Source organism: Sander vitreus, chromosome 5 (assembly GCF_031162955.1).
Source record: "Sander vitreus isolate 19-12246 chromosome 5, sanVit1, whole genome shotgun sequence".
Lineage (NCBI taxonomy): Eukaryota > Metazoa > Chordata > Actinopteri > Perciformes > Percidae > Sander > Sander vitreus.
In genome coordinates this window covers 23,555,991-23,700,169 of record NC_135859.1, presented here as the reverse complement: position 1 = coordinate 23,700,169, position 144,179 = coordinate 23,555,991, and the positions used below count along the sequence as shown (strand labels likewise).

The 144,179-nt window shown below is 40.1% G+C and overlaps 5 protein-coding genes across 6 annotated transcripts in view; 1 reads left to right on the top strand and 4 right to left on the bottom strand.

The window, feature by feature from the left end:
- Positions 1 to 17,362, bottom strand: part of kcnip3b (Kv channel interacting protein 3b, calsenilin) — an 18,816-nt gene extending 1,454 nt beyond the window's left edge. Inside the window, exons 1-6 of the mRNA XM_078251091.1 lie at positions 15,832 to 17,362; positions 5,460 to 5,584; positions 5,278 to 5,347; positions 3,272 to 3,450; positions 2,846 to 2,950; positions 1,938 to 2,000 (exon numbers count right to left, since the gene is read on the bottom strand). Coding sequence (XP_078107217.1) covers positions 1,938 to 2,000; positions 2,846 to 2,950; positions 3,272 to 3,450; positions 5,278 to 5,347; positions 5,460 to 5,584; positions 15,832 to 15,937 — 648 coding nt within the window. The 5' untranslated portion in view covers positions 15,938 to 17,362. The remainder of the gene's footprint in view (positions 1 to 1,937; positions 2,001 to 2,845; positions 2,951 to 3,271; positions 3,451 to 5,277; positions 5,348 to 5,459; positions 5,585 to 15,831) is intronic.
- A 51,544-nt stretch (positions 17,363 to 68,906) lies between these two features.
- On the bottom strand, positions 68,907 to 72,319 carry pcna (proliferating cell nuclear antigen). The gene is made up of 6 exons (XM_078251089.1): positions 71,873 to 72,319; positions 70,630 to 70,727; positions 70,450 to 70,517; positions 70,164 to 70,358; positions 69,550 to 69,673; positions 68,907 to 69,459 (listed from the first exon to the last, which is right to left on the bottom strand). The coding sequence occupies exons 1-6, from the start codon at positions 72,091 to 72,093 to the stop codon at positions 69,383 to 69,385; spliced, it is 783 nt and encodes a 260-aa protein (XP_078107215.1). The 5' UTR covers positions 72,094 to 72,319; the 3' UTR covers positions 68,907 to 69,382.
- Positions 72,320 to 72,768: 449 nt separating this feature from the next.
- Positions 72,769 to 79,257, bottom strand: LOC144518412 (putative aminopeptidase W07G4.4). Its single transcript, XM_078251086.1, has 16 exons — positions 79,151 to 79,257; positions 78,257 to 78,298; positions 78,051 to 78,141; positions 77,248 to 77,396; positions 77,031 to 77,139; positions 76,613 to 76,740; positions 76,418 to 76,517; positions 76,175 to 76,250; positions 75,984 to 76,069; positions 75,525 to 75,629; positions 75,211 to 75,286; positions 74,974 to 75,092; positions 74,795 to 74,878; positions 74,632 to 74,689; positions 73,414 to 73,595; positions 72,769 to 73,299 (listed from the first exon to the last, which is right to left on the bottom strand). The coding sequence occupies exons 1-16, from the start codon at positions 79,159 to 79,161 to the stop codon at positions 73,162 to 73,164; spliced, it is 1,554 nt and encodes a 517-aa protein (XP_078107212.1). The 5' UTR covers positions 79,162 to 79,257; the 3' UTR covers positions 72,769 to 73,161.
- Positions 79,258 to 79,541: 284 nt separating this feature from the next.
- On the top strand, positions 79,542 to 85,515 carry fahd2a (fumarylacetoacetate hydrolase domain containing 2A). 2 transcript variants are annotated; one of them, XM_078251088.1, is made up of 8 exons: positions 79,542 to 79,748; positions 80,641 to 80,912; positions 81,720 to 81,936; positions 82,958 to 83,017; positions 83,116 to 83,278; positions 84,366 to 84,474; positions 84,987 to 85,074; positions 85,353 to 85,515. In XM_078251088.1, the coding sequence occupies exons 2-8, from the start codon at positions 80,641 to 80,643 to the stop codon at positions 85,413 to 85,415; spliced, it is 972 nt and encodes a 323-aa protein (XP_078107214.1). In that variant the 5' UTR covers positions 79,542 to 79,748; the 3' UTR covers positions 85,416 to 85,515. The 2 variants fall into 2 exon arrangements, with proteins under 2 accessions (XP_078107214.1, XP_078107213.1); XM_078251087.1 differs by lacking the exon at positions 79,542 to 79,748 and adding an exon at positions 79,755 to 79,899.
- A 1,053-nt stretch (positions 85,516 to 86,568) lies between these two features.
- On the bottom strand, positions 86,569 to 116,760 carry gpat2 (glycerol-3-phosphate acyltransferase 2, mitochondrial). The gene is made up of 22 exons (XM_078249763.1): positions 116,689 to 116,760; positions 113,500 to 113,610; positions 113,331 to 113,401; positions 113,110 to 113,220; positions 112,571 to 112,693; positions 111,913 to 112,012; positions 110,176 to 110,309; positions 109,829 to 109,928; positions 105,210 to 105,384; positions 104,363 to 104,469; positions 103,320 to 103,402; positions 98,668 to 98,798; positions 98,449 to 98,519; positions 98,030 to 98,190; positions 97,794 to 97,897; positions 94,689 to 94,873; positions 94,139 to 94,216; positions 93,565 to 93,693; positions 90,464 to 90,584; positions 89,982 to 90,050; positions 89,633 to 89,688; positions 86,569 to 87,062 (listed from the first exon to the last, which is right to left on the bottom strand). The coding sequence occupies exons 1-22, from the start codon at positions 116,758 to 116,760 to the stop codon at positions 86,946 to 86,948; spliced, it is 2,409 nt and encodes an 802-aa protein (XP_078105889.1). The 3' UTR covers positions 86,569 to 86,945.
- Between the last annotated feature and the right edge of the window lie 27,419 nt (positions 116,761 to 144,179).

The window sequence follows — 144,179 nt, the reverse complement described above, 5'->3', positions numbered from 1 at the left end:
CACGTTGCCTCCCTCCAACTCTGTCCCCTTCCTGACTCAACTACTTCTACACTTGCTTCAACAGAGACAACAAGGAGATCCCCCACAAAGTGGTTCTCCCACCAGGTGACCAGCCTCTCACACTCTCCATTACAGATGTTTGCTCTACTCTGAGCAAGGTGAATGCACGGAAGGCTGCCAGCCCAGATGGAATACATGGGCAAGTGCTCAGAGCCTGTGCGTTGCAGCTGGCTGGGGTCTTTACGGACATTTTCAATCTTTCCCTGGCTCAGGCAACGGCCCCCACCAGTTTGAAGTCTGCCACCATTGTGCCAGTACCAAAGCACTCCACTACCTCGACCCGCAATAACTTCCGTCCAGTTGCACTCACCCCCATCATTGCAAAGTACTTCGAGAGACTGGTCCTTTACATCAAGAAGACGAAAGAGATCATTGTGGACTTCAGTCGGACTGGAGGCCGAGCACTGTCCCCTATCTACATCAATGGAGCTGTAGTGGAGTGTGTGTCTAGTTTTAAGTTCCTTGGCATCCACATCTCAGATGATCTCACCTGGTCCCTTAACACCTCCACCATAGTCAAAAAGGCGCAGCAGTGCCTTTACTTCCTAAAGAGCCTTAAGAAAGCACACCTGTGTACCAGGAACCTGGTGAACTTCTATTACTGTACCACTGAGTGGATACTCACTATCTGCACTTTACATACCTCACATTTGCAATCCCTACTGTCTACATTTCAATATATTCACTGCAATACTTACTCCTGCACTATATATATATATATTCTTGCAATCTGGTTAGATGCTAACTGCATTTCATTAGCTCTCCACTTAATGACAATAATAAATGTAATCTTGAATATTGTTTTTCACACTTTATGTATAATCGTGTATAAATGTAAAACCTAAGAAAGGACAGTGTTGTTTCTTAATTTCACTTGCCTGTTTACTTGCTGAAGCACTTTTTAAATTACAGTAGATCGTTTGGATTGAAGACAATAGAGAGCAGAGAGTCCTTTGTTTAGCAACTACTTTAGCACTATCAACATATTTGTCATTATCTGGCATATTACAAAAAATCTATTTATTGGCCAATGTTGGAGTTTGGGGTCAATTAAACACACATATACTGTAGATCATCCCTCATAGTTTCATCTCAAAAGAGGTGGTTTTATCAGTCTATCAGCATGTTTCAGGCAAATGAGTACTGTACTGTTATTAACCACCTCCAGTCTCTCGGGGTTCGGCTGCCGCCCAGTGGACTCGTGGTTGCAGTATCCCTGAGATAGTAGGTTGAGTTTTAGCACTGGTTTCAAAATGGAGACCAGTCCATGTCTGCCAGTAGTAAGGAGCCAGACACAGATAATGATCTTGTTCTTGGGATGATGTACATACTTAACACCGGTCTATCCCTATACTGGAGGTGGCTCTGTCTTTAAAGTACTTTTACATTTGTAATTTAGGCATTTACTGTCCCTCCTATACATATAGCAATAGCGTAGAATAACAGTATGATGTCCTATTATTCCTTAACCACCAAAACTACAAACAACTAAAAGCTTTTGTGTTGTTCCTCCTTTTCTTCCACTTCTTTTTCTTCTGTGAACGTTGGTTTGTGCAACATAATTGTGCTGCAATTTGAGCAACGACAGGTTCAAAAGACAGATAAAATAAATCTAAAAATTACAAGCAGCTGATAATAAGGGGCAGAAGTATTAGAGCCTTATTACTAAAAACATGAGTAATGCTTAATAATAATCTTAGTCAGTGCCTGATTAATCAGTGACATCATGTTATCACTGTCACTGATCCCTGACCTGTTGTACAGTGTTTGTTGATGAGTAACTTTGATTTAGTTTTTATTGTCTGTCTGTCTGTCTGTCTGTCTGTCTGTCTGTCTGTCTGTCTGTCTGTCTGCATGCATGCATGTGGAAAAGTCACCTTCTGACAGGTCTCAATGAACTCTTCAATGGTCACTACACCATCTCGGTTTTTATCCATTTTCTGTAGGAAAAATACATTAGAAACAAAACCGAGAGAAAGGACAGATTAGAGCATTTTAGGGTACCTTGTTTTGTTCACAAAAGAGGCCTTGTAGCACAATGTACTTGCAGGGATGGAAGACGTATTCAGGAGTATAAGTAGCAACACTACAGTGTAGAAATAGTAGTAAAAGTACTCATTGTGCAGAATGGCCCATTTCAGAATAATTATATTATTGGATTATAATTAGTAATGTATTAATGTGCACATCAATTTAATGTTGCAGCTGGTAAAGGTGGGGCTAATTTAATCTACAATACTACTGGGTAAATCCATCTATTATAATAAATCATACTTTGTTAGTTGATTTATAGTTTCAATTAAATTACATTTTTTAAGAGTTATCTCAAGACACTTTACAGATAGATAGGTCTAGACCACACTCTATACAAAGCCCCAACAATTCTAGTAATTCCCCCAAGAGCAAGCATTTAGTGTGACAGTGGCGAGGAAAAACTCCCTTTTAGGAAGAAACCTCGGCAGACCCAGACTCTTGGTAGGCGGTGTCTGACGTTGCCGGTTGGGGATGTGATGAACAGTGGTAGTAATAGTCACAATAAAGATAATGGAACAGTGACTACAAATTTGTATTACTAATCTAAATATGCAAAGTAACTTGTAACTAAAGCTTGAAAATAAATGTAGTGACGTAAAAAGTACAATATTTGCCTCTGAAACGTAGTTGAGTAGAATCATAAAGTATCATAAAATGGAAATACAAGAACAAGTACAGTACTTGAATAAATGTACTTAGTTACATTCCACCACTGTGTACTTGTGTGTTTTGATTTGTGTGCATTCAGAACCTGGAAGAACTTCTCCACGTGTTCAGAGGGCGCTTCATCTCGCACACAGGGGTAGGTGTACCTCCCCATCATGTCGTAAATTGACTTCATAATCGCCAGCATCTCCTGAAGAGAGGAAGACAGAAGCCAAGTGAAAGAGTTAAAACAACTTTTTTATTGTTTTTAAATTGACAAAGCTCTAAGCTATACTATATGTGAACAAAATTCACTTCGCAAACATGCACAAGACAAGATTAAACATGCAATCTCTCATAAAAGATGCAGCACAATCTTTAAGATCTTAAAGTACGTTGGTTTTACCTGAAATTGCAGTTCGTGGATGGACCAAACATTACATTATCCAGAATGTAATTCAGACAACCTGGAATGTAATGGTAAGATGCATAATTTTCCAGGTTTTATCAAAACGTCTGAGATGTCACATACCTCTTTGGTGACGTAGCCGTCCTTATTAATGTCATAGAGGTTGAAGGCCCAGTTGAGCTTCTCAGTGACCGAACCTCTGAGCAACACCGACAGGCCGATGACAAAGTCCTCAAAGCGGATTGAACCGTTCCTGTCGATGTCAAATGCATTGAACAGGAAGTGAGCGTAGGTGGTTGCATCTGTGAACAAGAGAAGTGGAGGTCATAGATTTAGTGTACTGTATCTACTGTTTCTCAATATTGAAATATTGGTCCTACTAGCTACTCGAAAATAAAGCTCTTCATGATGCAGCGATAGAATATAACTAAAAGTACATTTACTCAAGTACTGTACTTAAGTCTAATTTTGAGGTACTTGTACTTTACTTGAGTATTTCCATTTCATTTTACTTTATACTTCTTCTCCACTAAAGTTCAGTGGAAATATTGTATTTTTCAGTCCAGTACATATATTCGACAGCTGTAGTTAAAGCGTAACTCTCGCCAAAATGCAACCTAGGGTCTTTTTGTGAATGTACCCGAGTCAAAGCATATTTAGGACAGAATCGCCACTTTTAAGATTTACTGTATTTTGGCCTTTTGAATGGGAGTGCTAGGGGCACTTTTATGCTAGCCTCAAAATAGCTATTTTTAAAACACTAAGAAGACTCAACACAACATGAAGCTTTGCTCGAAGTATCACCAGGGGCTCTACACCTTAACTAAAGCATTGACAACGAAGCATTGACATCATTGTTTGTGTACTCAGAGTTTACTAAAAAGAAAGGTTTTGAACAACTCACAACTATTTTCTTAAAACAAGTGACCAAATCTAGTAGTTTTTCAACCTGTTTTTAAGATTGAATTGCCCAACAGGTCATAAAGTAATTAAAATTAGCTACATAAACCGGCTTCAACAGAAAATGCTAATTGGACATTAATGCATCAGTAACATTAATACAATAATATAATCTTCATATAACAAAATGAAAGGACTACAATACTTACTTTTGATACTTTCAAAATAAAATTTTGCTGAAAATACTTACAGTATCTCACAAAAGTGAGTACACCCCTCACATTTTAGTAAATATTTCATTATATCTTTTAATGGGACAACACTGAAGAAATTACACTTTGCTACAATGTAAAGTATTAAGTGTAAATGTGCTGTCCCCTCAAAATAACTCAACACACAGCCATTAATGTCTAAACTGTTGAAAAATTGTAAATTTAAAAATGTTAAATTCCCATAGAGGCAGGCAGATTTTTATTTTTAAAGGCCAGTTATTTCATGGATCCAGGATACTATGCATCCTGATAAAGTTCCCTTGGCCTTTGGAATTAAAATAGCCCCACATCATCACATACAGTACCCTTCACCATACCTAGAGATTGGCATGGTTTTTATGTCGGTTAGCCTAATAGCTGGTTTGATTTGCATTGAGAGATGATTTTATGGAAAGTACCCCATGCCAATCTCTAGGTCAAGGGCATGTGATGATGTGGGCCTATTTTAATTTGACAGCACATTTACACTGTTATACGAGCTGTACACTTAATACTTTACATTTTAGCAAAGTGTAATTTCTTCAGTGTTGTCCCATTAAAAGATATAATGAAATATTTACTAAAATGTGAGGGGTGTATCACTTTTGTGAGATACTGTAAGTAAGATTTTAAATGCAGGACTTTTACTTGTAACAGAGTATTTTTTACATTGATGTATCATTACTTTAACGTAAGGAATCTGTATACTTCTTCCTTTCATGACGTCATGATCTAACATATTTTTGACTCATCAATTCAATTGTTGTTTTTTTATGGTAAATCTCGCAACAAAATGATGAAATAAAATCTAAATCTGGAACATTGAAAAATGAAAGACCCTCCATGGATCTCCCAATTATTTCAGACCATTAAAAAATACATAATCCTCCCTCTTTCATGACCACCTCCTCCCTAATCATTTTTGCACAGTCCCTATCAAGAAAGGACAAGAGAAACGAGATTGTTTTAACGTCTAACCTCCTTGGGGAAAGAACTGAGAATAGATGGTCTTGAATGTCTCCTCATCAACCAGCCCACTGGGACACTCCTGCTCAAAAGAGGAAGAAAAAAAAAGATATAGAGAGAATAATTCAAGTCTATATAAAGCATAGTTATGTTGGTAAAGCAATGAAGTCTCTGCAGCCGGCAGTCGGACGTACGTTCTTGAAGCCTCGATAGAGGGACTGAAGTTCCTTCCTGGTGAACTTGGTCTGAGCCTGCAGCTGGTCCAGACCCTCCGGCTGGTGACGCACCGTCGACAGCTCCAAGTCACTGTCGCTGTTGTCTGTGAGAGAAAGAGACATACAAGAAGAGATGTAGAGGAGGAAAGATGAAGAGAAAAAGCAGGAGAATGAGGAAAACATCGAGTGTGTGGATGCAGGTCAACACTCGGGAAGGGGTGGGATCACACAATTAACAGGGCGGCATTTGTTATAGAGCAGGTGGGGGGGGACGTGCAAGTTTAAGAGAGAGATTTAGCAAAAAACTTGCGTAGAAAAGGCAGGCGAACGAGGGAGTAATAAAGAAGAGGAGATACTTTCTTTGTGGTGGAAATGTCACCAAACAAGTCATGTTTTGATCCGTTCGCATAAAAAAAAAGCCCCTGCAGAAAATCTGAATTTGAGAAATTCCCTTAAAGTTTTACTCACAGAGCAAATCACATTATTTGTTACCAGTTCACACACACTAAGAGAAAGCATTGTACAACTGGAAAAATAAAAAAATCATAAAAAAAGGGGTGGGAGGGAAGTTTTCTCAAAGTTGGTTGGGTATCTACCGTTACTATACTCACCATCTTTAGACGGATAGAATAGAGGAGGAGGAGGAGGAGGAGGAGGAGGAGGAGGAGGGGTAGGGGTGTTGACACCATGATGGAGTGAAAGAGCGTAAATGGAGAACAGTGAGAGAGCGATAGAAAGAGGAAGAAAAAACAGAGAAAACAAGTCAGATCAGACACTGAGAGGTTTATATGCTGAGCGGTCCAGAGGACAAAGACTCAAGTTATATTCTGATGAAACATCCAGTAGAGCAGTGAAATATAATACTCTGTGAAAAATAAACACAGGGGAGGGTGCTTAAACTCTTGTGTAAAATGTGATCGTTTCTGTAGTGTTCATTTAAAACAATAAGACAGTAAAGTTCAGTGAGAAGGACACACCAGGAGACGACCTCTGACCTCCGCAGATAAACACTCCCATTGACAAAATGTGGAAAATGAAAAGAAGATCTCCCATGTTGCTTTTCTACAAACATATCATAATTTGATCTCAAGCTCGTAAGTGGACCATGAGTTAAGATTGATGATTTGTCTTTGGTTCAAAGTGATTTTTCAATATATATGCATTACTGAATATATACGTGCATGTCATGAGTCAGCTGCTAGCTGAAAATTCTAAAATAGATGATTGTCTAATAATCAGACAACACAAGGAGCTCATTTTAATCTCTACATATCTAAATTAATGTGTGTACAAATGTATTTTGCCAGTGAATGCATGAAGCATAATGATCGCCCTGACAGTGTAAACCTTTAACAGTCTATGAAAGTCTGTATTATTTGTGTTCTGTGTCTGAAAATGCACATACCACTGTTTGGATGTTCCAGGCTGGGATTATTTGGCTAGTTGAAGGGTTAATTCAGGGCTTTGGATATTTATTTTTTGGATGTTCATGTTCATGGTCCATGTTATGATAAGAAGAAATAGTAAGGTGCACATATGCTGATTTTGTATGTAAGAAGTTGCATTGAATTTTGAAACTGATATCTCTCTCTGTCTGTCTCTCACACAGTTCAAGGGGTTCCGAGACTGGATTGAGAGACCTGGGGCCCTATCTTGCACCCGGTGCAGCGTGGCGCAAAGCCCGAAGCAAGTGTCTTTGCTAGTTTAAGATCGACACAGTTGTCAATTTCCCGTCCAGCGCCCATGTCGTTTAAATAGCAAATGCACCTGCGCCCATCTGTGCGCCCATGGGCGTGTCAGTCTTACAGGGAGGTGTGTTCATGTGCATTCTGGGCGTTACTATCTTGAGGCAGCGGGAAGTGATCGCGCCATTGACCAACAAAAACCTGGTCTAAAGTCAATAACGCAGCATTTTATTGTTATTTTAGCAGCACATTAGTAAAATGGCCTTAGGCTCATGCACAGCGCGTACACACTATGCTTGTTACACACACACACACACACACACACACAGGGAAGCGCAGCAGAACACAAACATGCAAAAGATTACAAATAAAAATATTACGGTGCAAATCCGCCATCATAATAGCAATGCGCCAAGGTACAAACGCACCTGGCTTTTAAAGGGAATGGGAGATGACACTCTGATTGGTTTATTGCGTGTTACGCCTAAAACACACCTATGAATTAATTAAGACACTAAGTACAACCCTTTTAAACCATGCGCCCAGCGCACAGACCCTTTTTTCCGCCATCAAACTAGCAAAAGTGGAATCGTACACTTTTTTTTTTTACAGTAGAATACTGTGAAAGTGATCAAAAACCAGTTCATACTGTATTTTGCATTAACAGTACAAAAACGTACATTTTAGTGACAGTAAGGCAATATTAATTTTAGAGTAACATAATGGCAACCCGGCTGCCAGTTGTTAAAAAATTATTTACAGTGTAGAATACATCTGCAGTGCTGTCCAATCAAGAACAATGAACGAGGTAAACAGGAATTCACTGTAGCATCACAAGCTAGCATAACTTCCAAAAAGTACAGTCAAAGAATTTCTAATAAGGGAATAAGTTCCACTCTCTCGTTACTTCCGGCTTCTGAACTGGTTGCAGTTCCACCAGAGTTCCATATAGGGGGCGCTCACAGGCCAGTGCAGAATGAATGGGACTCTATGGAGCTATACCCCTCAAAATCCACTTTTCTCAGGATATAATTTTTTGTCTAGTAATTTGAATGTTGCATTTGAAAGGAGAGGCTAAGAAAATACACACTGCTGGGTGTTAGATTTATTTAAAGTGGCTTTTTTGTTCTAAAAAGCCTTTTAAAATGTCAATGACGTCACATACACATACATGGCCAGAGATACTGCTTTACGGCAAGCTCTGAGTCGCTTCCTTTGTTCTCTCGAAGCATCGACAACACAGCTGACAGGTTAGGCTCTCCCTGTTAATACACGTGCTAGAAAGAGGTTTGCTAATGTTTTCAAGACCACGCCGAAATATTCACTCTGACATTCTGGTTCTGCTTTGGATGCCGTCAAGTGGGATCTCCGATCGTAATCAGTCCTTCACTGACCAATCAGCACTCATTAGCAGAATGCTGGCGTGTTATGGCCAACAACGACTCAACCTGTAAGAAATCAAAGGACACAAGTACTCGTTCATTCAACTTTTGACCTATAATCCATGTTGAACTTGCAAAAACTACAATCAAATCTGAGATTTCTCAACGACAATCAGGTGAAAGAGACACATTTAGCCGTCTAGCTCCATAGAGTCCCATTCATTTAGCACTGGACCGCGATCACCCCCAGTGGAACTCTGGTGGAACTGCAACCAAATTCGGTACAATTGGGCTGAATAGGGAGTGGAACGGATTTCCGTAGACGGGCTTTGGTACAGTTTTAGAGGCACAAAAGATACATCGTTTGTAAACGCTGTTTCTTTGTTTTATTTATGTCTGCATACATGAAGAAATATGTGTTTCAGAGTTAATAGTATTCATTCAGTTTAGAATGAGAGGGAAATATTTTATTATGCTAACCCCACTGTTGTTATTCAACCATTTAGTCAAATGTTATTGGCATACTATTTTGTAATTTAAGGTACGTTTATCATTATTACACAGCATTTATCAAATCTTATTCCATATTATCTCTTTTACTCTTCGCTCTAAATGCTCATATATTCGCAGGCTAACATTAGCATTGTCAGTTAGCTACACAAAAGTTAGACCTGGCAGTTGGGTGGAAACTGCATAAAACTCCACTTAGTATACAGATAAGTTAGAACTAGGCTTTGTAGTTACGAACAACCGGCTCTGGGTGCTGCTAGGAGTCACTAGAGCACCAAATATGTATTAATGCCCAGCTGAAAATAGTCCCCAACAAATGCACTCTTAACTCCTCTTTGACTAACATTTACTAAAAACTACAGCTGTTTTAGGAGAATACTGAGTTTATTTTATGCAACAATATACTTGTGAACCATTTTTAAAGATTCACATCTTTAAAGATGTATGTTCTTTGGGCTCAAATCTAAAGTCAAGAAAGTGAGAGAAGGATTATCTTTTCATGGGATTTGCTGACAATAACAAATTGTCTCCAGTATGGTCTGGCTTATCTATTCTGGGACAGGTGAAAAAACATTCTGGCTAGTTTGTATTTCTTTAAACCAATCAAAATCTTCCTGGGCAGTGCTAAGCCACGTATGGAGCGACAGTGCCCTAGCAAAATAGAAAGCAGAGGTAGTGGAAGGGGGGGGATGCACCGGATGTCAGGCTTTATCCCAGCAATGTACATCCAGTGAGCCAGACTACAAATTGTATCATATTAACAGAAGTATTCTTTAAAGTCAAATCAGTTTTTCCGTAACTAAAAAATGTACACCCGTAGTTTCTCACAACTACTTCTACTCCTCTAATGACTTACAACTATCCAGACTTGCATCAAACAAAATTCACAAATACCTACAAGTGGATAAAAGTAAAACAAATGTAACTCCAGCCACCTCGCTCCATGCCCTCCTCCTTCTCTCACCGGTCTCAGTGATGTCGATGAGGCCCAGCAGGTGCATCAGTTTGAGGAACATGATCACCAGGCAGACGATGCCAACAGTCTGGAGTCCCTCCGTCTCCCACCTCACACTCATCTTCCCCTCTTCTTCTATCTTCCCCTCCAGGGTCCCTCTCTTTCCTTTCCTTGTTTACATAATTGGAATTTCTCTACACCTTTTCTTTCAGTCCATCTGTCTCTTTCGGTCTTAACTCTCAGCTTTTCTTCTCGTTCCCCTCCTGTCTCTGAAACAGTGTCACTCACTCATCGCTTTTTTTCTGTCACATTTTTTTCCCTGCAGTTTCTGTTACTCCATTTAGCTCTCCCCTTCTGCCTTTTTAATTGACTCCCCCACCCTCTCCTGTTCTAATGGATCTTTTAAAATATTCTCCACAAATAAGCGAAGGGTTTGATGGTCCAACTCCTGTATCCAATTCCAAGTGAATCAGATTATTGCTATAAAAGTATAAAAGAGAAAGATAGATAAAAAAAAATTCCCTCACAAAAATCTGGACTACATTGTCAATCCGTGGGAAATCCAATCAAATAGGGAAGAAGCTCAGATACTCTCCCATCAAACATGTAGGTTGTTTTGGCACAAGCGTACAGTTGAATACTCCAGTTAAATACTCCAATGAATATTATTCCTCTAGTTGGTGACAAAACTCCAACATCCTCCACTGACTGAATGACTGATGCTCTGCAGCTTCCTCCTCTCTTCCCTCCCTCCATCTCACATCTTATTTTCTGCTAATTAACCTGTGAACCCCTGAGGAATAGCTGCATTAAAAAAAAAAAAAAAAAACATCAAAATAACTACAAGGTGCTGAATACCGAAGCTGTATATGGACAAAACTAATGAAGATTTTAATTTATTTTTTTCTAAATGTGACACACATTTGCTTTTAAAGAACCGAGAGGGTGGTGAGAAAAAGTCAACAGGTGTCCTGAATCCCATTTTCCCAGTCAGCTCTGTGATCCACTTTCTAATTGTTCCCCTGTCTCTCCTGGGGTCCGTAACACAGATTTACAGTTTTTCTTGATTGCTTTGACGCAGCAGTCAACTCAAATTCCACATTTTTCAAAACAGTTAACACACAGGCCGAAACAGTGGCACCCATGGTCAAAATGACACATTTAGTTTGCAAAAGGCTCTAACCGTGCCAAAACATTTAAAATACGCAACAAAAGAAAATGTTGCTTTCAAACAACACAACTTGCAAACAAATATATGAGCTCTTCTAATCAACCATTACACAGTGGACAACAAAATACAAAATACAGCACTCAGTGCAAATCAGTGCACCATTGCTTGTCATTGTAGCCTATTACTGTACGTAGCTTTCATGCCAGTGACATTTGTTGTCAAATTTGCCTTCTTGCATAGAATTGGATCCAAAATCAGAAATGCTTTGATGCAAATGTTATTGATTCCATTGATCCTTATTTTGAAACTGTGGCTAAAAACTTAAATCCTGTAAATATTACACAAAATACATGTAAACCAAAATAAAATCTATTAGAGTATAAGTAATTAAGAAAATAAAAATAAAATATATTACAGTAAAGTATAAACATCTATTACTGCAGAATATAAGAAATAGCCACTATTGAGACTCAGTATCTTCTGTCTTAGACCTCTTCCATCCATGTTGGCAAAGAACTACACAGACGCTGCACCTTAAGACCTGCAGACTGATTACTAATTGAAGATTTGTGTGTAGGAGTGTCAAACAGGTGCTTCAGTGATTTCATACTGATGTAGGTAGTTTCTAATAGTTAGGAACAGCTGCTTTCTGTTTGGTTACCATAGCTAAAACAATGGAGTTTGGACTGCTTGAATGACATCTGTGTTAACTGTTCTGCAAAAGTGTGGGGGAAATGTGTCAATCCAATGAGAAAGGGTTAACACATTTGCAAGAGGTGTCTTCTGCTCTGCTGAGACAGTGATGATGAAAACCGAGTGGATCCCAGTTTCTTTAAGCAGGTCAAAGCAATCAAGAAAAACTGCAATAATGTGTCAGACAATCAAACTCTAATAAAGGCTCCCTCTAGTGGAGAATGATGAAACAACAGGAACAGAGACAGTGTGCAGCTACAGGAGTTTGAACAGGTGACTTCATCCTGATCGTAGAGAAATGTTTCTTTCTCTCTAATCACAATTTAGGTATTCTGCTCCGTGCATATGGTGTCCTATGGGAGGCAGAATTACCTTCATATTCAATGTTGATACATTATAGATAGACAGACACACACACACACACACACACACACACACACACACACACACACACACACACACACACACACACACACACAGATAAACAGACAGATTTAACTACTTACAATCATGTTCATTTTCATTTATAGAGAACACCCGAGGATGATGTTATATTTGCAAAGCACTGTTCTTTCACTGACTCAGCTTATTTTAGAAGAATATTGACTTGTAGTGGACTCTAAGTGGCCCGGGAGCCAAAACCCAGGGCTCCTTCAGCACATTACTGTGATTGTGGATTATAGTTAGTGATGCATTAATATGTACATCACTTCAATGTTGCAGCTAAGAGTGGACATCATTTTAATTACTTTTTATACTGCTGGGTTAACCTTTAGTAATAGATCATGTTTTATTAGTTGACTTATATTTTACATTCATAATCTGAATCTGCAAAGGAACTTGTAACTAAAGCTTTAAAACAAATGTGCAGTTAAAAGTATTAATATGTGCCTCCAAAATATAGCAGATTAGAAGTATAAAGTAGCATAACATGTAAATACTCAAGTAAAGTACATCAAAATTGTACAAAATATTCAAGTACATTACTTGAGTAAATGTACTTAATGTACTTAGTTACATTCCACCATTAATTAAAAGATCTTTCCGACAAACATGGAAATAAGCAAACAGGTCACAAAAAAACAAATGAAACTATTAATTTCCTCTTCATCTCTTTACAGTATATTGATTTTACTCACGACTAAAATATCCTGCACTGCACCAGAGTGAAATGTGGAGTAAAAATACCAGATATTGGTATCAGAGAACCTCAAAGTACATATCTAAAGACAAGGCTACCTCGGGCATCAGATGTCTTCCCAAAATAGGACCAAATTGGACTGAATCCAAAATCGTCATCAGAGCAGACTGGACTGGAACAACAATCAAAGGCCGATGGGTTTGTTTTCAATCAGATCAGTGAACTGGATTTTAAACACGTACACACATGTGGACACACACACACACACACACACACACACACACACACACACACACACACACACACACACACACACACACACACACACACACACACATGCACAAGGACTGTCAATGTGTGTATTTTCAACATCAAAGCATCTTTTCTTGAGTGCTTATGATATAAATAATGCATCAAATAAGCTACGATGATGATGCTGATTGATTAAGGACCTCTGGGTATCTGGGTACGCAGTATCAAAAAATCCATATATATATATATATATATATATATATATATATATATATATATATATATATATATATATATAGACTGTGATAGATTCTTTATATATCATATATATACATATATATATATATATATACATATATATATATATATATATATATATATATATATATATATATATATATATATATACTCAACAACTGGACCTGTGAATTCTGAAAAGTACGACAGCCCCATGAGTTACTTTTCACCTATTTTCCTACATGAAGGCAGGTGAACATTTGGAGAGACACAAAAGATTTGAAATATCTGCTGCAAATAGTTAAAAGGTTGTTAAAATGTTGATGAGAAGATGTAGATGAGATAATGACACTGCAGTCGGTAAATTAGTATTTACCGACTGCATTGAAGAGGCAAGAATCAGGATTGAAGATGCATTATGAGAATTTCGGAGGCTACTGAGGGATGGCCAGTATCCTTCAGGGTCCAGGCTCCATATTTAGGCGGCCTCAGAGAAAGCCTGTTCGATACTGCATGTATAATTGATGTGAAGTAATGCTAAACCAGGGTGTAGGCCCAGCCACAGAATGGGGGGTGGGGGTAGTGCTAAATTATGAAAGGACATTACTGGTGTTTTTTGTTGAATTTATTACTTAGGATGCAGAGTCATATGAGAAGCACTAATGTGCCGACTGGATGTGCCGACTGGAGCCTTCCTGCTGTATATGTCTTGGCACACTGACTGCAGGGCACTCTGACTGGCTGGCCTTCAGTCAAAAACTCTAATCAAAGGGAACGGCATTGTTCAAAGAGCAACATCAGATGTTTCTCTACTTAATTTTAGTAATGTTTATTTTTACTTTATTACATAGTAGAGAGCTGACAAGGGTCAAGGCTTGCAATTTAGTTTTTTAAGCTTTGTGACAATGTTTTTTTCAGATAATTGTGTTTTTAAGCGTGTTTTTTTTTAAATTTATCTTAAAGAGTAGAAGAAGGGACACTTCATAGTTTAGTTTATCACTTCTGTTTTTTTTACCAAAATGTTTCTATAAGTTTATAATAAAACTTGAAGGTCATCACTTTACCTCTACTTACCATTCATAAGCCGTATATAAACATTTAACAAATGGTTTATAACATACTATAATGAAGTTGTAAGCAGATACAAGTGTTTATTAATGTATTTGTTAACAACTATAACTCATCGTGTGGAGGCTGGTGTATAAAAAGTAGGGCTGTCAAAATAACGCGTTAATTTCGATTAATTAATCTGAGAAAAAATAACGCAGATTAATCCATTCCATATTGACGTTTGACCCGGAGCCGTTCTAGCACCATTGGACTGTAAAATGAAGGAGGGAGACGAAAATGTGCTGCCTGGATCATTGATTGGAACATTTACTTGTAAAAATCTTCTTCCTGCCAACCCTGGCTACCGAAATCTGGTGCCACTGATATGTCTTCGCTTCTCTCTGATGCTCTGAAGACGATACAGGCAACACAAACACCGCTGCACGTGACGCTAGTTAACACAATACTCGACAGCAGCTAACGTTAGCCTACCGCTAGCTAGTTAACACTATACTCGACAGCAGCTAACGTTAGCCTACCGCTAGCTAGTAGCTGGATTAAAAACGGTTACAATGCTGACAGCTAACACTAAACGGTGTAAAGTGTGTTTTACTGTAGAGGATTCAACACAGGTATGTAACAATCTGTAGCTGCCGTCGGAGAAACAACACAGACGGTGCGTTCAATGAAACTGGTAAACTACAGCCTCGTGGTGCATTTTAAGTTAGTGTAAATGTTCTTTTCTTATCTGGTGGTTGTTTTTGTCGTTCAACAGCGATTTACTAGTGAAATAAGTTATTGTTATTGTTATACATTATTATTAAATCATTTAATTTTGACCATATGGCCTTAGCAATAAACAAGCCGTTCTTTAATGTCACCAACTGTTGTTTAGTACCCTTCTTTTTTTTTTTACTTTCTTAAAAATGATCGGTTCAGGCACTGTTAATTATGTATACGATTAATTTCGATTAATTAATCACAGAGTATGTAATTAATTAGATTCTTTTTTTTTAATCGATTGACAGCCCTAATAAAAAGATAATGAGTGATGACATAGTAAAACTAAGTTGTCATAATATAAAATCTTCATTGCAGACTTAATTATTAACAATATTAATAAACATTTAAAAACCTTTTTATATCTGCGTAATATTATAGCGTATTATAAAGCATTTTTCAAATGTGTATAGTGCTTATACAGTAAATGTAGGGGGTTAAAGTGGTGAATCATCATATGTACAGCCAGTAGAGGGGCCTCAGGTGGGCCCTTACCTTCAAATGAGGACATGGGCTCCAAGATGCCAAACTGCTTGAGAACTGCCATGAAAAGGATGATGACCACGCCGATGGCAAACAGCTCCATGCCCTGGATCCCCATGATTTCAGGACAGGGGGAGCCCACTCAGGGCCAAGCCTGCACGAGAAGGCCTGGCCCTGGGGAGAGATGAAATGAAGCCTGGGCCGATACAAGTAACGCTGGGCTGGGCAAGTCAACAACAAGTGTTTTCAACAGAGGTGAGCCAAGAAGTGACAGGAATCAAATCTGGTTGTTGGGTGACTGCATGGGTTAGTTTCCAGGACCAGGCAGCATGAGAACAAGGCCAGCGGGCTGGATGAAGGCTGCTCTATAATGTCAACAATGATGCTGAAGTGGAAAATATGTGGAAGCCGACATATATGGAAAACCTCCCTCTCTAGACTCATGAGGGAAAATAGGGGTTGCGTCACGAGCCATTTATTACGGTGCATTAAAGGAGACGTTTAGAGTCACTTTCCAGACTTTCCTCCAGCACACACTCTCAGGAGCTCAGAATGGCAAAGACACAAGTTACTGCGCACCCTCTTAATCCAAACAGCTATTATCAGTCCTCACCTCATAGTTTACACTCATGAAACACATCTTGGTTTTAGATGAAAAGGTCTTTTGGGAAAAACAATTCAATGTCTATTTACATGATTTTGCTCCCATTAGGTGGGAGAAAGTCCAGGTAAACACAAACGACTTATTGACATACAGAACATGAAATACCAAAGTCTTCTCATCTTACGTGCCCTAAAACGGCAAAATAACAGTAACTGTAATTACCCCATTTATGCACCGACCACACGATCAACAAAAATACAAGGACATACTGTAAATACTCTTTATCTGCAAGCCGAGGACAATCTGACATTCTAACCTTTGCAGCATCTGCTCACAATATAGGATGAGATATTGTTTTCAAAACAGACCAGTCAAGATCTCAGTCAAGATACAATAGAATTTCATGCAAAGTAAAAACAGAGTAGAACAAGGCTGCACTGCCCAAATAATTAAAAAAATAATTGAAAAGGCGTTACTTATGTAGCCAAATATCCACTTTTTCTGTCAGTAATCCTTTGGTCCACCAAACACCTTTCAGTGCTGACTTAATTTAACTGTAAATAGTTAAATTTAGGTTTACTATCCCGTCTGATTCGGTCCACTTCACTGTTTGTCCAAATCCAGGTCCAGATATGGAAGAGTATGGCCCTTGAGAGAAGGCACTTCAAGCAGCAGTAGCAGTGTCCAGAGAGGGAAATCCTGAGAAACTGAGAAGAGCTATGGGGAATGAAACCTCCTCCCCTGGTGTCTACCTCCTCCACACATACTTTTCCATCACTCCCATCTCTCTGCAGCTATCTGAATTTATCTGTTGCTGCTTCTGGTTGCAACTTTTCCTCCCGCGACTCACTTAGTCAGTGCTCACACCAGCTGAGGTTTAAAACTAAAAGGCCCTGTCCACCCTAAATCCTCCATCCATCCTGTCCTTCCTGTGGTCTCTCCTTATTCCACCACACTCCTCCTTTTACTCAGTCTGTCCATCTGATTCGCCTTTGCGCCCCAGAGCTTTCTGCCTGCTCCTCCTTCCTCTATCCCCTCTGTCATTCCATAACTTTGGCCAACCGCAGACTTTCTCTCCCCCTCTGCTCGACTCCCTCTTTCTTGCTCCAAAGTGTCCCTCCTTTCTCCACCACATCCACCTCTTTCAGGGGCGGGTTAAGAAATGTTTGAATGGGGGGCTTGACTGCGGCACAGCTTTAAAGACGGGACATATTTGTAAAATAATTACAAAGTTGTTAAGACTCACATTTAAAGCACTGGTTCTTAGCAAAAAGGAACTGGGATGAAATGAATGACAAAAAAACAACATTAAGTATTCTAATATGAAATAATCAATCAGTAGCTGCTTTGTATCTCCAAATCCTACAGCCATTGGGAATATGAGACAATTTGAACAGACAGGTATAAGGCCCCCACCCCATAGGAGCAAGGCTCCCAGATGAAAAGAAACAGTTTTGCATTTCTTTGTGTGAGTGTCATTGTGCATATCTCGGTGGTCTCTGCATCTCTTTGTGGTTGTTTTGCGTCTCTTTGTGGTTGTTTGTGTCTCTTTGCGGTCGTTCTGCGTCTCTCTGTGGTTGTTTTGTGTCTCTTTGTGGTCGTTTGTGTCTCTTTGTGGTCGTTTGTGTCTCTTTGTGGTCGTTTAGTGTCTCTCTGTGGTTGTTTTGTGTCTATTTGTGGTTGTTTTGCGTCTCTTTGTGGTTGCTTTGCATCTCTTGGTGGTTATTTTTGCATCTCTGTGACTGTTTATTTGTCGTTTGCCTTTTTGGTTTAGTTAGTTTGCTATTCGTCTCATCTTGCTATTGATGTGCATCTTTGTAGCTGTTTTTGCATCTCTTTGTAGTAATTTGATTGACTTTCCAACAAGGAATGTTAGCAGTTGCTTCATACAGATGTTCTGTCCTTAGCTTGATCTGTACTCAGTAATCCCTCTATGATACTAATAAGCCAATTCCAGGCTGAATTTAAATTACCCAAATATGTGTAGTGTGGGTATGCGCACATACACACTAGCACACAATGATCAGAAGAAATAGCAGGGACACTTCTCCACACGTGAACTCCTCCTCAACACTTACTTACTTTTTCTCTGCGAAGAAGAACCCCAAATATTATAAATGTATTATCAAAATATTAATGTCTTAATGATTCCTGGCATATGGGAAACAGTTTGTCATACTGTAGATAACATGGAAAATATGATCAGAATGTGTGAGCATGAGTGTGTACATGTGGTTGTGTGACTGTGTGTTTAGCAGGTCAGAAGAGGATAATTGATGACTCTGCACTTGCTAATGCATCTCGAGATAAGATGGGAACGGAGGTGTGTGTGTGTGTGTGTGTGTGTGTTAATGCATTGACTTGGTTGGAGATAGGAGACACAAATGGGAGGCCAGAGTAAGAGAGATCGATATTTTTGTGGTGAGGCGGTGGTGGTGGAGCTCGACCTCCTCTTCTTTCTCTGCTTCTTACACTTTACCAGAAAAATCTAAATCAACCATCAATAATAAAATCTATTTTCAGTCTCTAACAATAGGTGAGAGTCTGTGGTGTCTATCTTTACACTGGATAAAGGTCAAATTTACATTTCTGTCACCACTTTATAAAGGAGAGTGGATCAGGTGACAGGCATCCACACACTAAAAACACACACAACACACTGCATGTAGGTATCTTGGCATTATGGAATGCTTTGATGGAGATTTGGGTCTATTTATGTGCATTTAAGTGTGTTTTCTTGTATATCGATGCTGGTGTAGTAAGTTTATGGACTCCTGTGTATGTGTGCAGGACCATTCCTCAGGACAGGCCATTGGGACACTAACAGATTTTTAAAAGGTAGGCTTGGCATGGCCTGCTGACACAACAGTCAGTAAAGAGGGAGCGTATCCAGACTATTTCCTCTCAGTCAGACACATCAGCAAGATCACCTCTGCATCACAGTCAGAGAATAAGAGACGCAGAAATGACACTTAAAATAGTGTAGAGGCATTAAAAAAAATCATGAGAAAGTACTCCTCACAGCAGCAATTTCACCATAGAAATGTGAAAGCATTTTATGACTCCAGTAGATTAAGGATTAGGTAGTTTGGGAGATCTGTTTATTCATCTATTTGTTATGTTCTACAACTTTCAGGGCTGAAAAGTGAAGCCAATGCAAGTGCCTTAAACCTGCATTCTTTCTATTTTCCAGCACTCCTCTGGCTCCATAAAGAAGTCGATTGTATAGAAGTCAATAAGAAAATGACCCTACTTCTCTCTTAATTTATTACCTCAGTGAACATTTTTTATAATGAGTTCATGGTCTTAATCTCAACCAACCTCAAAAGTACCTCAACATTGCACTTAACTACAGTAAATGTAGTTAGTTATGGTGTACTACTCTTACGGTAAAAATCTAATATAAAAAGCAATGCCTTTAATGTTATGTTGTAATGAACACTGAAAAAATACAAACCTCAGAAACTATCTTTGTAATTTCTAATGCAGAGAAAAGGATTTTATAGACCTGAACACACTGTTTGACTATAAAGTGATTTGTGGGACGTTAAGTGCAAACACACCACAACACTGCTCACTTATCAACAAAGACACTACCGAACGCCAAGAAAACAAGACTCCTGTGGATTACCGCTTTGAAAAGAACAAGTAAAAAAAAAAAGTGAAAAAAACAATAAGAGAGAAAGTGAGAGATTGATGGAGTGAATGAGTAGAGAAAAGAGTGAATGAAGAAAAAGATTATAATGCAGAAGGTGAAACTATATGAGTGCCTACCTGAGCGATGGTACCTGGCTGCACTGTGGCCGCAGTGAGAGAGGCAGCTGGGACGAGAGAGTCGCCTCCTGGCCTCCACAGAAAGAGCGGCCATCATAGCTCCCATAATGCAGCTGAACTACCTCAACAACGAGGCTAACACTGGCTAACAGGCTGCTCTAAAATACTTTGAATACCTGATTGGATTGGATTACCTGGATTGGACCAAAGCCTAACAAGACAAGATCCAGACTTTAAAAGGCTTTAATAGTCGTAAATGCTCAGTCGTAAGATCAATGCTAACAGAGTGCTTCAAATTTCTGAGCAGCTAAGTTTGAACTCTGGCTCTAGGAATCTCCTCTCAGAGCTCTCATGTGCTGACAAAGGCAACTGCCTGGCACTGTAGAAGAGGTGACAGGTAAGAGAGGTGTGTGTGTGTGTGTGTGTGTGTGTGTTTGGGTGCCTTTGTCAGAGGCCACATTTGAAAATCCTTTTGAGTTTGTAACACCACTTCACAGTGAGAAGAGAGAGATGAAAGTGGTTGGGATCAAACATCACTGCAGAGCTTCTGACCTTTCACATCACACACATTTTTTAACCCCGTCTGTCTCACTCCCTTCCTCTTGTTTCATCGTGCTCCACATAGAAGCATGACTTTATAACTCCTGCCACACTCTCTCTATACAAATTATGTAGCCTATAAATTATACAAATTATTACAAGCAAGCCTCCATTATCTCACTATCACAAGTGCAGTATGGGTGGGCAATAATTTTTTATGTTACAGTATTAAAATATATTAAAGGAATCGTGTGAGTTTTCTTTTAAACAAAGAAAGTTATGTTTACATTCTTCAGTAAGTTACTACTCCCGGCCAAGAAATAGTCTGGCACATTATACCATGTGTCGTTTTTATGTTTCTTGTAGGGCTTAAACAAACAAGATATCATCGCATGTTTAGTTAGCTTCAGACAGAGCCAGCTAGCTTTTTCCCCTGTGTCTAGTCTTTGTGCTAAGCTAACTGGCTGTAGTCTTATATTTAGTAGACATCTTTTTTTAGTGAGAGTGATATCAATCTTCTTATCTAGCTCTCGGCACTTAAAAAAAAGTCAAACTGCTTCTGTAATAAAGAGTTGATGGATAAAATAGGAGTGTGTTTTGGGGTTATTCAAATTCATCAAGTAGCCTACCTGACAAATAAAGGTACACCTTCATATTGTATATATATGTAATATAATAAAAATCAGTTCTACTCACTGATTTGTAAAATTGCCCATGATTACCTAATACACCCTGAGACATAGTTATTTGGGATAGATGCCACTGTATAAAAATGTACAGCAAAATCTGACGGTGTTATGGGCAGCTATCTCTCTCCGCCCTGTTTTGGGTGTTTGCGTTCTGTGTTTGTCTGTGTATATCTGTGTTTTTCCACCTGGAGTGCTGGAGGTGTGTTCAGAGGAAAGTAGGTCAAGGGGCGTGGCCGAATCAACACTGCACAGCCGTTCCTCACAGCTACAGCTCATCTACAAGATTCATTCCAGCAATACTTAAACCCAGGCTGATCACCTCTTCGGCGCCAGTTAGTTATCTACACCCATGTGGTAACGTGGCTCTGAGTTCTCAGTTTATTCAAGTTGTGTCCGTGTTGTCTTGTGCACCCTAGCTTTTGTCTTTGTTCTCCTGAGCTCCTGTGTTTCTGTCCAGTGACCGCTCAGACCTGCTGCCTCCTCAGCTGTGCCTACAAGCTTCCAGCCTCACCATCCAGCCTTATCCTCCACCTGTGGAAACTTCTGTGAACTCTTCCCTGCCTGTCCGCCTCGAGTCTCGTACGACCTGGATCCTTCCCCCTCGGCTCGCCTCGGTACTCGGACCAGCCAGGAGATTCCCCGCTCAGACAAAATCCACACTGTATCTCTGAGTACCATTTTGTTCATTAAAACCTTTACAAACTGCTTTTATTGTCTGTGTGTGAAATCTCTGCGTTCTGGGTCAAAATAAGCCCCTAACAGAACGAACTGGCCATGGACCCTGCAGAGCTCTGTTACCAGACGAAGACGGCATTTTTCGAGCCATTAAAAATCAAGGAGCTCTGTTAGGACAACACGACCAGTTAATCCATAAATTACTGGAAACCAACCAACCAACAATTATTCAATCAAGTAATCATTCATAATCAACAGTCTTCTCAAATTACAACTCTGTCTCTTCCCAGTGCTCCTAGTGCTCCACCCCTCCCTGCTCCTCCTCCCACTCAGTCAGCGTCCTCTGCCATGGAATCTGCGCCATTCTTCCGGGAACCCCCTGTGACATTTCCTGAACCGTTCTCTGGGGAATTGAACAAGTGTTGAGGTTTCCTGCTTCAATGCGGGTTAATTTTTCAACAGAAGCCACTGTCTTTTGCCTCAGAATCATCAAAGGTACACTATGCACTGGTTGCTCAAGGTTACTCAGGGGACAGGCACTAGTTTAGGCTGAAGCTATGTGTTCCAATCAACATCTCTCCGGATTAACCTTTTCTGATTTTTCCTCACGTTTGTGTACCGTTTTTGACCACCTAGATCATGTCGGAAACGCTTCCAAGAGATTGTTGGATCTCAGACAGGGTACACAGATTGTGGCTGAATACTCTATTGATTTTTGGACATTAGCAGCTGATTCCAAATGGAATGAGGCACTACAGGGAATTTTTGTTCATGGTTTGAATCACACTGTCAAAGATGAGCTAGCTCTTCGCGATGAACCCAGTAACCTGCATAGTCTTGTTTCTTTGGCTATTAAGATTGACAACAGGATCCGAGAGAGGAGACGGGAGAAGAGTGGACCCGTTCCCATTCGGGTTTCCAGGACACCAAGACCCAGTTCATGTTCTCTCCGGAGAGAGCTCTCGGCAGCACCTGTCCCTGCTGCGAGAGATGAGGGGGAGCCCATGCAATTGGGTGGAGCTCGGCTTTCCCCAGCTGAACACTTACGCCGCCGACAGGCAGGTGAGTGCCTGTACTGTGGCAACTCCTCCCATTTTCTCACTAATTGTCCTGTACGCCCAAAAGAGGAGGCTCGTTAGTGAGAGTGGGTACACTAGCGAGCCCCATTCCTGTAACTGAGCCCACATCCCCTCGTCTGTCGCTCCCTGCAACTCTCCAATTGGGTACGCTGTCACTACCGTTATCCGCCCTTATTGACTCAGGGGCAGAAGATAACTTCATTGACTTTAATCTGGCTAAGCAGGCTGGCATTCCCCTCGAATCACTCCCATCCCCTATCAATGTCACAACCATTGACAGTCAGCTACTGGCTAAAGTTATGCAACAAACCATCCCAGTTACACATGTTCTCTCCGGTAACCATCGAGAGGAAATCACTTAAAGTAGTGTCAGCTTCCTCATCCCCTCTCATTCTCGGTTTTCCATGGCTCAGGTTACACAACCCTCAAATAGACTGGCAACACAAAACTATCAGCAGTTGGAGCAGTTTTTGTCATTCCTCGTGTCTCGGTTCAGCTATTCCTCCCAACGTGAACACCCCTTCTGTATCAGAGAAACTGCCCGATCTGTCATCAGTTCCCAAAGAATATCTGGATTTAGTGGAAGTGTTCAGCAAGGAGAAAGCATTATCTCTGCCACCCCATAGACCCTATGACTGTGCGATTGAGTTGTTTCCAGGAGCTCCCTTGCCTGCTAGCCGACTCTACAACTTGTCAAGACCTGAGAGAGGCTATGGAGAAATATATCGGAGAGTCCCTGGCCGTGGTTATCATTCGTCCATCATCACCTGTGGGGGCGGGGTTCTTCTTTGTGGATAAGACGCCCCTGTATAGATTTTCGCGGTCTGAACAACATTACTGTAAAAAATAAATACCCTTTGCCACTAATCAATTCTGCTTTTGAACCACTTCAGGGCGCCACTGTCTTCTCTAAACTGGATCTGCGCAAGTCCCTTAAAGAACACGTTTCCCACGTCCGTCTCGTCCTGCAACGTCTGTTGGAAAACAAACTTTTTGTTAAAGCAGAGAAGTGTGAGTTCCACCGTGAGTCAGTCCCCTTCCTTGGGTTCATTATTGGAAAGGGACAGGTTTCAGCAGACCCCGACAAGATTAAGGCAGTATCTGAATGGCCCATTCCCCAGACTCGCAAACAACTACATTTTCTGGGGTTTGCTAATTTCTACAGGAGATTCATTCAGGGCTTTAGTCAGGTGGTTGCTCCCCTCACCAAACTCACTTCCCCTAAAGTTCCGTTTGTGTGGTCTCCTGAAGCTGATCTAGCCATGAGTACCCTGAAAAAACTGTTTTCCATCTCCCCTGTGCTCATTCATAAAGGGAGTTTTTCCTTGCCACTGTCGCACTTACGCATTCATGCATGCTCTTGGGGGAATCACTGGAATTGTTGGGTCCTTGTAAATTATAGTGTGGGCTAGACCGACTCTATCTGTAAAGTGTCCTGAGATAATTCCTGTTATGATTTGACAGTATAAATTGAATTGAAATTCACCCCAATACTACTTTGTGGTGGAAGTGGATGCTTCAGACTCCGGTGTTGGAGCGGTTCTATCACAACGCTCCCCCGCGGATCAAAAACTCCATCCTTGTGCTTTTTTTTTTTTCCAAGAAGTTATCTCCAGCAGAAAGACACTATGACGTGGGAAACCGAGAGTTGCTAGCCCTGAAACTGGCACTGGAGGAATGGAGGCATTGGCTGGATGGGGCGGAACAGCCTTTTGTGGTATGGACCGACCACAGGAACCTGGCCTTCATCCAGTCTTCAAAGAGACTAAACTCTCACCAGGCCAGATGGTCCATATTCTTCAGTAGATTTAACTTTACTTTTACTTACCGTCCATGATCTCGCAATGTAAAACCTGATGCTTTGTCCTGCCAGTTTTCCATCGGAGTCCAGTGAACCAGAGTCCATCCTGCCCTCTACCTGCGTTGTGGCCGCAGTTCGCTGGGAGATCAAATCTCTGGTCAAGACGGCCCAAGTATCAGACCCTGGACCAGCAGATGGACCATCTGGCCGGCTCTACGTCCCTGTATCTGTGCGGTCCGAAGTGTTGCAGTGGTTCCATTCTTCCCGTTTTGCCTGCTATCCAGGGATGCAATGTACCCTTACGTTGCTGAGAAGACCTTTTTGGTGGCTGTCAGCAGGAGCTGATGTCCGGGCTTTCGTGGCAGCATGTACCACCTGTGCCCGGGGTAAAGCATCCCACCAATCTCCCTCGGGTCTGCTGCAACCCCTGCCGGTCCCGAGTCATACCTGGTCACACATAGCCCTGGACTTTGTCACTGGTCTCCCTGCGTCCGAAGGTAATGCTACAATACTCACCATTGTGGACAGATTCTCTAAATCTGCTCACTATGTAGCATTACCGACTGCCAGTGAGGCAGCGGACCTCTTAGTCTTACATGTATTCCGTCCCCATGGAATACCTGTAGACATTGTTTCTGACAGAGGCCCACAGTTCATTTCTCAAGTCTGGAATGATTTTTGTTCTGCTCTCGGCGCGACTGTGTCTCTCCTCAGGATTCCATCCACAATCAAACGGCCAGACTGAGAGAGCCAACCAGGACCTGGAAGCGTCTCTTCGCTGTGTGGCGGCTCAGCATCCATCTTCTTGGGCAAAACACCTTCCCTGGATCGAGTATGCCCACAACTCCCTAACCACCTCTGCTACCGGCCTATCCCCTTTCGAGGCGTCGCTGGGGTATCAACCTCTGTTTTCAGATCAAGAGAAGGAATTGGTGGTTCCCTCTGTTCAGGAGAACTTATGTCGCTGTCATCAGGTTTGGTCTGACGCCCGTGAAGCATTGCTCAGGACCACAGAGCAGCACAAGAGTTCGGCAGATCGGCGCAGGAGTATCGGCCCAGTACCAGCCTGGACAACAGGTGTGGCTTTCTTCCAAGAACATTCCCCTGCGGATTGAATCGCGCAAGTTGGCACCTCGGTTTTTGGGTCCCTTTGTTGTTGATTCGATTATCAATCCCTCTGCTGTGCGGTTAAAGTTGCCACGGACTATGAGGTGTCATCCTACCTTTCATGTGTCGCAACTGAAACCTGTCTCGTCCAGTCTTCTGTGCCCGCCTGCGGATCCTCCACCACCTGTACGCATGATGACGACCACCCGGCCTACACTGTCCAAAGTCTTTTGGATGTTCGGCGGCGGGGCAGGGGGCTCCAGTACCTTGTCGACTGGGAGGGTTATGGACCAGAGGAGCGTTCCTGGATTCCCAGAAGTTTTATTTTTGATCCGCAACTCATGAAGGACTTCCATCAAGCTCATCCTGACAAGCCGAGGCCTAGAGGGACGCCGGGAGGCGTCCGTTGAGGGGGGGAGAGAGAGAGCTGCCTTATGGGCAGCTCTCTCTCTGCCTTGTTTTGGGTGTTTTTGTTCTGTGTTTGTCTGTTTTTCCACCTGAAGTGCTGGAGATGTGTTCAGAGGAAAGTAGGTCAAGGGGCGTGGCCGAATCAACACTGCACAGCCGTTCCTCACAGCTACAGCTCATCTACAAGATTCATTCCAGCAATACTTAAACCCGGGCTGATCACCTCTTCGGCGCCAGTTCGTTATCTACACCCACGTGGTAACTTGGCTCTGAGTTCTCAGTTTATTCAAGTTGTGTCCGTGTTGTCTTGTGCACCCTAGCTTTTGTCTTTGTTCTCCTGAGCTCCTGTGTTTCTGTCCAGTGACCGCTCAGACCTACTGCCTCCTCAGCTGTGCCTACAAGCTTCCAGCCTCACCGTCCAGCCTTATCCTCCACCTGTGGAAACTTCTGTGAACTCTTCCCTGCCTGTCTGCCTCGAGTCTCGTACGACCTGGATCCTTCCCCCTCGGCTCGCCTCGGTACTCAGGACCAGCCAGGAGATTCCCCGCTCATACAAAATCCACACTGTATCTCTGAGTACCATTTTGTTCATTAAAACCTTTACAAACTGCTTTCATTGTCTGTGTGTGAAATCTCTGCGTTCTGGGTCAGAACAAGCCCCTAAGAGACAGTTATCAAAACTGTATTGTCTCATGTATATGTCATTATATACACTTAAACTGAAAAAAGGGCAAAAACTACAAATAAGGGAATATTCTACCATCAGCAGTTGATTGTATGCTGCGTTCCAGATGCAATTTTTAGCCCGTAAGTTACGACTTGAAGTCACGACTTGGTAGCGTTCCAGGCAAAGTCACGAGCTGGCTAGCTAAACATTGTGCTGTTGGCAGGGTTCAGGTTAGGCTACCTAACATTAACATTGGCTATCGGCTACCTAACGCTGACGTTAGCTAGCGCTAGCTGATACTAGCGATTTTTAGTTGTGACATATTTTGGGCTACATTTAATAAACACAACCTGTAGCAGTACACAATCGTATGTGTACTGTTTTGATTACAATGTGCGGAATTACTTTACATTGCCCGTTTATCTATTTGTCACTATTAATCACCGGCGTCTGTACAGCATCAACAGGTGTCGCCATTGTTGTGTGTGTGTGTGTGTGTGTGTGTGTGTGTGTGTGTGTGTGTGTGACGTCAAACTGTAACTGGGAGTACAACGATCTGGTACGAGTTCACGAGTACTAAGTTACAGGTTTGACTGCTGTTCCAGGGCACTTTCACGTGTAGAAGGTTGTGAAAACACAAGTTATGGGTTGCCTGGAACGCAGCATCAGTTAAACATTATGTTGCTATAGCAACTGGCACAGTGCAAATGTTCCACCAGAACCACCGTTGCTGCATCCGAAACTTAGCGCTGCCCAAGACAATTGTGATTGGTTTAAAGAAAAGAGAATTTTTTTTTTTCTCCCATCCTAGAATGTGTGTGGTGTGCAGACCTACTGTAACTCCACAGCGCTGTGGAGAAAGGTCTGGCAATGCGAGACTACATTCTAAGTAATTGGTAAATTACTGTTGGGCAGGCTAACTGTTATGTTTTACTCTTACTTTTACTCTTGCAGGCTATTTGTTTATTAGATTAATAACTGTGTTGTACTTACTATGGGGACTTAATGTTGACCTTTCACTGATGATACTTTGTTTCCTGGTATGAGAGATAATGTAATAATTTGAATGCTTTTAGCAGTAACAACTTAGATCAGCATTACCCAGAGACTGGCTAGCGTATTATAGGCAATCTGCTTCATTTATATCCGGAAGTGAGTCAAGATATTACTCACAGCATCAAAACAAGTATTTTGATGAGTCACTCGAGGCATGTCAGGTTCAGTTATTTGTATGGATTCCCACACTTGACATGTACAGACTTAAACTCATTGTCACTGTGCACTTTTCCATCCTATCGACACAAAAATGTTTAATTCACACACAATAAACAAGTCTCAACAACCTAGACCAATATTAGATGTATTAACTTTGATGTGTTTTTATCTTTCTCAACAATTTGACTGTTTTCCTGATGAGATAAAAATGTAAATCCATGATGAAGCCTTGCATGAAGTACACTAGAGCTGCAACGATTAGTCGTTTGAGAGAAAATTGGCAATAGATAGATAGTCAAATGTCTTCTATGATAGTAAACAAAATATCTTTGAGTATTGGAATAATGGTTGGACAAAATAATACTTCAAAGAGACTACATTGGACTCAAGGCACTTGTAAACAACATTTTTTGCAATTTACTGATATTTTTAAAATAATTGTTAGTTGCAGCCCTCTGATGCTCAATACTCCTGTTCCCCAGCAGCAGTGTAATATCTCCTCTGTCCACTAGAGGACGCTGGACACCATACAACACACAGCAAAGCAGAACAGTAGCTCACATCCATCAAATAACACAATCAGAGAGGAAAAAGAAGAAAATGAAACATGATAGAATGGATAAAATTATTTGGACTATTCCAAGATTGTATATGAGCTAACTCAGCAGTGTGTTTGTCACATCATCAGTTTCTGCACTTCACAGGGAAATTATTAATCGGGAACAACCAATACATGGATATAACAAGCCACAAAGAAATATAATATGAAAGTATTGCAGCATAATCTTGCCTGTTATTCTCTGTAAATCCATGTCATGTAATCATGCACACAAATGAATATCTGCATGGTAAGTACATGTATTTCTTAATGTAATGCAGAGCCAGCTGATCAAACAGTGAGTAGCTGATTATACCCTCCATGACTTGTTAATGCGCAGATCTTCTCTAACAACCTGCTCCAGGGACTGAAGATGACAACTTTTCTTCGCACTCTCCAAACTCAGTTACAACACCATAGACATTTAAATTTGCTGTATGGCCTCTTCGCTAAACTTTCTACAGTACAAGAGCTGCATAAATCTAACATTGATCATCAGGGGGAAAAGATGGCTTTCAGGCTTTTCCCACTCCTGCTATCTCTGCCCTTCAACTGCTTGATATGTTCCAATTAAAACCAAACCCAGTCTTTCATATGAGATAATCTCCTTTTCAGAAAACCACCTCAGCCTCGTAGGTTCAAAGCCAACCATAGCTGTGTAATTAAAACAGGGGCCTCTTAATCAAAGCTTATTTTTTCTCCTCTCCCTTCACTTTGCCCTGTTGCTTTATTCCTCTCACTTCTCTTTATCCAACACCCAAATATCTCTTTTTCTCCATCCAACCTACGCCAAAGGCAGAATTAGGTTTAGGTAATGGATCATTGGAGACCTGAACCCCTACCTGAGCAGGTCTCATTTGTGGAGATTCTGGAACTGGAAAATATCAAGAGGAAAGGAGAGTTTTTCCTCAGCAGAGAACATTTATCATCAAGTCTCCAAAGAGGACTTGTACCCGATAACCTTGTAACACTGCACCCCAAGGTGTCCTCACCTGTCTGCACAAACTTTAGGAGAATCTAGGACAGAGGAAACATCAGGGGATAACAGACAGAATGGGACTGATGATCATTGAAAAAAAGAAAGTGAAGAGAGGAATGAGTGTGGATGAAGAGGAAACAGCAGGGATGAGAGGTAAGATGCTAAGTGCTGATTCAGCCGACGGTGGCTTGATAACGCGATGTGTTCGTTTGGATGGAAGGACGCAGAAGGACAGAGGATAGACTTACATCTAATCAATGATGAACGGAAGGACATGTAGACTAACTCGAGAAGGACAGACTAAAGACAAAATAAATTTGATTTGAAAAAAAGAAGAGAAAACACCTTTGAATATGAATCCCAAGAAAGTCAAGGTACACCGTTTCCTTAAGATACAATAATTAAAAAGTCTTTATAGGTAAGTAAAACGAGTAAAAGTCCTCCACTTAATAGTGTACTCAAGTAAAAAGTACATAAGACTCAGCTGAATGTACAAGTGAAGCTAAAACATATTGATCGCTCCCTGGTGGCTGACTGTAGTGTAGGTCATAAATCCCACCCCCTCAGGGGTTAAAAAAATACGTAAGTAAATAAGTACACGTCAAATAAATGTTCCCCTAAGATGGTTTCAGTCATTTTAGGTAGTTCTTATCACGCTGATGTTTGTTCAAGTGTTAATTTTTCTAATAAGGTTGGGTTTTTATCTGATGCTATAAAAAAAAAGGGTATAAAAGTCATGATTCACAGCTGTGGTTGACTCGCGATTGGTCAAGCGGGTGTATTGCTGGGACTTCGAACCCGCTGCTCCACCTCCCGATCACTACTGAGCAGACTCTGGTTTCGAAATTACAAGATGGCAACGCCCATATCAAGGATATTTTGGCTTCACTTTTGCACAGTGGGTGGAAGTGGAGACGCGTCCTCGAAATACTGAATAGTGATCTGGGATACTTAAAAATGGTCTGGGATTGCATCCACACGGCTCTCACAGACTGTTCCCCAATTCATAATATACATCTACATAAGTAGATTGTTTATATTAATGCATCAATGTGAGCAGCATTTTACTGTTGTAGCTGGTTGAGGTGCAACTAACTACTAACTACTTTGTACAGTTTGGTAGTTTAGTCCAGTGGTTCCTGAACTAGGGGTTGGGGACCCTCCAAAGGTGCACAAGATAAATCAGAGGGTTTGTGAGATGATTAACAAGGTAGAAAGAAAATCTAATTTCTGTTTCTTTGGTGTAACTGCAAACAACTCATATACATGTAAAACGTGACAAAGAGCCCCAACAAGACACTATTTTTTTGTAAGGAGTTTAGTATTGTATTTTACAAGGTTAACATGTGTTTTATAATGCATAATCTTAATTTGAAAAGTAGCTAGTAACTCTAGCTGTCAGATAAATGTAGTGGAGTAAAAAACACATGTCCCTCTGAAATGTAGTGGAGTAGAAGTATAAAGTAGCATAATACTCAAGTAAAGTTCATTACCTCAAAACTGGACTTAAAGTACAATACTTGAGTAAATATACTTACTGTATTCCCACCACTGATTCAATATTCAATGACTGAACACTTTGTCACAGATAGTAGTAATAAAAACATACAGATTTTCTTTAAACCGCAAACAACCTATACCAGTAAATGAACCCTGTTCTTGTTATTTTAACACAGTTCTATCAATGACAACTATTTACCTTTTGTTTTAAGAAGCAGCAACAGAATAGAAGAGCAAAAATACCTTGAACTAGCGTCCCAGTGATGAAGCCAAAGAAGCAGCACAGCAGCTTGGTGATCTTCTTTTCACACTCTGCCTTGCATGCATTCATCCTCTTAACCTTTGACCACCTGAACCACCAGCACCAAAGGTTGTAAAAAACAAATAAACAGGAAAAATATGGAGGTTTCACAAGATAAAAACCTGCCAAAACACCCCAAAAGAAGAAAGACCCTCTATGTTCAGTCACTAAATTGGACAAATGTTTAAGTGCCCACTAAAAAACTTAAGTAAGTACTCTCCCAGAGGATGTCTACTTGGTCTGATGTTGCCTGTTTCCCTTTAGATAACACTTGAAAGCTCCTTTTTAAACTGGTGTCCCAGTTTGCTTACAGGTGATGTTCACTCCCTCCTCCTCCTCTTCTCTTCTCTTCTCTTCTCTTTCACTTGTTTCTCTCCTCTACCCTTGTGGCCTCAGGAGGAGGAGGAGGAGGTGAACTGCATCGCATGATGTTGGGCCGGTCCTGAAGCTCCGGTCACTGTCGTTTCATTTGACCCACTCTGACAAACCACAACACACCGTTAACGCTCCTCTTGTTTCAGCCTTCATTAGCGCTGCATGGTCACCGAGACAAGTTAATCTTACTTTCTCAAAAGTCATACAGAGAGAGGAAGAAGCTGCAAAAAATATTTGACAGTTCAGTGAAGAAACCTAATCTCACTTCCCCAACTCATATTACACTGTCATATTACAGTCATTAATATCGCTCCTCTTCGTCTGTCAGTTTCCCCCCATATGGCCTCATTATCTGACTCTCCTTCTATGGTGTGGGAGCTGCTTTTAATTCAGAGAATAAACTTTGTGCTGAGTGACATTTCTTACTATCAAATCTGGGTTAGAAGGGAACTCAATAATTAGTGCTGAAACAATGAGTCAATTTATTATAAGAACTATTTTGATAATCAATCATTGTTTAAGTCATTTGTGAAGCAATTATAACAAACTATAAAGAGTGTTTTTATGTTTAATATCACTATTATAATATTGAATATCTTTGGGCTTTGACAATGTCACCTTGGGCTTAAAAAAATAGTGAAGGGCATTTTGCACAATTTTATAGAAGGAACCAGTGATTCTCAATCAGTGGTACTTTTGCAATTGCCCAGGGGTAGCCTCCACAAAAAGATTGTGAAAGGAGCTCTGATCAAATAAAAAAAAAAATAGAAATTATGATTTGGTAAAAGCTCACAAAAAGCATTACAAATTGGTGTGATGTTGATCTTTAATATATTCAATATTACAGTAACCAAATTAGCTATATGCTGAATAAAGAAAAACTTCTGAGATCATGAGTCCACATTGCCCCAATGCATCCTCATCTCCCTAAAGACTAGCCCCCAGGGAAGATATCTGAATACATTATTATTTTAATAACTGTTGAATTATACTTCTTTTGTCAATTTATATTAATTTATATCTCTAAATGATGATCTAAATGCTATTTCACTGCAAGGATTAGAAGTCTGGTGGAGGAATTCAAAAATCCTTTCTTCTACTCCCAAAAACCACATTGAAAGCGTCCTGATGGCCTGGGGTTACGGCGCCTATCATTCCCAGTAGTTTGACCGTGGACTTCACTTTCTTGCACGTCATTCTCCCTCTTTCTCTCTCTAATCTCTCTAGCATCACTTTCCAATAAAAGAATTAAATGCCACCAAATGATTTTGAGGAAAAAGTCAGCCAGGACTTCTGTGTTCTCAGCTTTGCACATAATTCAATTTTGATAATAAAAATAATGATTAGTTGCCTAGCAGGTCCAAATAACACCCACCCAACACCTGACCTGCACACTTCTCTTTCTGTTAACAACATCAGCATCCTCTCTGCCCATTTCTCCACAAACCCTTAGCTGTAGTGCTTCATGTCGAGGTGTCTATCAAACTGGGCTCACTGTCGCCAGCTCTCCACATCTAAATTAAACCACAGCAACAGCTTCCACCACATCTCCACCTCTGTGCTGCTATTTTTAGCTGCTGGCCATTACCGAGGTGAGGGCTTGCCCACCGATAATACTGAATCTCTCTTCCCTCGACACCACTGAGATGAAATAGATCCCATCACAGCCCTGATTTTCTTTCTCTGTCTGTCAGGTGTTTTTTACTAACTGTGCTCCTGTTTCACAAAAAGAGCTCTTTCAATAATCTTGCAACCAATAACAAAAAAAGCACCTGAATGATAATCTGAATTTAATAAAGACTGATTATATGTGTTAATGTGTGTCAGTATACACTTGCTGCTGAGAACAGCCTTGTAATCGGACTAACACTCAGTAGTTGAATGTAACTAAGTACATTTACTCAACTACTGTACTCAAGTACAAATTCAAGGTACTTGTTTTCTTGAGTATTTCCATTTTATGCAACTTCATACTTCTACATCTCGGAAGCAAATAATGTACTTTTTACCCCACTATATTTGTTTGACAGCTTTAGTTACTTTACAGATTACAGAACAGCGCTGTTTATTTGACAAAGATAAGAATATGTTGCTTTGGATGAAAAGTATATAAAGGAGTTAAACATCTTTAGCAGTAAAATGCAACATGCACATTAATGCAGCAGTAATATTAATCCTAAAAAATCATATATATTAGTAAAACACTGACAGGGGCCATTTTTCTGCAAAATGACTACTTTTACTTTCGCTGATAATACTTACATACTTTTACTTAAGTAAGATTTTAAATTCAGGACTTTTACTTGCAGTGGAGTATTTTCGGAGCGTGGTAAAGTACTTTTACTTAAGTAAAGGCTCCTACTTCTTCCACTACTGCTAACACTAAGGATATGTAAACCAGATAGGAATCTTCAGGAATTAAAATTTTCTCCTAAAGCGAAGGAAGTGATCCCATTTGTCGAAAACAAACCCAGACCAACAACGACTGCACCTGCAGCCAAAACATTTCTCTCAGCATCCCCATCATTTTCAGCCTAAAGAAACTTGATCTGAGCAGCTTGCAGTAGCGTTTCCAGAGAGAAAAAACATGTTTAAACTTTCAAAAACGTAAGCAGCTGTCTCTTGCTGCCACTTGGGAATGCCAAAGTGCCAAGTTTCTTGGTGACGCTGTGAGGAAAAACATGATGGCAGGATTGCGTGATAAGCCACAAGGGCAGGTCATATACGACTGGATCTAGCTCTCACATTTCAGTGACCTACAAGAGTACCATTACATGGTACATTGAGGCTGAGCAGGCCTTTGAAGATGGGTCACAATCACATACATCCGCCTTACTTGGTTTAATTAAAACTCTCTGGAGCCTGATGTAATGTTTGCTTTTTAATGATGTGGCATTTATTTAAACCTCAAACTGCTTTAGACCCAAAATAATGTGTCTGTTTTTTGTTCTTAACTAAATCAGCTTCAAGAAAGTTAGGAAGATAATGAAGAAAGTAGAACAGGAAAATAGGAGGCAGGGATGAAAGCAAAAAGTAGGGAACAACATAAGGAGGTTGAGAAGGAAAAGGGAAGGCCAAGAAGGGACACAAACTCAAAAGTAATGAAATGGAGTAAATGGAGACAAGTAGGTAGTTAGGAAAAGGCAGTGGCAGGGAAGGATAAGAAGAAGTAGGGAAGGAAACAAGGAGTTAGGGAAGGAAAAGCAGAGGAGAAAGTGGAGACAAGTAGGTAGTGAGGAAAGGAAAGAGACAGGGAAGGACACAAAGAAGCAGGGAAGGAAACAAGTAGATAGTAAAGGAGAGGAGAGGGGGCATAGATGGATAGGAAGAAGTAGGGAAGGAGACAAGGAGGCACTAAAGGAAAGTAAAAGGCAGGAAAGGACAGGGAGTACTAAGGAGGGAATCAAGGAGTTAGTAAAGGAAAAGAGGGGGCAGGGAAGGACAAGAAAAAGTAGGAAAGGACACAAGGAGGTCATGAAGTGCAGTAGGAAGCTGGGACTTCTGAAGTGATGAAATCAGTTAAAAAAGTGGAGCACATTTGACATCTTTTTACTGATGTGTTTTATATAAAACTATTAAAGCTGTTTTGTGTAATAAGTGATAACTCATCAGTAAAAATATGAGAAGAGGCTGAAATAAAAGTTGGTGATAACTGCGGCCTCTGTGGACTGAACTACGACTTTATATCAGCATGGAACAACGCTGAGAGCTTTGAAGATATATGTACAATTTCATTCAAAAACACTTCATACATCTCCGTGCAGACAAGAGATTACATGTGCACGAATACAAATGGACCACTGGGTGGAGCACTGAGACTAAGTAGATCAACAAACCAGGACTGGAGCCCAGTCCAAACAACTACTGGATCCAAGAAGATAAGGGTAAACATTCAGGAAGTCCTGATTAGTCTTTTAGTGCTTATGAGAGGCAGAAATGATCAGGCAGTTGAAAAGAGACCCAGAGGAAGGTAGAAGGTGTATCAGAGTATTTCAGGTCTATGTCGAGAGAATATTAAAGCTATAGTGCATAGTTTCTGTCTCCCCCATGAGGTTTTTTAAGTAATGACAACAACAATGTCAGCGCACCCACATGACACAAGTCTTCCATGATCGCGGATACAGTTCCTTGTAGCCAAGGAGGACACGGAGGATTAAAAAAAAACATGATGGACTTTTCAGAAGAAGTAATTATCTTCACTTGAGCTCCTGCACAAGTCGCCGGACTACACCATTTTCTAAACATAGCCATACTGAGAACTACAGAGAGAGTTTTGTGGAGCTGAAAGTCTTAATTAGCTTTGTAGCAACTCATTTGGCAATGGCTTGACTTTAACTGACTTTCATTATTTAAAAAGAGTTACACACTAAAGCTTTAAAGGTGAACCAAGGCTGTAGAGACGTTTGATAAATGAGCATATGCAACGAAATGATCTCTACCTGACCCTGAGGTCACCTGTCCGGCACAATAAGTCATGAGTCGTGCCCATAGGGACCTCAGGAGGCAGCAGATGTCTATCCAGTCAATTCAGCGATCAATTCAAACACTTAGTCACACTTGTTGTGCATTCACCACATTGTCCGTCTCACCAACATGTCAATCTCCCCTCTCTCTCTCACCTTTGTCCTGTGGCTGTGTACTGGCGATAATCCATTTAACCAGGCAACACTTCATCAGAGCTTTCCGAGAGAACCGCGGCTTCTGCCACTTCCCAGAATCCTTCATTCTGCCCGGCGCAGGTTCAACGCCGTTGGCATCTCCCAACAGGCTGCCGTCGACCACCTTGCCATCTGCCTGAAGGGAGGGGAAGGACGGGTGAGGAGGGAGTGAGAAAGAGAGTTCAGGTCGATATGGAAATGAAACAAACCAGGCTGAGATCTTTAATTTAAACATGGGTATGCGTGTGCCTGGAAAATATGATTAGCCTCTGATCTGGAGGTGTTTCAGGAACACTTTAAAGAGGTTCAACCAAGAGTTCATTTCAGCAAATATTATGAGACTTTGAGTTTTTAAGTTTGTGTCCAAATCTACTGTCTGCTAGCTTCACTTTCTAAATGGACAATTTATCAGAGATTTTTTCACTGAAAAAGTTGCCTGCTGATAAGAGCAGTGAGAGTAAACCAAAACAGTAAAGTTGTGGGCTGGAAAACCAGAACAATGAGCTGAAAGATGCTAAAACACTCCAAACACCGGTAGCAGAAAATAGGTGAAGGGAACTGCAGAGTTGGGAGAAAATTATCTGTGGGTTTGTGATGAGCTAGAAGAATTACAGTGGAAGCTCTCTTTCAGTCTTGCCCCCCATCTTTCAGCCTGACCTCCCTCTTCCGTCATCCCAGCTTCCAGCTAGTCCTCCCTGCTCTCAGCTGTGAGTCACTGTCACTCACCATATGGTCTTGAAAATGTTTTAATAAGGTTGGCTTACAACAGTTTGGCTGCAAATACAGCAGCTCACAACAATCCACTGACACTGAGCGGATACAGGTAAAAGGATGAGACTGAGCCATCTTTCGTTTAGTTTTTAAGAGATTAAATGTTCAAATCTGTCATGGACAGCAAAGAGTTTTTCATGGACAGCCTAAAGACATTATAATTAAACACTGACATCAGCTTTCTAAGAAATCAGGGTGGAGGTGAGGTAACTTTAATATTTCTGATTTAAGCACTAACGCATCTTGAAATATCTTTCCTTCAGGTTTAATTTCAGTTATCTAAAAGCCTGTTTCTGTTCAATTTCATATTCGGCTCCAATTTATCAATGTGATTCTTACTATGCAGGATCAATCCCCCTCAAGCTCATTCATATGCATAATTTATCCTCTTTCATCATTCAGACATCAACATGTTTTGCTCTAATATATTTTTCAGTTTCTTTTCCTTCATATCTTGGCATCCTTTCAGTTTCTACTACAGCAAACACTGATTTGATGTGATCTGATTTAACGTCTATTCCTAAATTGTCAGGCAGAGGCTTTATTAAACTGCTACGGTAAAACACACACAGCCATACATGTGTACACTGGAGCGTGGGGAGGAAGATGAAAGACAAAACAAACAGTAGCTGTGTTTACTCTGTGGGGAGGAGATGGAAAGCAAAAGGATGACAGTGGGAAAAGAGGGGGAGAAAGGGAGGGAGATGAGAGGAGGGAGCCCACACACACACACACTGAGGATTTTAAATGGCTATTTGATCCTATGACAGTCTGACCATGCAAATCCCTTACTTTAAGGTAATGAGAGAGAATGAGGAAGGGAAAATACAAAGAGAGAGAGAGAGAGAGAGAGAGAGAGAGAGAGAGAGAGAGAGAGAGAGAGAGAGAGAGAGAGAGAGAGAGAGTAAAAGAAAAAGATGGTCTGCTTGTATTCCTGGAAGAACTGCAGTAAATTAGCATAATGAATACTGGCCTATCTGAGAAGAAGAGCAAGGGGGTGGGGGTGGGGGGGGGGGAGGAAGGAAAGATTGAGGAGAACAGCACTTTGCTGGGGAATACATTCACAAGGCTACTTCTGTGCATCTTCCACATGGAGAGATGGATTAAAGGAGCTAAAGATGAGAGAGGTAAAGGCAGGGAAGAAGGAGGAAGACTACGAGTAGTGAGCATCTGCATAGATACACAGAGTCAAACTGGCTCATATCCTAATGACAACAAACTGAAATGGAAAGAAGTTGACAGAACTCATTTCCATTCATCTCGACATCATTTATTCACAGATCAACGGTGGCAAGGCAGAGAGTATTATGAAAAAAGGCTCAGCTGTGATTCGCTTCTACAGAGAAGTAAATTAGAAAGAAAGAATTGTTTTCAAATGTGGCTTTTTAGTAGGTCACAAATTGGAAAGAAGAGGCTGTGAGACAAACAGATGCAGACAGACGCAGGGGAAACACAAGAAAATTCAACGCTACTTTAGTTGTTTATTCATGGACGGCTGGACACGAAGGCATACTCACAATCTCAAGGCACACACACACACACACACACACACACACAGTTTCAACTAGTATGTTTTATCTTGTTTCCCTTAACGCTTCAGCTAGCTTTGTCCTGGGGCAGCACTACCCTCTTTTAACATCTGCACACACACACACACACACACACACACACACACACACACACACACACACACACACACACACACACACACACACATTGTACATCGCTATGCTCCGCCATAAATGATTAAATATCAATCACTGTGTTGTTGGTTTAATGAATGTTGGTTTACATGAAGCGTAAACTCATTACGTTCTATTGTTAAACTATTTTACACTTCATCATACATATTCTTTTCTTTTTTTAAAGCAGTATTAATTGTGTTCAACAGCACAAGCTGTAAACACAACACTGACATATTATCACCATGGAAAAGTTGTTGTGCTAGCAAACAGTTGACAATTTACACATCTAAGAAACACAGATCTACATTATCATTAATTTGGAGTCTTGTTTCTGGCCGCCTGGTGGATGTAAGTTCAATGTTCACTCTCTTTTAGCTCTGTTTGTGGTCTCCATCAACTTCTGAGGGAATTATCTGGCTCTTTAGCTGCTAAATGCACCACAATGTTCACCAGCTTGTCTGCCGTTTGAGGACTGAATATGTAGTATACATGTGGTTTTTAGTCTTCCTGCTCCTGTACCTGAAAACAACTCTATTAGAGTGGGAAATGTGATATCCAAAGCAATGAGCTAAAATATGCTAAGAATCTACACTACATATAAAAAAATATGAATAATGAATGCCGCTTTAAATATACTGAATGTTTGAAACAAGTAGTTTTTCCTTTCATTACAGAATGCTTTATAGTAATGTGTAAACACTTTTTTTTCTTACATCCTCAACAAAGTGGGATTGAGGAGATGGGAACATCAATGGAGTAAGATAAGGATGAGGTGGAGTGATGGAAAGGGAATAGATCCCGAGAGCGAGATATGGAGTCTTTAATGTCATATTAGAGGATGTTTCCATTAATAAGTTATATGTGATTAACATCCTACAAGGGCCACAGCAGAGATCCAGCATGTTTAGCTATAATGTCCCAGCTCACAGTTGAAGTTCTCAGCATGACTCAAACTCAGCCAGCAGAACTTCATTTGTTCTGCCTGACTGCTTCTTCAAGGTCAAATGGGCTTTAAAAAACACCCCTCCAGGGAAAATCCTGGATGAGGAGGATGTAAAAAAACTTTCCTTCTCATAACATGTTAAACCTTTAGAGATGTAGATAACAAGTACCTTACTATCAAAGCTTGTCTGTCTCATTGGACAGTCCAAAACAAATTGAACTGATTGCATTGGTTTCTTGTGTGTGGTTAATAGGTCTAGGTACCTAGGTATGTAACATTATGTTTTATACCTATAAATGTATTAACCACATCCATGGATTTTTACAACAAGTCTTCTAGTTAGGTTTTGGAACCAAAAAAGACTTGGGTATGGTAGGAAAACTATGTGGTTTGGGTTAAAAACACAACTTTGGTAAGGTGAGGGGACTTTCGTCATCATGGTTACGATAATAATTACGATTAAGGTAAGGGAAGCATTGTGGTCACGGTTAAAAGAAACCAACGTTGACTGTTGGTTGGAAACGGGAAAACAAAGAGCAAAAACCAAAGTCCGCTGGAGGGCTTTATGAATGTAAACATATGAGGTTATTGGGCATTTGATAAAACAACTAATGCTGTTGTTTTTCTTGGGAGGACAGTCTCTTTTTTTATACTGACAGAAATGTATACGTAGCATCGAGTATAGATAAACCATTGTACCAAAGGCTGATACTGAATGTTTGGTCAGATTGTAGTCTACTTTAATCCTTGACCAGATAGTTCAGAATTTATTAAATTAACATTTTGCCAATTTTAGACCTTTTAGAATTTGTATTTTGTCTGTGGTGTGTGTTGTGTGTGCCTCCTTTTTTGCAGGTTGATTGGTGATTGCTGAGTGAGAACACCTGTGCTCACTCAGCTCCTTGGATAAAGGAGGGAGGAGACTCCACGACTTCCTGTTCTCTACTTCTTTCTTGTGCTGGCTGGCAGCAGACTGTGTTGTCCAGAGTATATGTTGATCAGCCTCTGCCTGACTGTGACATGCTTACCGTTGTTTTAGTTTTTTCTTAAACTACTGTTGAGCAGTGTTGCACATTCTGTTTTGCATTATTAATAAATTGGAAATTTTGATACAAGCGCCTCCCATCCTTCCTTCAGTTAGTTAACATCAATGGTTACTCTCTGATTTCTAGGGACGTAACGAAAGTAACAATCATAAGCAATTATCATTAGCATGTCTTGCTAACTAGCTTACTACCTAACGTTACAGAAATCAAGCATTACTTCCAATAGTTTGAGGTTTCTCTATAGAGCTCCCCCTACAGCTTCGGAATAGATATTTGGAAACACTGTTGTAAAAACTCGCTCGGTCAGTCTGCTGTTTCCTCTTTCTCTGTTCCTCCGACAATGCTTTCCTAGCTTTCTGCTTCTTTTTTTGCCGGCTCAGCCATGACGATAGTGTGAAAAACTCCATTGCTACCTTGTTCTTATAGCTAGCCGGTTCCTGGATGGGGGCGTGTATGTGTGCAGTGCCTAAAGCAATTTGTTACATCGCAAGACCTGATATCATGCGATACTTCCTGACGCCGGCCAAAAGTTGCAAGGGTGGTTTTTCTGCTCACAGACGATAGGGGGAAGCAAGACGTATTTCCTTGTATGGCTGCTTGTGATCAGACATGTTGTTAACATATTTATATTGATCAAAGTAAGATATTGGGAAAAAAATAAGGCTTTAGTATTGGTACCGAAACTGAAGTATTGTATTTGCACTGGTATAAAAGAAAAATGGACTTAGGTTGTAGACAAACTTATGTTTATTGTTGAGGGTTTGGTAGCATTTTATCGAATCTCAATCAAATATTTCATCTGATTATCAAAATCCCAATCCCTTTAATCCCTTCATCTAATATTTTCAGTGTTATATTACAACAACTAAAATTGAAAGATTGACATTTAAAAAACTATTAACTCAGGTTTTGCCAGAACTTACATTTTTGCTTTTTAATTAAAAGACTACCTGAATGTTTTGTACATTGTTCTCGTTGAATACATGAGAAAGGAGAAAGGAGATAAAAATTCACAGATTTGTTAGAATGTTAGCTTAATCGATTGGGACATTTATTGGAACCGGATCCATAATGGAGTTATCTATTGAAACCCAGCATTGCTAATATTAGACTAGCTAATTTAGACACAACAGCCAAGCTTTGCCAAGAGAATTGGTTGTTTACTGTCTAGCCTATGAATTCAGAGAAGGGAATATCACACTTTCATTTGTTTTGTCCTAATGAGCTATTGCCTAGGAGATTTATATTATATCCTTGTAAGTGCAGAAATACCAAACTAAACTAAACTTGTGAGACCACAGACACATCCAACACATCTACAGATCAGAATTCAGAGCAGACAGACACAAGCGCACAGACTACAAATACACAAGATCCAAATGCACACACAGAAACACACACAAATACACTTTCCTTTACATCTGTCACGCATGCGTAAAACCGCCCACATACCCACACTGCCGCTCAGTGATACTGAAGCATACAGAAGTTTACCGTAAAAGACCATCAGAACTGGCAACACAACAAACCTAGGTTCAATTAAGTGCAGAATTGATTGTTTGCTAAACCCTTCTTCGAACACTGACTGTCGAATCACAGCCTAACAACCATAACTAGGCACTAGGTGTGTGAAGCATCTATTTATCTATACCAGTTGAAGCAGTGTGCATGCTGTGACTGTAGTACGAGGGATACATGTATAAAGGGTTTGGAGGGTGGTGTCTTGTCGAGCCTTTCCAAAGCCAAAAACACAAGAGCAGGGGTCTCATTTATAAAACTGTGCGTAGGATCCTTACTATAAGTGTACGTACGCCCAAAAGCCCATAATGGCGTACGCCAAAAACAATTCAGATTTATAAAACCGTGCGTACGTACATCTGTAAGCAATGTTCCCTTTATAAATCAGAGATTACCTACAAGTGTGCGTACGTGAATCAGCCTCTTATCCCGCCCTGTACACGCCCATTTTTAACCATAAATAGTCAATGCAAAGCACCTCGTGAATGCTGATAAGTATGTTAATGACACTGGCAGTCACCGAATCATGCTGAATCACTGACTGGTGGAGAAAAAGCAAAAAACCTCTCAGACGCTGGTGAATTGCTGCCAATTGAATTATAATTTCAGCCTGTTGTCGCACAGTGTAGGGAAACCTAATCTATAGACTACCTTTATTAATAATATCTTCCAAAACGGCAGGCATTACGGCACTCGGGGACAGCTTCGATATACCAGACCTATATGATAAGATTTAACAGAACTATACTGTATATTATATCCAAACAAGCCTTAGTGATAAAGATGAAGATTATATATAATATTTATTTTTTTAAAAACACTTAGCTGGCCATTTCCCTCTGGAAACAGCCGGTTTCCCCCAGAGTAGCGGGTACCTGTATTTGGACCAGGATGGCACGGTTCCGGCACGTTGCCCTCTCTACTGGACCCAATTCAATACATAGATCCAAGAGCGCAGCTTTATGGAATTTAAATCGGCATATTAGCCAGTCATCGTCATGGTCCCTGAAGCCTTTTTCTCTCCTGATTCTTCTATTGGGGGTTAGTCCTCCTGCAGGGCCAGCGGTGCCATCATGCAGCATTACGCACGGGGGTCACCGCAGTATTAATATGTTTACAACAATTAGAGTGACTGTAGACACCTTGCCAAAATTACAGCATCAACTAGTGGTATTCCCCCCCCCACCCCAAGATACAATTTGAAGACGAAAGTCTAATAGGCAAACACACTTTTCTTCATGCAGGTTTTGTCATGAACAGTATTAAAGTGCGGACCGATAACAAGGACATTAAGTGTAACGATTGCGCGAGAGCTTAACGGCTGTATTTCCAGACTTTGACATTTGATGATATGTGCACAGTATTAAAGACAGATATTTAATTATTTACACTGTGTTCTGCCGTTATCTAATGCTAGGGTATTTAAATGCTATCCTGTATTCCATGGAGTCGGGCCGTCTCCTCCTCCTGCGCTCCGTAGCGGACAATGTGACGGTGAGACAGCGGCGATTAAATATTAATGGGTTTTGATTTGTATTTTACAAGGTGTTTATGGAACAATTATCACTCAGTACAAGCGCAAATAACACTGCTGGATTTAATCTTCATGGTAACGTGGATGATATGTAGTAAAGAAATGTGCGTGAGGCATTAATACTTGAAAATATTAAGAGTAATCTTTATTCCCACATGTACTTTCTGCAGTCTGACTTCAGTTCACCACCTCACCATCTGCGTCGCCAATTCCCATTGTCTCCAAAATGTGCGTACGCATGGGTCAGAGTTTGCGTGGAGGACCGCGCATTCTCCCGTCAAGTTTGTTTTTTATAAATCACAACCTTTGCGTGGGAAGTCCCCGCACAAAACGGGGCTGAAAATGTGCGTACGCCACGTTTATAAATGAGACCCCTGATGATGTAGATGTTACATAGGAATTTGTATTTTGTCTGTGGTGTGTGTTGTGTGTGCCTCCTATTTTGCAGGTTGATTGGTGATTGCTGAGTGAGAACACCTGTGCTCACTCAGCTCCTTGGATAAAGGAGGGAGGAGACTCCACGACTTCCTGTTCTCTACTTCTTTCTTGTGCTGGCTGGCAGCAGACTGTGTTGTCCAGAGTATATGTTGATCAGCCTCTGCCTGACCGTGACATGCTTACCTTTGTTTTAGTTTTTTCTTAAACTACTGTTGAGCAGTGTTGCACATTCTGTTTTGCATTATTAATAAATTGGACAATTTTGATACAAGCGCCTCCCATCCTTCCTTCAGTTAGTTGTTAGTAACGAAAGTAACAATCATAAGCAATTATCATTAGCATGTCTTGCTAACTAGCTTACTACCTAACGTTACAGAAATCAAGCATTACTTCCAATAGTTTGAGGTTTCTCTATAGAGCTCCCCCTACAGCTTCGGAATAGATATTTGGCAACACTGTTGTAAAAACTCGCTCGGTCAGTCTGCTGTTTCCTCTTTCTCTGTTCCTCCGACAATGCTTTCCTAGCTTTCTGCTTCTTTTTTTGCCGGCTCAGCCATGACGATAGTGTGAAAAACTCCATTGCTACCTTGTTCTTATAGCTAGCCGGTTGCTGGATGGGGGCGTGTATGTGTGCAGTGCCTAAAGCAATTTGTTACATCGCAAGACCTGATATCATGCGATACTTCCTGACGCCGGCCAAAAGTTGCAAGGGTGGTTTTTCTGCTCACAGACGCTAGGGGGAAGCAAGACGACCACCATTCAACCCAAAAAAAGTCATATAACCATTCCAATGACTTCGAAGCTGTTCAGTTAAGGTAAATTAAGCTAAAAAAAAAACAGCATAGTTCCCCTTTAATACGAACAAGTTTGCAAGCTAATAAGCAGCCAAGCCGAGTGCTCCTATTACCACTTGAAACCACTGTTGCCTTTACGTTCCACATCTTCTCTAGCTCCTCCCTAAGCCCTTGGTATTTGCTGTCACTTGGGATTGCTACATCTATCACAACTACCTTCTGCTGTTTTTCGACCACCACAATGTCCGGTTGGTTAGCCATCACCATTTTATCAGTCTGGATCTGGAAGTCCCAGAGGATCTGATCTGTCATTTCCTGCCATCTTTGGAGGTGCCTCCCACTTTGACCTTGAGACTTCCAGCTTGGAACAGATGTTCCTGTACACTTTGCCAGCCGCTTGGTTATGGTGTTCAAGGTATGCCGTGGAATTACAATTTACAATGACACATGCACACATGCGCGCACACACACGTGCACGCGCACACACGTGCACGCACACACACACACACACACACACACAAAGGAAAACAACATTTAATCAGCTGTTCATATTAACATTTATTGTTTCTCTTTACCGTGGATGTCAGCACAAATCTGTCCTCCATCCCTCCATCTCCTCACCTCCTCATTGCTTCCAATTTAGTCACTCTCCTCTCTCTCCATAATGTCACATGTCACAAGGCTACTCTCAAGGTGAAGCAGAAATACCAACTGGGATTTAAACATAAGGGAGGTAGTGTGAGAAAGAGTGTGTGTTTTTGTGTGCACAGGCTGTGAAGAGAAATGAGACGAGCAAGCCGGAGGATGAGCACAGTGACAAGGACTGACAGCACAAAGGGAGATACAGTAAATACTTTCTAAAAAACCCTTGCACATAAAATCCCTCGCACATAAATCCCACCACCCGGGATTTCCTGCAGAAGAGCCCAGAGCTAGATCGTCTCAAATTTCGATGCAGCATGAGAGCAACACACACATTCACTGGGGGTTAGCTCATTTTATTGGCATTGTGTATTGACATTTAACATGGAGATTTGTTCCAAAGTAAATTGGAATAAAGTGATAGTGTGAGCTATGAAATGATAGGCAGCACAAATAAGTGGATGTGTGCATTTACCAGGCAGCAAAGGACTAACATAAAAATGGTAATTATTGTACTATGGGAAACATTTTGGAGTTTGACCCATATTAAGAATTAAAAGTTAGGATATAGCTGCCTCTGCTGCTTCCATTATGTCCATTTCTTCTTTTTCTGTCTTGTGAGTCCCAGAAGTTACATTTATGTGCCACTAATTTGCAACTATCAGATATGAATTGAAATAATTAGTGCTGTTTTTATCTCACTAATAAAGGCAGGAATCTCTCTGTGAGTAAGTGAGCAACTCCGTAAACATCCATCAATCAATCAATCTATCTATCTATCTATCTATCTATCTATCTATCTATCTATCTATCTATCTATATTTAAGGACGGATTCTAATAAAGTTAACAAGCCAACTTAGCCGTCTGAGCTAATGTGTCCAATCTACTGTAGCTGAGGATAATTCAACAAAAACATGGATGCTCAGAATCTCAACCAGCGTAAGCCAAGATGGCGTGCACACTTTTATTACCTTCCATAGTGACAACAGTTGTGCATAACGCCAGCTTCACTTCTTCCGTTTCTACCCTTCATAATGCCCAACTAAAATTCAACTAAGCATTTCCCTAAGAGGAAACTCTTACAATGCTAAAGGCATTTTTTGCAGACACTAGACTAACATCCACTTGTAGCAGCTACAACATAATTAATGTTTTTATTGTTATGTTTCAGCACTCACAGCATTTACTTAAGGTCAGGGAACAGTGTGGTATTGGTTATATAATAATAATGACTCGTGTCTGTCTGGAATAAAGGCGGACGTAGTGTAATGATGTTTTAGAGCCACATAACCTCATAGGTGGGAAAGCTAAAGTGGTTTAAATGGTTAAAAATGTGAGACTTGAACACAGGATACCGCTTTTTTCTCTCATTTCATTTTCTACCGACAGTCAATGTTGTTTTCTTTAAACCAGGACAGTAATGTTTCCCTCAACTGTGACAACCCTGAACAAACCTTAACTCAAGCAGTGGTAAATCTCTTTTTATTTAATTTTCAGTCTCTTTTTAACTAAACAACTGTTACATAAGGAAGTACAATCTGTTCTTGACCTTTTGTTATACAAATCATTTTCCTTGCAATGTAATTTGTATTAATAAAAAATAAAAAACTCAACAAGGAAAAACAGAAAACAGAGTAAAGCTCAAGCAACAAACAAGTTGAGTCACTCGACATCAGAAAAACAGCTTCACAGATGGTAGTTTGAATGGCACCAGACTGATGAACTTTTGGACCTTCTGTTTTCAGTTTGTTGCATATAATAACCAGCAGAACTGTACATTTCACTCAGAGCCATAGAAAAACATCAACATTACTGCATATGTTCTTAAGATGTGGTTGTGCACCTCTTTACATGAAGCCTGCTGCAAGAAAATATGTGAGCAGGCTGATGGTCTAGAGCTGATACTATTTGTGTCCTGACTGCTTGATCCTCTCAGTATGGCTGTCAGTGTGAAGCGGTTTGACTGTGGGAGGATGACATATCCATAGGGCCCGTGTGTGTGTGAGTGTATGTGTGTGTGTGTGTGTGTGTGTGTGTGTGTGTGTGTGTGTGTGTGTGTGTGTGTGTGAGTGTGTGAGAGAGAGAGAGAGAGAAAATGATTATTATATTGATGTGTGAGCTTTCATGTGGAGAAATAATGAATACTCCACACACACACACACACACACACACACACACACACACACACACACACACACACACACCAGATCGATCGCCTCACTCTGTCCTGTCATATTGCTCATGTACATTGACAGACAATACAGTCACAGTGTATGAACATCAAAACATTAATTCATCAGTGATTGATCAATTTTACAGCAGCATTTTTTCACAACACTGCATTTTCCCCATGTGAGTCGAAATTTCCGCCTTGTGTGTGTGTGTGTGTGTGTGTGTGTGTGTGTGTGTGTGTGTGTGTGTGTGGTTCTTCATGCACACCAACTTCCATTATATTGAAGAAAAATAAATTGTCCATTTGGAACAATTTACCATATCAAAGCTAATTTTCTATGATGATATGCCACTTTTTTAAGGCCAGATCCTGAGAAAATTAAACTATGATAAGATAAAATTAAGATTTCAGCAACACTTTCACTGGCAATCACATCATAGCCACGCCGTAAAACACCCCCCTGCTTTATCGCCGATTTTAAAATCAACTAGACCATAATTAAAAAAATTAACGTCATTCTGTGTTTGCAGAAGACTTAAAACTGTGAGTGTGTATGTGTGTGTTGCTGTGTGTTGTGTGTGTGTGTGTGTGTGTGTGTGTGTGTGTGTGTGTGTGTGTGTGTGTGTGTGTGTGTGTGTGTGTGTGTGTGTGTGTGTGAGTGTCACTGATCTGTGCAGCTTGACTGTGTGTGTGACTGCTTTAATTGACATATTGCTCTGTGGAAAACTGACATGTCAGACTGAGCCTCTTTAAAGAAAAGTATACCATAAAATACTTGTTGAGCTTTAAAGTCACAGTAAAACAGCAGTTAAAGCGTCTTTTATCTTCAGTACAGTTATGCAAGAGATTTAAATCCAATCCTTCAGAATAAGAGTGCAACTGTGGGCTGGTCTTGTCTTCCCAAAGGCCCAACATTTCAATATCAGATATGTTTAAAGGACAAGGCTGAGTGAGGATAAAGATATTCTATACTTTTGTTACTTTTAAAAAATCCCATCAAAAGACCAAAACCATCAATGTGTTAATCCAAATGTATGCCTGACGCAACGGGTTAACAAGAGTAGGTAACACGGTTGTGATCAGACCATATCCTGCTTTAAATTATAGATAACTGGCTGCTTTGCTTTGACTACGATGTACTTATATAACTGGAGTTTGATCCACGTAACTTTTATAGTATTTTGCATAATCTCATTACTGAATTGGAGACTACACCTGTGCAATACTAAATACAAACTTTATGTTCATTCATTCACTGACTGTCGTGCAAAGTGATAGTGGTGAGTGGAGGGTTTGCAGATGAAATGGATTTGATCGACTTTGTGCGTAGGCTTGGTAGCTACACCTTAAGGTGCTGACACACCAAAAAGACGGCCGACCGTCGGCAGAAAAGGCAGTCGGACTGATCAGTCGAGTCCCCGAGGTCCAAAAAGTGCCTCAGAACACACCGAAGAGACGCCGACTTGAGCATACGCTCTGCACGTGCGCGAAACGTAATACGTCTCCATAGCAGCAGGCGGCGCTGCTCTGTATTGTTTCCATTAACAGTCCGATTGTTTCCCAGAAAATGAAAACCGGCAGCTGATTGGACAAACGTGTCACGTGGTTCTTTTTTCTCCGGAAATTCACAGCTAGACTGTCATGGCGGCTTGTTCAGAATACGATCTCATATTGTACTAAAATAGTGTGTCTGAAAACATTTTAACCGAGAAATAGGCCATGCAGTTGCTGAATCTGTCTTCATTTCAGATTGACAAAGGTCCGTTTAAAAGATTTTTGTCAGATTTTGAGCGGCTCATCCGCTCACCATTTCCGGGCGAGTCCCGACTGCCCTGTCTCCCGACTGAACATGTCGGGTCGGCCCAAATGAAGGCCGACGGCTCCTCCGACGGACGACGGCACGGGATACACCGAACAGACTCGAGTCACCGACCTCGCCAGACGGTCCGACGGCCGATTATCAGCTTATTGTGTCTCCTCTATTACAGTAACTCCTCCGTCTCACAATTATTTTGAAGTTCACAAGCCTGTTTATGGCTCTCAGCCTCAAGCCCATTTGTTCCTACAGAAATTTTTTTATTTTTTCAGCCTTTTCATTTTTAAAACAGTTTTACGAATATACACGGTACTTTCACTTTTACTGCACTGTAGCTTTTAGCAGATGTTAAATAGGAGTAAAAGTTTAATTTATGAGAGACTGTTTTTATCAGAAGGTTGTATAGACTCAAAATAAAGTGCCAATGTTCATTACAATGAAGGAACATGCCACCCAGTGCAATGTGGCTCATTGATGTGTTTTCAGTAGCCTAGTTATTGGACATAAATAGAGCTCAATGGCACAGAGGATAACGATATATCAGGCTTTGACTACACAGACAAACCTTGTTAGTCAGGTCAATTCATTGTTGTTTTGGTCTTTGTTTATTGACAATATAAAACAAATATGGAATATCACCAGATTAATCCTAATGCAAGTAGAAGTGGAAGAAAGGTGGAATTGGGATCACTAAATTAAGTAAATTCAAGACTTTACCACTGAGCCTTTTTCAAACAGATTAAAAATGTCATAGATAACATTGTTGTTACATATAAGAAAACGTTAGGATGTTAGGACTCGGATTTCACTGAAAATTACTGAGAATGAGAGAACAACAACAAACCATACTGATCAAATTTGTTCTGCAAAAAATAAACTGAAGTGAGTCACACACTGAAACATCAGGCAGCCAAATGCCTCACAGCGTGATTTCATTCAAACACCTGCATGTCAATATTCAGAGAGAGAGAGATAGAGAGAGAGAGAGAGAGAGGGAAAGAGTTTTTTTCTCTTTCCCTCTCTCTCTCTAAACTGCAGTTGGCCTGCGGCACGTGTCAAACTGCTGTTAATAATGGCTGTTTAATACTTAAAGTATGTGTAACATTCTTCCAACTGAAACTGTTCATGTTGAATTTGACTTATGTTTAGCATTTACATACATGGACTGGGAGTGAAAGGTGGTTTTAATATCCAAAATAAATCTTAGAGCTGAAACAAGCAACAGAAAATTAATCTATAACTATGGAAGTCATTTTTAAGGCAAAAATGACAACCATTGCTTAGTTCTTGCTTCTCAAATGTGAGGTTTTGCTGCTTGTCCTAGTCTTTTGTGATATTAAATACAAAACAAGCCATTTAAAGACATCTTGGACTTTAGGGTATTATATTATTTTTCACCATTTTCTGTCAAAAGTGAATGTTTTCTGATTGTCTTGTTCTTCTGTACAGGCAAACTAAATATCTAAATATCAAAACAAGACATATTAAAATGTCACCACCTGCTCTGTGCACTTGTGATGAACATTTTTCACAATTTGCTGACTGTGACGATCCCTGCTGTGTCAGGCTGTTCACCTGTCTCTGTCTCTGCAGGAGCTCGTCAGAGTAACCTGGAACACCTGAGTGTGCCCAGGCTATTTAAGCCTGGCTGCAGGGCAGCTCTGGGCTCTGCTTGTGGCTGGTTCTGTTCTCCCTAGTTTCGTTGGGTTCCTTTTTGCCTTGTTTATGTAGTTTAGTTTATCTTTATGCTTTGCTTGCACTGTTCACTCATGCACACACATAATCCCTCATGCACACTTACACCAATGACAATACTGACAACCACACTCTACACCTTAATAATCCTTTTATTTGGTCTAATTGGGTTAGATTTGAGTTAATAAAGTACATTTTTGGTTAAACTTTGTCATGATGTGTCTGCTCTTTGTCACATGCTTTGAGCCGGTTTGTGACACTAAACAATTGGTTGATTAATCAAGAAAACAGTCTGTAGATTAATCGATAATGAAAATAATTGTTTGATTAAAAATGAGTAAGCCATGACCACCAAGCACACATAACACGATGAACGAAAGATGTAAAAAAGAAATAGAAAAACACATGCACCTGCATGCAAAAAAAAGCTTCCACACACTGAAACCTGCGGACCTCAGCTCTCTACCTGATTATATTGACTGATGGATCGATTTACTGACTGACTCATTGTGTGATTGATGATGAGCCTCACTATTCACAGAGAAGCTCTGCATCCAACCACAATATCACTACTGAGAGCTGTGTGTGTGTGTGTGTGTGTGTGTGTGTGTGTGTGTGTGTGTGTGTGTGTGTGTGTGTGTGTAGGGACAGACTTGGACCAAAAATCGGCCCTGGCATTTTGGCCCAGACTGGCCCACCACATAAGATCACAAATACCACCCGTCCTTGCGCTTCCCTGAATATGTATACCAACTCATCAACAGTTTGTCCACCACTTGTTTTTGGCTCAGTTTTATCAAGGGGCAAAGTGTTTAAAGGGAAGTTCTGCTTACCGCAGGTTCTACCCTCACACCCTCATTTCTGTCCCTCTACTCCTGAGTCTCCTCCTCACTGTGCATGCCACTGCTGCCGACACCGACACCGACACCACCACCACTATCATCAGCCACGGGAGCTGAAGAAGGTCCTGCTACTGCCAAAAACATGTCTGTCAATTTGACACATTTGGCAGTGTCTGCTTGAAGGGCCTGTTTCTTTTTCTCACGCAGCTTCTCCTATCTTTGGACCTTGTTGTTCCTGTCTGTATCCCCAACAGTAGCCGTAAAAAAGTTTTTCATCTTTGGCAGCGTTGCCAAATACTTATCGCCGTCTTGAGTAACTACGTTTCATTTTCGCGTTTAGACTCGTCTTGCTTCGTCTCTGTTTGTGTACTTCCCAGTTCTCCTGTCACTGTGTGTTTATCTTTTGCGCCACGCACCGTTACGGACTAGTCCATTTCATTATGAAAGTAGGGGGTGTATGGAAAAACCTAGCCTATGTGATATTTTTGACTAAAGTGTTTTGGGCCAGCCCAGTGTCAATTAAAAAAACAATGGGCCACCGATCTAGGCCTACCATTTTTATGGGCCGGTTCATGGGCCGGACAAAAAAAAAGAAAAACGGGGGCTTCAGCCTCAAATGTTTTTTTCTGAAATCTTTCAGGTTTTTAAAATACCTTCAACTGTTCTATGCTACTACTACTACTACTACTACCACACTACTACTATGCTACACCTTAAATAAATCTCATATAATTGAGAAAATGTTCTTCTGTTTGCCTAAAATTTAATTCATAGTATTGAAGACCAAATTTACTTTGCATTCTTGGGAATCCTTTATTTGCAATTAGATCACCCCAGATTGTTAAGGGATGGATTCAAATGTAGCAGATTTGTCAGCTAAACATTTATTGTGTGAACTCTACTCCAGCATAGTATAACAAAAACAAGTCCCATACGGACCATAAAGGTCGTTTATTCTTACCCTCTAATACGACCCATAGGAGCGTTTCATAAATTACAGCTAACAGGAGTCCTAATATCTAAACCAGAGAACATAACGGTTCATGATTTTAAAGTCTTTAACGTTGTGAAACGGTCGCAGTTTGGTAATGTTACGGCACAAAAATGTGGTGATGTTTAGAAAAAGATCGTGGACTGGCTTAAAATCATCTGTTACATTACTTAAAGGTTCCCTGCCACAGGTATTTCATTACTTTGTGGTAATGTCTGAAGTTCTACCATGGACTCTGTAAAAAAGGTTATGGAAAAAATGCCTTGGTTACCTTGTTTCAAGCCATTCTAGCTGGTATAGAAAGCCTGCAGGAAGACTCGATTTGTGCCAGTTCCCATTAATATTCAACGAGCTAAGCTGCTTGACTCTGATTGGCTAACAGCTAGCCAATGAGAGCCTGGCTATCAGCATCCTTTACCCAGCGCAACTGGGCGAGCTCATGAATAGTAATGAGCTCAGGCAACACCATGTCAGACTGACCAGCTTTTGTAATTGGCCTGATTTCTCCGCTTATTTCTTTTCAGTGGCTAGAGCTGACAGAGGAGGTAACAGTTCATTTTCACATTCACAACATAACACAAACACATATGGACCTAACATATTTAAAAAAATACAAGTAAAAACGGTTTTGTGTGGCAGGGCACCTTTAACTTCCGGTTACGCATATGATGCAGAAATTTATGTAATTCTGTTTGTTCTGTAAAGTTAAAAAAAAACTGTCTGTTTACTTTTATTTTCAAATGGGAATCAAATGCCGGTTTCCTGGGTGAAAGTCCTGTGTTTGTTTTACCCATCCACCACCTCAACCTGGCTCCTTATGCAAAATTTGGTGCTCTTATACTTTGTCACCTTACTTCCTGCTTTGCTCCTGTAATCATTACGGGAGGTCACTAGGGCACCCCCACTATAAACGTAAACATGAGTCGTGATTGCAGCTTGAACATACGACTGGGAGTGTTTTTCGGGGGAGGACAGTCTTAACAAAAATGGGTTTGAAGATTGGTAATGGTGTTCACGCCAAATTCCTATAACTTAAAAATAGTAACATCAGACAATTCTTGCCTCAGTCATCCTCAACATTAGTTGTGTTCTCGTTTCAGAATGATGAAGACAGTTGTTGAACTATAAAATACAAAATAGAATGTAGGCAGGATGATTGTTTTTGGCAACTATCCTGTTTTTCCTAAATGATGTACAGATTTTAGGCATTCTATTATCAATTGGCTTGAAAACGTAAAGCATATAGCTGCCGTAAATAGGAAGAAAATCTCCCAGAGTGACCAGACCCCCCCCTAGGTTTCGGCTGAGCCCCGAATGTTTACAACGTCTGACTCCACCCCTGATTTGAAGTCACGCGTAAATCACTTAGAGCCACACGAGGTCTACCTTAATCACACACACTAAAAAATGTCACGGAGAAACCACACATGCTAAAAACTGACGGAGTGAGAGGGAGGAGAAGTCGCGGTGAAAAAAGAAGACGTGAAGCCAAGTGACACTTGCTGGAAGCCGTCAATGCGTCTCTCCTCCACAGCTTCCAGCAGCAGGGATGCAATTACATAACTTCCCTCCGAAACTCAGCTCTCGGCAAAAGTGGGAGCAAATGAGCCGCTCAGGGTCGTGGAGGAATTTAAAAAAGAAGATATAGGCTAAATATCAATTTCGCCAACAACTAGCTTGTTGAACTGATGCATTTAACTTAAGACGCGTTTTTGCTTTTGCCACATGTAAAACAAACAATCATCATTTCAACCTGTCGTCTTGTCGTACCCCGGATAATATTAAAAAAGATCATATTTGTCTCTTACCTGCATGTTTTCCTGTGTTGTAACTGGTGTTTTCTCCCCGAAGGTGTGTGTCCTCTCTGCGCGGACCCTCAACCTCCGACTGCCGCTCTACTGGATGCGAAGGAATGCGCGCACACACACACACACACACACACACACACACACACACACACACACACACACACACACAAATTCACAAAGAGAGGGTGGGGGTGGAGTGAGGGGTGCAGCTAAAGAGGAGACAAGCGGACCTTCATCTTTTCCAGCCTAATGATGTAAGGGCAAACCTATAGTCATAGGCTGGCGGAGGATTTAATCTGCTAATGTATCAAACTAAAACATAGGAGGTGAACGCCTGGATTAATGTCCGGTAACACTTATAATAAGGATAGCCTACAAATCATAGGCTACTTAAGTAATGCTTAACTAATGCATGACTGATGAATTAATGCAGGAGATAGGCTGTGTTACCATCAGTGGTGGAATGTAACAAAAAAAGTACAAATTTGAGGTAGGCTACTTGTACTTTACTTGAGGCTTTTCTTTTCATGCCACTTTCTACTTCTACTCCACTACATTTCAGATAGAAATATTGTACTTTTTACTCCATTACATTGATCTGACAGCTTTAGTTACTAGTTACTTTACAAATTAAGATTTCTGCACACAAAACACATAGTAGTTTATAAAATATGCTGGTTTATTATAAATTAAACTACCCAACAATATAACAGCCTACAATTACAGCTGAAATGATTAGCAGATTAAACACAGAACTGATTAGATCGTTTCCAGTTTCTAAATTGTGAGTACTTTTACTTTTAATACTTTAGGTACATTTTCCTAATGATACCCAAAATGTGTTCTTATTAATGGTTTATAACTTCTCTATAGAGCAAAAGTAAACAATAAATAAATAAACAAATGCATTAGTTACACGTTCTAAACCCTTTAAAGTGCTTAATTAGATTTAGCTGCAATAAACACTACCTTTATTAAGCTTCCAATGTTTGATTTGTCAGAGAGGTTCATGTTCAACAATATTTAATTTTTACACTATAATTTGTGAGGTTATTTTTGGAGCATATTGTAATGTAATTTATGGTACTGATTTACAACAGTGCATGAAGGCAGCATCTCAAAAAAAGAGACACATTCTTCACTGTTTACTGACCTTTTTCATTAATCTCTTCCATGATCACTGCGGTCAATTTCAGCATGTCAAGGAAAGAGAGGGAGGTCCTGTGTGTGTATGTGTGTGTGTGTTGCATTAGAGTACAGTGTGTGATTGTCATTAGAGTGATTGGTACAGAAATGCAATTAAAGCCCTGCTGGAAAATCAGTGTGAGCGCGGTGAGGAACTGAATCATTTTAGGCGACCTTGGCTCTCTGTGAAGCTGCACGGAGCAGAGCCAAAGAGAACCAGAGAGAGAGAGAGAGAGAGAGAGAGAGAGAGAGAGAGAGAGAGAGAGAGACAGAGACAGACAGACAGACAGACAGAGAGAGAAAGAGAGAGAGAGAGAGAGGCAAAGATACTGTAGCAAGATGCTGAACACCATTCAAGCCAGGTCAAGCATCCTCACACATCACATTGATTGCATAATGAACAGCCTAGAGGATAAATGGGGAAAGGCCATCTGTCTAATAAAACTGCTTCCTATTAGCCACCAAAGCTTGAGACACGTTTCTAGAGGTAATTCTGAGCAAATATACATTCACATGGAGTTTCATTTTAAAGCTAGCCTACAGTATGTCCACTAGTGGAAAGATAATTTAACCTACTGTTATAGGAAATTATGCCAAAAGTAGTTGTGGTAAACAAAAAAGTGGGAAATGATCACCTGGGGCTGCTGACACACTGCATGTACAAAATAACTGCAGATTCATGCTTTTCATCCTCACATCAGTTCAGTTGTACATCCCTTATTAGGAATTATATATAATACCATATAATATAAATATATTCTATTGTTTAATGACCCCAAAAAAACAGTACAAAACATTACAACACAAAAACACTGTTACACTAAATTAAACATAAAATCATACAATGCTGAAAACATACAAAAATAACAAACGGGGGCAGCAGTCTATTATAAGGACTCATCAATTCAACACAAATCCATTAATTAAGCATATGAACAATACACATTTAGGGGGACCCATGATGACCAAAGACTAGTTGACACACACAGTAGACCTAGGGTTTTGGGGTCATGGGCCCTAATGCAGTTATTAAGTCCCAGAGTCCATCAAAACCATTATCAGTCTTGACGACAAAAAGTCTTCAGTAAATAAAAGTATAGAAGTATACTGAATGCAGGACTTTCACATTTCAAGGATTATTATTACAACGTGGTATTGATACTTTTACTTAAAGTGCTCATATTGTGCTCATATTGTGCTCATGTTCAGGTTCATAATTGTATTTAGAGGTTGTACCAGAATAGGGTTATGTGGTTTAATTTTTTTTATTGGTTTATTTGATAGGGACCATGCATATTTATGAACATTGTTGTATAAAAAACACCATGTAAATATGCCAGAATTAGTAAAAATAACTACTTTCATCTGCAGTCCCTAGGCAGGTGACATAAGACTAACATAGATACAGCCAGCAGTCATATAGCACTCATTCACTATAAATTAAAAGGTACACATAATGGTGACATATACATTAACAAAACAAACAAAACAAAACAACATGATGACAAAGACATTATTCATCCACCTCTATACTGCATTCAATTTAACTGTGAAAGTGTACGGATGATGAAATGTGTGACAGTTAAAAGTGAGCGCATCTCTGGTTTCCTAGGAGCCACTGTTTTAATTGAGTTTTAAAGGTGTTGAATGTAGGACACTCTCTTATTTGGAGGGGCAAGCTATTCCAGAGTTTACCTCCTATTATTGACAATATGTTTTGTCCAGAAGTGGTTCGTCTGGTATCACACAGTCCCCTTTTACAGAGGCCCGTGTACCACCTCCGCTTTCAAGTCTTTGGAAAAAGCCATGCAGCGGAGGGGGGGCAAGATTATGTAACACTTTATATACCAAACAAGCATACTTGAAATGTTTGAAATTGTCAAAGCTTAAAAATGTATGTCTCTCTAAGATATCGCAATGGTGAAATGACAATGCCTTTTTATCAAAAGTTTTTATGGCTTTCTTAAATAGAGACTCAATGCTTTTAAGAGTAGTTATGCTAGTTAATGACCAGTTTGTAAAACAATACTCAATATGTGAAAAGATCATAGTATATAAGAACAACTTGGCAGCTTTGGTGTCAAGAAATGGCCTAACTTGTTTAAAAGTCTGCAAATTAAATGTAACTTTATTTGCCACCTTTTTTACATGACTTTTGAATGTTAGGGTGGAGGCATATATGACTCCTAGATACTAGAATCCATTATCAATATCAAGCTCCTGTCCTCTAAGGAACACATTAGAATGTGACACCTTTATGTTTTGTTTGGTAAACGCCATACAAAATGCTGTTTAGGTAGAGACATGACTTAGTGAGCCAGTCATCAATGTGAGCCATTGCAGATGTAAGTGTGGGTGCTATCTCTTGGTAGTTCTTAGCATGTGTAAAGATTACAGCATAATCTGCATACATCAACATTTTTACATGCCTCTGGCAGTGTTTTCAAAAAACACCATATGTTTGTTGTACTGCACATTGCTGCAGCTCCTCTTTTCACCCTGTGTGTTGAGCTCTCTGTTTTAGCTGCAGAGTGAGGCATCTCACTTCTGTTCCATCTTTGTTGGGAGTTGCACATGCCCAGTAACTAGGTATGCACTGCTAGCTAGTCAGTTGCAGAGTATGAGGGCGTGCCACGCTAGCACATTGGCGAGCATTATAACGTGTGTCACAAAGTGACAAGCGTATGTCAAGGAAGTAAAGGCTGCACTACAATAGAGCTGTTTGGAGCAGTTTGTGAACAGTGTTTTCTCTGGAAGATGGTAAGTCCCTTTGGGGTGGACTTTGGGCTTTTTCACTTTGTAAGGCTATAATGTGCACAAAAAGATATATAATACAATAAAGGAAAGGGAAAAATCAAAAGCATAATGTGAGCACTTTAAGTAAATGATCTGAATACTTTCTCATTGTCCGCAGCTTTGAAATTCAAAACTTCCACTAGATTATGATACATTTTAACGATTGATATTTGTGGACATCCTTGTAGTACGATTTCCACGTTTGGATAATACAGTAACTTTTTATAATACTATTGATTACAGGTTGTATCACACGGTTAAACCAAATATAAATACTTTAAATAAACATACCATTATAAGAGACAACCAGAGCTTTGAGTACAACATTTTGAGGCGATGCGAGAGAGAGTCAGTTCTCTTAGGAAAGGTTAAACGTTCTGTAGAAGATTTTAACTCTCTTTCTATAAATTCTTATCTCTAGAGTGACTTTTAACAAAGTGGATTTCTTTGTAATCTCAAATCTGCCAGCATCCTAGTCCTTATCTCACACGTTATCTCCATCTCCCCTCTCTCTTCTTGTTTTCCACGTTATCCCTGACTCGCCTGCTTTGCGTAACACACACACACACACGTACACACACACGTACACAAACACACACACACACACACACACACACACACACACACACACACACACACACACACACACACACACAGAGCGAGGAAGGATAACAGTTATCAGAAATCAAAGCAAGGGTCAGCTCCATCTGAACTCACACAGAATAAACATGATGGAAACAGCTCTGGTTGAAGATCGGCAGCAGCTCTCCGAACCCGGTGGGATATCAGATGCTTGACTCGAGCCACTGGTTCCCCCCAAGGACATCCTTAGTCTGTGCAGAAGAGTAGCGATAAGATTAGGCAAACAGGATAGAAAACTAAAAGAGGAGGAACAGATGTTGAGGCTACACTTTGTTGTTCTCACAGAGCTATAATAAAACTACCATTTAAAATGTGTGCGAGAGAGAGCACATGTACAGTGTGTTTCTAAGAAAGCTTGTGAAGACATTCAACTAACCTCTCATTTTGTTATTCAATATTTGACATGAGTTACTGAAGGATCAATTTCAGTGGTTCAGTGGTCACCATGAAAGAAGGAAGAGGTGGGGATCATCAAAGCACTGTACAAATCCTGTCTGCTGCAGGCTGAGAGAGAGAGAGAGAGAGAGAGAGGAGATTCCCCAAGAAAGAGCCTCATAGCTGGGACATTTGGTAATTTGCTTTCACCTTTGAAAAAAATACACACACACGCATGCACGTACGCGCACGCACGCACGCACGCACGCACGCACACACACACACACACACACACACACACACACACACACACACAGCAGCTTGTGCGCCCCTTAGAAGGATTTCATGTTTCTATGGAGAAGAATGTCTATTTTTAGGAGCGATATAAATAGATCTTTCTGTAGCTCCAACGCTTGCATTCATGGCTGAATGTACCCAGCAGCCTTTACTGTATATTGTTTTCTTATCTGCATGTGCCTCTATGGACTTGTTTCTCAAAACCACACATTCAAAGATTTATCTGCTATCCTCCTGAGTGTGTGAATGAATGTCAGAAACATGTGGACGATGAGCAGCAATTTGTCTCAGTGACATTATTGCTGAGGTCTATGGTCTCCAAGCACACTGACACTCACAGAGGGAAACGCAAAACTGCCTGAGTGTCATTGGTAATTGGTTGTCATATTCATCAATAGACTTTCTACTGTCCTCTTTGGACCAATAAAAGCATCAAGATAACAACCATCTCTCCACAGAGGGGAATACTGTGTCATGGAGCTGGATAACGTCCTCTCCTGAGCACGAGACAAACCATAATCAAGCTGTTGTTGATGTTTTATATTAGGATACAAACAGCAACACTGGCTTTAGGAAGTGGACACAAAGGAGAAGAGGGACACCAGCGACTTAGTGGGTGGGGGGGAAACAGGGAGCAACTTCGTAGCCGTGGAAACAGTTGCTAAGTAGCAAACCGAGCCATCCCTGGACGGAGATGGACAGAGATGTGATTGTGACGGGAGGCAAAGTGAAGAAAAAGGAGGAATTATTTTTAAAAGATGTTTAGAATTTCACATGCTGGTTATGAACAAGACCGTGTAAATGAGTAAAAATCAACGAGTTGGTTGTTTTTGAATATAATTTAATCCTGAAAGGTATCTCACAAGAGTAATACCCTGCAACATCACTGTCCAGTGTAAACCATGAATCTCCAACAGAGCTGCAACTAACAATCACTTCATTATCCATTAATCTTTGCATTATTTTATCAATAACTCCTTTAGTCTATAAACAAATGTATTAACCATTACAATGTCTTAAAGCCTCAAACTCAAAATACTTGGTTTATTATTGAAAAGGATGAAGAAAAACAGCAAATCGTGACATTTGAGAAACTGGAATTAGGGAATTACTTTAACAGTTATTTTTCTGATGATCGACTAGGAAATTAATCGTTTTAGCTCGATTTAAAATTTTCCACTGAAGGTAAAGGTGTAAGGTGCACCTTTATGGTTTGAGAACATTATAAAACTTCTTTTGCTAAATAAACCATTTAACTACCTCTGTTGTTTATCTGGAAAACACAGAGTATTTTATGACAGTTTTCTTAACAACATAACAATGAACATATGCAATGAATTGTGATATCTGTGCAAATCAAAAAAAGAAAATTAAGAATCAATTGTACAGTATTTTTTTTCATCAAAACATTATGACTATCTGGTTACAATTTAATTGACGGTATCTACATAAGAGTGACATGACACTGTCATGAACGTGTCATAAACATTATAAACAAGTCCCAAACGTTTATGACGTAACGCTTCTTTTAGTAAGTGTCATTCGTTTTTTTTCATGACAAGTTAGGGTTAGGGTTAGTTAGAGTTAGGGTTCATGACAGTGTCATGTCACTCTTATGTAGATACCTTCAACTAAAGTGTAACCAGATATTCATAATAGTACATCATAAGCTGCGGTTTGTCTTTATGTTTTCATATACTTTACTACTTTACTTTACTTTACAATAAAGTCATGTGCAAGTACAACTTTCAATTGTCACTGAGAACATCTCAAGATCGACTCCCATATTGATTATTAGTCCCACCTGTAGCAATTACACTCAGGTGTGACTCCCAAGCTACAACACGCGCCACCATCTCTGCTCTTCCCTTCCCCCCTGTCAGCATCGCCTCGTCCATCTCCCTCGCTGCTGTGAAATCAGACTGAGAGAAAACAGGGACAAAGAGGACATGCCATTAATATGCTAATCCCTGCGGGAATGACTTCAACAAGCGCAGCATAGTCAGATAAACGTGTGTGTCAACTAGTGAGGCACGCTGTGTAAAATTAAAGCTCAGGGAAAAGGGTGGAGGAGGGTCACATTAATGTTTTGTGGTTGTATGCATAAAAAGTAAAGTGGTGTGTTTGTGGAGAAGGAATCCCCTATCCACACACCACAAATAGAAATTGTTTGCAATAGAAAGAATGAAATATGCAACACAGTGGTTTAAAGCAGGTGGATCACGAAGCACATGTGTGACTGGCTATATCCATGCCATGTGAGGACTTGTTTGCTCTGTGCTCGCATCAATAATCTATGCAAGTCGCTCTTGTGGAGAGACAGCAGAGCACTGAGGGCTTATGTAAGAGCGTGTCAGGTCTGAGGGTTGAGTTGGGATCATCCAGGACTTGACTGACTGACAAGAAGAAAAAAAACACACACAAAAGACCGTGCACATAAATCTGTTGACGGTGGAGAAACAAAGAGACATCCATTCTGCAGCATCTATATGAATGTTTAGTGAGAATCTACTGTATGCGTTGACATCTCTATCCACAAGCATTTTGTTTTGTTGCTGATAAGGCTGACGGCAGCTTTTGAAATGGGTTTGAAAGATGTCGGCAGGCGTTTCCTCACTAACCCGAGGGATGATAAGTACGACCTGCTCTCTCCTCTGTCTCAGTAAATGTACCATGCTCAGTACACTCCCCCTGCCTTGCAGAGAAAGACTGCCAGCGAGTGTTTCATACCGCTCCCCTTATCTCCTTGGCCCAAATCCCCTGCCTCCAGAAAGCAATTTAAAGGCCAGACAGAGACAGAGAGAAGAGAGAGAGACCGGAATGCAGCCTCATGATAACACTGTAGAGATCAGGCTCACTTGAATGCAACAGGCTACATCAAGTGTAAGCTCACATTAAAATATGAAGGAATGAATTATAAATAATTGCTTGAAACACTGCTGAGAGCCTGGTGAAACTGTTGTTTTCATGCAACTGATCAGGATCCCACAATAACACAACATAATGTAAATGTTTGATGAAATTGATGTTTGAAGTAACATGTGGAGGGATTGGCAGTGTTTCATAACTTTGTGAGGGCTTTGGTACACTTCTGTTTTGTTTTTTAGTATACTTTTATTTTGATGAACTCATCGACCAATGTAAAGTTCAACAAAGAAAGATGAATGGGGTTTGATTATTCAATTATTTAAATGGCCCAAGGGGCACTAAACCAGAGTTTCAGTCCTTTTCTGTGAGTTTTTTTTTCTGTTAATTCTTTTGGCCACATGCTTTGCATTAGTAATACAAACCCTAATTTAAACTCCTAAACCAGCTAGACCTAAACAACTTTAGAAGGGAGAGTTAGTTGTTTGAGGTCTTCCGATTTGACTACACTAGTATTCTGTGATACTTCGATATGACAAAATGCTGAAAATGATCTATCTCAGCAGCTAGATTTAATACTCAAACTAATTAATACTTTAACTACATTTAGGCTGCATCTCTGTTTGGCATATTTTGTCATGACTTTTGTGACCTTTCCCCTTGACTTGTTTAGGTACAATTGATTTAGCATTTGGGCTCTGTTATTTGTCTCACCTTGCTTTGAAAACTCTGTAATATCTGATAAATGCTACCAGCTGGCATTTAAGCCAACATGTTTTCAACCGTAAGGGATATAAAGTATTTTCCTACTAGGTAATTAATCGGAGAACAAATAACGCGTTAAAAAAAAATAACGCAGATTAATCCATTCCATATTGACGTTTGACCCGGAGCCGTTCTAGCACCATTGGACTGTAAAATGAAGGAGGGAGACGAGAATGTGCTGCCTGGATCATTGATTGGAACATTTACTTGTAAAAAATCTTCTTCCTGCCAACCCTGGCTACCGAAATCTGGTGCCACTGATATGTCTGCGCTTCTCTCTGATGCTCTGAAGACGATACAGGCAACACAAACACCGCTGCACGTGACGCTATTTAACACAATACTCGACAGCAGCTAACGTTAGCCTACCGCTAGCTAGTAGCTGGATTAAAAACGGTTAAAATGCTGACAGCTAACGCTTAACGGTGTAAAGTTTGACTGTGTTTTACTGTAGAGGATTCAACACCGGTATGTAACAATCTGTAGCTGCCATCGGAGAAACAACACAGACGGTGCGTTCAATGAAACTGGTAAACTACAGCCTCGTGGTGCATTTTAAGTTATTGTAAATGTTCTTTTCCCATCTGGTGGTTGTGTTTGTCGTTCAACAGCGATTTACTAGTGAAATAAGTTATTGTTATTGTTATACATTATTATTAAATCATTTCATTTTGACCATATGGCCTTAGCAATAAACAAGCCGTTCTTTAATGTCACCAACTGTTGTTTAGTACCCTTCTTTTTTTTTTTACTTTCTTAAAAATTATCAGTTCAGGCACGTTAATTATGTATACGATTAATTTTGATTAATTAATCACAGAGTATGTAATTAGATTAATTTTTTTAATCGATTGACAGCCTTACTTTTTATTATAGTTTTATTATTATATATCTTGTCTTAATGCCTTTTGTATGTCTTATGTAAATCACGTCAGATTGCCTTGTTGTGAAAGGGTGCAATACAAATGAACTTGATTTACCCTTTGTTTATGTAATACCAGTCTGTGTTGTGTTCAGCTGCTTGAATAGGCATTAGCCACAGATAAACATTTCATTGTGCTTGATAATGTTCACTGTTGAAAATTGGATGATGAAATATAATAATAATATATTTTCTATGAAATATAACCCATAATTACAGCTCTGAAATTATTCATCATAATGAAGCATGTCTAAAATTGCAGACTGAAATTGTGGCCAATTCAGAAGCGGAAACCCCAGTCAGGTTAAAACCCTCTTTGCTATGTTCCAGGAATTAATTAATCTTAACCTGGATGGCAGTAGTGTATTTAAATATTGAGGCAGCTTAAATGGCTGCACCATCGCTTTGCTTCATCAGTCACTTCCTAAGATGACAGTCCTATCTCTTTTCTCTGCTCTGCACCTGAAGACACGCACTTCTGTTATCTGCAACAGTGGCTCTAGTCAGGTAAATCCATGGCTGCAGTACATTGTGTTTTAGAAAGTAAATTACTATGGCAGCTTCCCTACTACGTTTTCAAGAACATTTCAATACCAGTAGAAAGCTGGTGATAGCTGGTATGGATAAAGACAACTCCAACAGACATAAAGGTATTATAAAATACATGAATCAAATGTATTTGGCATAACTGAATCCACAAAAAAAATTTCAATCCTGTTATCCTACTGAATGGGTGCAAACTCATGAGAGTCCAGACCCTTTATAGCAGATGAATTTTAATATTCCAGAGGAGTCTGGAATTACAATGGCAGGCAATCTACTGTGAGGTTATAATCTGCTCTGTCTATGGTCTGCTGTTTTTTCCTCAGGCAGCTTTATTCAACCAGGACAGTCAAGATCAGATTTTACAGCAATGGCCTGGAAAATGAGAAAATCCCTCTTTAAGGGAATAAGAGATAGATAAAAACAACAGATAAGGGTGTGGTTATAGTTTTTCTTCCCAAGACCCTTTTGTAGAGCAACCGTTGCTGCGTCGGCAGCTCAGCGCCACCCAAGACGATTGTGATTGGTTTAAAACAAAATTAGGGATGTCAAAATAACGCGTTAATTTCGATTAATTAATCTGAGAAAAAATAACGCGTTAAAAAAAATAACGCAGATTAATCCATTCCATATTGATGTTTGACCCGGAGCCGTTCTAGCACCATTGGACTGTAAAATGAAGGAGGGAGACGAGAATGTGCTGCCTGGATCATTGATTGGAACATTTATTTGTAAAAAATCTTCTTCAAAGCCAACCCTGGCTACCGAAATCTGGTGCCACTGATATGTCTGCGCTTCTCTCTGATGCTCTGGAGACGATACAGGCAACACAAACACCGCTGCACGTGACGCTAGTTAACACAATACTCGACAGCAGCTAACGTTAGCCTACCGCTAGCTAGTAGCTGGATTGAACACGGTTAAAATGCTGACAGCTAACGCTAAACGGTGTAAAGTTTGACTGTGTTTTACTGTAGAGGATTCAACACCGGTATGTAACAATCTGTAGCTGCCGTCGGAGAAACAACACAGACGATGTTCAATGAAACTGGTAAACTATTCTTTTCCCATCTGGTGGTTGTTTTTGTCGTTCAACAGCGATTTACTAGTAAAATAAGTTATTGTTATTGTTATACATTATTAAATCATTTAATTTTGACCATATGGCCTTAGCAATAAACAAGCCGTTCTTTAATGTCACCAACTGTTGTTTAGTACCCTTCTTTTTTTTTTTACTTTCTTAAAAATGATCGGTTCAGGCACTGTTAATTATGTATGCGATTAATTTCGATTAATTAATCACAGAGTATGTAATTAATTAGATTTTTTTTTTTTAATCGATTGACAGCCCTAAACAAAATGCAAACAACCCAGAACGTTTTTTTCCCTCTCCTAACCTGGAATGTATTGTACATATGGAGGAGCCAAACCTTACTCCACAGCACTGTGGAGATATTTGTCTGGCAATGAGAGACTACCATAGACAGGAGAGTGGTATCAATCTTCTCATATATCCCCCCAACCAAAAAAAAAAGTGAAACTATTCTCTTAAACAGACAAAAAATACAGCCTTAAATTTGACAAGTAGCAGTAGACACCAGCTGGTTTCTTTCTATTTCTGTCACATTACCTCATCATAGACACTCTGCTCTGTATACAGTAGGGAACTTCAGACTGGTGCCAGATGTGGCTGCCAGTCAGATTAAAGCTTTGTGAGGATTAAAACTGTCTGTGACTCTACACTACCTACTGCACTCACATCAACTGGCTGCAGACAGGCGTGTGTCTCTTAGCTATTTCTGGCTGCATGTTAAGTGAATTCTCTGAATGTTCAAGTTTTATTCAGTTTGCCCACTGACCTGCATGGAAACAGGCCTGAAGCTCTGGAGCTGCCAGACTCCAACTAATGACAACAGCAGAAGGGATCTAATACAAACGGCATGTCTTTGACACCGACTAACAGTCATGTAGGTATAACGAGATTATCAATCTGATGTAACGGACAGGTGCTTTCCATCATGGAGAACAAAATAAATCCACACCCATTGTAATTTGTTCAACTTTTTGCCCTTTTGGGGAAAACGGCAAATGGCAATTAAGAGTACATTCCTTCAGAATATATGGTCTCACAAATATGACCTGACAAGTGATAATTTTCTCCCTTCCAAATAAAAAAGTAGCAGAACAGCACCACCTTGTGGCTGAACCTGGTTACTGCTGCAGAAGTGGAAAGTAAGTACATTTACTCCTGTACTGTAGTTAAGTATAATAGTTGAGTTAATTGAACTTAACTTACTACTTCACTATATTACTGAGGGAGGTATTGTACTTTTTACTCCACTTCCATTTATTTACAGCTATAGCTACTAGTTATTTTTCAGATAATACATTAAAAGAAACATGCTTAAAAATGCATTTGGGAACCTTTTCACAGGTCTATAAATTGTTAGCAGTTCCGCCACAGACATTTTACCCTCTAAACACCTTGTTTGGAGGTCCTAAGAGTTAAAAACATCCAATATTTTGCATTAAAAAAAAGCAAACAGGAAAAAGACAGCTGCTGATTGTTTAGAGACAGGAAAGGTTTATACCGTCAGCCACATGTAAGACAACTAGAGAGAGAGAGAAGTAGGACCAAGTGTAGGAATTATTGCTACGTTTATCCTAGTGGCAATACCTACTTTAATGGAAATACCTTCAATACACATTCTGGGATAGTTGTAGATCTCCCCATAATGTAAAGTACAAAAGGAAATGGAGCTTTATCTAAAATTAGGTCTTCCCTCAACATGCTTAAGTGTAGCAAGTATTATCAGGTTCAGTGTGAGGAAAATCATTAGCTTAGCTCTGGGATTTACTTGTGATCAAAAAAAGTCTAATTGAGTGCAGTAAGATTGTTAAAACTTTTAACATTAGACTGAAAGGCCAATTTTTTTTTAAATAAGTCCAAATTGCATCACTTTGAAGACCTGTAGGCACAGAACAAGTATGTTGTTTGTCCACAAATGTCAGAAGCACAAAAAAACATAATGGAAAATTGAATCATTTATTTTGGACTGAATAAATGAATACAAAAACATTTGGGGTTGTCTGACAGTTTGAAACCACAGGAAGTATTTACAAATGCATTATCTACAAGGAATGGGATTATTGAAATCTGCTTTCCCATAACGGGCAAAAATAGAGAATGAGAGACACAAAAGTGGAGCAAACAATTGCTGGAATTTACACCGGTGCCATCTGAACCACTGACTGTCGCTTTGAACACAAAGAGTCAAAGCACAGGTTTATCATATCACACAGATGGCATCATTCATGCGGCGGACAGATGACAGTTTATAAAAGTTGACACTACACCTCCTGCTGTGAATCTCATTGAACAGGAGATCAGAAACCCAAGACAGAGTGATCATCCACCACAAGATCACTTCAGCCCTTTAATCACTCAGGACAAGTCCAAGTCGCCTGCTTTTCTCTATTCTTCCCTTTTGATCCGTTATTATAACTTAGGAAGCTTCTTCGTCGATCTTGGGTGCCAAGTAGTATTTGACGTGTCCCATGTCAGCAATCTTGTACTCCACCACTGTAGAAATAAAAACAATTTAAATACAGTTACGGCCACAACAGTTTCCATAAACATGTTAAGAATGCAAATAAAGACTAGGGCACTTACCGAGAGGGATATCTGCAGACATGCTGAGGGTGACGGTCTTGGACAGTGGCGTTGCCTTGGTGAAGAAGTTCAGGTAGTTGAGGGCAAAGATCAGCTGGACAGGTTCATTCATCTCAATAGTAACCTAAAAACAGAACGTTAGGGGAATTGTCAAATGTTACATATATGCCATCACAACAATTAAAGTAAAGTTTTTCATTGTCCATTATTATAATAATCTTATTTTTGAGCAGCCCAAGGTGACATAGCTTGTCAGACTGCCAGCCGTTGAAAGTCAAACATTCAGATGACTAGCACATTAGCAAACGTCACAACTGAGAAGCTGTAACTAATGTATGATTAGCATTTCGCTTGAAAAATACAAAAATAAATGACTGCAGATTTACAGTATTGAATACTTGGGTTAGATCCTAATCCTCACTCCTGGGGATAAAAACAGTAAATCCGAGAGAAAAAAAAGAAAAAAAAAAGACCTTATGTTAAAATGAATCATCTATGAAAAGATTAACTTTATGTTAAAACTGGTCAGTCATTGTTAGATTACTAAAAAGCCAAACTAATTGAATTGCTGATGATGTTAGCACACTTTAACTTGATTAAACAGTCATACTCACTGCCTCATCCTCTTTGTCGACATTGCTGGTCTGGGACAGCTTAACATTTCCTGTGCCCAGTTCTCCTGAGGCAGAAAACTTGACTCCGTCCTTGGCACAGGAGATCATGACGGCATCACCGATCTGGGACAGGTCCCGGCAGATACGAGCAAACTCCCCAGAGGGCATCTTCACCACACAGCTGTACTCCTGCTCCTATAGGGAGACAGGCAGATATATGTCAGGAACAGTGTGGATAAAAACGTATGTTGGACCCCAAAAGACCAGGACTGGGAAAATGACTTACTGGAATACCAAGCTGCTCCACATCAAGGTCCATCAACTTCATCTCATAATCTGAAACTTTCTCCTGGTCTGTAAGAGTGAAGAAAAAAAAGGAGTAAAATAAGACATATGCTGAAGAAAGAGCTAAGCAGCATCTGGTTCATTTTATTCTGCTTTAATGGTCAATAACTCAAAAACTTACTAAGAGTCTCAAACACAAGTGCGAGTGTGTCTGCATTGTCTTCTGCTCTGAGGGTGATGATGTCTTCGTTTCCTGCACACTTCAGGATTTTTGACATACTGTGTGAGAGTGATGGGGGGGAGAAGAGAAACCAGTTATAAACCAAAAAGGAGTAAAAACAAGACAAAGTACTGGCAGCAGAATGTGTCAAAGAATAAAACTTCCAAGTTACATTTAAAAAAAACAACCAAAAAACCCACTAAAATGCCATGCTAAAACATCGAATTACATAAAATAAAGAAATCAATTTCAATGGTGCATTCAGTTGCATACAGTGTTCAACTAAATATATTTTCATTATCAACCAATCTGCCAATTATCACCCCAATAAACAAGCTAACATTTCAGATTCTTTTTGGAGTGTAGAAAAAAAAAAGAAGAAAAAAAAAAGAAAGATCTAAAACGATCAATATTCTAAAACAAGTTGTTTTCTGTCCATGGACTGACATGTCGTTGTTTCAGGCCTAATTCATTGTACCCAATTACATACACCTTAAACCATTACGTTTAAAATACATGTACTGCATTAAAGTAAAGCATGTGGGTTTTGACATATGGAAATGTTGGGACATCGTCAAAAGCTCAGTAACTAAAATCATCCAGAGCACCGGTGTTATGTTACAAAAAGAGTCGGCAGTGAAACGGAAGTGGAAGTTCCCGGGTTCATCAACAATTCCCGCTTGCAGAATTTGGCGCTCAAATGACGTTGCTACGTAAAGCGCATCTGCTGTCTCTTAAACTGCGCCAAATGTAATTTATACACAAAACAAAAGTTGTAACTTACATTGAACCAATCGACGTAAGGGTAAATAACACCGGGGAAGCGGCTCTATTTGAGCACCGAGAGTAAAGAGTAAAGTAAAAGTATAGTGGAGAGACATGCCCGGGCGATTCTGCCAAGATGGCCACCCTCTTTGTAAGCTTCAAACTCGAACCATTAATGTATGCTAACAAAAGTTACTGTAGTGACCGTATGCAACGTTAGGAGTTTGCGATGGGCATAAACCGCTTAGACAAACCAAACCTCAGCTGTTTTTACAACGATTTTAGCGGCGGCCAAACTTTGGCAACTCGACCTGTCAAAATACCTAGCTAGCTAGCCAGCAGATGCTTAATTTACCTGCGAGCCAACAACCTTAATGCCGCAACAGATTTACAAATAATATGAATGATCTATGCATGTATAACGTTATGTTTGCTTCACCTGCTGAGGTTGACTCCCATGGCGAGGTTTCTGTCGCAGCGGTACGAGTCAAAGCCGTCATGCCGCAGGGTGAGCTGGACCAGGGAGACGTGGGAAGAGTCCATGCTCTGCAGGGAGATGCCGGACGAGCTGACGTCCCAGCAGGCTTCTGTGATCAGATCCTTGAGAGCCTCCAGCACCTTCTTCAGGATGGATCCCTGGACCAGGCGAGCCTCAAACATGGTTGCTGTTAAGTTTTAAGTATGCGTAGAATAAAACGAAGAGCTTTTTTTGTGTCGCCTTCAGCGATTCTCCGTCAAAATGGAGGCTGCGGTTTGAGTTATCACCGAGTATAAGAAAAGAGACTGCTCTAAACGTTACGTTTCTTTGTTGCTAGCTAGCAGAAGTGCAGCACGGAGCTACCTCTCTAACACTTGAGGGAAGGTTTGAGCTGTAAGCGCGCGCTAACGTCAGGTTTTAATGACTCGGCGTTTTTGCGTCATTTCCGCATCCGTTGTCGTAACCTCCCTGTTGAGTGGGCACCGATTTCGGCCATATTGGAGAGGACAATTCTGTAATCCATGGACGGGAGCATGTTTGAAACAGTTTATAACCAACACACAGGAAAAATAGTAAAATTGTCATTTTCAACAACAGATGCAATGTACTACTAGAGTTTCTTCTTTCCTGCCATAGCACCAATATGTTGCTGAATACTATGTATACACATATGTACTGTATATGAGTGTGGCATGTTCACGTAGCAAGTACAGTGTATATGTGGAGATACATGTGTAGGCATGAATGTACATGTGTATATGAAACCATATTTCCTCCTAATATTCTTTCCCCACTGATAACTTGTGTAATATGCAAACCTGTGCAAAAACAATTACATGGAAAGAAGACAGTGACCGTTTTAAATTTCAAATTTTGTTTTATTAATCATTGAATAGTGCTTGGTTTGACTGGCACACAGCATCACTTATCACACAACCATGTCCCCGATTTGTTGCACACACATAAAAAGGATGGTATTTTTATACGGTCATTTAACCCCTGAGTATACATACATACATACATACAGGGTCATTGGTGCAGGGGCGACAAATGTCACACCTTCTTAGAAAAGAGAGCAAAGAACATTTTTGGAGAAAAGCAATCCGAGGTATTAAGGGATGTCAGACATGAAAAATTACACGTTTCGCATTACGTGTTGTGGCAGGGACATCATTTATACTTGGACGGTTCCAAATTTGAGTTGGTATTGAGTGCAGATAGTGTGGTCTTTTCATACCAGGGCTATCTGTTTAGAGACTATCATACAGGATGTAGTTGGTTGCCATGGCGAGGATGGGGGCTCCTGTTGGGACACCGGGGAAAGGACCACTGGACCCAGCAATGTCAATGTGGGAGTACGGCAGAGGTGTATTAGAATCCACACCATGCTGTGTTGGAAATTCAGGAATGAAAGTAATAATACAAGTTAATCGCTGCACTTCTTCCATATTATATTTTTCATACTTGCAGATAAACAACTTATTCCGATAATGTGTGAGCACCTTGTCAAGCCCGGAGGCCATGATGAGGAAAGCTGCAGGGGTCTGATGTCCTCGAGGTGTAGCGGAGGACGGCAGGTTGTTGCACTGGAGAATATCCTCGTACTCAGACTTTCCCTTGTGGAAGTCATAGTCCTCTCGTCTGATACTGGACACCTCGAACACGTCGCCCAACGCCTCTCCGGCTGCATGACAGAGGACGAAGACCATGTGTTAGTTAGTGATGGAGGAAATAAAGTTGTCTGAAGCATCAAACCATTATGAAGCCGTTGTGCAGGAAATATTTATCGTTTCGAGGTATTTGATACGGTCAAAATGGCAACATCTGCTGGGCAGCTCAGGTTATTGTATTTCTAAGGGTGGATTAAATCCAAGACCACGATGAAACAGATGAACATGAGTAGTCTCACTGCGGTCATTATTTATATTTTGTTAAATATGGTTATATTCTAAAAAAATTGACCACTTTTAAACAAAGTATATAACGGTGGTTTTAAACATTTGACAAACACGTCCTGTATTCAACGACAGTGCGAACTCTAATAAGAGCGTGACATAATGAGGTAACGATTTAGCGAGCATCAAAACATACTGTGTTGAGTAGTCTGCTTCAAGTGTAACTTCCCTCATGCTCAAATTTGCCTGTAGAGATTAGGACGGCAAACAGTTTTTTTTTTTTTTTTTTTAAATCAGCTAATAATTTATAATTAATTACTCTCTAAAAAGTCACAAGTCATGACAAATGTAAACAACCAGATACCAAATTACATAATGGTTTGACCCAAAACACATTCAGTTTATAATTATATTAAAAATATTTGCATTTAGGAAGTAGTAACAATATTTGATAATCAATTAATCCAAATACATTTGCTGACAATCCCAAATCAATTCATGGATTAAATGATTAATTAGCTCTAGTTCAAACTAATGCTGAACTCCGATTTGGTAAAAGGCAAACAGGAGTTTGCATGTAATTAACATAGTGCTTTGTAGCCTTTATCCTTATAGTTTGACAAAATGAGCTCTACCAGCTTTTTTTCCCCCAAAGATTTTAACTACATCTTACATTCTTTCTCAGAAGTTTGCTCAGTTGTCCCCCCCCTCAAAATTTGATACTTGCGGTCACATGATTACAACTCCATTTGCTGATGAAGGCCGAGAGATGCAGCTGAAAGCCCCGTTCCCAAGTTAAAAAATGAACTTTTCACAGTTTCTTACCTTTCTGCCACTGAGCGGCATTTTTGTTGCGATGGGCCGGTCCATTATCCATGATGATCTACGCAGAAACAAACAATGATTTCTACTGCAGCCAATTATTTGAATTTGTATTGTTTAAATATCAACATCACTCAGTAGGTTGCAGCATTTCAGCAGTACTCACAGAGTAGTTGGGTCCCATGGCTCTGATGGCGTGACCAGTCAGAGTAGCAATAGTAAACAGTTGAGGAGAAATCTCGCATACAGCCTGCAGACACAGATGATCAGAGCGAGAAGGGATAGAAGTGCAGAACAGAGGTTAGGATGTACAGATTAGTTAATTAACAACAGGGAGGTTATTACCTTCTCCTTCATCTCACAGAGCAGGTCGACCATCACCATGCGTCCCTCAGCATCGGTGTTTCCCACTCTCACTCTGCGACCCGCACGGGAAACCACCAGTTCATCGGCCACATAGCAGTCTGAGAAAACACACACACACACACACGCGCGCACACACACACACTCTCTACCAAAGATCCCAATGAGAGAAATGTAAACAGGAACGTGTATGATGGAAGAAAAGTGGATTACACCGACCTGCACCGACACTGTTCCTCACCATGGCCATGGAGCCGACAACCTTCAGATGTTTTGGCTTCAGCTTGGCTAAAGTCTAGAGAGCAGGAGTGGGGGTTAGAAAGGGAGCAGTGCTGCAAACTTAAAACAAATGCATAAAACTTTCACTATCCAAAATTAAAATGTATAACTTTTGAATCAGAGCATACAGTATGTCCCATTTTATGTCCTCTAAAGACTAATATTAATTTACTTACATGCAGGAAAATTCATTGTGTGTGTGTGTGTGTGTCTCTCTCTCTCTCTCTCTCTCTCTCTCTCTCTCTCTCTCTCACCAGGAAGAAGCCAGCCACAGCAGCAGCTCCACACTTGTCCCTGTGCATCCCGGCCATGTAACCACCAGCCTTGATGTCGGCTCCGCCAGTGTCGTAGGTGATGCCCTGGAAACACCACATAAGAACCAACCTCTATTTGTTAAGCAGTCAGTAATAAGGACATTAGTCATGTATGGACACAATACATGCTCATGTTTTACTATTACCACGCCAATCAGACCATCCTTCCACAAACTTCTCCCTGTTTAGCTTGAAACAAGGGCGGCAACTAACGATTATTTTTATTTTTGAATTATTGATCGACAAATTGTTAGATCTATAGAATGTCAGAAAATAGTGAGCCGTTAGATTGCGGTTTTGACCTTTATGTTTTAAGAGACATTTCGGTGAGTATATGACTTCATATTTTGATCCTTTAATGTTTTAGCAGTTCAAGGACAGAAGTCAGTCTCCTCTTACCTTTCCCACCAACATGAGCGTCTTTTGGACAGGTCCCTCTCCGCAGTACTGCAGCTTGATAACTCTGCCCTGGTGACGGGGTACACCTGTACGAGGAGCAAACTATGTATAAGTATGCAAAAAATATCTATATTTAAAACAAGTCTTGGGCCATGTTAATAACTGATAAAAAACAAAATATGTTCTCCTACTGTCAGCGCAGCGGTTGACTGCAGCGAGACAGGGATACTCTCTCTCCAGAACCTTCACGTCGCTGATCACTTCGACCTGGAGGTTAATAAAGAGACACATTTGTGTGTTTGGGGCCAGAAAAAGTGTTTTTTCAGTGCCATTGAAGAACCAAACATCCACTCAATTGACCTGGACTGTGACTGAAATTGACAGTTGGCTTTCACCTAACAATAACAGAATAAGAGGATTGTGTTTCTTGCTACCTGTACAGGGCTGTCTTTGAAGAGTTTTTGGACGTACTCAGCCACACGAGGAGCAGCCATACGTTCAGGGTCTGAGCCACCAATGTCACGACATGCCAGTCTAAGGCGGAGAAACAGGACAGCTGGTGGTGAATGAGTGAACACCACAACATGAGAAATCTTAGCAGGGAATGAGGTGAAGTGTTTTTAACCCACCTCCCACTCTCCAGAGCTTCGGTTATCTCCACCAGTCTCTGTCCCTCAGCCTCCTCTGCTGCCCACAGACCCAGAACACACACCTTGTAGTTGGTGGGCTTTACGTTCCCCTCCCGCACTTCAAGGGGCTTTTGAGGAAAAACATGAGAACAAGTGAGTGTATTTTTGCCAGGAATACACTTTGTTTTTAATGTTCTGAGCTAGTATTTTATATCTAGATACATGCGGATACAACTGAGACTTTCAAACTCCACACTACAAAACATATTATACAACCATTTTTTGTAATATATTAGCAAAGTAGTACTTCACATGACTACTTTTTCCTCTTTCAGTTGGACCATTCAAGACGCATTAAATGCAAAGTGTGAACAGAGCCTTTATTTAGGCCCTGGATGAGAAGGAGTTATTATCTCACCATGTAGAGAGCATGAAGGGCCCCGAGTGCAGCCACCACGGTGCTGTTCTTATAATCCTGGTGTGGAGGGCAGACCAGCAAGGGGCGCTGCATGCCTGCTTTCAAAGCCCTGAAAGGACACACGGGAGCGAGACAGACAAAGAAACCTGGAGTTAAACCAGCAATATGAGACACTGATGGGGGGAAAAAAACCCCAACTTCTATCATATCAACTGACCTTTTGATGCCGTTGACCGCTGCATCACTGAAGCGCCTGACGTCATCGTAGTCGCGGTTTACCGGGCCAGTGGAGGCAAACACCAGGCGGTTACCAGGGAGACCAGGGACCTTCAGGACCACCACCTCCTCCCCCAGACCGCTGTCCACCTGAGGGAGAGCAGATAAGGAAAGTAACACCACACAGGAAAACAGAGCCACTATAGAACATGGCGGCACTGCTGAGTACTGGGGTAGAGTTTGCTTGGGTTTTCCTCCCGCCATAAAGACATGCATGCTAGGCAACTCCTGCCATTGCCCTTGATGTAGGTACTGGCTTAATAACTAGAGTTGGTCCCTTCTAAAATTTGGAAGCAAAATAATGCAAAAGAATAAAAATGTTCTTATCTTCACAGTCCATCTTTGTTCACAGTAATAGTACAAGTTGACCCTTTAAAATGAACAGTGTCTACTTGTGATCTACAGTCACTGGTTGTACAGTATATGGCCAACACAGGCCTGAGGAGGTGAAATTATCCAGTAATTCACAAGAAAGCAGCATAAATGTTTTTTTTCTCCACTTTCCTATCCTGTAGTTTCCCATTGCCAGACCCATCTCCATAGTGCTGTGTCAGCACTGGACTAAGGTCTGGCTACACAGCCTATCTATTCTGGGATAGGGGAGAAAAACCCTGTAAGAACGTATTGTCGTGTGACATGTCAATTCAGTCTGGTTATGATAGCGACAAAGGACGATCAGGTGAGAAAATACATGTTTTTATAGTAAGTGATTTTGATTCGCTGCAGGTGGTAGAAGAGACTTACAGAGCTGTAGTCCTGCAGCGGTGCTTTCAGACACTTGAGCTCGGAGGGCAGCGTGTCATGGCCTTGGGTCACCAACACGATGCCATCAAAGCTAAAAAGACAACACTGTCATCTAACAAAAATGTCCATTTTAAGAACCACCAAATAACTTTCCAGCACCCTGGCAGCTAAAGAGGAGGTGCTTTTTTATTTTAATAAATACTCACTTCTGGTTCTTGAGGTCGGTGGACCATTCAACAGGCTGGACGCTGCACAGAGAAACACACAAAGAAAAGTTATTTCCTCTTGTATAAGCAATGTCAGCATTAGTTAGGATCACGGGTGTCGGACTTAGGGGGCTGAGTACACAAAAAGATGCTAGAATGAATAGCTGTGGCTGTGGGGAGGGGCCCATAGAGAATGCCTTTGTACAGGGCCCAGAATGTTGTGCTACGCCCCTGGTTACGATATCTCAGACAGAGTGATCCAATCATCAGTTTTTATAATCCAGGGTAATGATAACAGAGAGGGTCAAAGTGTGGAAACCTGTAAGACCTTTGAGATCTGCTTCAGTTTCAGCTGTTAAGAGTGTGACAGGTTCCACTCTCAGCAACATCAACACTTTGTTCACTTTTATAGGGAGCACTCACCAGAGTTTGTGCATGATAAGGTTATAAATATCTTGACTAGTCTGGTTTCTCAAGACACTCGTCAGACATTTTTGGTATCATATGACACTTGCTAACACACAAGGAAGTATAGTAAGACAGAAAGTCAAAGCTCAGCAAAAAACTAAAAGCCTGTGTGGGCCTTTTAGTGGAAACTAAATCCAGAAATGAGCAAACATTTTTTGCAACATGAGCGGATCAGATGTTCTACTTTGAGCTGTGAATAAATCAACAAATGAAGCATCACATATAGCTTAAATTACTAAATTAAAATCAAATGTCTCAGTTAAACCAGTTGAATAATTGAATTACACAGCAGCTGTGACAGGGAATATAACAAAAGCTCTCTGCGTCTCCTGCACAAAGCGCACGCGGCGGAAAACTGCACGTTAGAAAACCGATGAACACAAACGACAATCAGCCGGGTAAAATAAAAGCATCCGTAAATCTCACCTGGTGCACATGCTAGTCCTCTTGCTCCGGTGTCTTAAGGATGAAAGAGCCCCTGACAACGGCTTCTTCCTTCAGTCCTCTCCGGTTGATCACATGATCCGTTAATATGCACTGGTGCTGCCTTCGCGGGATTCTCGTAGCTCGTAATTACGACATCTAAGTCATAAAATGCTAACTTTATCTGATATAAAAGCTTTGGGTGTCATAGAAATATCAAGTACCTTTTGGTTCCACTTGAAGTAGTTAGTGTGTACTCGGAATCTGGTGAAATTGTTAATTATATCGTTATTTACGGTAGCTAGTTAGTTGTAGGCTATCAAGTGCGCAAAAGTAGCTAAATTCCCACTGCTCGTGAAGGCCCGTTTAAGGGTATGGTATGGAATTGTAGTTTCTAGAGCTAATTCAACCAACGCGATAAACAGCATTAAGATGATCACATGAACAACATAGCACTTTTATTTCTTGACATGATAGAGCAACATGGCCACACTGTCGTGAGCTTCCGTTGGGCAATTTACCTCGCTTCTGACAGGACTCTGAACTACAAACACTAACCGGAAATAGTTAAATGTAGTGTTTTCTGTGCAGAAAGGAAGAGGTGAGTATCTACTCGTGACAGACTGTACAAAGGGCAAGGCAGACGTAGCCGCTGTCTGTTGTTTAGTAGCAGTTAAAGTGTCACACTCCTCTTGAAATGGCATTTTATCTCAGATAAAAATCATACTGCAAAGCTTCAGTTCGAGCTGCAGGTAGGCAGGTCATGCTTTTATTGTCGTGGTTATGATTTGTAGCTCTATTATCAAGTGATAACAGACACGGATAAGTGTAGCTACATTGTTGCAGATATGCTGATATAATTTGTAGGCTACTTGTACCCATTCTGACAGTCTTCTCTCGACAAGCTAGGTTGGGTAGCGAGTATAGCGCGGGTGTATGAGTATTGAGCGTTTAAAACCTTTCCTTAAGACAGTTAAAGTCAGAGAAGTAACATAAAAGCCTGGAGACATTTCATTAAGTTTAACAAACAGGTGGTTTTTTGTTATAGGAACATGCCAGAATTGTGTCTCCCACAACTTGTCAGCTGCCTCTGTCCGAAGAAAGCCCAATGCGGTTCATAGACATGGAAAGGTTATGTAATTTTAGAGCAGGACCAGTGCTGAAATGATAAGTCAAGAAATCAATTAGTCGACTGAACTGTAAATACAGATATAAAAGATGACTAATTAATCAAGGAAAAAATGCCAAACTTCACATTGGTTCCTGGCATCTTAAATGTGAGGATTTGTTGCTTTGCTCTTTTTTTTTTTAATTCAACTTTAAATTCAGTAAAGAACGGAAGAGATTGGAGAGCTTCTTGGAACTAGTGTTAGTGATGAAAAGACGGTGCTCTTTAGGGAGGGGCATGAACAAATCCGACAGACATCAAGGAAGAACGTGTATTTGTCTTCCTCTTCTCCTCACATCACTCTCACTTCTTGTGTCCTCAACAGATGAGACTTCCTCTTCGCTGCTTTTGCATCTTCAGGAGTTTATTCTCTCAAAGGCAACAAAGGACAGACCCACAGAGGCGAGGCTTGAGTGGTGCAGCGATGCGTCTGGTGCAGTTTCATCGCCATGGTGACGGAGGAGGCATCAGAGTGGGAGTGGAGCAAGGCGACGAAGGGCTCGGTGTGGTTGACCTGAAGGCGTTTGACCCGTCCATGCCCTCGACCATGAGAGAGCTGCTGGAGCTGGGAGACCAGGGTCTGGAGTGTGCCCAGAGGTATCTAACACATTCAGTCGTATTATTACTAAAATACCTTTTGTCCTAATTGGTCTTCAGTCATCATCATCTTCCTTGATTATGCTTTTCTTCTTACCAAATCATCGTCTTCCTCCTCATCCTCAACACCTTCTTAATAAATCATCTTCACATTTACTGTAATCAACTTAAATCAGCACGTTTCTTTTTTTCTGAATAAATGTCCTCTCCAAAAATGTAATTTGCTTAATCCTTCATCCTAATCTTCTCTTCTTAAATCCTCACCACGTTTCTAAATCAGCAACCTATTCTTGTTTAATAGTCTTCATAACTCACACTCATCGTATAAAACACAGATGATAAATCACCATCTTCCTCAATCAAGTAAATTGTCAATTCTTAAATCATCATCTTGTTCCTACTTCAACATCCTTTCCTGAATTAATATCTTCCTCTTCTTCCTAAATCATTAAAACCATCTTCGTTGTGGGGAAACAGCATTGTTTAATTGGCATCTTCCTCCTACATCATTCCTTTGTTCCTAAACTTTATCTGCCTCAACATCTGCGTCTTCCTCTTCAATTGACTGTCGTGGGTTTCCTAGGTGCCGATTTTACGAATCAAGGAATTTTCAGGGAGACCGGGATGGTGCAGAAGATCTTCATTCAAGCAAAAGACCTGAGTTAGACTGCAGAGCAACTGAAGGCCCTCTCAGCATTCCTTGGTTTTATACATTGAGAGCATCGACTGCATCAAATCTTACCCAATCACAGTACTTCATTCACCTACCAAATCATCATCTTGCTAACTCCTCCTCCTCCTCCTCAGAGCCTTGTCGTCCGGTCAGTGTGTGGTGGAGCGATCGGACATCCAGCTGCTGTCTCCCGTGTTGGCCCCGGAGAAGGTGGTGTGTGTGGGTATGAACTACCGGGACCACTGCCTGGAACAGAACGCCCCGATCCCCACAGAACCGATCATCTTCAGCAAATTCCCAAGCGCCATCACGGGGCCGTATGATGACATCATACTGCCCTCAGAGAGCCTGGTGAGAAACTTTATTTATATGTCCCCTTTTTCAAAAAAGAGGTGACAAAGTGTTAAACAAGAAGAAAAAAAAAAAAGAGGAAGGGCGAGATAAAGAGACAGAGAAGACAATAGTCCAAAAGTGTGTAACCCCCAAAAAAGTCGAGCAAATGCCTTTATTGGTCCTTTTTAAAGATGAGCATTCATTTGGTTTGTGGGAGCTTGTTGTTTTCAGCCTTCAGTGCTGAGGCTCCTCCCAGTCAAAGGGCACGACAACTCCTGTAAGTCTAATGTAGTGCCTTCTATGTCAAGAGTACCATTTTAAAATCAATCCTATAAATAACAGGGAGCCAATGAAGAGAAGATAAACCAGGTGTGATGTGTGATTTACGTTGCTGCAAAGGTTTGGACCAGTTGCAGTCGAGATAGAGAAGATTTGTTGAGGCAGTTAAACAAGGCGTCGTAGTAGCCGAGGCGTAATGCTATAAAAGCTTGGATGACTTTTTTTTCCCCTCTAAATCTTTATGTCCAAGTTAGTGTCTAAAGTTCCTTCCAGCAGTACTGAACCAGAGATTTTACACTGAGCTGAATATTTCAGTTAGGATCCAAAGTAATCCCAAGAATTGTTACACTGGTTGTAACATTTTATCAAGCAGGTTAATTAAATTGGAGTATTGTGCATCAGTATCTGGGCAAATTTTTTGTAGTTGAGTTGTAAAAAAGTACTTACAAGGGTAAACTTCATCCCCAGGAGGAGAGCACTTTGTCTTGAAATAAGAGTCAAGACAAATGTACTTCACTCCCACTTGAAGTTTTTTTTTGTCCAAGATGTTTTTTTCCCCCCAAGAGATGAGAACACAGGACACTGTGTTGGTGTCTCTTCTTCATGTTTTGTTAAAGAGACAAAATCCTGCCTGTCTCCCAAGTCCTTACTACATTTGAAGTATTCTTTACTTTGTCATTTTGTGAAGGAAAAACCTGCTTGGAATTCATGTGTAGTTTGTTATTGGGACGCTGTTGTATTTGCTTCTGTCTGACTGAAGGAGGTGGACTGGGAGGTGGAGCTGGCCTTTGTGATTGGACGAAGAGGAAAACGCATCAAGGTGAGCGTTGCATCACCGCCTCTGATGGCCACGACACTTTGACGATCTGGTGGAGAAGCATCCGTTCTGACTCCACTTCCTCTCCCCCCGTTGTTCAGGAGGACGACGCCCTTTCCTACGTGGCCGGGTTCACTGTGGCCAATGACGTCAGCGCACGCGACTGGCAGATGAAGCGCAACGGAAAGCAGTGGCTGCTGGGAAAAACGTTTGACAGCTTCTGTCCGCTGGGCCCTGCTTTAGTGACCACCGACGCTGTGAAAGGTTAGAGGGAATGTGAAATCAGCAGGGGGAGAATTAAAGACAATCTGGTGAATCGCGTGGTCATGATAATGATAAATAAGTCTAAATGGATTTCTGCGGTTGAAAACATTCCGGATGAATGTGTGTTATCATAACTAGAATTCATTAAAAAAAAAAAAAATCTGATTTAATCTCAGAGTCAAGGATATGAATCTTCAGGCTCAGCATGAGGTACATGATAACCCTCAGTGTAATAGCTACGAAATGATGACAATAAACGACTCGTGTTATCAGATTTTGGTTTTGAATAATCTTCGGTCACATAATCATTTTTAATATTAATGAATTAACGTGGCCTGGACCAAGATAAGAGGCAGAAAATGGATGGATGGACCAACTAACCAATGAAAAAATCATCAATGTAAGTTAATTTAAGTTTTTGCCTATTATGAGATGAGCTTCCTATCTTCTGCAGTGAGCAGTGGTGACAGTGTTGGCTGTGAAACGCCACAACAAAACAATCCACTGTCGCGTCCGTCTCACTTGTAGTTTGTAGAGGATTAATGTCTCCCAGCCCACAAACACTTAACTACGGCAGGCAAGAAAAAATATTCAGGAGCTTTGTAAATTGAAGCCTTTTAATACCTTCGAAGTAGAGATGGTCCAATACCATTTTTTGCTTCCCGGTACCGATTCCGATACCTGAACTTGCGTGTCGGCCGATACCGAGTACCGATCCGATACCAGTGTGTCATATATTTTATTATGTTTTAACAACTGTATACTACTATCCCTGTATGGATGTGATATTATTTCTATCTTTATCGGTCTGGCTCAGGTTAAACTCTTTGTGAAATATTAACAATGAACGCCACAGAACTTTCTTTAATTATGCAGTTTGACAGTCAGTTGTAACGGAAAAAGAACGTAAATAAACTACTTTAACATAGATTTTCTTTAAGGCTTTATTACGTGGTATCGGATCGGTGCATAAACTCCAGTACTTCCCGATACCAGCGTTTTAGGCAGTATCGGAGCCGATACCGATACTGGTATCGGAACATCTCTACTTCTAAAGGCCTTTTTGTTTTAATCATTCCCCCTCCAGATCCTCACAACCTGGGTGTCCGCTGCCTGGTTAATGGAGACACAGTCCAGAGCAGCAACACTGATCAGATGATCTTCAAGACGGAGGCGCTGGTTGCCTGGGTCTCAAAGTAAGTCCACTCTGTGCACGATTTCTGCTCATGATGGTGGTCTTTTTGAGTGATCCAACTTCACACAGATTTACATAATATATTCAGAACTACATTTTCATGCTTCAGTAACTTGAGCTGAGAGTGCAGTTTCCATTTCAGAAATTAAACAAAAAAAAAGGAGCACTGCGCGAGCACAAAGCTAAAATTACATGCTTCAACTAAGACGACTCCACCACGGCTGGCACCCTATTACCCTGAAGCACCCTGACCAACTGGAGCGTTCTCTGATCGGATCTGAGATTGTTACTGGTGACAATGCCTGTGTTCTGTAAAAATGGCAGTCCATGAAACCTTTCACAGGATCTGGTTATACACAAAGATACTCTGGGGAAGTTGTTTTGCATTGCCTCATTTAAATGTGTTGCCCAACTCTACTGTACAAGGCACACTTCCCACAGTCAATAGCAAGTCATGCTCTTTGCTGCTCCGGAGTCTGATCCTCCATGGTGTGCTTCTTTTTCTCCGGTCAGGTTTGTGACATTGACACCAGGAGACGTTTTCCTGACAGGCACTCCTCCAGGCGTGGGTGTGTTCAGAAAGCCACCCGTCTTTCTCAAGGTGATTTAATGTGGGAAACTGACAAAAAGAAATGACATGTAGTGTGCAGTATGGGTAGTTTGCATAAGTTCCTGTGTCTGTAGCTGCACATCAACTCTAGTTTTACTTTAATTTTATCCAAAAGAACTTGATGGCTGCATTTAAAATACTTATTCTATGATGCAGAGTTAAAGGGACTCTGCACAGCCCATAACACAGTGTTTTAATAGATAGTGAGGGAGTGGTTCAATTTAAAAGGCGTAAAAGGTGTATTTTAACTATAATGTTTCTCCTTTCAGAAAGGAGATGTGGTGGAGTGCCAGATAGACCAATTAGGCTCCATTATCAACAAAGTGGTCTAAACCCTGAGACAATCTGCTGAAAACACCAACAATCTGCTGTTAAATAAACTGCACTTCTGATCGGCTGCTTCACACAATAAATTACTATTTTCAAAGCGTTTCAATGATTTTTTGTTTCTTCTAATAGAATGTGTGAAAATCCGCTGGAAATGTAAAAAAAACCCAACATGTTTTAGTTATGAGACTACAGTAATTGTGAGGGCGGAGAACATGGTATTTTTACTACATGAAACCGTATCATTACATGACTCAACGTGCTGTTTGCAGCTTGACCTCCGTTATTGAGTCATCACTCAAAGTGAAAATACCCCTCTATCAGCAGCCACCCACTCTATGCTATAGAGCAGAAACTGAACCTCATGACTTTTTAATATGTTAAAATAAATTGTTTAGAAAACGTTTCGACTAACTCAGAGGATTTAAACAGACACTTTCTCATAAAAAAGTGAGCAGATTTTTTCGTAAAAGGCAGGAAATTAATCAAATAAAAAAAATATGCTGTCTTCAAAATGTGTTACAATGCCTGGGAGAAAATTATGTTTCCACTGACAGACAGCTTTAGACAAACCTGGAGTGGATGGACCCATTTTGCATTTGGCAGTAGTGTGATGATGTGACTTTTTGTACCTGGTAATTATTTTTGACCATTGAGTCACTTAAAATTAAAATTGTGAAACTAATAGATTAAAATTTCAACGTTACATTCAGGTGTTTCTGGAGCCGTTTCACCCTCATCCAAAATTAGTACGAGTTTTTTCAAGCTGTGAGCAGCTCCTCGGTTTCCTTTGTGCAGTGTGTTGTGTGACAACCGCACACTCAAAAATCAAGGATTTTTTAATTCATACATTGACTATTTTGAGTAAGCTGAATTTTGTAAATACATATACTTAAACCCTGCGTACATTAGGGTGTACTTTGGAGTTAAGATCCAGCTATTGTGATGCATGTGTGAAAGGTATTGAGGCTTTAACACTCGGTCCAACACCGGGTGGCAGTAGGGTTTCACGGTCGATGAGAGCTGATCTGCAGCTTTGGTTTATGATCCAGTTAAAAAGGACAAAAACAGCCGCGCTGACTCTTGACTGTACCAACAGAGTGTGTCGAGTTGATGAAATCAGCACATTTGTTTATTGTCAATCTGAACATTGGTTAACTGATCAACTTGTGAAAAAAAAAAAATCAAGAAACAAAGCAGAACTTAACTTAATGTTCACTTTACAAATAAACCTGCACGGCCTTCATTACAACATAAACATGTAATCAGTCTTCACAGCTGATTACAGGGACTTCAAAATCCTTATCTCCTGTGGTTTTATGCTAATGCTTTTACTAATGACAAAATTTAAATCAATGTCTCAACACTGTAAAATCTATATGCAATTAACGTTAAGGCTTGAACATCCCGGCTCAGCATGCATATTTTTTAACACCGAACAAAAGCTTCTATGACACTAACAGAGGATGAGGTCAGAATCTGCAATACAACAAAGCTGTGCCAGGGCCTTGAGTCATGCTGCACAGTTAAACACATTAATTGTAGAGGTACTGTGAGATGAAGCGATGCAGTTTCTGCCTGTTTTCTGACAACTGGAACAAAGGACTGACACCCAGGAAGACGCCTCCTTTCTGACACTCCTCCGAAAGGACCTGAAGCGAACATAAACACAGCACTGTCAGGGCAACCACAATGCTTTTTATTTAGTACCCTTTATTTGAACACTGAGCTTTTCTTATCTTTAGTCCAACATAAAAAAAAAAAGTAATAACAGAGATAAAAACAAAACCTTCAAAAATGAAAAACAAAGATGTTACACAAATAAAAGAACCACCTTATTCACTCAGAAAAAAAATAAATAATGAAGCAAAATGGGAGAGTCAAACTTCAGATAGCACTGCCCTTTCTTTTGTTTTACAGTTGTATAAACACTAGACGCACATTTCCCCTTTGATTTGACCTGTAGATCTTAGAAATCAAGCCGTCTTGACATCACAGAGTTAGCTGTCCAATCCCAAAGACGAGCATGATAACGACTGATGACCTTCATAAGAAAATTAATATGGCCTCATGAGATCTTTGCAGATACAGTATATAGGTCAATAATGCTCTATTTTTAAAAGGCAGTGATTCCCAACACACAGACTAATTGATACAGACACTATCTACTTTACTGAGTTGTACATTGTAAATTGTAAAGAGTGTAGATTTGTGCAGAAACATAATATATCTATGGATAAAAAGGCTGCATCGGAGTTATGAGTGAGCTGCTGTTTTCTCCATTTTTCTGACTAGAACCGGCATTTCTATTCAGTTCATAGACTAACGTTGGTGTTAATCAGATAGAATGCCGGCTCCTTTTTATTATTCACTGCTGTTGTTTGAAGAGTTAGTGCAGATGGAGATAACAGACGCTCATATAAACCATTCGCTTTCCTTCTTGCACTGCATGAAAAACAATAACCCAAGACTTGAAAATTGTGCAGCTTGATAATCCATCAACAAACATAAAGCCTTTATCTGGGCTTTGTGACTGAGTGGAGTGTAGGAAGAAAAAGGGAAATATGTCACTGAGGAATCCTCAAAAAATAAGTCACCTTACAGTTTCCCTGCAATCAAAATCTTAATCAGCACTGGAATATTATCAGCATAATGTACTTATATACTAGAGGAATAGTTCAGTATTTTGGGAAATTGATTTGCTTTCTTGCCGAGAGTTAAAAGATCAATACCATGCTCATGTCTGTATGCTCATGTGCAGCCAGCATGCCATTAGCTTAGCATAAAGACTGGAACAAGGGGGAAACAGCTAGCCTAGCTCTGACCAAAGGTTAAAAATACACCTACCAGGACCTGAGAAGCTCACTTATTAGCATGTTTTATCTGCTGGGTAGTTTAATTTATAACAAATCTTATTTTACAAGCTGAGCATATATTATATGTGTAAAATAATTTTCTGCAAATTAACTACAGCTATCGTATAAATGTAGTAAAATAAAAAGTCCAATGGCTAACGACAGTGATTATGTGTTAGGCTCCGAAGCGCTGCCAACACACGGGTGACCTACACTCAATGTTGTGCCTGAACTCATCCTGTGTAGAGACAGACGGAGAACTGAAGCTGTTGCTCTGTTAACTTGCTGCTCTGCGGCTATGTAGACATTAAGTAAAAAGTAGTATAAAATGAAAGTACTAAAGTTAAGTACATGTATGTCAAAATGTTACTTAAGTACACCACTGATAGCAGTGATGATTTATAAATGTTTGAAATTACATCCATCATAGTTTGAAATGGTGGTAAATGTACTGTATATAGATATAGACAACAATAGTAGGATTATAGGTATAAGTATTTTTCTTTTTAAAGACCAAAATTTGAAGTGTGTATCACTTTGGCAATTACAGACTAAAGCCAAGTATTGCCTGTGCTACCCTTTTCCAATTTCTAATTTAAAAATCACTAGTGCCCTTGGCCCAGGGAATTCTTTTTAAAGATCGACATTTCTGCCTCAAACCTGATTGGATATGGCTGGCTCGAGTCAGGCTCAGTTTCTCTCGTTGCAGCAAAATCAGGTTGGATTCCTGTTTATGCCGAGCTTGAAGCTCAAGAATATTGTTGAAAAACTCTGCCAGCAATTGATTGATTATTATCGATTTTGGCATTTGGGTTGGATTAAGGCTCACCTGGGAACATCGAACACGCACACCAAGGGTTGTCCTGAGGTGCTGATCAATGGAGGTAAACTTGAAAATAAGAAAAAAGTGTTTGGTGGTGATGGCACCGTGGATATGACACATGCCTTTGCTGTGGGAGATCTGGGTTCAATTCCCACTGCGATACATCAACCAATGTGTCCCTGAGCAAGACACTTAACCCCTAGTTGCTCCAGAGGCGTGCAACTGTAAGTCGCTTTGGATAAAAGCGTTGGCTAAATGACATGTAATGTAAAGTGTCGCACACATTTGCTTCATATGCACATCTCTATTGGGCCCTCAGGTTTTTTTCAAATCAATAATCACTGATGAGGGCCAAAACGTCATCAGAATATATAGAGATATGAAGCCAGAGAGTGCAACACTTTTCACCTGGGAACATTGTACTGGGATTCATGTAAAACTATTAGGGAGTTGGACTGCACCTAAACTTTCCATCCTGAGTCGAGTTGTAATTCTCCACACAGACGGATTTAGACACACACGTACTGTTGAGGCTGTCACTCACCCCCAGGTCTATTAGAGATCTAACCGCTGTGTGTGCAGCCTCCTCTGAGCAGCTCTCTGTTAGATACGGCACAAAGGCACACATGAATGAAAAGGAACAGACCGATATCCAATATAGAAAAACCCAGTCCGGATAACAGAACAAAGCCATTACCAGTGGGACTGTTGGGATTGTATACACAGTGCAGGGTTGAAGGGTGTCATTTGGGTAGTTTGTGATTGTCTTATACATGTTTTGAATGAATCATTTGGAAAAAGCAAGATGACAGGCTTTTAGTGTTTTAAGTTAAGACACAAAGAAATGGAAGATCTTTGTGTGTGTTTGGGAGAGGATATCAGGTTAAGCTTACCATAGTGCCGTTTCTTCTTATTTGCTGTGTCACACAGATGGGAGTGTATCTGAGAAACAAAATCTGCCTCTGCAGCAGAACACATGGAAATAGAGCCACTTATTCCACTCAGAACAAAGTTGGGACAGTCTGCTAAGAGATATATATATATATATATAGATATATATATATATATATATATATATATATATATATATATATATATATATATATAACTGGTGGGTCAGTGCAAATGGCTTAGGGTGAAACATAAATAGAGACATGAAGAACACCATCAGCAATCATTTTTACTTGATGTGGAATTAATGTATGAGCTAATTTGGTCCTTTGCTTTAAAAAAAAAAGTGGTGAAATACTTTTTAAGGGACAATATAAAAGTCTCACCAAGTTGCAACAAAAACATGTTTTAACCAAAATATGCGTTACTCCCCCTGACATCAATCAGAGATGAACACTGTGCCTTAAGCATACAATGGACATACCTGGCAGAGGTGTGTGTAGAAGTTCCAGTCCGGTGGTCGTCCAGCACAGCGCCCTCAGATGACCAGCTAGCATACTACAGAGGAAGAAGAGCATGTCTGGACACTGTCTCGGCTGGCTTATCTAGAAAAGTAGACAGAGACGGAAGCAGGAGTGGTCAGAAAAATGGGGGAGAGCAGGAATGAAAGAGCATTTTCCGTTACAATGAGCATATAGAGAGAAGTCGCTGTCAGTTGGTCTGTCGCCTGTGGGTGTCGTTGGTTCAAATCTTGGTGCCGTAAAGTCGGTTTTAGTGTTTGGTTTCATGCAGTAAAACATTCAAGTTTTTATTAGTAGAAGGAAAGTCCCAATAGACTCACCTCATGTCTTCAGAAGCCCTTCAGAGCATTTTTCCTGTTTTATTTCCTTAATTTACCTTTTTTATACCACAGGGATACAACAGTACAACCAGAAATGTGTAAGGACATAATTATGCATTTATGCTGTTGTTTGGAATGGTCCTTTAACAGCCCCCACCTTAACAGTTTTTATTGTTAGAATACAGTTTTTTGTTGTTGTTTTTATCCATGAATTTATTTCATGGGTATTTGTTTCCAATGTCCTGTAATCTGCGTTGGTTTATTAGGCTGGGAGAACTGTAATTTCCAGGATTTTATGGATGAATAAATTGAACTTGGCACCAGTCCTCATCAGGAAGTTGTCAAGTACGAGAAGTAAAATCTATGTACACCACATGGCCAAAAGTACGTGGACACCTCAACATTATACCCATATGTGATTGTTGAACATGTCATTCCAAAACCATGGACTTTAATCTTCTGCTATAACAGCCTCCACTCTTCTAGGGAGGCTTTCCCCAAGATTTTGAAACCTGGCTGCAGGGATTTGCTCCCATTCAGCCCACAAGAGCATTAGTGAGGTCGGGCGATGATGGTGGGTAATAAGACCGGCTCAGATTTGAGGTTTAAAGTCTTTCCAAAGGCGTTAGATGGGGTTAAGGTCAGGGCTCTGTGCAGGCCGGTCATGTTCTTCCACACCAAACATTTTATTCATGGTTTCATCTGGTAATTTGGGAGGCCATGAAATTGGGGGTTCATTAATTCCCTTTAAAAATAGTGTATAGGGCCATTATAATCATGTAATATGGAAATACATGGGGGTGGAGTTTATATTGTAGAGTGTAGCTGGTTCTGTAAAATTGACTGGTATTCCTTGGTCATTACAGAGCCATACAAAACCATTATGAAATGTTAAGTCTCTGAAAAGATTGATGCTCTGACCAGTACAGCATACTGGTCAGGCGGCCACAGCTACAGTATTTTGGGTTTCTTAACTTATCAGACTGTTTTGTATTTGTTCCTCATTTTGTCCTTAAAATACAATGAATCCAATCATCATACCAAAGTGGTATATTTTATTCAGTGCAACATTTTGAATAGAGCTCATCAAATTTTTCAACAAGCAGTTGCCATTTAGTCAATTAGGCTAATTCACTCAGTGTTTAAACAATCATGATGTTAATATGCAGCACTTCAAAAAGCTTCAATACACAGTATAACTTTAAAATTAGCATGGCAGTGAGAAAAGAGAGAGCAGTCATACAATACTTAACTAATAACTGCTGTTCTGAGGAGTAAAAACACATTAGGCCAGAGAGGCGGCTGGGCAAAATATTAGTCAATTACTACAAGTGGACACGCAGCATAATATTTGTGTGTGGCCCCACAAGAATGTGGTAGCAAGTAAAGACAGAAACACCAATATATAGGCTGATATTAGCTCATCAGATAGATTTGTATCAGTGTATATGTTGAGTGGTTGAAATAGTTAAGGTGAAGAAACGGTTAAGTTTATTTTTAAGCTGCTGATTATGTATACAACCATATACATCCTTGCCACCTGAGGGAATATATTGCTCCTCAGCTTACATACAACAACTAATACAAAATGTAATTGCCTTTGGAAAAACAAAGTTCTACATATACAGTGAGCAAAATAAAGCTTTTTTGGGGGGCATCTCTAAACTTTGAGCCCACATGAGACCAGGCTTCTCCTTGAGAATGAGTTATTATAGCAATTTAACTTGGATTACTAGCAGCGAGCTTTGTGAGACCCGAAGCTAACTGATAACAGGCAGGAGAGGAGGTGGTCAGGGAGGTATGGAGGTGTTTTCTGTCCTCGTTTAGCACCTGAGGTGAGAGCAGCGGAGCAGAGGCACCATTGGATGGAGAAAGTTAAAAGATTAGAGTACAAGCGCAAAGCTGTATAAACATTGAAGAAGCTCTTCCTCAGTGAACAAAGCTGTAGTCAGAGAGAGGATTTTATACCAGTGTGGAGGTCGTAGTGGTTTTACTGGGCTGGTAGGTCAACTTCCTTGCGGCACAGGTAGGCATAAGAACTTATTTGGATGTATTCTGTATAGCTTATTGTAGCCAGTTACAGTGTTCCTTACATTTTCTGATAAAATAGTGTGAAATAATGTCTGTATCCCAAGAAAGCAAGGAAGATGATAGTGTGCGTTTCGAACCACAGTTGGGTAAAGGTGAAGTACAAAAGCAGCATACAAAACAAAAAGAGAGATAGTCCACAGTGAATATTCCAAGCTCCCAAAAAATGTTTTTGTTTCAACGAACAAGGTGGTATTATATACATAATGTTTATTTGGTTTACAGTTTGGCTATTTTGGTTTTACTCTAATGTATTGTCTTGAATATTATGGTTATTATTTCATCTTGTATTCATTTTTGTCTAAGTAACTGTACCTAAGTTGACAAACGAGGCCTACTGCATGTGTGGTGATAACGAATGAGTGGTTTCAGGATGGGAGAGGATGTGTTCATGTTGTAAACTGTATGTTTTGTATTTTCTTTAAAAAAAAATAAATAAAATGGTTTGTTTGAAAAAAGGAAGCTGTGTCTGTCTTCCCATGTCAATGTGCTTTGATTGTTTTTCTCCCTTGATGCAGTTTCAGTTTCACATATACTGACTCTCGAGGCTCTTCAAAGTCATTTGACTTTTGCTGTTTGGTCCCTTTGGAAGTTGATCCATGAAAAATCACATTAACAGTCACGCTGCAAAAGGGCCCAGCAGTGCTATTCTGTACCTTGTAGGAACGCAGTTCCTGCTCCTCCATGTCACAGTCAGAGTCGCTGTGATAAGGGTCATCAGTGGTGGTCCAGGACAGAGCGCCCTCCTTCTTCCAGAAATCACAGATAGGAACGTCTCTGGGAATCTACAAAAAATGGAGGGTAAAACAGACAGCAGCATGTCAGATTTAGGGTTAGTCTGTGACTGACTTCAAATACTGAGTGTTCGAGTCATATATGCACATTTTGTGTTCAATGTAACAAGTTTCATTACAAAATAAAATATCAAGTCTGACACCTGACATTACACAATAAACTGTTCTGCCTGTCTGTGATTGATTTCACTAAGCTTGTATTATTGTCAGTTGATGGTGGGTTTCTGTTTTATTAATCCTGTTTGTTCTTTTTATTTTGTTTCAGTTATTCTCCTAACTTGAAAAAAGGGATTTGCAGAGAAAATGGCGACCAGATCCTTTTAGGTTTTTTTAATAAAAAAAATTAACTGGAGGCAATGTATTTTACAAAACAGTAAGGCATTAAATTATGTACGTTTTAGATACAATTTTTTAGAAATGTGTACATTTATCTTACTTCTTCCATGATCAGGATGCCACAGCGTACCAGACTGTCAACTGCATCCAGAGCGAAACTCTGGGATGACTGACAGGGCTAGAGAGAGAGAGAGAGAGAGAGAGAGAGAGAGAGAGAGAGAGAATAATGGGTAAGCTCAAATGTGAAGAAAGGTTAGACGGGGAGACAGCTGACAGAGAGCATGAGATGTGTAGTAGAGATGTAACCGAGATCACAGGAGAATGAAAGATGACCGGCAGGAAGATGAGACCAGGAGCGATATCTTTCGGAGAGAAATGGGGTGAGAAACAGAGCTGCAAGCAGAAGAGACAAGAAAGAGCAGCTGCCAAAATGAAAGCTGAGCAAACAGAGAAAGGAATAGTATATCTGGCTCAGAGTCGGAGCCCTTTAAGTCAGTCTGATGGAAAACACACACACACACCCCTCTCTCTCTGCCTTAGACAGAGGCAGCAGAGAAGGATGAATGGCTGTTCAGCTTCATTAAACTTCCATTGAATGAGACACACTAGATGTGTTTGTGTGTGTGCGAGCAATATCAATCCATACTCACTGGCATGAAGCCCGGAGGCAGGAGATGGCAGAGCTGCAGGGCTCTCTCCATCAGCTCGGACTGGCAGAGCACCACATCAAACTCCATGTCACTGTTGTCCTGCTCTCCGTCCACCCCGTCACTCCTCAGCCTGCTGCTGACACCACTGCCGACCACCTCGCACAGCATAGCAGACACTGCGCACGCTAAGAACAAACTCGCACATAAACATTTGATCATTGGCTCTAATTCCTTATACACACTGTGAGAAATCTAGTGTTTGGTATTAACAATAAGCAGGTTTTTGTCTTTATCTTAGCAAAATATTTTATAATGTTACTGTTTGGGGCGCCCGGGTAGCTCATGTTGTAGAGCGTGCACCCATATATAGAGGTTCACTCCTCGACGCAGCAGCCGCAGGTTCGACTCCGACCTGCGGCCGTTTGTTGCATGTCATTCCCCCTCTCTCTCTCATGTATTCTGTCCTAAATATGTTGAACACCGGACAAAGTCTTTAGCTAATGGATCAGTTGATGAGATTTTGCCGATAAGCAGGGTTTTTGCCATTTTGTTTTTTATTTTATTTATATTTTGTATCCCTATTATCCTGCTTTCATGTGATGGTGGGAAAGTCTTGACATCCAGATTGTTCGTGCCCCTAAACAGAGTCACAGATTTTGTCACAAAATCAAACCTGGAAGACAAACCATTATGGATGCTTTAGGAGATTTGAGTTGATTAAGTGTCCTTAGATTAGTCCATAGATTTGCTACAATATTACCAGTGGTGGAAAGTAACTAAATACATTTATTCACTGTACTAAGTTACAATTTTGAATTACTTGTAATTTACTTTTTTTTCATTTACTGCTCCTTCACTACATCTTTGAGGGAAATATTGTATTTTTGAATCCACTACATTTATCTATAGTTACTGGTTTGCAGATTCAGATTAACAATACAAAATATAATCAACCAATAAATAATGATGTATTATAAGTTAAGGTAAAACTTTATTGATCCCCAGGGAAAAATCACAAGCAGAATATAAGGTAATTCAAGTTAGAAACCTTTACTAGCTGCAACATTAAATAGATGAAAATATTAATGCATCACTAATTATATAATATAGTCCAATTATATGTTTAAATGTAAAATTCTGAATACAGAACTTTTACTTGTAACAGTATTTCTACACAGTGGTATTAGTACTTTTACTTAAATAAAAGATCTGAGTACCTTATCCACTACAGGATATTACACAACAAAATATAATTACCTCAATATAGCGGATTTAACCTATTTTTACTGCTTAAGGTTAGCGTCCATGTTGTAATCTACAAAACACAGGCTTTCAGCAGTTCAAAGCCCCCTGCCCACTAGCTCTACTTCTTATACAACCAAAACAAGTCATGCAGAAATAATGACTCATGCAGGCAGAGTAGCTTCCTGTAATTCAAAACAACACATTTGTAGGCTTTCTGCCATTAGATGATTGCCATATATTACTTATACACATCATGCTGTTTCTAGCCTCGCACTGCCAGACCTATCTCCACAGTGTTGTGGAGTAAGGTCCAACTCATCCACACAACTCATTCCAGGGTACGAGAAAAAAAAACGTTTTGAGTTGTTTGCATTTCTTTAAATCAAATCACAATTGTCTTGGGCGCAGTATGTTCTGAACAAGCTGTGGTATTATTAAATGAAGTTAACTGTTAACACAATACAGTAACAGGAGCTATTATAAATTAGCTGGATAAATGGTTAAACGTAATAAAAATCTTACCTGTGTATCACCGTGTGTACTTTGTCCACAGCAATCCCGCCAATCGACCCCGAAACGTCCCAGTTAGAGAGTAAATGCCGTAAACATATTCTTTTTAAATCTTTACAATCATTCACCGAAAGAACCAAGCAGGGCTGCCTTGAGGCACGATCCAAATTTTCAGCATGTAGCTTGCTAGCTCAAATTTTGTCGTGTCCCTATTGAAAGGGATTTTGAGAACGGCAACACACAGAGAGCAGAAGGTGAGAGCAAAGCCTGACATCCGGCGCGTGAGCCAAGCGCCGGATGTCAGGCTTTATCCTGGAAATGTACTTCCGTTGATGCAGACTATGCCGTTTCCAACCCTATCGCCAAACAAGAACGCCAAAATTGGGAGATTCTGCAAAAACCCTGGATTACTTTTTGATGCCAATGTTTAAAATTCTCAATATCTGCGCTTGGCAGCTACAGTGTGGTTAAGGCTAGTGAAAGATTGTGGTTATGGTAAATAAGCTTTGGTTAGGGTATAATCAAGTTTAAGCAACAAAAACCCTTGGTTGAGGTTAGGGTTAATAAAGTATTGTCTTGCTCAGTGACACTTCAGCAGGGCAGCTGTTAACTCTCTAGTAGGAGACTTGATTTTAGTTAGTTCAAACTTGAACTCTAAATGAGATCAAGATGCCTTTTACAAATGAGACCCAAGGACAAACTACACTCAGTGTCCGGTTTAGTTAAGGTACACCTAGCTAAAACTAATGCAGTCTAATTCAACATTCCTGCTGTCTTTCTGGAATTTAGAAGTATTTAAAGGCAGACTGTAACCATAGACTGTAAAAAGACTGTAACCTAAAGAAGGCCTGGTTTGGGGTAAATCTGAGTCTTTTAGTTGAAATATGGTCTCAAATCATTCTGCTGTCTAATTTCCTACCTAACTCACGTATTACAGGGGGATCATTTAATTTATCATCTCTATCTACACATCACACATATTGACACAACTGGAAATCAGGGGACAATATCATACAAGAACTGACAGAAGAAACAGTTGAAACCAGCTAAAGAACATAGCCTTCTTTTTAGGTTTAGTGGATAAAAAAAATTAGCTGCTGCATGTACAGTGCCCTGACACTGTTCAATGCTTAGCATGCCCTTAAACAGTCTGAATACTAAGTACTTTAAAAATGTCATGTTTCAAACTGATTTTCCATAGCAACATGCCAACAGTCAGTACCACGGCCAAGGCCTCCTACGAAAAATAAGGCGTCTGTAGAACATAGGGTCTCAAGATGATATTTAGGTTGAAGTGTTCAAGGAAAAGTTTTGTCAGCTACTCAAATACTTGCATGCAAAGTCACTCACCACCAACAGCTTCTGAAATAAAGGTGTGTGTGACAATCTGGGCCTGGAGGGTGAGGTGAAGAGTGGCAGCAAGAGAAGTACAGGGCACAATAAAAGGGTCTTTCCTAGAAGGAGGGAGACATGGACAATAATGGAGAAAGAGGCTTCACTGAACGGGAAATTGGATTTTTGATAAGCAACACAACTTTGCTGTTCAGCGCTTATCAATGTTCATCTTTGTTTTTCAGAAAACCAACCTAGATGGCACTGCAGCTATGATGAGGTGAGGGGCTAGCAGGGAGAGGGAATGGTGGACAACCTCCCCCAAACTTCCCCCGAAACCGACGTCTTTGTTCCTGAACAACAGCTCCTCCGTGAGCCAGGCCACATCACGACACAGAACAGAAGCGCTCACACCCTGTGGAGGTGAAGGATGGAGTTTTGTTCCAAAATGAGACGTGAGCATTAACCATCTGGTGGTGTTAGTTAGCGACTGGTGGGTATGACTCAGAAAATCACTGTCACACGCTAATAAACTTGCACAAAAAACAATTCTGTTTATGAGCCTCTTAGAGTATTGATGGAGCCTTAGAGGGGCAGGGGAAGATTTTAATTCTGACAGCACCCAGGTGTAAATTGCTCAGCAAACACGCCAACACAGAGATGATGCATGTACCTTGCGGTGTCTGTAAAGCAAAAGACTGGACACCAGACTGGTGGACATCACAGCCGTGCAGGAGGCTGCAGCTAGAAATAGAGCGCACGCACGCACGCACGCACGCACACACACACACACACACACACACACACACACACACAGCAATTTGCATACCATTAAACAAAAGCTTATAAAGATTTGTTACGATTCAGCAGGGGAAAATAATCCTGGACCTACAGAAGATGAGGTGGAGGATGATGGCGATGCTGAGGTCTCTCTCAGGATGAGTTGAGTCTTTGAGTTCAGCTGCATAATGAGAAGGCGGCAGAAGCCACGACATCCTCCTCCCCCCAAACACACTGTCAGTTCTTGAGTGAATAAAAGTGAGATGAGGAAAGAAGGTTGTCAGAAAATTTACAGAAATGTGACTTTAGGTCGTCTCAACTGACTTATACTTAAAGTTATGATCCTTATCGACAATACCCATTTAATGTATTTACATTAAGGTATTACCTCTCTATTGGCTCGAGGCCCCCTCCACGACCCTCAATAATAATCGGGTATAGCTAATAGATGGATGAATGTATGGATTACCTCTCTATATAGCTGTTTTCTTGGTTAGTGGTGGAGTCTGCCAATCCCACACTGGGTTCAAGCACAATTTTATTTTAATGATTTCAGCCTCATTGTAGAACTGTAACAATTCCAAATTTTGCTGTACAATTAATTGTCTCAAAAATAATTGCAATTAACAATATAATTGTCTCTTTCAGTCAAGTTCAAAAACATTTATTTGTTTATTACTTTTTTAAAACAAATTAAAGTTTTAAATGAATTCCAGAATACATCTTTTGGTTATATCACCGTTATGTGACCGAGATAAGGTAGTAACACAGTACACAGCCTATGAAGTAAAAGCCTCTTTATTATCATAAAAAAAAAAAATCTAACTGTATTGTAATTTTTGTTAGGGTTCGTTTGTAATAAAACGTGTATAGGGTCAAGTGCCAACAACTAGCATAGTTTTAGCTCAACAGTCCGACCAATAATCACTTATATAATTACAATTTTGCATATCCAAACAAAATCAACAATTACCATCAACAGTCATACCTTAGGACCTTAGTTAATTGTGGTTAAACAAAGAAGCCACGATTATGTAAAAATATTGACAATTAGACAATTATGTAGTAATTGTTACACGCCTACCTCATTGCTTACTGTTCCCTGTCTTTACACTGAGTCAGAGCTGAGTAAGTTACTGTTGATGCAAACCAAACATCCTGCTTCATATTAAATGTGTTACACTGGCGAAACATAGGCTTTTACTCTAAAGAAGCCATAGAAAACTAAATGTATTTGCCACTGTGGTCAGCACTAACCGCGTTTTTTTTGCGGATATTTTGACAACGTATCAGTTTTAAATATTAACAAGAGATGGAGGATGAAGAGTTGCAGGTGACACGTTGCACACCTCCAACTCCTCAGCAAGGTAACCAACTTTTTACTAAACAAAAGTTTGTTTGGATACTGTACACAAGTTGCTCTTCTGCTTTCTGACAAAGTAGCTGCACATGGAGTGTTTGCTAAATTAAACCACACTTGCTGATACCACAGTAATCACAGCTGTCGCAAAATCAAACAGGACTACACTACACTATTACAACTTTAAATAAGGGTAACACAGTCGGCAAACTTTAAGAAAAGATCCACTGTTGGACTTGTGCCATCAGATTGTGTTGCATCAAATTAGATTCATTGTCAAGGGAGTTGCAAAAAGAAAAGAGACCAAAGAGAAAGAGAAACCAAGTGTTTACACCAGTGCATGGGTTTTGCCTGTTTGTTTTTTAAGGAGTCAATTTTGTTTACATAAAAATAAAATATACAGCTATAGGTTAAGTTGAAATTGTTTCAGGTATTATCTATAATTTAAATCAATTGAGTCTTTAGAGCGAGTTTTGGGGGGGAACTATTACATTATACTTAGACTAACTTATAATCACATTATAATTAGGGCTGTCAATCGATTAAAACATGTAATGTAATTAATTACATACTCTGATTAATTAATCAAAATTAATCGCATACATAATTAACGATACCTGAACCAATACTTTTTAAGAAAGTAAAAAAAGAAAAGAAAAAAAAGGGGACTAAACAACATTTGGTGACATTAAAGAACGGCTTGTTTATTGCTAAGGCCATATGGTCAACATTAAATGATTTAATAATAATGTATAACAATAACTTATTTCACTAGTAAATTGCTGTTGAACGACAAAAACAACCACCAGATGGTAAAGGACATTTACAATAACTTCAAATGCACCATGAGGCTGTAGTTTACCAGTTTCATTGAACGCACCGTCTGTGTTGTTTCTCCGACGGCAGCTACAGATTGTTACATACCTGTGTTGAATCCTCTACAGTAAAACACAGTCACACTTTACACCGTTTAGCGTTAGCTGTCAGCATTGTAACCGTGTTTAATCCAGCTACTAGCTAGTGGTAGGCTAACGTTAGCTGCTGTTGAGTATTGTGTTAACTAGCGTCACATGCAGCGGGGTTTGTGTTTCCTGTAACGTTTGTTTCAGAGCAGCAGAGAGAAGCGCAGACATATCAGTGGCACCAGATTGTCGTCTGTATGCAAACATCAATATGGAATGGATTAATCCACGTTAATTTTTTTAACGCGTTATTTTTTCTCAGATTAATTAATCGAAATTAACGCGTTATTTTGACAGCCCTAATTATAATACATTATGAAATGATTATAATGTATTACTGCTATGAAAATTATAATACACTAATTTTGTATAATGTCAAAATACAAAATACAAATACAAAAATAATGTCAGTTGGTGACCCGCAATTATGAAGTATTGAGTATACTTGACCTTGATGACCTGATAAAATGTGTTATAATTATTGTTATAAAACATGAATGAATATGAATATTAATGAGTGCTATATTTATACAGTGCTATAAGCAGGTTAAAACACATTATAAGGATGTTTATAATCATAGACATGGGCGTAATAGAAAGTGTTGCCGAAATAAAATTTATTTTCACAAAAGACCTGAAATGATGAAGGCACCTGCAAATGACAAGGTAGTACAAAATGCAAATCATACTTTGGTGTTCATTTTTACCTCTTTACTTAAACTTACAAAATGAACCAAAGCACTGAGGAAGCTCTTGGGTAGATAATGAGAATATGAAACAAAATTTTAATCATAAACCTAAAAGAAATCAGTTGTGAATTGAAATGAAACACTATTCCTAAGCTTGTTTACAAGATATTTAGTCAATGCTGATCTATAGAGGTAACAAATCAAGTAGTAATCAAGTATATACTATTGGCGTCCGCTAAGAAAATGGAAAGGCTTCATTTCATTATATTATATAAAGTTTTCATTAATTATCAACTCACCCTCATTTGTGGCTCAGGAGAAGGACAATGAGCTGTATTTCCAGTAAACTCTTAATGACCATTATGAGAGTTCAGTGGATCCTTTAACACCATATTTCAGAGAGATAAAAGGAACATGCGTTTGGGTAAAATAGCACTGTAGACTCAGGCATTTTAGGTGCATACAAGCGTGTAAAACAGCAGCTACATCACTCAAAAACGGAGGCGTGTGCAATACATTTTATGAGCTGCTTATCTGAGGCTTCACTGGAGTGATATGAGTGTGTTATTTATGTGTTAGCGAGATATACGGTAGTGTATCAGAGAGAGCGTGTCATATCTGTCACATAATTCCTCTCAAACAAATAATAAACTGAGTTAAATGTATGTATTTGAGGAATTTTCATTTGTCAAATATACACTGCATATACTGTCATTAATAATTCTTTTTTTATTCCAGCACCATTTGCACTTTTGCATTGCACTATTGTACTACTGGTTACAATCCTCACAGAGCGTTTAGTCTACATGTGAATGCATGTGTATGTGACATCCTTATATCTGTACATATTAGTCAAATGTTTATGTTTACCTTGTTCAGCTTTGTTGTCCTTGTTTTAGTCATATGTCTATTTCTGTGTATGTACATAGAGAGCAACAATAAGCCAGATGAAAATCCCTTGTATGTGTTCACACTTACTTGGCCATTAAAGCTGATACTGATTTTAATTCTCATTACAGCATCCCTCACATTCGCTGCATTTTAAACAAAAAAGACACTTCAGCAGCCAAACAGAATGGGTAAGCATGGTAGAGACAGTGTTACATACAGGACAATGTTAATGAGTTAATTTGTTTGATGTATGTTTTTCTTGAGGTCTCCTCAAGTTGTTTTGTTAACTGTTTTGTCTAATTGTGAATGTATTGTATATGTTTGTCTTTAAGGACCCCCTCGAAAACGAGATGCTACATCTCAAGGGGTTATTCCTAATAAAAAGAAAGAATTTCCTAATGAGGTAGACATGCACAAAGAACCAAAACTACTCACACGCTGATAACCATCCTCTACCTCTTCTCATCTATCATTTCCCATCTATTTCACTCCTGCGGTTTATTTTTTCTGCATCCCGCTCTCTCAGAAGAATTAAACACTTTGCTTGTCAGATGCCAAGTAGAGATTGAGCGAGGATGTTATTTTCTTTCTGTTATCTTTTTCACTGGCAGACAGTGTAATGTTGATGGTAATTGGACCGAGTCTAAGAGGATGAAAACTTTCATCAGAGCTTTTGCATATTGTCTGTGCCAGATTCAAGGTTTAGAGGAAAGTTTATCTTCAAAGTTTAAGAGAAAGTAACTTTTCAATTTCACAGATGTTAGCTAAAACACAATGCAAATCTGTATTCCATTGTGGTTTGTTCACAAACAGTAGAACACTCACTTGAGCATATAGGTATGCACACAGGTGGTTTGATTACCTGTTGTTGAGGATAACAGGCAGCAACAGGTCCTGTAGAGGGAGCCATTCATCTACTCTGCACCTCCCTGACTCGCACATCTCCTGCACGCGCGCGCGCGCGCACACACACACACACACACACACACACACACACACAAATATGGATGCACACATGCACTCTCAAATAGCTACAAAGTATAATCTCTAAATCATTCAATATTGGTACTCTGGTAAACTAAGTGAGGAAAATTAGACCAAGTTTGCATTAAAACATTTAATTCCAACTATTTTTGCTGCAGCCCATTCCTTTGTTATTATTGTCATGTAATAACCTTCAGTTCCACTCAGTTGCTAGATTTTGGGTACACCTATAACAGTCCTGCAATAAATGCTACTTTCATGAAGGCTATAATGCTCAGTTTTTGTTGAAACTGTTTGAGAGTGTTGATTCAACTTTATGATCATTTTGGAGGCTGCAGTTTGTGGTTCTCTCAAACTATATTGCATTATATTGATAGATATTTCTGATCCTGTACCTTTAACTATGCTTCACAGCTGGGAGCAAATGGTAGCTATGGTTAAACAAACTTTGACCAACAACAAAGCTCCCAAACCATGCCTGAAACCATAGGACAAACGAATGGAAAAAATCCTGTTTGCCAAATGCAACTACAGAAGCCTACAAGTGACCAGAACCCCGATGCAGACTATCATGCCTCTGCCAACAGGATAAATCACTCAAATACACATAGCTGTAATCTTTCCAGACCAAATTTGTATGGCAGTAAATATTCAGGTCAAGAAATGCAACACTGTGATTCTTTGGGAAGTTGGGCTCAAATTGAACATGCTGCTGTTAAGCAAATGAGAAACCCTGTACCATCAGTTGCTCCCAGTCAGTATTCAATCAGGGAAGGAAACACCATTTTTTTGGTTGAACTGCTCACAACTCATGCTCACTTTAAGTCTATTACCAGTGATGATGTGTCAAATGTAGACATTGCTTCATTTTAAACCACTTTAAACGATAAGCTTTGATGATATGCTCTTTCTGCTGTGCACCTTGAGAGAAAAGGGCTGAGCGAAGTGGATCCTCACACTTCCTCCTGTTCTCATCCAGAGAAGAGACCAAAACCACTGCAGCACAGAGCTTAAGCCAACCTGTAAATATACACACACACACACACACACACACACACACGAGTGATACATACAAAGAGTTGGCAACTATATCATACTAAGGCCTTGCCTTTAGGAGGGACATTACAGCAGCAATACCACTAATGAGCAGGATCTACGATGAGCACTAAGGTAAATAGCCAGTCTGAGTGTAGGTACGAGAACTGGGTGTTCAGTACTGCATGTGTACTGTGTGTGAACGACAATACAAAATGATGAGGCGAGGACCTTATTATGGCAATTAACCGAAAGAAACACCCACTCTCCAGTATCGTCTCAAAGTGCAGATAACAGAGGGCAAGACTAATGGAGACTAATAATCGCAGTTGCTTTGAAAAAAATTAAATGCAAACCTAAACTAATCAACCAGCGCTGGCCAGTGAGAAATTAGAGAGCAAAGTTGTGAAACAAGACTTCCAAAGCTGTACTGTGAATCATCACTGGCAGTTTTATTTTCCCTCTGAACCAGTTGTATGACACTGTGGGGCCCCCCCCTCAGACAAAATCGAGATAACTGCACCCCCCACCATAATATGATTGATACTGAAGACAACCTAAAAACCTTGTAATTTCTGGATTCATAAGGAGCGTCTTTGTGCATCGCACAGTTTGAAAACCACTGCTCTAAACAAAACCTGTTCACGTGCTCAGGACATTACAGAAGGCTCTTATCAAGTGCCGTTTGTGTGTCCTTGTACAGTAAGTGTGTGTTTACACGCATCCACCTGTGTGATGATCTTGGGCACACAGTCGTAGGAGATGCCCACAGGGACCAGACTGACATCGGGGACAGATCCCTCTTTGATGAGTTGTCTGATGCGAGCCAGCCACTGGCCACCTAGGCCAGACTCCGCTGACACACCAACACTTATCGCCTGACCCTCATGTAGCAGCTCACGTACCAGCTGAGGAGGGAGGAAAGAGAAAGATGGCAGAGACAAAGGTCTGAAAATTCTTGGCAGTACGGGAGCAATTAAAATAAAATGCCTGTCATGCATTTTTTAAATAAACAGAGGAAAGAGAAGTCAATATGCAGGAAGCAGGCAGGATAAAGAGCAGAAATAAAATGGGATGGTGGGAGACACTTCATGACATTCAGAGATACTTCCCTTGCCCAGAGTACTGTTTTTAACATACAGAGAAGGAAAATTCAATTACCATTGAACAGCAGCTAAGCAGGCCTACACTCAATAAACAATAAAGGTCTATTAGCATTGAAATACAACCAATAAACAAGCCTGCTTCCACACGAACAGCCAATATGCTTACTCACATAAACGGTCAATGAAAAAAAAAAAAAAACTACTTGCTGCGTCACTCATAAACAACCTGTTTATGTTCCACTGTGGCTGAGGTCTTGTAGATTAATGCCAGACTGAGACGTTTTAATGAGCTGCATAGCACAATATTGATCTTAATAAAGCCAGTAACTCCTCCAAATGAAATAGATATTTAGGCAAACTGAGTACAAAGAAGGTACTAGAGGAAAGTGTGAGAAGCAAGAGAGGAGAGATAGGACAGTATAGGAGGGAGACATTAATACAGACCACATACATCTCCAAAATAAAGCCAAAAAACAAATTACCTTCCGATTAAAATAGAAATAACCTGCTAAGAACTGCCAAGCTACCCACAATCAAATTAACCACCATTCTTCTCCTTTCTACGCCCTCTTCTCATTTGTCACTCCAGCCAACTCCAAATCTGCAATCTCTATAGCAAAACTCAAGCCCCATGGTAATTTTGAAAATGAATAGAGTGTGTGAGAGTGGGATGAAGCTGGGGAACAAGGGAGAGGGGGGGAAAGACAGGTAGGATTCTGATTGAGGAGTGGACTGTGATAACACTCCACTGTGGAGTACAACGAAAGGTGTGTATGTGAGTGAATGTATGAATTGTACCGAATGCACAAACGCTAAACAGCCAAATTACAAGGACAGGTATCTTTCGCTTACCCTGCAATTTTATATAATTACCTGCTGTCTGTGAAGGTTTTTTCAGCAAAATGCATTAGCAACATGTTTTCTGATACGTGGCGCAGTGCTTTGTTCCCATCTACTAGTAAACAGACTGTATTTGGGTTCACATTCACAGCTAATGAGAACTGCTCCAATTGTCGGGCTGCAAAGGTTTGTACCAAGAGGGTGTTTTTATGGTTGGTGCCTCTGGGAAAAGGGTACATGAAACCTGGATTCGCTTTTGACTGTTGAAGGGGTAATTTGCATGTGTAAACGGTTGTTGAAAGTCTTGCGTGGCTTAAAAGTGTGGTAGTTACTGTACTTAAGCAATGCCACTTAAGTACATTTTATTTTGAAGTCCCTGTACGTACCAAGTACAGTGGTGGACTGGTAGCTGGAGAGGTGCCAGTACTGGTAACTGGATAGGTGCCAGTACACCAAGCCCCCAACAGTTCTTTCCATGGGCAGCCCCCTCACTCTGACATCTCTCCATTTAATGCATGTATTCACCCTTTGCAAACACGTCACACGACCACGTGACGGCGCCATGATGGACGGCGGAAGCACAGGCTAAACAGTAGTAGACGAGCGGAAAGTTTCAATCAGTTTGAAATACGTAACACTAAATAAACTGTATTTATATGGCTTCTTCTATTGAACAACAAGTTGTCGTGCCGTTATCGGTCAAGGTAGGGCATCTGGTAGGTGCTCACAAAGAGCGGTATTTGGAGAAGTTGGAGATAGCAAGATTGGATACCGACCCTTAATTCGTTCTCCCTCCGTTTTCACGGACCTCATTAAATCACCGAGTCTGCCACCGATCTGTACCACTATGTGGTAAACGGGGTATCCCCATATACTGGTGGTGGGTTACAGGTACGCGATGCTACGCAAACGGCGGGGGAGGTAATAATGGCAAAGATAAGACATCAATCTAGAGTTTATTTTGTATTAACATCTATTCTTTACTTAAGTAAATATTTATATAACACGTAGCCCATGTTTTTAGAGGACATGGTCGGGTGTGGCTACCCACATACTGTTGTTCACTGGGTGTGCCAATGCAACTTCCTAGTTAATGGATGCCTGAAGACATCCCAGCTCTGGGAAGTGCAGTCATTAATTATCTATCACACGTTAATCCATGCAGTAAATCACGGAGTGTCTATGATCAGTAGAAACCACACATAATTGTAACATCTAGCCATCTTCTTATCTGTGATTATATTCGCTGTGTTCTATGTTTAGATTTGACCGGTGGATATTATGACGCGATGGGCAGCAGCTAGCAAGCAGTCCAAAGCTAGCTGCAGCTAGCTCGTCAGCTAGCCGGTGTAGGAGCGCCGCAGACCCGCATTTAACTCGTTTTTGAAGCTAATTTCCATGCCATGTCGTCTTTAATTTAACCGATATTTTTTGTATGTGTGTTAAGTTAAATGATCAAGGTAACAGCTTTCTTTTTTGGATATGTAGCTAGGTCAGTGAAAAACCGATGTTAGCTAGTTATGTGGGTCATCATCGGGTTGGACCTGTTAGCAGGACAGCTGGTTAGCACGGCAGCTAGCTGGTTGAGGATAATTTTATTTATCACTCATTTAAAACAGAAAGGCAATACATACACATGCTTGTGTTGGTGAGGATTACTCTGCATGCTTGTGTTGGTGAGGAGTACTCTGCAGATTGTGAATGTGAGAACACAAACACGAACGAAAACGTACGTGTTTAGCTTGCCGTCCATCTACAGCATAGCTCTTCCGCCGTCCGTCATGGCGTCCATAATTCGCGCGAGTGGAGCGTGACGTCAAGTGCAAAGGGTGAATAGGTCCAAGGCCTGTGTGTGTGTAACTGAAACGAGTGAGTGTAAAGGAGTGTAAAAATGTAAGTATGTCATCTTCTTCTTAGTTAATAGACAGTGATACCTAAAACTAAATCTGTGTATAGGGCTGAAAATGTTCGTGTGTCGGTCGGTTGGTCGGTCCACCACTTTGGTCCAGACTGAAATAATCTCAGCAACTATTGGATAGTTTGCCATGGCATTTGATACAACTATTAAATAACTATTAAAGTTCTCCTTTAATGGTCCCCAGAGGATGAATACTACTGTACTGACTTTGGTGATCCTCTGAACATTAATCTAGTGCCACCATGAGGTTGACATTTGATTTTTCACAGTAGAAAGTGCTGCTATACTCTATTACAGTCAGTCCCTGGCTGCAACGGACGGTACAGAGACAGCGAGAGTGGAACACAGATGCGGAAAAGCTGACCAATCAGAGCAGAAAAAGACAGAGCTTTTTTGGCAGTGTATGGTTGCCATGGTGTTCCCGGCCCGAGGTGCGTGAGCCATAAAATGACGTCGCCACGTCTGTCGTTTCCAGCGCGAAGGCTCCACACCTCTGAATTTTTGTAACTCAGCGCGTGCTGCGCTTTCATTGAACATGGTCGGTTTGGAAGACTGGCCGAGCAGGTTCGCCTCTACAAACATCTGCATGATTCTTCATGTACAGACCACAGGGAGTCACACGTCATATGTGGTCAGAGAGACACCACACTGGGAAAAGAAGAGGCATTTTGCTGGAAAGGGTAGAAAAACATGAGATCATTTTGTCAAAGCTAAAATAAATCCTCATGGAAAGATCTTAACATTGTTAGAGACACAGACAGTAATTTCGATTTGGAGATAATAAAATAAAAATTTGGACGTAATAAGTAGAGTAGATAAATGTTTGGCAGTACGTCTGTGTTTATCATAAATGTGTTTACTACTGTTGCCAATCAGCCTGCTTTCCTTTACTTCCGCTCTCTACTTCTTCTCTAGTACTTCTTGCTTATTTATAGATTTCTTTGTAAAATACTCGCTTTACGGAGAATACTGCAATGAACAAAGTGTTGAGCATAAATGACTCCATGCATTCTCGTAGCGTGCGCCATCTACGGAGACCTGCGCCGCACGGTGTCACGCATGAGTTTAACTGAAGCTTTAAAGAGACTAAAACAGAACGTCTCACACAGAGGGTGAATACAGGTACAACAGGCAAGGGCAGTATGAGAAAAATAAAGTGTGATCATGTTCTAGTAAAAACACAAAATACAAGTATATAAATTAGCATAATAGGTCTCCTTTAAGCATTCTAATGTTAGCATTCAGCTCATAGCGCTGCTGTGCCTAAGAACCAGCCTCGCAGAGCCGCTAGCATGGCTGTAGACTCTTATTCTTGTTAAAACAATGATGACCTATTGTCCAGACCCCAGTGAAGAGCAAACCTTTATGTGTGGGTGTTCATTGCTGACTAAAGTTAATTTCTCCTTCCAACATAATAGAACTACAATTACCACAATGATTGCCACATCCTACCTCATCTTAAAACCCATCAACACACATCAGACTTACGGAGGTCATTACAGGATTGTACAGACTGTCCATCTCAGCATCCTGCTCGGTCCCAGCAGAAGTTGGCAGGAGGACCACACCTACTTTCTTCAAGATTGATCTATAGGATAAATAAAGGATACTATATCTCAGACATATCTAGGTTAATTTAAGGAGCTTGAAGTGATGACGCGTCTTCACACTGTGTTTAGATTAAATTTATTGACCTAAATATGGTGCTGTGAATTAAAGTGATAAATTCAGCATTTGATGTCGGGCAAAAAGGGTGTCTGCAGGCATTATTTGTGGGGGAATACTCTATGTTTACTTCTATGCTTTTATGTAGGTTTGTATGTGTAGGACTATACCTTATGGAGGAGCTGGTAATGTGGAGGGGACAAACAGTGTATGGGACCCTCAGGTTGTGAGAGAAGAGCACCAGGGGGATGAGAGCACAGTCCACGACGCTCTGACGCACATGCACATACACCAGCAGAGATCCCTGAATTACAGAACAGAAGCAGCTTTAGATAAACTAAAGATCCTTCACATGGTCATTCATTAAGGCAAACAATGGTGGACTGTGCAGGGGTGGCACACGGATTACCAGAGTGTTGCTGTGGCTTCATATTTAATCAATTTTATAATCAAGTTCCACAAGCTTTAGATAGTATCAGGAAAATAGAATGTCAAGAAAGTACATTGATGATTTAAAACCAGGAGGGATACAAAACTGGACAACCTTATGATTTTTTTTACACTTAAATAGTTAAGATGCAGGCAGAGATTAAGGTTATACGTAGGGAGTATGTTTAAGTGAGAGCATACCAAGGTCCACAACAGCTCTATTATTCTGTACCGTATGTGGCCCTTTATCTTTTGAGGAGCATTTGTTTCATTACTGCGCAAACGTGAAAACGAAGAGCTGCAATTGCAAACTCAATTGTAAAGCCAGTGAAGTCAAAGCAGACAAATAAAACCTGATTGCACTTTTGTGGATTTGATCGTGTCGCGACAGTAAAAAAGTTATAAGGTCCCAAATCTATGATTCCGTGATAAAAACATGTTTATTAGTTTTTTTGTTCATCATCTTTTGTCTTTCTGGCAAACCTATCCTAAAAATCTCAAAAGACTTGGTTACTGGTTTATCAGTTTATAATGACATTTTTTTTTCAATAATTCTTTTTAATCAGTACACAGTAAATAAAATAGATAGATGAAGACGTAAGTTATGGTGAGACTGTCACATAGAAAAGTCCTTCGTTATACTAATTTATGTGTGAAATAAATGTGAGATTACAAAGTGAAAATATAGATCGGATTATACATTTGAGGGGAAATTGAGACAAACTGGATAAATCAAGAAGTAAACCCATTTTTTACAAGATCCCCTATCTACAGGTTTAAAAAATGCATTTGGATGAATTAAAAATAATCCAGAAGGCAGGACACTACTCACATGGTGTAAGAAGCCCTGAATATGCGTTGACAACCAGCTGACAACCATTGAAAACCATTAGCATCGCTCGAATAGTGCCCTGATGGTTTCACCATTATTTAAGTAATAGACTGCTTTTAAGTGAGATGTAAACTGAAATGACATAGTTCATTGGATTCATTAATGCCCATTTTCAACCTCTGCAACAGCAGCCTGACTTATTCACTTATATTTATTTAGTCAACCATGTAATTAGAATTGTTAAGTCTTCAGTAAAAACAGACAATAAGTACAACAAGGCAAGAAAGAGCAACTTTAAAGTTTTAGGTATTTTTTTAAAGACTTTCAAAAGCAGTTACATATTTGGATGTGAAAAATATTCTTTTTTTTAACCTTGAAATGTTTGGTAGTGGATGTGTTAACAGAGGGCTGTAGCTGTTTACCATCTCATTTGATGGCTGAGCACATCCTAAGATTCATAATATCGGTTTTGTAAAGACAAAGTGTGCTTTCCATGTTTTGCAGGAACATTTGATACCCTTTGGGGTAGCACTTTAGGGTAGCACATTTAATCATCTGTGAATTAAAACGTTAGATTTCATCTGCATATGTGTGTGTGTGTGTGTGTGTGTGTGTGTGTGTGTGTGTGTGTGTTAGATACTTGCACCTCTTGTGAGGCTCTGTGCAAAGCCGGCAGATGGTTGAGGTTAACTTGAATACTACCAAACATGGAAGAAAGCATCTTCAGCATCACCCAGCTCAGGAATCTAGCCAGGAGAGGATAGTGGGTGAAGAGATGCACAGAAAAAAAGGGGAGAAAAAGTGAATGACTGGAGATACGGAGGAGAGAGGGACAATGTGCACATGGTAATAATAGACAGATAGTGGTGAGGAAAGAAGAAATGCCTGCCAATAACGTGATGTCGAGCAAAAGGGAGCTTTAGCAAAGAAAGTGAGGATGGACTAAAGTGTGACAACATGTAAATGAGATAGATGGGAGTGAGACAACATGGGGAGAAAAGGGATAAGGAAGAGAAAGAAACTGATGACATAGGGAAGAAAGAAAGCGGAAAGCAATTAAGAGGGTGTGTGAGGGTGACAACTGTAGATAGAGATGATGACAGAAGCTGTAAATGAGGAAGGCGAGAGGAGAAATGTGACAGTACAGGGTAGATTTTGTAGAGAGATTATTAAGACTAAAAGAAGGCCTAAAACGTTTCTTTAAAAAAGGCACAAGTTTTCACACCATTTTTTTAGACTATAGGCTCTTAAGACCTGACAGAGTGAACCACCCCCTTCGCCCATCGACACACACGCACACACACCGTAAGAGGCCAGGCGATATGCAGGTGTTAATGAGGGGGAGGAATGGTGAGAGGTGGTTGAGCTGCCCTCGGCTGTCTCCCCCCTCAGGTGCTTTATGCTCTGCTTTGAGCGCCTCCTTCACCCTGAAACACATGGTCACAGGACAGCAGGGTTAACACATCACAAAGTCTCTTTTGTGCTACATGCAGACAAACACCCACCTTCTTGTAAGACAACAACAGTAAAGAGGTTACATAAAGGTTAAACTCAATTACACCGAAGGAGAGAAAACAACAGCTACAAACTAAAAACTCTGCGACAGAGATAAGGGAAGTGACTTGGGAACAGTCCCAAGTTATCCCATTTTCTTTCACTCTGCACAGACCCCACAATGGATTCTCTGTATCTTTGTTTGTGTCTTATCGCCTCTCCTTTCTCTTTCCCTCTCTCCAGAACTGCAGGGCCCGTTTCACTTTCTCTATCTCTGCCTATCATTTATTTACTCTCCTCTGGCATCGCTACTCCTCTCCTCCACCTTCTTCTCTCTCCTGTCAGGTACCTGTTGCTCTGACAGACTCTCTCCAGTCTGTTGCTAACAGGACTCGAGTAAACCTTGCACCCACTCACAAACAGAGCGCAGCACACCCTCCGCACCAGCCACCCTCGATACCTACAGAACAAAACACACAATGCAGAGGCAGAAAATGTGCATGGGTGAGTGCGTTGGGACTGGAACATTTTGTATGTTGTTTGCCTGAATACTGTAGATATTATCAATACCTGGTGTGTGTCTCATTGACACTCAGCAGGTTGTGAAAACCAAGTGAAGAGTTTTGTCCAAGCTTCTTGCGCTACACCATGACAGAAAAACACAGGTAAAGATCAACCCAGATCAAATTCATCGTATAAAAAGCTGAAAAATGCTATTTTAATGGGGGCAACTACTCACCAGACTGTCTGGGGTGCACTGGTGGCAGCACTGGCCAACAGTCGGTCTGAACTTGCCTAGACACGGAGGCACAGTCTTTAGCTTTTTCTTGATCTTCAATTCCCATGACAACTGAGAAGGTAAAAAAAACACAAGTGAATTACAAAAACAAAGTGTCACATACACAGGGATTAAAGTGTTTGTGTATTATTTTGTCCACCCCAATTATATCAGTGAAGGTAGGCTTCTTTTTTTTCTCCTTCTTTTAAAGATTATTTTTTTGGGGCATTTTTAGGCCTTTATTTTCACAGGACAGATGAAGACATGAAAGGGGAGAGAGAGAGAGGGGGAATGACATGCAGCAAAGGGCCGCAGGTCGGAGCCAAACCCGCGGCCGCTGCGTCGAGGAGTAAACCTCTATATATGTGCGCCTGCACTACCAACTGAGCTAACCCGGCCACACAGTGAAGGTACGCTTAATAACAAACACCTCTTTGTAAACTACATCATCCAGCCATAAAGTGAAATTTATTTTGGGATTAGTGCGTGTGTCCATATCATACCAGTCTCATGGCAGTTCGTGAAATGTTTACGTAATTGAATCTACTGATTCGTAAACAGGACACGATTATGTCGTTTTTTTACGTGTGGTGATTACGAATTTTAATGTAATGTATTTAAAAGGGAAGCATATTTCGTGATCACAACACGACAACGGTAGGGAGTAGTATGAAAAGCAGAAAATCCGCATAGGGAGGTCGGTCGGGGGTGGTGGATGAGTCAAACAATACAGGACTTTCACCCCGGAGACCGGGGATCGCGTCCGGCGTGTTGCAGTTCCTTTTCCGCGTTATTCTCTTCCTAACCACAACCGTCCCGTTGTTGTCGGCGTGTCCTGCGTGTTACGGTTCCTTTCCCAGTTTTTCCTTTTCCTAACCTCAACCGTCCCGTTGTTGTGGCATTTCATGTCCCCGTTGTTGCGTGCCACAGAGACCGCGGCTCGTGTCCCTGCACCAGGGGATCGCGTCCCCGTGTGGCAGTCCGTCCTGCTGTTGTCGCCGGCGTGTGGTGTTTAATTTCCCCGTTGTTGCGTCCCCCAGAGCAGCCCAGTGTCGCAACTTGACAATGGTGATTTGTTTGATTTATTTTAGTACCGTTCATACACCTAGGTTACACGTAAGCCTACAACTATCAGATTTGGTTGCTCGGTAATAGTACATGTTGGTATAATTGATAAAGCTAAAGTTCTCAACATTCCATAGTAACGTTATGTCTTTATAACATTGAGCCAAAAGCATGATATAGCTCGGTAGCAAGGCCAACATAAAATGTTACTTCAAAAGAGAGTTTTAGCCACCAACGTAAATTCATATATTGATGTAATACCACATCTTGTAATGTATTTCATAAATAAAATGGACATATTCAGGTTTGGTTTTGAATTCTTTCAAATCCCGCACTTCTTTGACTGACTAAGGTTGACTCACTTTTCACCCATGCTTTATCACTGTCCCTTTTAGCTTTTTTTTTTTGTTCTTTGGTCAATTCTTTATTTTTTCTCTTTGCTGATCCTGCCCCAGAATCAGCCATAACCACAAAATATAACGTCAAAAATAAAATTCTCTAAAGAAAAATCTACTCCTGCTTTCTTTTGACTGTAGATTTTTCTTTAGAGGATTTTATTTTTGACATTATATGTTGTGGTTATGGCTGATTCTGGGGCACTACTCACTGGCTCTTCCGGTCTGGGTGATGTAGATTGTTTCATCTTATTACCAGGGGAATTTGAGCTGTTTTTTGTTTTGTTTTTACATGTAAACAAGTGCCTGTAAAAGTCTAATTAAGTTAACTGTTTTTCCATAGCTGAACAGTTGCCCATTTGTAAAATTAAGACAAATGTGCCTATTCTTTCACTGCACCATTACGTAGTCCTTGAGCTCATACAAAAATAAGCCATGCTTCCAAAATAAGGTCAGGGGTAGAATCTGATTACTGACCTGCTGCATTTATACACGGATGCACAGTAGCCAGGTTACTACAGTGTTCTCCATTCTCTACCTGTGTAACCCGATATCTCCCAGTAACCTGGTCTCCTGTGTGCATGCACGCACGTACTGCAAGCTGACAAACAAAATGGCACAATACGGTCAACGAGCTACATCTGATTTTACCAGTTCTTCAGAAATATCAGCACTGGTTAATTTAAAAAGAGAGAAAGAAATAGCCAGTTTAAATGATTTTATTCTTTGCCCTAGATTTCAAGTTTGATTCAAGATTTTGAATTTGTTATGATTTCTGTGTTATTGTGATTGGGTTGACTTTGAATCCATCAGAGCATGTAACTTTCAGTGCTGTAAATATTAATACAGGGCCCATATGAGACCCACTATCAGGCAATCAGTGCACATCAGGCATAAACAGCTTATGCACTGAAGCACAGGCCAGACTGTGAACTGTATACTAATTAGACTTAAGGTCTCTGAAGCTGGTCAGTTGTACAAATATTTGTTTTAGGAAACGATACCCAATAATTATCATGCAGTGTGCGTGGGCTGTTACTGTGCCTGGAATTAAGTGTTACTGTAGTTAGGGTTCAGACTGATTACAATGTTTAGGTGAAATGAGCTAATGAATCTCCTAAAATCAATGACACTTTATCCTGTTTGAATGATGATGGATTTCAGAATACAGAGCAGCACCTTGCCAAGAAAAGGTCAAATTAAAGACAAAACATTACAGTAATGACAAAGCTTGCATTGAACTATCAATAATTTAAATGGCCATACTAGTTCAAAGGTATAAAGAAAAGGATAGAGGGTGTTGTATGATGTATAGATGTAAAACCCCTTGAGGGTAATTTGTGGTATTAGAATATATAAATAAAATTGACTTGAAGTATAAACAGTGAATGAAAGTGTGTAGGCAATACATACACAGACATGAGACTGGTATCAATCTTTATTTTTAGCAAATACGCATATTTCCCAAAATGTCCAAGTAGTCCCTTAAAAATGTTCTTCATTCTCTGCTGGATCAGTATGACTCACTAATACATTACATCCTGTGATTTGGTAAACATCAAACAGAACGAAGCTCATGTGGTCATGCATGTTTTCTGGTGATTGTTAAGAACAAAGAGTTTGAGATTGGTGCACATGGAGTAAAGTGGGAGATGACAGCGGGACAGAGTCATGCAGGCAGTGTTCTTACAGCAAGTCGATTTTGTTGAATTGGTGGGAGGACCATGTTGCTGTTTATCCCGTCATTCTTCTCCTGCACCATGGTGAGCTCCCTGCAGACTTCTACTCAGAGACCTACCAAAGAAAGACTGGGGGAAAAGAGTGCCATGTTAAAACAGTTAATTGTTACATTGTGTTGAGTAATAAGGATTGTTTGTCAGCACATGAGAATGTGTGTGGGCAGTCATTTTTAGGAGCTTCACAATACGAGACCAATTTTGTGATATTTCAGAGGGCAGTCCATCGCTCCGAATTGAGAAAATAAACACACATCCACTTGCACACAGAATCTGTGTGACATAAAATATATTTTGTCCTCTGGTCCTTGGCAGGGGAGAGTAGGCAGCACTCACCGATCTATCACCCTGTGCCCACAGCTACAATTTCACCCATCTAACCAGCACTTCATCCCCCCCACCATCACAAATTCTCTTAAATTCTTAACCTTCCCTTCATTCTTTTCAGTTAAGGGAAAGTAGCTAGTAGTGCGTGTTTCCTTGTGTTGGTTTCCCCCATTGTTTCCTCTTATTGGACTTTACTTTAAAAGTGTTGTGCTTACTTAAGCAGAGATGTTCACAAGTCATTTTTTGGAAGTCCAAGTCAAGTCTCAAGTCTTTGAGGGGCAAGTTCAAGTCAAGTCTCTGGCCATCTGATCTGTCCCTAACACTGTATTGTTAAATCTTATGAATTCAAAGCATGTCCTGTAGCTACCATCCAGACAGTACAGTATCAAAATCAGTTGTAGGATAACTTTACGGGGTCTACTTAACACATCCCTCGGACCTGGTGAAATATTAACCTAAGTCTGTCACATCATATGTATACAACTATAATATACAATTTGCCTGTTCCCACCGTTAGCACAACACTTTGCAATGGTTAGCTTGTTACCTGTGACAATATATATGCTAAATGTAACGTCTCTTTAACAGTCTGTCGAAGAGGAAATCAAGAGAATAGTGGCAGCGCCACGCCAGTTACAGAACAACAATTACGCACAATTAGCAGTTTGAACTCACTGATGTGATTCCATCTATATTTATAAGTGTTAGTACGCTCAGTGAAACTGAGTCCAGCGCATAGGGAGATCCGACTCAGAGGAGGAGAGGTTAGTGAGGCCAGCGTCTCCACGGCAGGTGACAGTGCGCACGGATCCGCTGCGCCACGCATGGATGAAATAATGAAATAGTAAATAGGACTACAGTAACAGAAATATGTGCAGAATTAAGGCAGTCAAGACGACCAAGTGTTTGGTGGACCGGGTACACCTTGTTCACTTAATAGCCTACAAATCATCCGCAGGATCAACGCGTCACATGAGTTTGCCCACCCAACACATCGTTTGTTCCTGGGGAGATGGATCCGTGCGTCCCCGCCTCCTGTGTGCCATGGATGTCTGAGCCTCAGCAACTACTAACTATAAAGATACAATTAGCTTGTGCCCAGCATTAGTACAACACTTTGTGATGGTTAGCTTGTTACCTGTGACAATATACCCTTTACCCAATAGACCCTTTAGTTTTATTTAAGGCTTTATTTCTACTAAAAAAGGATGAAGACGTAGCCTTCTGTCATCCTGTGGCACAAACTCTCTTCTAATAAATCTTTCTGTGGTTACACCCATCAGATTCAGGAGTCTTATTAGGTTCAATTTATTCTACATCTCTGTGTCCCACTCTGTTGATCTGTTGATTAACTTTGCTAATTAAAACTTAAGCCTTCCCCAATTTCAACTGGATCAAATTCCCACATTCATTACCTACTCTGGTAGGAACAAAGACATCGATAAGAGGTTCCCAGGGCTGCTGGGATGCTTCGCAGGTGCAGAGGATGATGGAGAAGACGAGGTAGCAAAATGGGTAGTAAAGGGTGTGAAACTGTAAATTAAACAGAGAAAGACTCTAATTGGGTTATACAGTATAAGCCACTCCAGAGAAAATACAAGACCACATGGAAACAGCTAGAGACAGCAGTATGCCAAGGCCACAAAAAACAGTTGTATTTTCCTCACACAGTCTTACCTGTATTAAAACATATGATTTCACACACTGACATGACAAACATGACACGTATTCAAATCTAAGCCACACGTTCCTCCTCACATTCATGCTTGCTTTAGTTCATCCTCTCCTCAGAAGTTAATTGATCAATTATATTCTTTAATTAATATGCTGTAGTTTGCTAATGTGATAGCCCAAGACTAAGTGGGCACATAATGAGAAAGGAGTAAAAGTCAGAAGCCATTATGAGCTGCCAGGTCAGATTAAATTGGAATTAATTTGAGAGCAGCAGTAGAAGTGATGGTGGTTGGTGCATTCAAGTCTATTCCCAAAACTGCTCAGTGATTAGGCTTTACATTCACTTAGGGTCTATTTAAAAAAATCAGACCAGATATCTTTTTCAATATACATTTAGGCAACTCAGCCCACACACACACACACACACACACACACACACACACACACAGAGCACTGTTTTCCCCCCAAATCTGTGATGTACTGCTACAAAAAAAATGTAATCTGACTTTTCTCATGCAAGCCCAAATACCAGATGGTGGGTGAGTTTCTATTAAATGCAAAGAACATGAAGACTGTAGAGAGACCTCAAGGTCACACACAACAACAACAAAAGCTGCACGGCTGAAGTCACTATGGCAGTACGTAAGTTTATGGCACACATGTCAATGGAGGAATGACTTTTAAACAACTTAGATTACTAAAGAGCAGCACTGCCATGGTTAAACTGACAAGAAACCATGTAAAAAGTTGTTGTATGCTGACAAAGTGAGTATTATACACTTAAGACTGGCTTATACATCACATACAGCAAATTCAATTAACCCTCAGGGGTCTAAGCCATTTTTTCCAATCTTTGGTTCACCTGATCTCATTGTGTAATAATGCTTAACCTCAACCCTGTGATACACAATCAAGTTATAGACATTGTCCCAGGACAACCTGGGCTATCATGACATGTATGCTGCAGGGATGTCACATGGATGTATAAATTGTTACATGACTATAAAGACAAAAGAAAAAACTGAATGGAAATTGTATCTTGCAGAAATGTATTGAAATCGCACTGAGCGAGCTGCTTTTCTCCTGACATCACTTTCTCACCATTTCCCTGTCAATAAGTCCCAAAAAAAAACCCCACAGTAAAATGATAACCTTTCATATATATAAAAATGACAGTAATAGTTGTGGATTTATCATTCTGGAATTATTGTGCAAAGTCTGCAAAAAGACACTGAAGTTCCAGGCCGGATTACAAAGATTTTGGAAGGGACACAGAAGCCCTCTTTGGAAAGGCCCTGATTTCAACGCTAGCTTGAAGCAATACGGAGGTATTGAACATTACGTAACATGATTTATGGATTCATTATTATGGATTTATTGTACAAAGACACTGTAATTCCAGGCTAGATGAAGCAACTTCAACAGCCACATGAATTGCAAATCATGGTCTGTATTTCACTCTGTGTCAACAAGGACACATTAGCTACACGTTACCTAGCTACAGCTTTAAAGTAAACTATCTTAAAGTTAAAAATATAGAATGACAATTTATTGGAAAAACGCACCTGGAGCCGCTGCAACACCTCCTGAAAAATAACTTGTTTACCGATCCAGTTTGTTCTGTGTGCAATTTTGTGGAGAAGAATCAGCCAAATCTCTCTCGAAATAGTCCTTGCCATGTTGAACAAAAGTCAGCAAGTCGCCCTTTCTCAGCTGCAACTAGTCAATTAGCTAGATTCCATTCATCTCCATGTCCGAGTGTTTACAAACAGGACAGGGACTAATAAAGCAGTGTTGTTAAGATGTCTGCATCAGCAGCTACAGTACAGAGTAATTGGTGGAAACTAGATACAAGAGATATCGCAATAAAAGCGATTAACATTAATGTGAAGCAATAAAAGATATTAACATTAATGTTAGGCAAATCATCATGACAATGATAAATTACCAGAAAACCGGTAAAAACATCAATATTTACAGCCCTAGACACAAACAAAAAAGGGCTTCTTTGTTAACAGGTGTTGTTTGACTTAATCATAAATCCTGAATATCCCCACAAATCAAATCTACGAGTGGTTGACGACCTTTTTTTTTGACAACAACCATTCACTTAGTTACATTATGTGGTGTGAAAACATGTATATCCAACCTGTGACGACAATAACTGTGACAAATGTTTGCTGTAGGCAGAAAAATTCTCCTCACGCTTAAAATACATTTTCAATATGAGCATCACTTGAGCATTGTTAACAGCGCATCTTTGAGATGCGTATAAGCCTTTTTCAAACAAATAGGGAGCGAGGATCCTGCACGGCAGGCAGATAAATAGTGCCACAGGGACATCAATGTGAAGGGCTTTTATTCTCCAAGTAAACCAGGCTATTCAAAAAGAATGTTAATATGGTATGCACATGGAAGCATCAACTGTCCCCGTTTCATTACACACACACACACACACACACACACACACACACACACAGTGTGTCTCACTAGCTTTGTGGGGACTCGTCATTGACATAATCCATTCCCTAGCCCCTTACCCTAACCTTAACCATCACAACTAAATGCCTAACCTTAACCCTTTCCCTCACCCTAACCATAACCTAATTCTAACCCTAAAACCAAGTCTTAACCCTCAAACAGCCCTTTAAAGTTGTGGGGTCCAGCATTCTGACCCCACAAGTATACTGTATTCCCGGTTTTTGGACCCCACGAATGTAGTTAAACAAGAACACACACACACAATTTGTGACTCAGTAGCTGTGTGTCATGGAGCCACAGAGTATCATTGATTTCCCTGAACAAAAGGATTTTTTTACATTTACTCTCTTTATCTTTATGCAACATTCTGACAGCCAACATTCAAATTAAAAGATGTTCACACTGTTACAGAACTATGACTCATTTTACTATCTACGACTAGCTAATTCATGTTATTTATTTTTTATCTAGAATATCAAATCCTTGAGTGTAAGCAGGTAAACCTACTACCAGTTGTGCTGAGAGTGAAATGAGCTGAAACTCAATCATATGTATGATATCATCAAGGGAATGGCCCCAGGTTACTTGATGTGCCATATAGATGGTAGATGGTATAGAGGGTACATCATGTAACATAGTACCTTCTAGGGGTGTGACGAGACACCCAGCTCACAAGACGGGACACGAGATTGGGTTCATGAGATCGAGACGAGATTTTAACACTATTTTAAAGAAAACTGCAATGAAGAAATAAGACTGGAAAAATAGTCCTTTATTCAATCAAGAGTCACAAAATGAAAAACAAGCACTGAAAGGTTTTGCCACAAACTCAAATTGGCTGGCTTCTCTCCTGTATAATTAACAGTTACACCGTTACTTATTCCATATGTACAGTGGAAAGATAGTCTCTTCACTCAGAGAACCAAGGTCACAACGTACCCAAGCTGAGACCAGTTGTTTTGTACTTGAATTTGTCATTGTACAGTAGACAGAGAGAAATAAAGCTTATTTTACTATTGTTTCACAGTGAATACGATCTAAAGCACAAAAAAATTACCATCAACCACTCAACAGATGATGTTTGTGAAGATCAATGCTCTTTTCTCCTCTAAATTGTATTAATTGCAGCAGTAAACAAGGAAGTAGGCTACTCTAGTATCTATTTATAACCATTATAGGACGAAGGGAGAACATTTCTCTTTGTTTAATGTCATTAAAAGTAAAGTCAGGTTTTGCTGTCTGCTTCCCGACTCATTTTAAAAAAGACAGGAAGAGAGTGGTCTGTGCGAGACAGCGTCACAGTGAACTGCACGCTACAGACGCGTGTGTGCCTCGGCCAAGAGAGAGGGGGAGAGAGAGGGAGAGAGAGGGAGAGAGCGGCGGTGCCCTAACATTCCAACGCTGGGGAATTATCTCCCACTTTGTTCAAACAGATTCAGAGTAGAGGGGTGCAGGGCTCCAAACTAACTTTTTTACTAGGAGCACTGTAGCCCCTATCTGAAAATGTTAGGGGTACAGGCAGAAAATGTAGGGGCGCACGATTTAAATTGAAAAATCTGCAACGCATTTCTTTCACATTTTCCCCATTTTTACTGTATTACTGATAAAGGCTTTGGTAATAACACAGAAACTACAAGGTGCTGTTTATTTTAGTTCACAGGCACATTAATTGAATGGTGCTTAACAAATGCACATTCAGAAATGTAAACAAAGTATTATTACCGCCATTACAGTGCAAAAACCAGGCCCCAGGCATACAGCACCTTGCTTTACTTTTCACCTTTTCTCTAACTGGGAATGTTGTGATTGGCAGTGCAGAAGAAGTACTCAAAACTATTAATAGTAAAACTAAACTATTACTTTTTTAATCTGACAATTGCTCAATTCATCAATTCATTTTTTGCAAGAAAAAAAGTACCATCGTAACGTCCCGAAATGTCTTGTTTCATTTCACAGTTAACAGATGTTTAACTTACAATCGCAAAAAAACAAAGAAAATTGGAAAATATTCAAAAGCTAGAACTTGTGAATTTCTGCACTCTTTGCTTAATTGACTAATCAATTAATAGACTAATCATTTCATGTCTGTGATGATCTTGTTGTCCGACTCAATCCTGGCTCAGTTCAGGCAGACACTCAGTCTATTGATGAGGTCTATAATTCAATAACGGACTAGTTAGTAGAGCTGGGCAATATATCGATATCGTGATATGAGACTAGATATTGTTTTAGATTTTGGATATCGTAATATGGCATAAGTGGTGTCTTTTCCTGGTTTTAAAGACTGCATTACAGTAAAGTGATGTCATTTTCTGAACTTACCAGACTGTTGTAGCTGTTCTATTATTTGCCTTTACCCACCAAGTCATTATATCCACATTACTGATGATTATTTATCAAAAATCTCATTGTGTAAATATTTTGTGAAAGCACCAATAGTCAACACTACAATATCGTTGTGGTATCAATATTGAGGTATTTGGTCAAAAATATCGTGATATTTGATTTTCTCCACATCGCCCAGCCCTACTAATTAGTCAAACATATGGCCAGTAAAATGCTTCACTGGAATTTTATAATATAATAGAGTTCAAGAAAGGTGTGATAGATGTGGCAGATGATAAAACTATGATGTACAATTGAATGAATGGATGCTATAAGGGCCATCCATGTGTGTGTGTGTGTGTGTGTGTGTGTCTCTTGACTACAGATATATAATGGGAGTCAGAGTGGTATGTAATTATCTCTATTTGTATTCATTGTCAAGAGGAGTTATAGTGATGATGTACAACAACAAAAAAGTTGACAGCAATTTAACTTTAAATTAGACCAGAAACAGACAGCCTCTTCATACAGACAAAAACACAGACCTGCACAAGGCACAGACACACCATATACAAGCTGGATTTATCTTGGTGAAATAGGAACTACTTTTCAAAGAGCAAGGTCAAGTGGTTAAAGTTGTAAGTGAAATTATGAGGTGTTCAAGGCTAGGAGATCCCAGTTAAACGAGCAGCAAAGATGAAGCCTAAAGCCTCCTACACATGATCCGCAGCAAAACCGCAAGTTAGGGCGCAGAGCAGAGAGGGAAAGCTCAGTGCAGGTATACGTCATCATTGCTTCTGGAATTAGTTGCGCCTTGAAAGGTCAGTGGCAACAAGGTCAAAGTTGAAATAATTTGAACTTTGAGTGCAGTGCTCGGCGACAATTCCGAGCGGTGCGCGACGCCAACGATAGCACTCCGCTCTCCCCATAGGAAAACAATGGAACGGCCAGCGCAGAGTGGTTTTGTGGCTGCTTAAGACTACAGAATAAAGTAGAAAGATATATGAGCTGAAGGGTGAGTAAGACAGATAATATAGGTTCAAATCATTGGGAAGCATATGAATGTTTTAGTGTCCTTATGCAGCATATAGACTCAAAGGATCCATAAAGAATTATGTAATATATCACTACTTGGGGTACTGCAACGAAAAAATCCCCTCTGGCCCAAAAATCATTTTCCCCATAGATCTCCATTATAAAAGACACGTCTGTCAAACTGTTGACAGGACACCTCCAACTGCCAACAAGGTCAATTATTACTCTTTGCATAGTGGATTTTGAATCCATGGAATATCTATATTTGTATAAACTTTCCCCCAGCCTAGAAAAGCAATTTTTATTTGCATGAAATCATGTCAATGTAAAATCTATAGGTTGAGCATGAAAGCATGGGCAGAGTCAGCAGGAGAAACACTAATATAAAAACAATGTGCAGTGGGTTGCACAATGCAGAAAATAAAAAAGAAAAGCTGGTAGCTAGAAAACACATGGCAATATTCATTCAAGTGAAAAAATACATCTTTCTCCTAACTGAACTTCACAAAATGAATCAATGGAGTGCTCCTTTAAATGTGTAAACGTTTAAGAAAGAAAAAATATGATAAATATGAAATCAATATTCAGCATTAAGTTAGTCAGACAGGGTGGGTAAAATTGATTGGGAAATCCATAAATACAACTACTGACTACATTATCATGACAACTGGGCAACTCCATCTGCTGAGGAAGAGGGTGTGATATGGTCGAAGGCATCACAACAGCTACTGAGTGGACCTTGTGGTGAGATCTATTTTGTCAACTGCTATTTTCGAGGTCGAGAATGAAGATTCAACCTCAATTTCTAAATCCTTAAAGTGAAAAGCGCAGAAAAACTGGGAACTGAAACCTTCTCACGACAACTGGGCAACTCAATCTGCTGAAGAACATATTGTGATTCAACAAAAAGCTCCAGAGCTAATTGTGGCATTATACTAACAGCTAAAAGTACAGGCCTTCACATATACAGTATACTGGTAATATGTAATGCTGCTGATACTAGGGATGTCAATAATTAACCATTTAACTGTTAACCGACAAACAATGTTGACAGATTATGATTTATTTATATATAGTCAGTTAAAAACAATAGACTATTATTAAAATAAAGACAAATAGGCTATACAACTTATTTCTTAACTGCTAGTTAACTTGCTAGTCCTAACTTTGCACTAACAAATTGCGTTTTAAGCTTCTAAAGGCCCTGAACACCCACACAGGTGTTTATAGTTAATGTGGCTGATTGGACCTTTTCCAGGACTGTGTGGGTGTGGTTAGACCAAAGAATTTCTAATAAGGGAAGAAGTTCCACTCTCTCGTTACTTCCGGCTTCTGAACTGGTTGCAGTTCCACCAGAGTTTCATATAGGGGGCGCTCACAGGCCAGTGCAGAATGAATTGGACTGACTTTGAGCTATACCCCTCAAAATCCACTTTTCTCAGGATATTTTTTGTCTAGTAATTTCAATGTTGCATTCGAAAGGGGAGGCTAAGAAAATACACACTGCTGGCTGTTACATTTGTTAAAGTGGCTTTTTCGTTCTAAAAAGCCTTTTAAAATGTCAATGACGTCACATACACATATACGGCCAGAGATACTGCTTTACGGCAAGCTCTGAGTCGCTTCCTTTTTTTTCTCGAGGCATCGCCAACACAGCTGACAGGTTAGGCTCTCCCTGTTAATACACGTGCTAGAAAGAGGTTTGCTAATGTTTTCAAGACCACGCATATATTTATGCCGTCAAGTGGGATCTCCGATCTTAATCAGTCCTTCACTGACCAATCAGCACTCATTAGCAGAATGCTAGTGTGTTATGGGCAACAACGACTCAACCTGTAAGAAATCCAAAGGACAAAAGTACTCGTTCATTCAACTTTTGACCTATAATCCATGTTGAACTTGCAAAAACTACAATCAAATCTGAGATTTCTCAACGACAATCAGGCGAAAGACAAATTTAGCCGTCTAGCTCCATAGAGTCCCATTCATTTTGCACTCACCTGCGATCACCCCCAGTAGACCGACTTTGGTTAGACTGAGTGATTGACATCTTCTAACCACTGACCACTGTTAGTGTTGTTGCACCTGTTAAGGTGGGACAAATGACACCTTTGTCATCCTTATTGGTAGAAAGAATTTGTGACGTAATAAGTTCCCATCAAAGCTCCAGCCCACCTTCAACAGCAGTATTTTGGGCGGGCCAGTACAAAAGTGAGTGGGCCATTTTCAAAAACACGTAGAAGTAGCAAAAAGGACAAACTGAAAAAAACAGCAACAATTTTACCTTCCAACATATACTGCATTACAACGGCAATTGCAGTACTGTCTACAACATGCTCAACCAACAAAGCTCAGTCTAAAAAGTTTGCACACAATAATATATCGGTAGACAAAAACCTGTCGAGTTTAACCTATTCAGGCTAAAATATATTTGCACCGGCAGAACCAGCAGCATTGGCTCTGCACAGCACTGTTATAAAATTAACCATTTTATTGCACAGAGGCAACATGAACCCACACAGCAGAGAAGGCGTTTACACACTGCATGACATAGAATAGCCTACACTCGGCGCTGTGTGTGTGTGTGTGTGTGTGTGTGTGTGTGTGAGTGCGTTGTAGTAGTAGGCGGCTAGTAAAGCGAGAGAATGGGAGGAGGAAGTTTGTGTGAGGTGGACCTGGTCACCACAGACCCAAATCTTCTCAGCCGTTGCTACGGTCATGCTGCACTGTCTCTTCATGTGGCACATTATGTTTGGCACATTGTATGGGTCACTTCTTATATTTTAACAAGATAATACAATGTGTAATAAAGTGATGACTGATTAACAAATGTAAATGCTCAATGCCCTAATACCTGTTGATACTACAACAATGCAAAGTATAGGCTCTTAACCTTGCAGTTTTGCACATTTCATGTAAGACTTGATTTCTCCATTTCTTTGCACAAAACTCTCCAGAAAGTGCCATTTAATGGTTTATTTTTCAGCATACCCCCGGACCCCCCTAGGGAGAGCCCCCCCCCCCACATAACAAATGCCAATTTAACCCCTGGTTATGTGAATGTGCTATTCTACCACATGGTTTCCAAGCCTTCAGAGAAAAAGAGAAAAGAAGGCAATTTATTGAGGTCTCATGATCATAACTTCAAATCTAACACAATCAAGGCTGAGGGCTCTGTGGTTATATGTCAGAGTGAGAGAGGGAGACATGTGAGGATCATTAGGTGGGCTCAATGAGTAAATATTTTCTATGTTTATCTCCCCCTCCCTCTCTTTCTCTCTCTAAAGGAATATAGTGGTGTCACTGTTTACCTTTTTGCCAAGCTCTATCACTTCTCTGTGAAGTGAAAAATACCAAAACTTCCTCCAAGGCTAATTCTCAAAACAATGTACAATTTATTTGAGTCTTATGAACACAAGGCAACACACACACCAAAAATATTTTCCTTCCAGAGGCAAGGGAAAAGATAGACCAAGTGAGAAGACGTGAGACGGAAGGAAAAGAATGTTTGTTTTTTGTTAATGCAGATGAAAAATTAATTTTAAACAGCTTTTAAGGAAGCTTGATGAGGTTGGTATGGAATGTTGATAGTCCTGGGAGTTTTAAAAAGGACTAGGTTTATGTTACATTTTTGAAAAATAAGGAAAAACTGTTTTTATTGTGAGACCGTTAGTTTAGAGCTTTAATGCTATTCAGCGCTCTTTCTGGAACCTTGAGCTACATTTAAACACCGGTAAACCTAAGTGAATGCTTTTCAACTGACCAGCATCACTACGCTAGACGGGTCGGAATTAGAATATGTAGCCACTTATAAATATTTAGGTGTCTGGTTAGACAGTTCCCTTTCAGACCCACTAAACCTCCTCCAATCTAAAATGAGGTCTAGAATTGGCTTTTTCAGAACAGGGCCTCTTTCTCTCATGTCACCAAACTTGTAATGGTGAAAATGACTATCGTACCAATTCTAGACTTAAAAAATTGGATGTGGTGTACCATAGTGCCATACGTTTTGTCACCAGATATGATATATGATACTCACCATTACTCTACGCATTAGTCGGCCGGCACTCGTTGCATATCCGGTGCTTAACTCACTGGTACCAACTTATTTACAAGGCCTTGCTAGGCAAAGCCCCTCTGTGCCTAAGCTCACTCGTTACTATAGCGCTACCTACCCGTAGCCTGCGCTCAAACAGATAAATCTCTTTAGTCACCCCAAAAGCCCATTCCTCATTTGGCCGCCACTCTTTCCCGTTTTCAGCTGCCAACGGCTGAAATGAATTACAAAAAACCCTAAAACTTGAAACACTTATTCCATTTGCTGATTTTAAAGTACTGCTGTCTGGGGGTCTTGTCCGACCGCTGCATGGGTTAACTCTTTTCCATCATTCATGCAGTATTGCACACGTTCACTTTATTGTCTTTTATGCTCCATTGCATAGTGGCACAATCTTACCTGCACTGCTGTCATATTTGTTTAACTGCGGATGAATGCTTTTTGCACTATTTAACTTGCACAAACTGTATATAGATTCTGTACTACATTAAGTATTTATGTTTGATCCATATTTTTCATAGACTCTTTGTTGTATTTTGTAGGTCTGTCTTTATTTTTGTGTATTTAATGTGTAACTCTGTTGTCTCGCACGTTTTATGCCTTCTCTTGGCCAGGTCGTCGTTGCAAATGAGAATATGTTCTCAATCGGCTTACCTGGTTAAATAAAGGTCAAATAAAAAATAAAAGTGGGCCAAAATCTAATTAGCAGTTTCATCAGTGTTTCCCGTTCGTTTAAAATAACGCCAAATATCCATTCCAGTGTTTCCCCTATTCACTCTCGGCAGCGCACCGCCGTGAGTCCATGCACAAGGCAACTGTCTGTGGTTAGTTCAAGTCTGTAATAATAGCACGAGAGGGGTATTATCTGGTAGAGTCAATTGAACAGGTGACGATCACATTGTCTGTAGCCTACCGGTTAGGTCTGTAGTGAACAACACGGTAACGTGCTGTAGATCCAGTGTTTTTAGCTGAGCTAGACAGAGAATATTTGGTTAAAATTGATTGGTGATGCTGTTTTGCCCTCACCGTTCTCCGTGAAGTTAGCTGGAGTGAATGTAGCCCTTGTGTGTTTTATGTGGAGTGAGTGTGTTGGACTCTATATTATGTAGAAAAATAATGTAAGGACTGAATGAAAAAAAGACTTAGAGAGTATGTAACTCACAATTGAAAACACTGATGCAAAGCTATGACACGTAAGGTTGTAAATCAATCGGCATAATTTGTCATCCCCACATTACTGCATGTGTTTCTTGTTCTTGCCTCGTCTGAGCTTTGTTGTTTCATGTTGCTCTGAAAACACATCAAAGTTATTGCAAGACCTTATTAATCTCGGGCGAAGGCTGCTGTTTGGCATTCAACCTCATATGACCAAGCTTTACCGCAGTATTTTCTAAATGGTGTAAACATATTTTTGCCTACTTTCTGTGTCCTAGTGATGGTTAAAGTCTTCAGGGGCTAAGGATGCTCAGTTTCAGAACAGTTCCTTTAATTTCTCAGGGGACAACCTAAAAACAGGTTTTTCTTACTCCAATCTAACCTGACGGGCCTCTGGCACTAGCCATATTTGTGATCTTGTCAGGTACACAGCTGATGTAAGGTAAAAGCAACCTGTACAGGAGGGCTTTGTAAAACCACAGACAATAAATATCATTCTTACAGATTTGTTTTTGTAGAGGTCATAATGCTGGATGTAGGAACAACCTCTCGTAATACATTGCAGAGAACTGAAGTATGGTGCATTATGGGGCTCTAAGATGAAGGCAGGCAGTAGCCTTGCATATAAATGGCTCTTCATATTTTAAAACGGACCTTGCAGTCAACTGAACAAATTGCTTAATTTGTTTTGAAAAAAGCTTAGTCTTTAGTTGATTCGAGGTGTTGTTGATGGGGGTTTGTGCGTTTTCAGTCAGATAAATCAATCAGACCAATGGGAAAACTGCAGCAGAGGACATCTTTTTAGAAATCAGTCCCTTGTAAAGCCACATCTCAACACAAGGTTCTGGGGTCCCCAGACTTATTTTGAAGGAACTAGAATGTACCTTCAGCACATTGTTGTCTGCGTTTTAACCGCGGTCTCAAGACCCGTGAAGATTAGGCAAATTAGTCCTCTGACGTGTAATCTTTTCACGTTTCATCTAAGAAACACTAGAAAAAATAAAGATTGTGTTTTGTTGTGCTTCAGAGCAGTGGTTCCCAACCTTTTTTCCTTGGCGCTCCACCTACTTATGTCTAAGAAAAGCTGAGCACCCCCCCGAAACCGAAGTTGAGGTAACTCTCGAGATACAGCCTTACTTTTTCATACAGAGGAGTTATCAGCACTTTTACGTTTCTCCGCCATGTTTCATTCATAAAAACAGTGATGCCGTGGCGGCAGGAAAAACGAGGATGATAGCAGCTAGCAGCTAGCAGCTGACCTGATGACAGCAAGGGCCACAGGTTAAGAGGTCCCAGAGGTTTGGCCTACTAAGTAGCCTGCCTACAATTTTAAGCAAGAAAAAAAAATATAGTTTTTATACCGACTTTTGTATACATTATATATTCTAGTGTATTATCATAATTTGTTAAACATGTGCAAATATTTTTTTTTTTATCTCAACCTCAAACCAGATAAAGACTTGCGCACCCCCTGTGATCTTTGCTGCCCGGACCCCAGGTTGGGAACCACTGCTTTAGATCATAACAGCTGAGAATTAATCAGAAAATAAGGTTTTATTTCTCTCATTCAAAGTACCGCCGTGCTCTCTCTCTCCCGCTCACCCTGCACTGCCCTTTCCTCCAGTTTCCACAGAAGTTTCCCCTCTCTCTCTTTCAGCCGTTCAGTTTCCCTCTGCAAAGTTTCTTCTTTTGTATACTCCAGTTAAAAAAGGTATCCTCGTCTCCACAGTGAACTGCATTTTTTTGTCGCAGTCATAATCGATCATTTTTTATTTTCTTGTATTTGTTTATACCATAAACCGCAGAGTCTGACTTAAACAGCTGATCTGCAGCGCAATACAGTGTGCGGCACAGTCACAGTTGCACTTTTGCATAGGAATACTTTGAGAAAATGTAGTGCCAAAGGAATGGGCTGTCTGATGGTAAGGTAAAGTGATGAAAATATTCTAAACATAGCGTACACTTAAAACTGATCTTGACTGATTTTTTTAGGTGGGGCCTTTTCTAAGGTGGCTAAAATACATTTTGCTGCTGACCCTGTACACAGCAGGTTCCATGTGGGGACAGTAATACGTCTGTAGTGTTTCGTAGTTTTTTTTTTTTAATGCATTTAAAGTAGGCTACTCTGAGCTTCGCATCTTTAGGCTTTAAAACCCAAGCCATGGCCTCCGTTTGTAAGTGTTTAATTCAATAAATTAAGAATAGTGGTATTTTGAATAAAATGTCTTGTGATGGCACTGTAAACTACAATCAGTACCTTTACTTCTTTATTGAATTAACCCTGTATAACATGCTGTTCAGTTTCTGTTTAATATATCTCCAGTTGCAACAGAAAGAAAGAGGGAAAAGGATGATAAGAAAAATAAAAAAGAAGAAAGCGATGTGATTCTGTGGCTTCTGTTTCCCTGTGCAGCATACTCCACATCTGAACAACTTGACACTTACTTTATCACACTCTTCTGCTGGTCTTTCCAGCTCACTATGAAAAAAGATAATTTTTTGGTTCACTCTCACTGAAAATGTGCGCTGCAGATCTGCCAGCCATGATGGACTGGGCTTTGAAAACACTTTTCTTATGCTCAGAAAATTCAAAGTCAAGTCACTTGTAATGACGTCAGCCAATGCTACAAACAACTGGCCCCAACTTTTAGCTATACACATTCAAAGTTTCACACCAAGAGGAAAGGGTTAAAACCGACTATATACAGACTTGTAGAGTAAAGTGATTTTACTCTGAATAAAATTATATATAATGAATACAAATCACAAGTGTCATATACAGATTCTGAAGTCATACTGCTGAGGCAACAGATTACTCTGTTGCAGAAGGTCTACATTACTTAAATGGCTTGCACAAGCAATTCTATGCATGGGCAAGCACACAGGAATCCATTAGCACACCATCACCTGTAATTCACCACATTCCCAAGTGGCCCAGAACTTCTGTATACCTTGTATACAAGGAATAACATGACTGAGATTATAATACATTATTATATAGGGTTGCTCGATTATGGAAAAAATAATAATCACTATTACTTTGGTCAATATTGAAATCACGATTATGTAACAAGATTACTCATTAACCTTTGAATATAATGGATAGTGTCCAGGGTATAATGTTAGTATCCTTTATCTCACAGAAAGAGTCTTTGGATCAGAATAAAATCTGTTTTACTACTATGAGTCGGTTCAGCTTTACAGATATCACACATAACGTTACACAGCTAATGAACAATTCCAGATACATATCACAATGTGCGGATGCGCGTGCGGATGTGCGCATGCGCGTGTCATTCAGAACACAAGACAAAATAAGAGTGCTCTTGCAAAACAGAACATGGCAAAATAATCATTTTTTTCTCGATTATACTATTTTGGTGATCGTTGGGAGCCAAAATCGAAATTCAATTAATTGCACAGCCCTATTATTATAGTAGTAATCCTTTTTTTTTTTTTTTTTTTAACCACAGTGATGAACAGTTTTAGCCCAGCACCACAGACCCTTATTGCATCGACAGTAAACACATTTTAATACATGCTTTTCTGTTAATTAGTTGTAGTAATTAAGATAGTGCTGTACATTGTGGAAAATTGGACGGTAAAGAATACAGTAATACTTATGTAAGCCTGCTTGTGCAACTGGTGCTTAAGCTATTGCATAATGCAGATGTAAATAAAACGTATCCGGTAACTTGGTCAGCTGTAATTAAAGAGGGGGCAGGAACACAAAACTGATCGCCTGGTCCTTCACACGTAATCAAAAATATCTGCAAGGCTAATGTGGCTGCAGTAAGGCATAAATGGCTCTAAATGCAGCTAAGCAGACACATAACGTAGCTAAACAGGGACACATACAGTACACATGCACATACAGTGGATCTGAGAATGACGACAATTGCAGAACACAGAAACAAGCAACTCCACAGGTGTGTGCATATTTTCTCAACACCCCGAAGCCTTTACTCCTTTGTCTCTAACTTGCACACTTAGTCTAGTTTCTCCCCTGCTCCCGTCCGTCTCTCAAACAGCTGTGCTAATAAACAACAACGAGCTCAAGTGGAGAACAGAAACATCCACAATGGTGGCCCAGGGTAAGAGCTCCTTTAATCACACTACAAAACACAGCCTTGGCTTTTTCTGTCTTACTGCCATGCCTCTTTCTCCTGCTACTTCAAACCTCTGCCTTTGGCTCCCCAGTCTCTGCACCACTTCTTGCCTCTCTCTTGATTTTTTAACCACATCAAACTGCAGAATTATTTTTCTCATCTACTTTTGTGATTTAAAAAACATCACTCACAACCCTCCACATCGGCTCGTCACATCACTACCTGTCTTCTCTTTTTCAAAAATCTGCTCTCTTTCCTTTCATTACAAACTTTTTCCTCTTTGCCACCCTTCATTCCCTGATCTGCCACATCAACTAAATTACTTTCCGGTAATAACAATGGTCTCCTCTCCCCTTTTCTATCATCTCGAGTTTCTCTTCATATACTGTAACAACTAGGCAAGGTGGGTGTTACGGTATCTGGCATTTTTCTAAAATAGGAGGCTCCAATCAGGCTTTTTTTGTCGATACCTATTATATCACCATTTTCATGTCATTAGGATCAACCGATCCAATATTCGATTGGTTGATTCCTGTTTTGAATAATTTTTCAGAACGATAAACACACAAAAGTTCCTGCAAAAGCCACTACTTTGCCAAATGTAAGTGTATCCGGAGGTATTTTGTATTTTTGTTTGGTATTTTTATTTGATCAGTTGGTACAGATTGCTGTCTATTGGAGCATGCATACTTTTTACCTTAAAATGCCATCAGTATATAACTTTAAAACCACCAACGCTGCAATAATTCACCTATAATGCTGAGACTATTTATACACACTTACCAAATTGGGCTTTACCAATTCATGCGAGGAAACTAAGAAATATTGTGTGAAATACCGAGGGTAGTTCCACTGAAATAATGTAGTTATAATGAAAGAATTATCTCACACCAAAACAATGCCTCCTACTAAAATTCTAAAACACAATGTACAAAAATAGTGTTTAGCCATGTGTTTTAGTGAATTGGGACTGATGATGTACACATTAGTGTGACTATGTTTGCATCTAAACGGCATCTGTCTTATTCTACATATAACACAAAGTTATGTTTAACCTGTAAGGTGTCTTGTTTTGTTCCCCTACTACTTGTGGTATTACTCATCCTAGATTTATGTCCCATAGATAGACCTGGGAGCTAAACCAAAGACGTGTTAATGCAGTGCATAGCTAAAAGTACAGTGATGAAGGGTTGCAGTCAAAACCATCAGAATTCAACACATCTTGTCCTCTGCCTAGGTTTCCATCAGTGAAATAAATAAGGTACAGCAAGTCACATACAATAGTTTGTTTTAGTATTACAGAATCTCTGCTCCTAGTAGTACTTTTGTCTGTAGCTCTAAAATAATAATTAAGAAATAATTTATTTGCTGTCACAGTCTTTCCATTATTCTCATCTTGGTACTCCTAACTTCTAGCAAAAGCTCACCATTTCACATTCAAGAAAAAAAGTTCTCTTTCCTCCACCTGGGGTTTGTTTTTTTAGAAAAGTTAAATCACTTTTATGCCCAGAGAGCACACACAATCTGAGGCAACCCATTTTCTTTCTTCCTTTTCACTTGTTTCCTCTCTTTTGACTAATAACTTATCTCTGCCCATTTCTTTGTTCAATTATTTTGTTCATGCTTTCATATCATCTTTTTTTCTTCGTTGCTTTTTATGTTTCTGCCGCTCACTCTGCCCGTCTCTCCCTGCCTCATGCAGGTTATTTCTCCTTCATGAGCCAGTCTAGCTGTGATTGATCCACTCATCTCTTCTGCATTAGAGTGCCTGAGGAACAAAACCGTAGTATTAACACCACCAATAAAACAGATGGAGGTAATAAAGAACCACACTTGCATTATCTGCGCTATTGATATAAGTAATGGAGAGCAAGTTATCTCGGATGGCTCGCTTTCTGACTCTTTCCCTCCCTCACACAAATACAAATAATGCACGCATACACACTGCAGAGAAAGTTAAATCTATTTAACAAGGCAATTTATGTGATAAGCGGGCCATAACCTTTTAACTAATGAGGTTTCTTTCTGGAGGTTACCAATCAAATAAGCCTGAATCTTTGTGGCTCTCCAGCATCAGCAAGATTCCCAGGATCCCCCTGCTGCCTGCAAAGAGCTGACAGGCAGGAAAACTGTTGGATACAACAAGTGTTAATGAAATGGGATCCAATCCTCTTGTCTCAGCACATTTAACTCATCGGTCTCAATCAATAAAGTCTGGGTCATGGTCAGGATTAGCCCCATCAATTTGTCTCAATGACAAATGAATCCCTTAACTATTGGCAGTAACAACTAAGGCCTTGGAACAAATAACTGTATACAGTAGGTCGTTGGGAATTTTTTAAAGGAAGACCTTATGTTATCAGAAAGATGTCCAGTTTGTCATTCAGTACACATGTTAAAGTATATGTGTATGTCTACTTTACGCCATACAATGACCAAAATTGTACACAAGTTAGAGTAAGCTAGGAAACTATATATTATAACAATCCATTATGTTCACATGCTTATCTATTAACTATATATCTATAAACTATTATACTACTTTATACTACTATAACCAATATTAAAAAACTATCAACAAAAACTTGAGCATTTCAGTTAAAGTGTTCCAGGGATTCCAGAGTGTGCAATGGGGCACAATAAACACAAGACTGGAATCACATAAACAATGTTATGCTACACAGTAGCCCTCCATCTCATGCCACCCTAAAATATTCAGTTTTTATTGAGACTACTACTTGTTTGTGTGCTGACTCAGTCCTATGGTAATTTTTGAAGCTGTAGTAGTTTTGTATAAGACTGCATTCTACTGAAGGCTGTTTTTTTCTATTTCATTTACAGGCTTCATGTACATTTTTATTTACAAACCTTGCCCATACAACGTAATATACAGTTACAAGCTTAAGAATTACCTTAAAGCTGAATCAACCGACAACACCTATTTTACCCAGTGTCAATTTTGACAAAAGGTTGTATTTATTACAGCACTGTTTGAATCACCATGTTAATAGTTTGTGTTTTTGGTTCCCCATTGTATGGTATATATTCAATAACCATGACTAACCTTTAATTCCGTGTACAATCACAATACATATATATATATATATATATATATATATATATATATGTGTGTGTGTGTGTGTGTGTGCACGGCTCCATCTCAGCTGTCTCATGGGCGTAACGCGACCTAAAGCGTTTGTTTACGCTTCAAGTCTATTTTTTCCCACTATATGTTCATAAACACAAGGTTGATGCTAAAAATAAAGGCACTGAATAATATATTTATCCACATTTTGCAACCAGCGGAGCAGAGTGTGCTGTAGTGATGCGCTGGGAGAGCAGCTCATAGCTCCATAGTGCATTTTTTAACAGATCAATGTAATTAGGCCCTCCCACTTCTCAAGTGAATCTGGCACCCTTGGACCAGAGTCCTTAAGAGGTAAAATACAGTTTCATCCTGTGTGTGTGTGTGTGTGTGTGTGTGTGTGTGTGTGTCCCATTCTAGGAGAACGATATCATAAAACTCCTACTCCTGCCCTGCAGGTAGACAGCCCTAGCGCCGCTAGATTGATTTGACCAATAATTCTAGCAACAGCTCATTTAGGTAAGACCAGAGTCTATGCTTCCCATCTGTCGCCCACTCCCTCACCTTTAGTCTCTCTACCTCGGTTTCCATCCACCATTATTTGTTTGCAACGCTGGAAAGCAGTCACAATTAAAAGATTGGATCGATCAATCAATCAATCAATCAATCTGGGAAATAAAAGCTTGAATGAATCGTGGCAATTTAATGCTGACGGCTTTGATGAGAAGCCACAGACCAAAGAAGCATCGCACTGCCAATGACAGACTGGTGAAGTGAAGATAATGTTGTCGGTACCAGTTACCAGGCTTGGTAGTGAACAAAATGTGCTGACGGATTCAGTTTTATAAATAAGTGCTGTGCAGTGGATCCAATTTATGCCGATGTGAAGAGTAGTTCATGTGAATTTTGAAGTAACTAATATTCTAAAGTTCCTTTAAATAGTTAAAGTGGTAGAATGGGTAAGGGTAACAAGGCTTTGCATTATCTAAATATTTTAGAGTGGTAGAGCCATAGTCAATGTGCACTTTAGTGATTTGTTACAATACTGTAACTGACTGGAGATCAGTAAGACTCATTTATTTTTAAATACCATTCATGATAATACAGATATGGAAAAAGATAGAGAAAGATAAGGAACTTAAACAAAATGGCATACTAAATCGCGATCACAATGTTCCTCTTAAAAAAAAAAAAAAAAAGGAAAGAAAAAAATCGCAATTAGATTATTTTCCCTTATCGTTCAGCCCTAGCTGAGAGTCAGTTTCTGGCTAAATTTGATACTAGAAAGAGGCCATGCAGTTGCATAAACATGCTTCCTTTTTATCTACAATTCCTATTTTTAATAGTTGTGAAAAGGTTAAGGGGTTCGAGAAGGTGAGTCACACTATTGTTAGTCTATATCCTTGATATAGTATAGTATTGCTCCGGTGCCGCAGGATGCATGTATTTTCGCCGATTTCCGTTTCCTTCCGCTTTCTTTTTTTTGTGGAATTTTTAACTCAGGTGGATTTATGAGGACTATGGTTAACTGCACCTCAGATCTCTGCATGGTAAACCTTTGTGAGGTCCATTACCCATTAAACTACACTGAAAGAAAACTGGAATAAAATGACAGCAGTGACAATGGTTACTATGGTGACTGCCCAAAAAAGCACAATATCACAAACCACAGCTTATAATAGTGTTCCTAATTTGAGCACTTGTAGTTCTAGGAGGAGATGGTATTCTCCTCAGAGTGAAAAAGGTGACGGGGAGTATAACATCAACAGCAGCATGTGATCCATTGAAAAAGGTCTGTACTGCTGTCTGCCTAAGATTTATTAATTATGAATATGTTTATTTCAGCAGAGCTCCAGTTTCCCCAAAAGGCCACACGCCATTGACCTCGATACGAGCACATATACATTCAAGACCACAGGTCGCAAGTAATAATGCACACTAAGAGATCAAATGGTACAATAAAGAATTTGAGTAAACAAGTTGATGTAGTTGTTCATGTTTCTCTGTGTGTTCACTTCGTGAACAACTGCGTGAGCAAATAGTCCAACAGTTTAAGAAAAGCGTTTCTCAACGTACAATTGCAAAGAATTTAGGGATTTCATCATCTACAGTCTATAATATCACTGAAAGATTCAGAGAATCTGGAGAAATCTCTGCATGTAAGCTGCAAAGCCAAAAACCAACATTGAATGCCCGTGACCTTCGATCCCTTAGGCGGCACTGCAATAAAAACCATCATCATTATGTAAAGGATATTATCACGTGGGCTCAGGAACACTTCGGAAAACCATCGTCAGTTAACACTGTTAGTTGCTACATCTACAAGTGCAAGTTAAAACTCTACCATGCAAAGCGAAAGCCATATATCAACAAAACCCAGAAACGCCGCCGGCTTCTCTGGGCCCGAGCTCATCTGAGATGGACTGACACAAAGTGCAAAAGTGTGCTGTGGTCTGACGAGTCCACATTTCAAATTGTTTTTGGAAATCATGGACATCATGTCCTCCGGGCTAAAGAGGAAAAGGGCCATCCAGATTGTTTTCAGAAAAATGTTCAAAAGCCAGCTTCTGTGATGGTATGTGGGTGTGTTGCACATCTGTGAAGGCACCATTAATGCTGAAAGGTACATACAGGTGTAAACATGGCCCTGTCCCAGCATATTTGGAACGTGTTGCAGGCATGCATTTCAAAATAAGTGAATATTTGCAATAAAAAAAACTAGGGCTGTCAAAACAACGCGTTCATTTCGATAAATTAATCTGAGAAAAAATAACGCGTTAAAAAAACGCAGATTGGAGAGGGCCAGGTGATGAGGAGTGAGTAGGAGCGCCAGAGTCGAGCTCCCGGAATATACATGATTCTGAACATTTGAGAGATAGCTAAAATTGCACGACCGGAGAAGTAATGTCACTACGTGACCTCTGGGCTAAAACAGGACGAGAAGATAGACGGCCTGGTGGCTAAGATAAGTGAAGCCGTGTTCGCCAAACTCAGCTCCAGTCTGGATACAAAACTCGACCAGATAACTAAATCAGTGAGCTCTGTGTGCGAAAAGGTGAAAGTTGTCAAAAGGAGAGTGGAAGACGCAGAACAGAGACTCTCCGATACAGAAGACACAGTGTCGCAGCTGCTAGCCAAACTTGAGTGCACGAGGCTCGGCTGAGTGAGACCATTAACAGGCTAGAGGACCAGGAGAATAGGTCCAGACGTAACAACATTAAAATCGTCAACCTGCCAGAACGTATAGAGGGTGACAATGCTAAAGGCTTCTTTGAGACATGGCTCCCAAAAATCCTAAACCTCACAAATGAAAAACGACTGGATCAAAATGGACAGGTGTCATCGCACGCCAGCACAGCTGCCGACGGAGTCGACGAGGCCGAGGGTGATATATATCCGTCTCCACAACTATGCAGATAAGCAGCTGGTCATGCAAAAGGCACGATGCATGGGTGAAATTCGGGCACCTGGGAACCGAATCCACCTTTTTGAGGATTTTTCACCCGCGGTGGAGAAAAGGCGGCGTGAGTTTGCGGAGGTAAAGAAAATCACTCCAAGCGCTGGGGATTCCCTACAGGATGCTTTTCCCCGCAGTGCTGCGAATCACACATGATAACAAGGTCCAGCTCTTCAAAACATCAGGTGAAGCACAGAGGTATGTCGAGGAGCTGCAGAAAAACAAGATATGAGGGACAGTTGCAAAGTAATCTTAAGTTAAATCACCAAGTCTCTCTCATGATGGCCAGGCAGCTAAAATGTCATATGAAAGAAGGTGAAGGGACATTTCTCTCCTCTTGAGAATGTATCTATCCTGGGTCAGGTGACACATGTCACCTCTGTTTGTAGCTGCATTGTAAAGCCTACAAAAGGTAACAATAAGGTCGCTGAAGGATGTTTTCATAAAATGAATAAGTCCCGGGAGCTCCGGCTCATCCTACTAGTGTTTGTTTCAAGGTTAAGTAGGAGGGAAAATAGGGAATTTTGGAGGCCAAGAGACTTCACATGTACCCTTTACATAGGTTAATGTTACAGAACGTATGTGTATTTCTAAATTGTTTTTTGTTGCTAAGTGTAGTTAAATGTTGGCTTTTTTTCCACCACCACTAGAAGGGAATTTCCATACAAGCTGGGTAGGCTAGGGTCATATGATGCGGATGCCCAGAGCACCACTAGAACTCTAGCTAGATATCTCTGTGACATCAGGAAAAAGTGGTAAATGTCAAGTATAAATAGTATTACATTTTGCACTTTTAACGTGAAAGGGATCCATCATCCAATAAAGCGAAAGAAAATATTAAGCTTTCTCAAAAAAGACAAAGTACAAATAGCCTTTTTACAAGAAACCCATCTAGTAAATAAAGAGCATGTGAAACTTAAACGAGATTGGGTAGGCCAGTCTTACTACTCGTCATATACCTCAAACAGCAGAGGAGTTGCCATTTTAGTCCACAGGGCCATCCCATTTGCACTCAATACGTGCTCTGCCGATCCTGAGGGCAGATACGTTATTGTGCATGGTACAATTAATGGTACTCCTATTACTATGATGAACATGTCTGCACCTAATCCACCGCCCCCCTCATTTTGGACTAGGATTGCAACAGTATTGGAGGACTACAAATGCCCTCTTACATTGTTGGGTGGCGACTTTAATTGCTGTTTAGACAATAAATTAGACGGGTCTACAACAGGTGCATGCAGGCGAACAACCGCTGGTGCTTCACTAGGCAAAATGTTAGATGATACTGATTTGAATAATATATGGCGAACTCTGAACTCTTCAGTTAATGATTTCACGTTATATTCTAACCCACACAATTGGGCAATCGCAAATTGACTATTTTTTCATAAGGCCACAGATTGTAGGACAGGTGACAGCGTGCAGTATAGGTTCTATTCATATCAGTGATCACGCCCCAGTCTATTTGGAATTGGTCTTGAGCAAAGCCACATCAGGCAGACTAAGGTGGCGATTTCCATCATATCTACTTAATGACAAGGAATTTAGAAAGAAGATGGAAACGGAGATAAACCAATTTTTTGACGTGAATGACAACAGTGAAACAAATCCTGAATTTCTTTGGGAACCTGCAAAGGCTTATAATAGAGGATTCACCATTTCATATATGTCATACCGAAAGAAATCACTACTTCTGAAGCAAAATGAATTGGAAGCAGACTTGAAAAAGGCAGAAACGGCTCATAAAGCTAATCCGACTAGGACAAACCTTATTAAAACACAAACTATTAAAGCAGCACTAAACTCAACTTTGAACGAGAAGGCTTCAAGATTGTTATTTTATCAAAGGCAACGACTGTACGAATATGGGAACAAACCTAGTAAATATCTGGCACGCCTACTCAATCAGAAACAAAATTGTAACACGATAGCAGAGATTAGGGATCCAGGAGGGAAAAGATGTTTTGACAGGAAAAACATCAGTTCAGTCTTTGTATCATTCTACAAGACATTATATAAATCTGACGACAACAGCACCATAGAAGGGCTCAAAACATTTTTCTCAAAAATGAATTTACCCAAGCTGACTGAGGAGCAACAGAAATCTCTGGGCAAACCCATCCAGGAGAAGGAAATATTAGAGGCGTTGGCCTTAATGGGTAGTGGAAAATCCCCGGGCCCTTTTCTATCCTAGGGAAACATTCGAAATGGGTAAAGCTCCGCCACACTAAGTAAAGCTGCGCTTTTTCAGTTATCCTGGATTTCTTCATTCTACTTTTGTGCAACAGGCCCCTGGTGCCACTGATATGTCTGCGCTTCTCTCTGATGCTCTGAAACAGACAATACAGGTAACACAAACACCGCTGCACGTGACGCTAGTTAACAATATACTCAGCAGCTAACGTTAGCCTACCGCTAGCTAGTAACTGGATTAAACACGGTTACAATGCTGACAGCTAACGCTAAACGGTGTAAAGTGTGACTGTGTTTCACTGTAGAGGATTCAACACCGGGATGTAACAATCTGTAGCTGCCGTCGGAAAAACAACACAGACGGTGCGTTCAATGAAACTGGTAAACTACAGCCTTGTGGTGCATTTTAAGTTATCGTAAATGTCCTTTTCCCATCTGGTGGTTGTTTTTGTCGTTCAACAGCAATTTACTAGTGAAATAAGTTATTGTTATACATTATTATTAAATCATTTAATTTTGACCATATGGCCTTAGCAATAAACAAGCCGTTCTTTAATGTCACCAAATGTTGTTTAGTACCCTTTTTTTTCTTTTCTTTTTTTACTTTCTTAAAAAGTATTGGTTCAGGTATCGTTAATTATGTATGCGATTAATTTTGATTAATCACAGAGTATGTAATTAATTAGATTACATTTTTTAATGGAATGACAGCCCTAAAAAAAGTATTACTTTGTCGTACTTCATTGGAATTGCGGTTTGTAGCTTTGAGAGCATTTTTCTGCCTTAAATCCCCCGTGTGGATGATGTTTACCTCGCTACCAACTAGGTGAAAGCCAGAGATGGGAGTAAGTCACACATGGGCAAGTCACAAGTAAGTCTCAAGTCTTAACCTTCAAGTCTCAAGCAAGTCCAAGTCATTTTTTGTGACAATCAAGCAAGTCAAGTCAAATCATAGCTTTGGTCAAGCAAGTCAAGTCATACAAAAGTTTCCATTTTTAAACAAGCTAAAGTTACAAGCTACAGTGGTTATGAACTGCTCAAGTTTTATTTGCATTTTTTCCTATTCAATATTCAAAAGGCATTGCATCCAAGCCACACACATCTGAACAGTTTAAATTTATACAGATAAAAGCACAGCCTAAAACTGACATTAGGCCAACAATACATCAACATACATATTTGTTCAATATGCCTCAAACATGACATCAAATCATGAAATTCATTCAAACAATTCAAGTATAATGGTTTCTAGTCAAATAATATTCCTCAAACATGCCTCACTTTTATGGGACAGAAACACATCCTTTAACCTTTCCTTCTCTTAAAGAGTTTAAGAGTAGCTGAGTCCCACCTTTGCGTAATTTGGAGAGATTGACTGAGTGTATCTATCACATGGAATGGATAGTATATGTTAATATTTGTCAGTGTTTTTGTGAGTGAATGTGTGCGTGTGTGAGAGAGAGAGTGAAGTTATTAATATTGATGAGTGAATGTGTGTATGTGCGAGTGCAGAGTGTGTTGGGTGTGTATGTGTGCCTAGCTTT

What these genes read in the sequence shown, in the direction of transcription:
- fahd2a (XM_078251088.1), top strand. Translation starts at nt 80,641, where the DNA reads ATGAGACTTCCTCTTCGCTGCTTTTGCATCTTCAGGAGTTTATTCTCT. An exon ending in GGTCTGGAGTGTGCCCAGAG is followed by an intron (nt 80,913 to 81,719) that starts GTATCTAACACA and finishes CCTCCTCCTCAG; the next exon opens with AGCCTTGTCGTCCGGTCAGT. An exon ending in GAAGAGGAAAACGCATCAAG is followed by an intron (nt 83,018 to 83,115) that starts GTGAGCGTTGCA and finishes CCCGTTGTTCAG; the next exon opens with GAGGACGACGCCCTTTCCTA.
- LOC144518412 (XM_078251086.1), bottom strand. An exon ending in CCCTTCATGCTCTCTACATG is followed by an intron (nt 76,741 to 77,030) that starts GTGAGATAATAA and finishes TTTCCTCAAAAG; the next exon opens with CCCCTTGAAGTGCGGGAGGG. An exon ending in GAGGAACAGTGTCGGTGCAG is followed by an intron (nt 75,093 to 75,210) that starts GTCGGTGTAATC and finishes GTGTTTTCTCAG; the next exon opens with ACTGCTATGTGGCCGATGAA.
- pcna (XM_078251089.1), bottom strand. Translation starts at nt 72,093, where the DNA reads ATGTTTGAGGCTCGCCTGGTCCAGGGATCCATCCTGAAGAAGGTGCTG. An exon ending in ACTTGTGTTTGAGACTCTTA is followed by an intron (nt 70,518 to 70,629) that starts GTAAGTTTTTGA and finishes TCACTCTTACAG; the next exon opens with ACCAGGAGAAAGTTTCAGAT. An exon ending in GTCTGCAGATATCCCTCTCG is followed by an intron (nt 69,460 to 69,549) that starts GTAAGTGCCCTA and finishes TTATTTCTACAG; the next exon opens with TGGTGGAGTACAAGATTGCT.
- gpat2 (XM_078249763.1), bottom strand. Translation starts at nt 116,760, where the DNA reads ATGGTGCAGGAGAAGAATGACGGGATAAACAGCAACATGGTCCTCCCA. An exon ending in AGTGCACCCCAGACAGTCTG is followed by an intron (nt 113,402 to 113,499) that starts GTGAGTAGTTGC and finishes GTCATGGTGTAG; the next exon opens with CGCAAGAAGCTTGGACAAAA. An exon ending in TCTACACACACCTCTGCCAG is followed by an intron (nt 90,051 to 90,463) that starts GTATGTCCATTG and finishes GTTCTGCTGCAG; the next exon opens with AGGCAGATTTTGTTTCTCAG.